Here is a 144,179-nt window from a genome sequence, read left to right as displayed (position 1 = left end):
AATCATATACAACTTTTAAGTATGCTTTTGTTCAAGTTTTAGAATTTAATTTAATTATTTTTTATGTTTAAAATTTAATTCTCATGAAGGTGTGTACCTTAGAATTAAATTGTGGCATGCTAGTAAATTAGGCTTTGGAATGTATATTAACATATATTAAATTAGGAGTATTTGAATAAGAAATGTAAATTTTATTTACTATTTATCTTTTGTGAAAGATTAATTCACATAGTTGTAACAAGAATGAAATCAACTTGTAATGTGATATTAAAATAGGCCTTGGTATGTTCTTCAACCTATGTAAAATTTAGGACATTTGGAATTATTTGAAAATCTAGAGAAAATTAATTAATGAGTTTAATTAATTTTATTTTAAGTGTTATAATCATTTGATTCGATATTTGATGTGATATATGTGAAGACTATGCTATGTCCCTTAACATATATTAATTTGAGATTATTTGGAATTAATTTGAAATCTAGAAAATTTAATTATTTTAGTTAATTAAATTCTATCTACTTGTTCCATGGATTTAACTATGTCTTTGAAATTGTTTCTATATTTAAATCAAGGAATTGGACTTAGCATGATATAGGATATCATTATCTTGCATGACTTGTTTAAATATATCTTGTGTAGGTATATAGCTTGTTAGAATATCACAATTGTTTACCTTGAAAGTTAGTTACTAAATTGCACCTTATTTAGTACTTGTGGCTTAGGATGGTAATTTGGTTCAGTTGTTGTAAAATATTCTTACTTTGGGTATAAATTGCATATGGAGGACATGATGTGTCATATGCTATATAGACTTGAATTCTAGGATATGGTTTGTATGGATTCAACCTTACTTGTGCATGGAATGTGGTAACTTGCATTTGATTTTGTATAAGTTTTGAACTAATTGATTTTGGGAAGCTTGTGAGGACATAATTTATGTAATGGCTAGGGTTTGGCTCTAGTATGTGGAGAAATGTCCTCTTAGTCATAAATGCACACTAGGTGATACCTTGTGGGTCATAATTACCCGAAAATACTTGCTTGGTCTAACGACCGTATGTCTTAGTCTTTCCACTATTTGATTTTGTATTTAATTTCAAATTGTTAATCATGGATTACTTGTAGCTTGAGAATTGATGCTTATTTTGGGTATTTGAATCCTATTTAGTATACTTGAACTTATATACTTGCTCTGTGAGTTTAAATTTCATTTAGTATACTTGTGCTATGTATACTTATCTTATGTGTATTACGTTTAGCTTAGTACACTTGTGTCGTGTATACTTGTCTCATGTGTATTTCATTTAGTTTAGTATACTTATACTTGTATACTTGATCTATGAGTACGCTATATATATCAAATACTTATGTATGTATGTTAGATATTGCTTATCTTATTTAACATGATTTAAGGTGTTTGACCATGCGTGCTTGTATATCGTGTATCATATTTTAATACGGTTTAGTATATTTGAGCAAGTATACTTGTATGCCGTAGTTCATTTCAATTGCATGAGTAGGTTAAGATGATCCTTGAGTCTCACTTTGACATAGACGTTAGGTGGTATGAGCCCCTTTGACATGTTTCACCTTAAGGTGATAATTTTGTAAAATGCTAGCTCGATGCATGCTCATTTCCTACGAGTAGCTTTATGTTACTCACCCCGAAGTTACTGGGGATATTTTTCAGATATGAAGACTTAGTTCATGATGCTCATCATTCTTTGGATGACTTATAGCTTTTAAGTTTCCATTTAATGTAAATGTTAGCATGAAATGTCATTTTGTAGCCTTATATGTCAAAACTTGTATCATTAATTCTATATATGGAACGTGTACATAAGTACACCTTTTACGATGTATTTGACTTGTATGAAATGAGGCCGGAGGCCAAAGACATTTATATTGCATCTTATGTAATTCTTGATTTCATGAAATGCTATGAAAACCTTGAAAATTCATTAGTTATTACATCATTACTTTTGCATCGGGTGTGGGAAATCCATTTTTATTCTTTTATAGGGTCTCATTAATGAAGTGTAGCCAAGGGCCAAACGGTAATTTGACTCTATTTTATATTTTTGGATTTCAAATTTTCCATTTCAAGTTCATTTTTATCATTTTTGGCCGTTGAGAGGTCGGATTTTGAGTCGGGGCGTCTCGAGAGTCACGGACCATTCCCGTATACTTAGAATTATTATTACACTTGTGTACACATTCATTTCAACCTAGAAATGCATTTAGGGTCAAATGGATATTTGGTGCAAAGTTGCATTTTTTGAGTTTTTAAGTCTTTACTGATCTAGGGGCATTTTGGCCATTTCACAGTATATTTTTTTTCATTTTCTCTCATGTTTCCGAGTAGAAAATTTGATTTTAGGAGAGGTTTCTTTTTCATATTTTTCTAGAAAAAATCATTTGATAGCCCGTTTCTACTCTTAAATCAGGATAGTTACTGTAGCAGCTTTTGGCCCTCTTGACCTCTTCTGATCTAGGGGCATTTTAGGTATTTCAAAGTGAGTTTTTTTTTCGTTTCTTTCACATTTTCAGGTAGAAAACTCAATTTTAGGGGGGGTTTCTTCTTCGTGTTTTTGCAGAAAAATTCGTTTCAGACTTCGTTTCGGCTCTCAGTTTTGGCTGAATTTTTTTCTTTCCTAGCATGTCATGGTGTATGTCATGGTGCTCGTGGGGTGCTCGTCTCGACGTCGAGTTTTGCTTTCGCTCGTTCTCCTTCGTCCGGACTCCAAATTGAGTGAAATTTTTTTTGAACTTGACTAATTTTTCTGTCTTTCCAACAGTGTGCTCGATTGTACCTGGATATTCCTGGATAATTACCAGTTTACCCCTTTTGCCTTGCGTGCTCGTTTTTCTTCGTCATACCATTTCTCCTTCGTCCGGACTCCGAATCATGTGATTCTTGAGTCCATCTTGATTAGTTTTTTGTTATCTTTCTAGCGGTGTACTCGGTGGAACCCAAATCTATAGTTTCAGAAATGACTATTTTGCCCATGGTGGCTTAATTGTTATTTTATTGATCTTAGCTTCTGTATTTGATTCTTTTGAGTTCCACGACCTCATGGAGGGTTATCAAAGTGTCTTAGAGGTGTGTTGTGTCTTGGGAGACTGTTGTTTTGTTTCTTTCTTCCGCATCTGGATCCGCTATCGGGTCAATCTTCGGTTTATCACAGGATGCACTGGCTTGAAAAATCAGGGTCATCACACTTCATATGAAGACGGGTACTGTAAAGTCTTTGTTTTAGGCAGAGTCTGTTGGTGAAAGACTTCATCATATACAGACTCTCCAATTTTAGCCATAACTTTGCCACCGTTTCTTCATCAATAACTTCCAACAATACCTCATCAGCTAGATTCAAAAGAATCGCACTGTGTGCCTTTTCATCGATCTCATCTTTGTCTTCATTGGACATAATTTTTGACAACTTGTCCTTCTCGAACAACACCTTCTTTAGACCTTGTTGGGGCTTGCATTTTAATGCGACAAAGATTGAAGCTAATCTTGCCATCAAATTTCTCAATCTTGTATTTTGTTGACATCTCAAAAAAATCCCCAAAAAAGCTCTGATACCAGTTTGTTATGAAACAAGGATCGAAAGAATAAGAGAAAAATAAATGACAAGAAAATAAAATAGCACACACATAAATAAGATAGGGATTTACGTGGTTTGACTATGCCTACATTCACGGGAAGAAGATAGAACAATATTTCACTATGAAAATAAAGAGATACAAACAAAGTGGCTCACACCCAAAACCCAATTACACCCACAAGCTCTCACTCAATACTGATATTGATACAACTCACTCAATTTCGAATGATTTATAATTGAATGAGGAACAAGACTATTTATAGCCCAACAAATACTAGGTGCCCGTGGATAACGAAGAAGGTCAACGAATCACGCCAATCAAATTTGTTTTCTTACCATGATAGCTATATTATACAGCTATATGAGCTGTAAAAGGAAACTAATATTAGTTTCCTTTGTTAATAATAACAACTATTGATAACCAACAAATCAGCATACATATATATTATATATATATATGGTAGTTTAAACCAATCAACGCTTGGCACAAATTCCATAGTAGGCTGGCAAACTTAAATATGGATACCATGACTTGTGCTCCACGAATAACTGAGGTGGTGTAAACTGGGAGCCAAAATTTGAACCATTGATTATGATATGAATGCCACATCATCTAACATACTTTTCATAAGCAACCTTAACAGTTAAGAAAACAGAACACTTACGGTGCCAAAAATTGTGATAACTTAGCGAAACTGGAAATGTATCAAGTTTCTCTAGTGCAATTTCATCACCCATCTAACCAAAGAGAAGTGTTTGGGCTTGAATAGGACGTAGTTAATTTTGTCAACGAAACCAAAACTAAGAAGAGGTCTCTTTGAAGTTAAAATATCTGAATATGCCCCTTAAATCTATACCAATAAACACACGTCTATATATACATTTCTATCAATCCTAATGTCCACTAGATTCTTTCTAATTTAAAATAGTAAATGCAAACTTTCGTTCAATTCTTTTTAGAATTTCTATATAAGAGAAGATCTTGGAGGAAGAATTTTTAAGATTTAAATCTCTTAGTATATATAGATATCAATATGGTAATATGTAAATAACCCCTCCTCCCCTCGTCCTCCTCCTCGTTCTGACAAAAGAGGAGGGAAAAGAGCCGCCCTGGCTTCTCTTTCTCTATGCAAACACGCAGTTGATATATAATTTTTAAGCATAATACTTAAGAAAATATATATCATTCTCGATTGCAGCATTTGGCCATGATGGAAAGCAAAATGTTTTCAAAACTTCCAATTTTCCTTGCACTCATAATTCTTCTCTCTCTGGACTCAACACCTGCTTTCGCTGCCAAAAAGGTACCACATTTTTCTTTACATATATGGTGGAAAATTCCCTCGCACAGAGTAACTATATATTTACTCCTATAGATCTCTCCCCTTTAGTCATGGATCGATTTGGAGTTTGAACTTTTCTTTATTATTATTATTATTATTATTATTATTATTATTATTATTTATATATATATATATATATATTTTTTTTTTTTCTCTTGTGATTAGTCATATATTGTGTACATGGGAGGTCATTCACATGACCGAAAAATGACACAGTCAACTCTTGGCAAGGTGTCAGATTCTCACTACGAGTTTCTTGGATCATTCTTTGGAAGGTATGAGTTTTAACACGTACTCTATTTTGATTAATGGTATTTTCATTTTGACATTATTATTAGGATAAAGTGAAAAAAATTCTACTATATACAAAATGTGCATACCCCCCAGCGTTCAGAAAACTCCTTAAGTTCACAATTTTTGAATTTGAATACTAAAATACCTAAAATTTTCTTAAGACCAAAACAATAAAATTAAAAATAAAAATAAAAAGTAATTTAAAATTTAAAACAAAAAATAAAAATTTATTAATTAATAAAAGAAAAAAATAAGGATATTTTTAATTTTTTTTATTAAAACCACAATTTTATTTATTTTTAATTCATTTAATTATTTATAATTATTTTTTACTTGTTTATTTATTACCAAAATACCTACAATTCCCTTAAGGGTATTTTGGGGTTCTAACAAAAGAAATGGTCAAAATATATTGTTGACTAGGGGAAAATTAGCACAAAATTTTAAAATGCGGAGCATTTCTTGTACATTTTTTTATATAGTATGAGAATTTTATGCACTTTACCCTTATCATTATCAATACTTTAATCATATTAAAATATATAGAGTCCGTTAGATAAATTATCTTTTGATTGAAAATAATGGAATAAGCTTGGGGTTTAAATAAAAATTACTAATTAATAAAAGAAAAACAAGGACATTTTAAATTAACACATTAACGTTAATAACAAAATCAGCAAAGGAGAAGAAAATCGTATCGACCCGTTTTAATTGGGTAAAAACCCTTTCTCTTTTCTCTCTCTCTTTCAGCCATTCCCAACTCTCTCCACTATTCTTCTTCTTCTTCTTCACTCTTTCTCTTTTATTTTCATTGCTTCCCAAACCCATTCCCTCCTCATACATTCAACATAGTTAATATATATATATACATATATATATAATCGAAAAACAAACACAGAAAATAAGCAGTCAGAAATCAAAATTAAATGACCCAAAAGCCAGCATCAATTAATTAAAGAGAAACCCAAAACCCCCAAATCGATGAGAAGATGGATCAAACCTTCTCATCCCCTTTCGGATCCAACAATATATTCATCACTTTTCTTCTTCAATCTAATGTTCTCCTTGGCCTCGTTTTTGAGCGGCATCGTAATCCAGAAAACACCATGGTTCACCTCCGCCTTAAACTGCTCCACATCATAGTCCAGACTGTAACGACCCAGCTCCTCATGGATCCGGATCATTAAACGGGTCCTTACCTGACCCAAAAATGTCCGCGGGTAATACGGTCATTTCACGTTAAATTTAAATAACAAGGTCCAAAAAGGGCAAATTGGTGATTTGCCATAAATCCAAAAATTAAGACTCAAGGGTATAACAGTCATTTACTTGTATCACGTAACAATTAAAATAAGGTTCTGGGCAATATAGTCCTTTCAGGGTTAAAAATATAATTATGGCATTTTAGTGGGTCATAAAATAATTATGTGTAATTTCACTTGGTACCAAAATGTAATTTTGGGAAAACTAAACATATATTACATAAGTGACAGAAATTGGTCGACGTCTCCACACCATACGTCGACTGGTTTGGGGTTATGAATAGTGGAAAACCCACTGCCGAGATACCGGTCGACGTATGGGAAGCCATACCTCAACTAGTTTGGGATGTAGGCAACAATGACCCACTGTGAAGATACCGGTCGACGTTTGGGAAGCCATACGTCGACCGGTTCTGGAAAATATTCACTTCCACTTCCCACTGTCCTGTGTAACCCACGTACACCAACTTTTGATAATTCAAACACTCACGCCATTACACTTACGTGTAATTTCAATACATTTCAACAATAAATTCAATAGCAACAACCACATTAATAACATAATTTACCATACGTCACTAAAATACACTAAAGGATTTAGTGTAATTAGAAGTTAATTACATTTTCTCAATGGCAATGAATACAAACTTATTTACATTCCTAAAACTACAATTACACCTGAAATGGCCAAATACAAAATAGCAAAAAAAAAAAAAAAATCATCTTCTAACGACTTTCAAGCTTGCGGAGGATTTTCATCCACCATTTCCTTGCCGTGGCCTGAAAAATATATAAGTAGGGTGGGGTGAGCAATTTGCTCAGTAGGTGACGCCTAAGATGCACCTCATGAGACCCCGTGAATCCAAAATGAAGAATAGGCCAATAGGAGTTAGGGTTATACAACATAGGGGAGAATATAACATGGTTATCATTCTCAACACAAATAATATGATGCAATGGAGATGCAATGCATATCGATGTTGTTCCCCATTTTCACAATCAGAATCATCACTTTCAACTGTTAATACAGCCCACCCTTTGGTGACCCCGCAGTGACACGAGAGGACAATTGGCTAGTGTCCCTGACCCTTGGTACCCCCGCGGCATCATTATAGGGCCCAGCTAGCTCAACCACGCAAGGGGACTCCCTAGTCCCCTCTAGGCTATATTAACCTCCGGCCTTTTGGTACCCCCGCGGCGACCGGGTTTTCCAAAACACTTTCATTAAAACATTCTTTCCCAAAACTCCCCATTTTCATTTCGGAAACAAATTTCTTCCCTTCATGTAGCCCAATGGTGTATATGCATGTCTCATGATCTCAATACTACGAAAATGAGAAATTTGACACAACACAAGTAAGCATGTTCTCATACTTCTAATATTTAAACAATAATGGATTATCACAAAATACAATAGGGCATGCTTTCATACACCATTCATAGCATGTGAATAATACAATTGGCATAACTCACAATATAAGCATGCTTTTCAAATAGTGCAATCAAGACAAGTCTTCACATATTCATATATATACATTCAAGACATTTTTAGGCTACAATTAACACAAATAAGCATGCTATAACACAATTCATGTAAGTTAATTCACAAAGGTGCATGAATAATGTGAATTAGGAAGTCCCTACCTCAAATTGAGCAAAACCCTTAAAATGATCAAGAATTTCAAAATCCTAGGAAAGCACCAAAGCTGAAATTGTTGGTATCAATTCATAGAGCTCATCGTGTTCTCCGTTTTGCCTCAAACGGTACTCAAAAACTCCAAGGATTGAAAGGGTTATCAAGCTTCAAAGATTGTTTCTCAAATGGAAGGAAGAAAGAAATGGAAATGAGAGAGAGAAGAAAGCTACAGGAGAGAGGAATGAGAATGCATAATTGTGGTCTCTAGACCACTTTGTGGTTAATGGTGGGTCCTACCAATTTCTTTTCTTTTCCCATTTTCTTTCCATTTCAATTTGCACTACACATTAAAATACATGCACCACTAAGTAAACACCACATAATAATATAAATTAAAATACACAAAATGCAATTGGACCCAACCACAATCCCGTACGCAAAACATGAAAAGACAGAAATGCCCTTGCGACGACAACATTCAGAAAAAAGAAAAATGCCAAAAATCAGAAACGTTACAATCTCCCCAACTTAAAAGGATTTCATCCCCGAAATAAAGCCATACTTGGGGAAAAGAACAACTCTGGGTACATGGAGCGAACCTGCTGTTCCAGCTCCCAAGTAGCCTCCTCGACTCCGTGGTGTCTCCAAAGAACTTTCACTAAGCGATATCGTCTTACCCCTTAACACCTTCTGCCTTGTGTCAAGGATCTGAACTGGTCCCTCTTCATAGGTGACATCTTCATCAATGTCCACATCAACCCAATTCAAAATGTGAGATGTATCCGGTTCATACTTTCATAGCATTGATACATGAAACACATTGTGAACCCTATCCATCTGTGGCGGTAAAGCGAGTCTGTAGGCAACCTCCCCTACACGGTCCAAAATCTCAAACGGTCCAATGAATTGTGGCGACAACTTGTCACTCTCCCCGAACCTCATTAAACCTTTCTGTGGAGAAACCCGTAAGAAAACATGGTATCCCACTTCAAAAGATAGCGGTCGTCTTCGCCTATCCGCATAGCTCTTCTGTAGGCTCTGAGTCGTGAGCATTCTCTGTCTAATCAATTTAATTTTCTCGGTAGTCTCGAGTACAAGGTCGGGTCCTAAGGCGGCTGTCTCGCCCACCTCTGTCCAACAAACTGGAGACCTACAAGGTCTGCCATACAACGCCTCAAATGGAGCCATCTCGATGCTCGCCTGATAACTGTTATTGTAGGCAAACTCAATAAGTGGTAGATGCTCTTCCCAACTACCACCCAAGTCAAGCACACATGCCCGGAACATATCCTCCAAAACTTGGATAGTACGCTCTGACTGGCCGTCCGTCTGCGGATGGAATGCCATACTCAGGTGCAACGCTGAGCCAAATGCTGCTTGAAGTCCTTCCTAGAACTTTGAAGTGAATTTAGCAACCCTATCCGAAACAATGGTTACTGTAACTCCATGTAACCTTACAATCTCCTTAACGTAAAGAACACCAAGCGCCTCTGCATCATCTGTTGCCTTAATAGGCAAAAAGTGAGCCATCTTGGTCAATCTGTCAATGATGACCCATACGGCCTCGTTGCCTCTTTGTGACCTTGGAAGACCTGTCACAAAATCCATAGCAATTTGTTCCCATTTCCATTATGCTACAAGCAATGGTTGCAACAACCCTGCCGGTCTTTGATGCTCGGCCTTCACTTGTTGACAGGTAAGGTACTTAGCCACAAACTGTGTAATATCCTTCTTCATCCCGTTCCACCAATACTGACGTCTCAAATTGTGATACATTTTTGTACCACGTGGATGAACTGCAAAACGGGAAGTGTGAAACTCCCGAAGAACATCCTCACGACAAACCGTGGGGACAACCAATAAATCTCTAAACCGTAGACCCCCATCTGCATGCAAGGTCCAATCTTTCACTATTTCACTACTGGAGATCAAGGTATGAATGGCATCCAAATCCGGATCCTGTCTCTATAACTCAATCACTCGTCCGACAAGAGTAGGTTGAGCCACAAGACTAGACAGGAAAGTTGGTTCACTGTCATCATCATCGTTAAAACATTGCAATCCCATCTCTGCCAAACTTCTAAGCATCTTCCACTTCCAGATAGCCAAACCGGCCAAAGTGCCATGAGATTTCCTGCTTAAGGCATCAGCTACAACATTTGCCTTGCCCGGATGATACTGCAAATCAAAGTTGTAATCTTTTAAGTATTCGACCCATCGTCTCTGTCTGTTGTTCAAGTCCTTTTGGGAGAAAAGGTACTTGAGGCTCTTGTGATCCGAGAACACCTCAAATCGCTCACCATACAAATAATGTCTCCAACACTTCGACGCAAAAATAACTGCCACCAACTCCAAGTCATGAGTAGGGTAGTTGTACTCATGAGTCTTCAACTGTCGAGACCCATAAGCCACTACTCTACCATCCTGCATTAACACACAACCCAGACCATCTCGCGAAGCGTCACAATAGATTATATAACCCAAGCCACGCTCAGGTATCACCAACACTGGAGCTGTAGTCAATCTTGTCTTCAACTCTTGAAAAGATGACTCACAAGCTTCATTCCACGTAAACTTGATCCCTTTCCGGGTCAGACGGGTCATAGGCACCGCCAAACGAGAGAAATCTTTCACAAATCTCTGATAGTAACCCGCTAGACCAAGAAAACTACAGATCTCAAACACATTCTTGGGTTGCTCCTAAGTCAAAACAGCTTCAATCTTCGATGGATCAACCGACACTCCACCCTCCGAAACAACATGTCCCAAAAACTTCACCTCTTGTAGCCAAAACTCACACTTTTCATATTTAGCATACAATCGGTTCTCCTGCAAAATCTGCAACACAATACTCAAATGGACCTCGCGCTCCTCCCGAGTCCGTGAATACACAAGAATGTCATCCACAAAAACTACCACAAACTGGTCCAAGCAATCGTGGAAGACGCGGTTCATCAAGTCCATAAATGCCGCTAGCGCATTAGTCAAGCCAAATGGCATAACAAGGAACTCATAGTGTCCATACCGTGTACAGAACACTATCTTCGGGATATCCTCATCCCTAACCCACAACTGATAATAGCCAGACCTCAAATCAATCTTCGAGAAATAACTGGCTCCACTCAGCTGATCAAATAGATCATCTATCCTTGGCAAATGATACTTATTCTTGATGGTGGCATGGTTCAACTTCGGGTAGTCAATGCACAACCTCAAGGAACCATCTTTCTTTTTAGCAAACAAGACCGGTGCACCCCACGGTGACACACTCGGTCGGATGAAACCTTTCATCCTCAAATCATCAAGCTGCCTCTTCAACTCTTCCAATTCAACGGGTGCCATACAATACGGTGCCATAGAAATCGGTGCGGTACCGGGCATCAAATCAATAGTGAACACCACTTCTCGGTATGGGGGCAACTTTATCAAATCCTCCGGAAACACATCCAGAAAATTACAACAATTACCGGATAACTTTCTTCCACAACATCATCTTCCTTGGCTAGAAGACTAGCCAAGAAGTAATCAGTACGACTCCGTCCATGAATCCCATACAACGATAAAGGCTGGGAATCACTCCGATCTCCTATGAAAAAGAAACAGTCTCCTTCTGGAGTGCAAACTGCAATTCTCCTTTTGAAACAATCAATCGTTGCTCAGAAGAAAGTTAACCAATCCATCCCAAGAATGACATCGAAGCTAGTCATCTTCAGGAGGATAAGGTCAAACACGAAAGTCCGCCCGACTATCACAATGGGACAATCCCGCATAACTCGGCTCATAGACATTGAAACCCCAACCGATATATCAACACACAACGCCCGATCCATGAAACTGACCTCTAACCCCGATGCAAGTGCAAATGATGATGAAATGAAACAATGAGATGCACCAGAGTCAAACAAAATATGGGCCCAAGAACCAAACACTAGAAATATACCTCGGAGAACTGACGGTCCAGGAGATGGATCAGTAGGTGCAAGTGCAAAGACACGTCCCTGTTATGTCTGTGCTTGAGAACCACCAATCTGAACACCAAACTGCTGTGCCGACACAGTATGAGTATCCCTCTTAGCTGGTCGAGAACCTTGAGAAGACATGGCAGGTTGTGGCGGTGGCGGTGGCTTAAAACCTGACTGAACTATAGCCGACTGTGACAGTCTCTATCGTGACCCTCTGCCACTATCGATGCCTGCTCCCTGACTAGAACAATCTCAAATCAAGTGACCCTGCTGGCCACACCTATAACAAGCCCTTGGAGCTGGAGAAACTGCAGACGATCTCATAGGGCAACTGGACTTGTAATGCCATAGCTACTGACACTGAAAACATACGACTCCACTCTAGTCAGACCCAGCTAGCATAGGAGTGGTAGGAGCAGATCGTGCAGACTGTTGCCCCTAAAACTGAAATGGGCTACCTTTATTCCTCTTCCAAGAAGATCCCTCTAAAGATGGCCCTACACCTCTCTTTTGCTTCAATTGCTCTCTTCTTGCATCCTTCTCTCTATTGTCAGCCTCCAATATCAAAGCCTTTTCCACTGCTTTAGAGTAAACCTTAAAGAACTGTGCCGTGATCAACGGTCTCATCCGATCTTTAAGACCGGAAACAAGCTTCCGAGTCTTACTAGCTTCATCTCTCACCATTTCTGGAGCAAAACGGGAGAGTGAGGTGAACTTGTTCTCATATTCCGCCACTGACATGTTCCCTTGAATAATGTTACGAAACTGGCCTTGTAACTCCCATCTTTTGGAAAGCAGAAAGTACTTCTCATAAAACAGCTCCTTGAACTTATCCCAACTCATCTCCTCCACCTTGTACCGGCTCGTAACCGACTTCCACGATAGTTTGGCATCCTTAGTAAACTTATAAGTTGCTAGGATGATCTTCAGGTGATCCTCTGTCTCATCCATTGAGGTCAACTGAGTTTCAACTTGATCAATGTAGTCGTCTGCTACTATTGGATCCGCACCGCCCTCAAATATAACCGTCATCAACTGAGAAAATCCCTTAATGATCTTGAGACGCTTCTGAGCTGGCGTCTCATCAACTTAAACTGTAGGTTGTGGTGCCGATTGCGACTGAGCAGTAATCGTTGCCCTCATGGCACTTTGCAACAAACGATTCAACTCCAGTGCTATAGAACCTTCACCCACTTCTACGGGTGCTTCAACATTATCCCTCCTCGGGGGAACAACTCTTGGGAGAATTAAGTCCCTAAGAAGTGTGTCCTCATCATTTAGCTCCTCCGGATTGGAGCTAGAGCTCTCGTCAACATCACCCTTAATCGGCCTAGGGCCAACTTCCCTTAACTCTTCACGTCGTGACATCGTGCTATAAAATGAGAGGACGGTTCAAAAACATGACGCTAAAGTCCACTGTGGACGACTCAAAAGGAAATGATAACGTACCAACATTTAACATGCACAACTATGCAAGAAACATTTAACGTAATCATTTAGGCACGTAAGCACGTAGACAATTAAACATACTTGTTTAAGTAAATAAACACGTAGCAAGTAATCACGTAAATAATGCAAACAACACCCCACGCAACTCTATGTAGACCTCTACCCGTCGTCCCAAAGGTTTTCGAAACCACGCTCTGATACCATTTTGTAACGACCCAGCTCCTCATGGATCCGGATCATTAAACGGGTCCTTACCCGACCTAAAAATGTTCGAGGGTAATACGGTCATTTCACGTTAAATTTAAATAACAAGGTCCAAAAAGGGAAAATTGGTGATTTGCCATAAATCCATAAATTGAGACTTAAGGGTATAATAGTCATTTACTTGTATCACGTAACAATTAAAATAAGGTTCTGGGCAATATAGTCCTTTCAGGGTTAAAAATATAATTATGACATTTTAGTGGGTCATAAAATAATTACGTGTAATTTCACATGGTACCAAAGTGTAATTTTGGGAAAACTAAACACATATTACATAAGTGACAAAAACTGGTCGACGTCTCCACACCATACGTCGACTGGTTTGGGTTATGAACAGTGGGAAAACCCACTGCCAAGATACCGGTCGACGTATGGGAAGCCATACGTCGACTGGTTTGGGACGTAGGAAATGATGACCCACTATGAAGATACCGGTCGACGTTTGGGAAGCCATACGTCGACCGGTTCTGGGAAATCTTCACTTCCACTAAAAATAAACCCCAAAATAAAAATATACTATGGTACAACATACAAATGCTAAGTTTAACGTTGACAACTTGATGGAATGCTAAGTTTAACGTTAATAGCTCGACGTAAACCTGACCTCTCTAGTCCAAGTAAATAGGATCATGAAGTTCTACTCATCTACTGTGCCTTTCTGCACACTACCCTACATAGTCTTTGTCCATTAACCTTGGACAGTTGTCCAGTCTTCAATCTTGTATCTCTATTGCACCGTAAGGTATAATAGAAATAACCATGTATGGACCTTCCCAACACGACTTTAACTTACCAAGAAAAAGTTTCAGTCATGTCTTAAACAACCAAACCTTCTTCCTAGGCTCAAAATTCTTACGCAAGATATGTTTGTCATGAAATGACTTAGTCTTTGATTTATAAACCTTAGCACTCTTATAAGCATCATTACGTAATTCTTCAAGCTTAGTTAGTTGAAGCTTCCTGCTAGAACCAGCAGATGTCATATCAAAATTAAGCTTTTTTATGCCCAAAAAGCTAGGTGTTCTAATTCTACAAGAAGATGACACCCTTTATCATAGATGAGATGGTAAGGTGACATACCAATCGGAGTCTTATAAGCTGTACGATAGGCCCACAAAGCATCATTTAGTCTATACGACCAATCTTTACGATCTGGCTTAACCATTTTTTCAAGAATTCTCTTAATTTCACAATTGGATATTTCAACTTGGCCACTTGTTTGGGGATGATAGGGAGTAGCAACTTTATGAGTGATGGAGTATCTTTATACCAAAGTACGAAAATACCTATTACAGAAGTGAGCACTCCCATCACTAATAATAGCTCGTGACATACCAAACTGACTAAAAATGTTCGTTTGAATGAACTCAACCACGACTGCATGATCGGCGATTTTAGTAGCTACTGCTTCAACCCATTTGGACACATAATCAATAGCCACAAGAATATATTCATTATGATTGGACTAAACAAAAGGACCTATGAAATCAATACCCTATACATCAAAAACCTTAATGACTAAGATTAGAGTTAAGGGCATCATGTTTCTTTTGGAAATTAATCTTAACTACTGATGTCGAAGGCATGTCCTATAAAATAAGTATGCATTTCGAAAGAGTGAAGGCCAAAAGAAACCACACTGAAGAATTTTAGCTGTAATTTTCTTTGCACTGAAATGACCTCCACACACTAAACTATTATAGAATGTCAGAATACTATGAAATTCACTCTCTGGAACACATCTATGAATGATTTGATCAGCATAATATTTGAAAAGCTGGGGATCTTCCTAATAGTACATCCTAATTTGGGAGAAGAATCGATATTTTTCTTGCTTGGACCAAGATAAAGGAATTTTGCCTTTTACGAGGTTATTCAGAATATCAGTAAACCAAGGCAAATCCTTATGAGAAACCCCAAACAGTTGTTCATCTGGAGAGGAATCATAAACTGAAGGTGAAGTTAAGGTATCCTCAATACGAATTCTAGAAAGATGGTCAGCTATCACATTTAATGATTCTTTCTTATCTCAGATCTCATAATCAAACTTTTAAAGCAAGAGTATCCATAAAATTAATCAGGGTTTGGTTTCCGTTTTGGAGAGAAGATGTCTCAAAGTAGAATGATCAGAATAGTCTATGACTTTGTAACCCAACATGTATGATATGAATTTGTCCAAAGCAAAGACAATTGCAAGTAACTCCTTTTCTTTTTCTTTTTTTCCTGAATGGGATGGTATTATATACAAAAAAATTAAGTACAAGTGCATAAGGAGGCAAACCTCCTTTTACAATTCAAGAGCTACAGAAAGCCCTTTTCCAGAACATACTAGAGAAATAAAAAATACTTGAACATAAAACATAAGTAAAAAATCTTCTAAACTAAGTTTGAGATAGGATAAAACTACCCAAACAATAGTCTTAGCAACAGTCGAAGCTTGATCTTTACTTCCTTTATGAAGCACATTATTTCTAACATTCCATATCTTCCAAACAGTGGTTGCAAATATTACACTCAAAACCTTTGTCTTAGTAGTTTTAATAGAAGTTTACAAACAAAACCAGTTCACAACTTGCATCAAAGTGTCATGCACTGGCAATTCCATTTGCATCAAACTGAAAAGATCCTGCCAAATATCCAGAGCATACTTACATTTATAGAAAAGATGATCATTTGTTGTAACGACCCAGTCATTTGCCTTCCTTTCATTTTTCCTGAAATTTTACGAATGAAATTTTTTCGTTTAATTTTCTTTTCTGAGCTCTGTTTCGTGTCGCTTAGTGTCATCTCGAGTGCTCGGAATTGGTTCCTGAGACTTTTTTCCGTGGATTGACAACTTCCTTTGAGGACCGAGTCATTTTCACATTTTTCGTTTTTCGACACCATTCACTTTTCGTCATTTTCCCTATTTCGTCCTTTTCCCTATTTTGTCTTTTCCCTGTTTGACACATTGTTGGTGTAACCACACTTCTTGTGTTCAGAGTTGGTTTTTGACTTCATGTATCTCCATCTTAAGTGGTTTCCATGAAAAACGTATCTTTACTTTTGCAAGAAAGTACTCTGGTTGCTCCCAGTGTCCATTAGGGCATGGATGCAAAGTTCTTTGAAATTATTTTCTTTTCTTGGGGTGTTTTTCATAAATATCTTTTGAAGATATTTTATTTCAGGGGTTTTTAAGAAAATATTTTTGGAAGATATTTTTATTCTGGGCCATAAATGCAGTTTTCACTTTTGGAGAGGCCATTGTGCAATTAATGAAAGTTATTATTAAATGTCTTGTTTAAGCCTAGATCCTCGTACAGGATTCATTTTCACATTTCGTTAAGTTGTGTACTCTTGGAATTTCCTCCTGGTCGATATTTTCCAGTTTCAGGGTTTTTGGCCCTAGTTTGCGCCAAATTTGTTTTGGGCATAACTTTCTGCTTGAGACTCGGTTTTTGACGCTGTATCTTCCATTGTTCATATTTTATCATTTTGAATCTTTTTTGTTCACAAAGTTTTGTATTTGAGCGCGTCTGCTCAAATTTTACTTTTTCAGACCCGACGGGACCCATTCGGGGCACTTTTTGAGATTTCTATAAAAAGGGGGTGAGATATTTCATTTTTCATCTTCTCCCCTCTTCATGCACGACCTAGAGCTCCAATGGAAGCCCAAGGGGTGCTGTCATCTTCTCTCTCCTCTTTTGGTTCACTTTTCCTTGATGGAAAGTCTTCAGCCTTAACGTTTGTTGTTCCCCTCGCCGCGCTCTACCTTTCTCCCTTATTAGAATTCAGTTTTGACCATTTCTTGAGTTTGGTTTTGAGGTCAAGTTATGATTTTGATGCGGCTTTCATGGGGGTTATGTTCACGACGTTGTCCCTGACAAAACCTAGTAGTTTCGTCGGATTCGGAGCTGTTCCATTTTGGTGGGCCTTTGGGATTTTCATCTCAAATTGAGGTAGGAGATATTTTAGATTTAAATTCTTGTTATATAGCATGCTTGTGATGCTTATACTACTTGTTTGCATGATTAAATATAAAATCTAGAGATTTTATTATTTATTTTTCTTGTACGGGATCTAATTTTCCCGGTTGCTCATGACTTGGTTTAAACATGTAGCACGATTTTATATTGCCCCTTGATATGCTCATTTTCGTGTATTAAAATTGGAACATTTGAATAAGTATTTAATATTTATCTTAGGTGAAAGATTAATTCATATGGCCTTAACTAGCTTAAAATCAATATGTGTTAGCATATTAAATTAGGCCTTAACAAGCTCTCCAACATAGTTGAATTTGAAAGTGATTGGAGGTGTTTTGAAAATTAGTAATTATTAATTAATTTGATTAATTAATTTGCTCCGAGTGCACTATTCACTCTGTTTAAATTCTGACTTGATATTCTTGATTTACATACCATATAATTTCACATATATTTGATTTAGAATATTCGGTTAGGTTTTGAAACCTTTTATTTAATTAAATTCCATGTTTAAGATTTAATCCTCATGGTGATATACAACTTGGAATTGTATTGTGGCATGCTAGAAAATTAAGTTTTGGTATGGTTGTTCACATGCATTAAATTGGGATTTATTGCATGAGAATTGCAACTTTTGTTTTATATTTAACTTTAGTGAAGGTTTAATTCGCATGGTCGTAAATTGAATGAAATAAACTTGTAATGTGATATTACATTACTCCTTGGCATGTTTTCCAACATAGGTTAATTTGAGAGCATTTGGTTAAGTTTGAAAATCAAGAGATTTTAATTAAATGAATTAATTAAAATCTATTTTGTGGTTCCATTAGCTTAATTAAGGTTTTAACTTGATATTTGTATTGGCCATGACTTGTTTACTAGTATATATTAATTTGGGACTATTAGAAGTTGTTTTAGAACCTTGGTAATTAAATTAGCGTGATTTAATTAAAGTTCTACTTTGTTGTTCCAACAACTTAATTGAGTTTTAAAATGGATATAGGTGATGACCATGCCATGTCCTTTAACATGTACTAAATTGAGGTTATTTGGAATTAAATTGGAATCTAGAGAATTTAATTGTGTTCATCTATTTAAATTCTATCAATTTGCTCCATGATCTAGTTGTGTTTTAGAAGTGGTTTCTATATTCAAATTATGGACTTAGACTTATTGTATATTCATTTGGTTATGTTTTGAACATTGGATAACATAGTTGCTATGTTTGTATTCATAATAATATGTTTTCCTTATTGAATATATTGTTGCCTTGTGTAATGATTTGCACACTTCGTGTTTAACATCTTTCATGCATAGCGTGTAACGAATCGCACACTGAAGATTCGACATTCATCATATCATATTAGTTGTGGATTTAGAGCATGTATTGTATAGGTTTCCAAATTTGGTTGTGCTCAATAGATAGTTGATTATCTTGCATATTCCTATTGATATATGCGTTGTTGCACAACTTGTTGATTTTGGAAACTTGGGGATGTCGTTGTTTAAGTATGGCTAGGACGTGGTTCTAGCACGGGGGATTGTCCCTCTATGTGGTCTAGTGCGCACATAGGGAGGTTACCCATGGGCTAGTAACCCTAAAGTAACTATGTTGTCAGTCTAATCCGGCGTGACGTCCGAGTATCCACTTTGTTTGATTTCGCATTTCATTTTCAAGTTGATAACTAGATGATGTTGTAACTTGTTGTTTCATATTTGTCGTTCCATTTTAAGTTACATGATGTTAACTTTGCGAAATTGTGCTTTATGCATTGTATTAGAAGTTCCAATGTTGGTTAAATTGCATCGATTTTGAAAATTATGTTTTGACGTTCTAACGAAGCTTAGGATGATCCTATTGATTCATTTATAACTTAGACGTTAGGTGGTATGACCCACTTCTGTTGTTTTCGTGCTTTAGATTTCAAGCTGATAGCTTTAAGAAATTGTATTTTGTTGCCTTGTATAATATGCTTTTATGTGGTTAGATTGCATTGAAGTTGTAAATTGCGGTTTGATTGTTCAACATGGCCTAGAATGAGTCCTTAGACTTATTTAGAACATCGACGTTAGGTGACATGATCACTTTAGTTGTTTCTGTATTCGAGATTGCAAGTTAATACCTTTAAAAACCTATATCTTGTTGCTTTGTATAACGTACTTCCATATTGTTTAAATGGCATAGATGATATGATTTATGCTAGAAACACTCTAAGGTAGCTTAGGATGCTCCCTGAGTCTCATTTCGATATAGATGTTAGGTGGCATGAACCCCATTAGCATGTTTCACCTTAAGGTGATAAATTTGTAAAATGCTAGGTCGATGCATGCTCATCTCCTACGAGTAGCTTTATGTTACTCACCCCTACGATACTGGGGCATATTTCAAGTACGAAGACTTGATTCGTGATGCCTAGCATTCCTTGGATGTCGTGTAGCTTCCAAGTTTCCATTTCATGCGAATGTCAGCATGAAATGTCATTTTGTAGACTTATATGTCAAAATATGTATATTTGATTCCATGTATGTAATGTGTACTTAAGTACACTTCTTTCAATGTATTTGGTATGTATTAGATGAGGCCGGAGGCCAATGAATATTATATTGTATTCTATGTACTTTTTAACTTCATGAAATATTGTGAAAATCTTGAAAAATCGCAAGTCATTGCTTCACCATGGTTGCATCGGGTGTGGGAACTCCATTCTCATTCTTTCATAGGGTCTCATAAATCATTTTTTAAGTGTGGCCAAGGGCCAAATGGTCATTTGATCCCGTTTTGTATTTTTGGATTGCGAGTTTTCATTCTAAGTTCCATTTTTGCCCTTTTGCCCGTTGGGGGGTCGGATTTTGTATCGGTGGTATTTTTAAGTCGTGGACCATTGTAGCACGTCCAAATAGGTAAGTTACGTTTGCATGCATGGTCGTTTCCGGGCAAAACCTTATCGTTTGTGTTTTGAGCCTCTTGTGAATTCATTTCTCATTTTTTTTTTACATATTCTGATCTAGGGGCATTATGGACCTTTCACTTCAGTTTTATTTTTTTCTTTGACATGGTTGAATAGAAAACATGATTTTAGGGGGGGTTTCTTTTTCGTGTTTTTCCAAGAAATGTCGGCTTGGTACCGGAAATCCCTCGTGAAGTTTCAGCTTCTAGTTTTCATTTAGCAGCTTTATGACCCTCTTGTTCAGTTCTGATCTAGGGCCATTTTCGGGATCTCAAAGTGAGTTTTTTTCGATTCCGTCCGCGATGTCGGGTAGGAAACTCAATTTTAGGGGGGGGTTTCTTCTTTGTGTTTTTCCAGAAAAACTCATTTTGACCTCCGTTTCAAGCCTCAGTTCTGGGCAGATAAAAAAAAAATGTAGCAGAAGCCAAGGGTTGCCACCAGCCATGTCTTTGGGCGCCGGCATGCGCACTGGTGGGCTCGCGCATGGGTGCCATGTGCGCCATGGCCCTCGTCGGGCCGCCGCGACGTCAATTCTTCTTTTGGGTTTTTCTCCTTCGTCCGGACTCCGATTCAAGTGAATTTTTTTTTGACCTTGACCAATTTTTTGCTGTCTTTCCAACGGTGTGCTCAGTTGCACCCGGTTCTTCCTGAATAATTACCAGTTTGCCCTTAAAGCTTGAAGTGTCCGTTTTTCGTCGTCATGCCGTTTCTCCTTCGTCAAGACTCCGAATCATGCGATTCTTAAGTCTATCTTGATTAGTTTTTCATTATCCTTCCAGCGGTGTGCTCGGTGGCACCCAAATCCATATTTTTCAAAAATGACTATTTTGCCCCTAGGGGCTTATTCGTCATATTTTAACCTTTTGCTTCCGCATCAGTTCTTATTGAGTTCCATGACCTCGTGGAAGGTCACTTTGACTTCTTAGAGTCCTGTTTTCTGTTTTCGTTTCCGCATATGTGATCCGCTATCGGGTCAAATCTTCAGTTCATCACAGGACACGCTGGCCTAAAAACCAGGGTCGTCATAGGTGGTATCAGAGCTCCTAGGTTCGAAAACCTTAGGACGATGGGTTTTGGGTACATATCATGCTCACGTTGTTTTGCTTTGATGTGTCATTTATATCTTGATAACATGCCTTGTTTTGATAACATGTCTTGTATGATAACATGTTCACAGGCTTAGGTGTTTTGAGACATCTATTATTTGTTAAGCATACTTTATGTGTATATATGCTTCCTGATAACATGTTCTGTGTCACTATCATGTTCTGGTGTGATAACATGTCTGCGTGCTTCTTGATAACATGTTCGATTTGATAACATGGCTTATGTGGCAACTTGTTTACTACTTGAGTGAGTAGATAGTTATGCTATGTTGCATGCTACTAGTTTACTTTATGTCAGGTTTTTGCATTGTTTCTTGGGATCTGTCTTATCCCTTGGATGCGTTCTTGTTTCACGAGTTTCTTCCTTGGGTAGGAGAAATTCATTCTGTGAGGACCCATGTAGGGAACCTTCTTGTCTGTTCTGTTGGTTGATGCGAGTAAGGCTCATGTGAGCGTAGACAACTGCAATTCATTTCCTTTTCCTTGTCTGGTGAAGTGAGACGTGGGCCAGGGAGGCACCGTTTCATTTCCTTTTCCATCGTGGCTTTTAGATCTAAGGCCTTAAGCATAATGGTGCCAGTGTCATTGTTGTCAGAGTTTTGGGATTAGCTACCCCAACTCTCGCAGATGCCTGGTTCCCGCGGTGCTTTTGGTAGTAATCATTTTCGACATTGATGTTATCTATATTAATAGGTTTCTCAGAGTTGACCTGGTTGGGGCATGTTATGAACTAGTGCCTTATACCGTCATGCTACCTTACTGACGAGTAAGTGTGGGCGGGTTCTGGTCACTTTTCGTACTGCCTTGTCACTCTCTTCTTTCATTATGTTTGACGTTTTGTTTTCTTGGGATTCTCTCAGTGGTTGACGTTGAGTTAACATGCCGATTCGTATGAGGTGTTGCCTCAGTACATGGTTTCCTGTTCCTTTAGCAGATCTTTAGACTTCAGGATTTGTCCTTTAGTGCGTTGTGAGCTGTCCTTTGATTTGACCTTTTGTTCGGTAATTATTCTGTTCTCTCTGGTATGTTCCTGATTTCGGGGACGAAATTCCTTTAAGGAGGGTAGGTTGTAACGACCCAGTCATTTGCCTTCCTTTCTTTTTTCCTGAAATTTTACGAATGAAATTTTTTCGTTTACTTTTCTTTTCTGAGCTCTGTTTCATGTCTCTCAGTGTCATCTCGAGTGCTCAGAATTGGTTCCTGAGACTCTTTTCCATGGATTGACAACTTCCTTTGAGGACCGAGTCATTTTCACATTTTTCGTTTTTCGACACTATTCACTTTTCGTCATTTTCCCTATTTCGTCCTTTTCCCTATTTTGTCTTTTCCCCATTTGACACATTGTTGGTGTAACCACACTTCTTGTGTTCGGAGTTGGTTTTTGACTTCATGTATCTCCATCTTGAGTGGTTTTCACTAAATACATATCTTTACTTTTGCAAGAAAGTACTTTGGTTACTCCCGGTGTCCATAGGGGCATGGATGCAAAGTTCTTTGAAATTATTTTCTTTTCTTGGGGTGTTTTTCATAAATATCTTTTGAAGATATTTTATTTCAAGGGTTTTTAAGAAAATATTTTTGGAAGATATTTTTATTCTAGGTCATAAGTGCAGTTTTCACTTTTGGAGGGGCCATTGTGCAATTAATGAAAGTTATTGCTAAATGTCTTGTTTGAGCCTGAATCCTCGTATGGGATTCATTTTCACATTTTGTCGAGTTGTGTACTCTTGGAATTTCCTCCTGGTCGATGTTTTCCAGTTTCAGGGTTTTTGGCCCCAATTTGTGCCAAATTTGTTTTGGGCATAACTTTCTGCTCGAGACTCGATTTTCGACGATGTTTCTTCCATTGTTCATATTTTATCATTTTGAATCTTTTTTGTTCACAAAGTTTTGCCATTTGAGCTCGTTTGCTCAAATTTTACTTTTTCAGACCCGACGGGGCCCGTTCGGGGCACTTTTTGAGATTTCTATAAAAGGGGGGTGAGATATTTCATTTTTCATCTTTTCCCCTCTTCATGCACAACCTGGAGCTCCCATGGCAGCCCAAGGGGTGCTGTCATCTTCTCTCTCCTCTTTTGGTTCACTTTTCCTTGATGGAAAGTCTTCGGCCTCAACGTTTGTTATTCCCCTCGCAGTGCTCTACTTTTCCCCCTTATTAGAATTCAGTTTTGACCATTTCTTGAGTTTGGTTTTGAGGTCAAGTTATGATTTTGATGGGGCTTTCATGGGGGTTATGTTCACGGCGTTATCCCCGACAAAACCTAGTAGTTTCGTCGGATTCGGAGCCGTTCCATTTTGGTGGGCCTTTGGGATTTTCATCTAAAATTGAGGTATGAGATGTTCTAGGTTTAAATTTTTGTTATATAACATGCTTGTGATGCTTATACTACTTGTTTGTATGATTAAATATAAAATTTAGAGATTTTATTATTTATTTTTCTTGTACGGGATCTAATTTTCCCGGTTGCTTATTACTTGGTTTAAACATGTAGCATAATTTTATATTGCCTCTTGATATGCTCATTGTTATGTATTAAAATTGGAACATTTGAATAAATATTAAAGATTTTATTGAATATTTATCTTAGGTGAAATATTAATTCACATAGCCTTAACTAGCTTAAAATCAATATGTGTTAGCATATTAAATTAGGCCTTAGCATGCTCTTCAACATAGTTGAATTTGAAAGTGATTGGTGGTATTTTGAAAATTAGTAATTATTAATTAATTTGATTAATTAATTTGCTCCGAGTGCACTCTTCACTCTGTTTAAATTCTGACTTGATATTCTTGATTTACATACCATATAATTTCACATATATTTGATTTAGAATATTCGGTTAGGTTTTGAAACCTTTTATTTAATTAAATTCCATGTTTAAGATTTAATCCTCATGGTGATATACAACTTGGAATTGTATTGTGGCATGCTAGAAAATTAAGTTTTGGTATGGTTGTTCACATGCATTAAATTGGGATTTATTGCATGAGAATTGCAACTTTTGTTTTATATTTAACTTTAGTGAAGGTTTAATTCGCATGGTCGTAAATTGAATGAAATAAACTTGTAATGTGATATTACATTACTCCTTGGCATGTTTTCCAACATAGGTTAATTTGAGAGCATTTGGTTAAGTTTGAAAATCAAGAGATTTTAATTAAAAGAATTAATTAAAATCTATTTTGTGGTCCCATTAGCTTAATTAAGGTTTTAACTTGATATTTGTATTGGCCATGACTTGTTTACTAGTATATATTAATTTGGGACTATTAGAAGTTGTTTTAGAACCTTGGTAATTAAATTAGAATGATTTAATTAAAGTTCTACAGTGTTGTTCCAATAACCTAATTGAGTTTTAGAATGGATATAGGTGATGACCATGCCATGTCCTTTAACATGTATTAAATTAAGGTTATTTGGAATTGAATCGGAATTTAGAGAATTTAATTGTGTTTATCTATTTAAATTCTATCAATTTGCTCCATGATCTAGTTGTGTTTTAGAAGTGGTTTCTATATTCAAATCATGGACTTAGACTTGTTGTATATTCATTTGGTTATGTTTTGAACATTGGATAATATAGTTGCTATGTTTGTATTCGTGATAATATGTTTTCCTTATTGAATATATTGTTGCCTTGTGTAATGATTTGCACACTTCGTGTTTAACATCTTTCATGCATAGCGTGTAACGAATCGCACACTGAAGATTCGACATTCATCATATCATATTAGTTGTGGATTTAGAGCATGTATTGTATAGGTTTCCAAATTTGGTTGTGCTCAGTAGATAGTTGATTATCTTGCATATTCCTATTGATATATGCGTTGTTGCACAACTTGTTGATTTTGGAAACTTAGGGATGTCGTTGTTTAACTATGGCTAGGACGTGGTTCTAGCACGGGGGATTGTCCCTCTATGTGGTCTAGTGCGCACATAGGGAGGTTACCCATGGGCTAGTAACCCTAAAGTAACTATGTTGTCGGTCTGATCTGGCGTAACGTCGGAGTATCCACTTTGTTTGATTTCGCATTTCATTTTCAAGTTTATAACTAGATGATGTTGTAACTTGTTGTTTCTTATTTGTCATTCCATTTTAAGTTACATGATGTTAACTTTGCGAAATTGTGCTTTATGCGTTGTATTGGAAGTTCTAATGTTGGTTAAATTGCTTCGATATTGAAAATTGTGTTTTGACGTTCTAACAAAGTTTAGGATTAATCCTATTGATTCATTTATAACTTAGACGTTAGGTGACATGACCCACTTCTGTTGTTTTCGTGCTTTAGATTTCAAGCTAATATTGTATTTTGTTACCTTGTATAATATGCTTTTATGTGATTAGATTGCATTGAAGTTGTAAATTGCGGTTTGATTGTTCAACATGGCCTAGGATGATTCCTTAGACTTATTTAGAACATAGACGTTAGGTGACATGATCACTTTAGTTGTTTCCATATTCGAGATTGCAAGTTAATACCTTTAAGAACCTATATCTTGTTGCTTTGTATAACGTGCTTCCATATTATTTAAATAACATAGATGATGTGATTTATGCTAGAAACACTCTAAGGTAGCTTAGGATGCTCCCTGAGTCTCATTTCGATATAGACGTTAGGTGGCATGAACTCCTTTAACATGTTTCACCTCAAGGTGATAAATTTGTAAAATGCTAGGTCGATGCATGCTCATCTCCTACGAGTAGCTTTATGTTACTCACCCCTACGATACTGAGGCATATTTCAGGAACGAAGACTTGATTCGTGACGCCTAGCATTCCTTTGATGTCGTGTAGCTTTCAAGTTTCCATTTCATGCGAATGTCAGCATGAAATGTCATTTTGTAGACTTATATGTCAAAATAAGTATATTTGATTCCATGTATGTAATGTGTACTTAAGTACACTTCTTTCAATGTATTTGGTATGTATGAGATGAGGCCGGAGGCCAATGAATATTATATTGTATTCTATGTACTTTTTAACTTCATGAAATGTTGTGAAAATCTTGAAAAATCGCAAGTCATTGCTTCACCATGGTTGCATCAGGTGTGGGAATTGCATTCTCATTCTTTCATAAGGTCTCATAAATTATGTTTGAAGTGTGGCCAAGGGCTAAATGGTCATTTGATCCCGTTTTGTATTTTTGGATTCCGTGTTTTCATTCCAAGTTCCATTTTTGCCTTTTTGCCCGTTGGGGGGTCGAATTTTGTATCAGTGGTATTTTTAAGTCGTGGGCCATTGTAGCACGTCCAAATAGGTAAGTTACATTTTCGTGCATGGTCGTTTCCGGGCAAAACCATATCGTTTGTGTTTTGAGCCTCTTGTGAATTCATTTCTCATTTTTTTTACATATTCTGATCTAGGGGCATTATGGACCTTTCACATTAGTTTTATTTTCTTCTTTTGATATGGTTGAATAGAAAACATGATTTTAGGGGGGGTTTCTTCTTTGTGTTTTTCCAAAAAATGTCGTCTTGGTACCGGAAATCTCTCGTGAAGTTTCAGCTTCCAGTTTTCATTTAGCAACTTTATGACCCTCTCATTCAGTTCTAATCTAGGGGCATTTTCAGGATTTCACAGTGAGTTTTTTTCGATTCCGTCCGTGCTGTTGGGTTGAAAACTCGATTTTAAGGGGGATTTGTTCTTCGTGTTTTTCTAGAAAAACTCGTCTTGACCTCCGTTTCAAGCCTCAGTTTTGGGTAGATCAAAAAAAAAATGTAGCAGCAGCCAAGGGCTGCCACCAGCCATGTCTTTGGGCACCGGCATGCGCACTGGTGGGCTCGTGCATGGGCGCCGTGTGCGCCATGGCCCTTGTCGGGTCGCCGCGACGTTAATTTTTCTTTTGGGTTTTTCTCCTTCGTCCGGACTCCGATTCAAGTGAATTTTTTTTTACCTTACGGTGTGCTCGGTTGCACCCAGTTCTTCCTGGATAATAACCAGTTTGCCCTTAAAACTTTAAGTGTCCGTTTTTCGTCGTCATGCCATTTCTCCTTCGTCCAGACTTTGAATCATATGATTCTTAAGTCCATCTTAATTAGTTTTTCGTTGTCCTTCCAGCGGTGTGCTCGGTGGCACCCGAATCCACATTTTTCAAAAATGACTATTTTGCCCCTGGGGGCTTATTTGTCATATTTTGACCTTTTGCTTCCGCATCAGTTCTCATTGAGTTCCATGACCTCATGGAAGGTCACTTTGACTTCTTAGAGTCCTGTTTTCTGTTTTCGCTTCCGTATATCTGATCCGTTATCGGGTCAAATCTTCAGTTCATCACAGGACACGCTGGCCTAAAAACCAGGGTCGTCATATTTGTATCCAAACTCAACCAACAATTATGACAAATTGAGGTCAACACCACTCCACGTTTTTGTAAATTCACCAAATTAAGATTCATGCTATGTAGAATGATAGAAACCTCCATAGCAACTCTAGGTCTGCAATTTTTCCAAACTAAATCATTCCATTTCTGAACTGGTCCAGAATACCTACATGCAGTCCAAACTGCTTTCAAAGAAAATTGAGAGTGTTTCTAAGAAATCAAATCTGTCCCAGGATTAATGGTAATCCTTTGCACCACATCTTTGAATTCCAAAGGCAAATAATCAGGAATCCCACCTGCCATCAGTAATAATGTCTGCTACCATGAGATTTCTGTCAACTTGTCATAAAATAGCAGCACTATATTTCTGAATTAGTGACTGATTCTCACACCAAGGATCTGTTAACAGTTTGAAAGTCATACCATCACCAATTTTGAAGTTTGCATTATCTAATACAATCTGTCGAACCCCTATCAGCTGTTTCCAAATAACAGAGTCACTAAATTTTGGAACCACTGTCTAGAAAGAGCCTCTCTTTAAATACACTACATGAAGCCATTTAATCCACAACTTATCTTTGTTCTGCACAAAATCCCAACATAAAGTAATTTTTGCAGCCATGTCAATTTCCTGAATTCTTCGAATATTGAAACCCCCCTCTGCTACAGGTAAGGTAACCTGACTCCATTTGAGCTGAGAAATCTTCTTTACATCTTGTTTGCCACTCCGCAAAAAGTGTTTAAATCTTCTTTCAAGTCCAATCTTTGTTGCCCAAGGAATCTTAAAGCTAAATACCCAATGATACAAGTATGAAAATAACACTGATCTAAGTTCAATTCTACCTATAATTGACAGATCAATAGTATTCCAATAAGTCAATCTAGAATTAATCTTATCAATCAAAGGACTAAAATCACTAGATCTCAAGCTCTGGCTAGATAAAGGTAATCCTAAATATTTAAAAGGAAACTTTTCAAGTTAAAATTGCAACATGTTTGACAATCTTCTTCTGCGTGGAGATTCCAATTTCTTATGAAATAACCTTTAATTATCAGGCATTCATTAATGATCCTCGCACTGGATGGGCCATGAAGTCTTTCAGTTACATGCATCTTCTTCATCTCAAGGTCCCTGTGACACAGATTGCTTATCCTCATCTTGTTCATTTATTTTACCTCAATCTTGTTTATAGCGAGGATGAACCTTGGGAGCTTAGGACTACGATTGATGGGAATGAGTTGATTATTAATCCTGATGCTATTGCTGTAACTCTAAAATGTTATCATATGCTTTCTGAGATAGTAGATGAGAGACATAGCTGTGCTACTTTCACACCTTTTCCTAGGGTACCAATTGTAGAAAATATGATTCAAAAGTTGTGTGATGGTAGGTTAGCCAGGCATAAGCATAGTAGTACTACAAAGGCTAAGATTCCAAAGAGGTTATGGATTCTAGATTCTATTATCTCAGCTAATGTTAATCCTCTTGGGCATAAGAATATTAGGAATACTGATTTTTTCCAGGCCCTTTATGCTATTCAGTTTAAGCATTGGTATTCATTACTAGACTCTTAGAGCTACAGGGTTTTGTGGTAGGTAAATAAGGGGAGTCGTGTGTTGAGTCTCTGCAGTTTGGAATGAAGGAATGGGAAAAGGTGTGGAGACATATGCCGGTACATCGCCACAATACAGTAGAATTTGGTGATGTGGGTTATATTACTGTTACTGTTAGAATGCCAGATTTTGATGATGAGGCTATGAATGACGAGATGGATGTCTCCCATAGCCAGGCCCCACAGAGGATGAGGCATATTCCTGTAGTCCAGCTTGAGAAGAATTCTGAGGCTAAGATTAGAGCTTTACAGGCGGTAGCCGAGCTGCAGGATGGCCAGACAATGCTACGGCAGACGCTGACTGCACAGCAGAGCATTCTGGAGGAGTTACTACACCACACTCCATCTGTTCCATCTACCTCTACCGATCCGCCTCTACCACAGATAGATTAGCTGACTAGGGCTTTTCTATAGTTGTTTTTTTTTAGATAGGCACTTTTGTTGACTAGGGCAGTATTTTTGATGTATTTATTTCTTTATGATGTATATCTGCCTTAAGTCTGTTTTATTAAAGCATTGTACTAATCCTTTTCATATAAATACATATTTTTTGCCTATGATATCCTTGTGTTATTATTTGTGTTTCATGTGATATTTCTCTATGCTTACTCCATATAATTGATGCTCTGATGTGTGTTAGAGTTTGTTGATTTTGCCAGATATTGCAGATTAAGTTTGGGGGTGATTTCTTCATTTACCCTTCTATGATTTATGTCAGTTTATCTTTGTTGGTCTGCTACTACGGTAATATCTGTCTAACTTTCTTTTGTTCACACATTGAGGTTAATATGCACAATAAGTTTGGGGGTATGGTAAATTGAGAAATTTTAAATTTAAACTTTTTGTTATTTTTGCTCACACAAGGACGTGATTTGATAGTTGATGTTGCAAGTATGAGTTTGAGTCTACAGATGGTCATATATTCTGTTTGCAGTTGGATATTGGTTAAAAATGGTTTGTATGCCCAAAATATTGTGGAAAGGGATTTCTTGAAATTTTTTGAAATCAGTTGGTGGCCTGCGGTCCACTCTGTTATGATGATCCTTGTTTAATGAAATTGATCTCTGAAATGCTACACCTTGCACATATTCACACTTGTATGAATTCTATGGGGTAAAAACTAGAAGTCTTGTTTTGTTTTGAGTTAGACTGAGATAAGTAGGTAGATTTGATAATTTTGATAACCAAGGCATTGAAAAAAAAAAAACAAAGAAAAAAAAAAAAAGAGAAAAAAATTGGTATGTCTGAAATGCAATAAAAGAAAAAAAAAATTCTTCACCAATGTGAATGACACAAAAAATAAAGAAATAAGTAGAAAAGGATCACGTTCAGGTTTGTACTTAGATTGCTTGAGTGATTAAGTCCTTAAGGTTGTGTTCTGACACCTAATGCCCTAAGACCATCTGGTTTGGGAGTCATTAGCTGAAAGCTTGTTACATAAGGGGTTTAGGTTGACTAGATTACTTGAACAATTAAGTCTTGATGGGTGCTTTATCACTTAATGCCCTAAGATCATCTGATCTGGGAGTCATTGGCTGAAAGTTCGTTACATGGGTGATTTAGAAAGCTTAATAGACCTAAACATTGCACAGTATCCTTTTTTAAAAGATACATACCTTGAAAAAAAAAAAAGAGAAAAAAAATTAATAAATGCCTTGGGAGTTAGAATTTGAAAAGTTTACTTGTGAATTGAGGACTAGCTAAGAATGAATGCAAGTATGGATAGTAAGCCACATGCTAAATTATAGGATCACTTTCGAGAAGTATTTTAGAGATTGAGATTGTTGAATGAATGATTAAATTGATTTGTGGGGACCCTGGTTGCTATATGGAAATTAGAAGTTAAAAGTTTTCCTGATTACATAATTGGTTATACTTACTATATGTGACTGATTAATGAATTGCAGGGATAATATGATTTGAAAACAAGCTTGAATGAGTTTGTTGTGCAATTGAGGCACTATTTGAGATGTTTGTGGGTATCTTCACTAGAAACCCTCACGATACTACAACTCGTCCACTAGGGGTAACCTAGGGGTTTAAAAGCTTGTTGCATGAGCTAAATGCAACTGTGATTCCCACGAAAGCGGCTTTTTGGTTCTGTATTGCTAAGGGACTAGCAATATGTAAGTTTAGGGTTGTCATGAGCATTGATTATTGTATATTTAAGCCCCTAATTATATGTTTATTAAGGCCTAAAGTAATACTTCTATCCATAGTTAGACTGATTTATTTTTAATGTTTGTTTATAGGTACTTTCCCAGAGAAATGGTTAAAATTGGGACTTTATGATGATATCGAAGCTTACAGAATCGTTGCCGATCATTCAAAGCAAGCTAAGAGATTAAATGGTGAAGTTTGGAAGAATTTATGACCCAGAGCTCGAGCCTAAGACTAGAGGCTCGAACCTTGCAACAAAAGAAGAAGAAAAAGTCAACAAGGCCTTGAAGCTTGAGCATTGTACCTTCAGGCTCGAGCCTAAACAAAGGGTGCTCGAGCCTTATCTAAGGGTGCTCGAGCCTTGACCCTCACGCTCGAGCCTAAGGCATCGAAATTTGAAGAGTTAATTTCCAAGGTCCTAGCCTCGTGCCTTAACTCAAGGATCGAGCACCATCACTTAAGGCTCGAGCCTTAAGAACCAAATGCTCGAGCCTGGTATCTAGTGCACGAGCCATGAAGCTTGGATCAAGCTATATTAAAAGAGATGAAACCCAAGAATATTCTAAGTGTTGAAGAAAAAGACGCTTCGGAAAATAGTGAAGAAATTTGGCTAAGTGTCAAAATGAAGATCGAGCACCATCCACTAAAGCTCGAGCACCAATTCAAAGAAGCTCGAGCCTGAACCTTAAAGCTTAAGCCTGAACTTTAAAGCTCGAGCTTTTGTTCCTAAAGCTTAAGCCTTTTATGACATGTCAGATTTAAGTTACAGGAATGTTCTCTTTTCAAGCCGTATCTCATACCAGATGGCCAGAAGACCTAAAAGCCTACCAGATCCTTATTTTCTTCTATAAATGAAGGCATACGCCTTAATAGAAGAGGTCTAAAATTCCAAGTCCTTTTCACGGTGTGATTCAGAAGGCTGATAAGGTGGTGGCTTTTAGGGTTTCCATAACCTTGAAAGTGAAGATCCTGAGAAGAGAAGTGTCATTCGTGATGATGGCGATGACTCTAACACAGATGATATCCAACCGCATCACGAGTAGCTAATTCCTTTCTTAGGGCACTGATGTAACCCAATCTAGTATTATGGTTTAAATGTTCTTAACTCTGGGATTAATGTATATTATGTTTTTGATTATATGACTATGAGCGATTGAGACAACTCAATCGGTTTTAAATATATTTCAAACTATTATTACCTTGTCTTAGATATAACTATTTGTTTTCTATTTTCAACCTATCTTATTGGACGGTATCTGGCAGAGTCCTACCGAACATGAGAATATAGGTTATATAATGGTATTCTAACGTTTTTTATAAAAAATGTTTTCATAGTTTATGCTTAGGAAAGATGGATTATTTACACAGTAGTTAAAGTAGTTAGAGTAGATAGGTGGATAGTCCATGCTAACCGCAGATAGGTTAAAGTTAACTATTTTTTAAAAATATCTTTCTTTAAAACCCGAATTGAATGAATGTTATTGAGTTTAATTCATTTAAAAACATAATTTGTTAATTTCCTAGAGTTGAAACAATTAACCATAGTATAATGATTGTGGTGAAGTCAAAGCCCTAAGATTTCTCTCTCTGATTACTTAATTTATCCTAGTTTAATATTTTAGTTTAATTGTAGTTTGTTTTTAATCAGACAACCAAGCAAACTTTTGAACTACTTACCTGTAAACTAATAAGACTAAATTAAAGGCTAAAACATAAAGAGTCATCTCCCTGTGGGTTGGACATCTCTCTTTATAGCACTATCTAACACGGAATCGTTCTGTTGCGAGTTGTAAAATTAGACACATCAACATTCAGCCACCAAGACCACTATTTATCAGTTGTAGATCATGGGAGAATATAATTTTACACTTGTTAACATTGAGAGAAGACTAAAAGATCATGAAACACTTGGCAATCTAAGGAAAGGCCACGTGGAAGCTACTGAAATTGCCATACATCAAATTGCTGCATAAAAAATGTGTATAAATAGAGCATTTAGGCTTAACATGAAAATTCAACTCAACGCACATCACACATCAATACAGCATCTTTGCTATTCATGTACTTTTCATTTTCGCAATAAATTTACATTATGTATAAACTTAGCACTTTGCTATTTCATGTATATCTCATTCTAGCAATGAGTCCAGTACTTTGTTATTCCATATAGTATTCATTTCAGTAATGAATTCTCATAATGTTTCAGTTAAGTCCAATACTTTCTTTCACTACTTTTAGTCAAGTAGTTTTTCATATCTTCAATTCATGTACTTGCACTTCCTATTTTTAATTTCAGTACTTGTACTTCAATTCCCTTAAATTTTAGCCTTGCATTTTCAATACCGTCTTCATTTCCACTAGCAATTGAGTAGTCTAGAAGTCCTTTTTCAAAGGCAAAAAGAACCTTTGAAAGTGGTCATTCTAGACCTTCATACAATCACCTGATCCCTACAATCTTCAACTAGAATGTTGTTTGAATATCCACTTTGGAACGATAGTAGTTCCTGGCACGCCCGCAACCCCCACACATCTACTCTCCACACACCGGGAAAGCGGAACCAACACTTTTTCACGAGCCAAACACTTGGTTTATTTATTTATTTTTACTAGATTTCTTTGTGTGTGTAGGTGATAAACTATTATATAGATAGGAATACTCATCCAACGTACACTATCTAAGCTAATTCTAACCCTTTCTTCCAATATTTGTATGATCTAATGTCTAATTTAATACTTGATAATAATATACTTAAGAAAATATTATGAAGCCTTATTTTAAATATAAAAAATAAAAATATATACTGTTACTTTTCTTAGTTAGATATGTAAATTATAGATTTAGTGCAATGTAATCTGCCCTTGATTTGTATTCCATATACATTGTACAACACAATAAATATCAATATACTAGTCACCATGTGAGAGATTCTTCAATTACTTTTCTTGGTAACAGAGCATTTTGACTCTAACGAGAATTGTAGATCCTGTCATTCAAAAGATGGCTTCTTCTTCACCATCTAACAATGCTACTTTGTCATTATCATATGCTTCTAATGCCCTTATTTTGTCAAACATCCCAAATCTAGTTCCAATAAAACTATATCAAAACAACTATCATGTCTGGAGATCACTTTTTTACCCAATTCTTCGTGTAGATGATCTTCTAGGTTTTATTGATGGTTCTATGCCCTGTCTACCTCAATTCCTTATGGAATCTAATGGAAAACTCTCTACTACCGTCAATCCCAAGTACACATAGTGGATTATCACAGATCAACACCTACTTACATGGATCAATGCCACTTTATTTGAAGTTATTTTGTTATATATTGTTGGACTTCCATCTTCACAAGCCGTTTAGTTAAATTTGTAGAAACAATATGCATCTCTCACTCATTCTCATATGATCCATCTTAAGAATCAACTCCAAAACTTAAAAAAAGGTTCAACTCCGATGCAAGATTATCTCAATCAGATCAAAATTATATCCGACAATTTGGCTGCATATGGTGCTATAATTGATGTCGACGACTTAATTCATCATACCTTAAATGGATTTCTAGATACTTATCGTGCTTTTAAAACTGTTATTAACATCTGGTCAATGGCTAATCCCATGTCATTGGAAGAACTACATACTCTTCTCATATGTGAAGAATTTAATCTTGTAAATATCCAACCTGTAATCATTGCCGAATCAACAATTGCACTGACAGCCTCTTATGCTCCCTCACATCGTGGCTATCCATGAGGAACTTCCAATTACCATGGTCGCAATAGAGGACACCACAGATCACATTGTGGCAGCCATCAATAATCAAATAATTCCAGTTTCGCCTTTATGCTATCAGGACAACAATCATCATTTAGATCTTCAAATCCTCTCATATGTCAAATTTGTGGCTAAGTAGGACATTCTGCACTTGATTGCTATCATCGCATAGACTATGTATTTTAGGGCCGTGCGCTAACACAAAAGCTTGCTGCAATGACTGTAACTAATTTTCCCTTGAATGAGAAAACATAGTATTCAGATTCTGGTGCTACTCGCCATATTACTTCTGATTTGGCCATCCACTCAATAAATTCAAAATACCAAGGACGAGATAAAGTTCAAGTCGGCAATGGGCAAGTTTTTTCAATTACCCACACTGGTTGCTCTACTCTTTATAGCCCAAATGGTAGATTCCAACTTCAAAATATTTTACATTGTCATACAGCCTCTACAAATTTACTTTTAGTGTAGAAATTTTCTGAAGATAACAATTGTTATTTTTATTTTGACGCTAATCGCTTTATTGTGAAGCTATAATGACCCAGATTCGGGGATCCGAATTGCTAACCTGGTCCTTACCCGAACCCGAGGTGACATAAAGGTACTATGGTTCTTTCATATTAATTTAATACTTTAAGACCCACTAAGGGTAAAATCGTCATTTACTAATGTCAACCAATGATTCAAGTGAGATCCAGGGGCCATGTGGTCATTTCACGTCCTTCTAATGCTCATAGGGTTTACAAGGGTATAATGGTTGTTTTACATGTTCAATTAATAACATAGAACCTAAAAGGGTAAAATTGACCTTTACCATAGCCAAATTGTGATATAAAAACCCTCAGGGGAAAAATAATCATTTACTGGTAAAAATATAACATTCATACCCTTCAGTGGTAATTCTGTCATTTTCTAGGGTCATTCTGTACTTTGGCTAAAATCTAGGGTCAAATATATAATTATACAGAAAGTTGGGGTCAAACAGTGAATTGGACCATCTGTAAGCACACGTGGTGGGTCTGTAAGCACAGATGACCATTTATGTGCACACTTTGGTCATCCCATCAATAATATAACATTTCAGTGGCTGTGCAAAAAATTAAAACCCAATCTGTATGCACACTTTACTCATTTGTGCGCACACTTCAGGGACATATGTGCACAGATAAATGACTAATCGCTTACAACACTACTGCCAAGGCCATTTAATTAGTTAGATGAGGAAACTAACATGATTCCCAAACGTGATCTAACCAGTTAGATGACCCTACCCAACTGGTTAGATGGTGCCCACAAACTATGTGATCAATGAAAACACTCCATTTACCCTGTTCCAATATCACTAACGTGTGTGAACATGAAAATAAAAACCCATGCCATCATCTAACCTACCAACAATGCATTAAATCTCAAAAATGAATGTGAATCATCATTTAAGGATTTTTAAACCTTCATCATTTAATACGTACATATTAAAAAATAAATCGGTTTAAACCAAATGAATAATATTTAAAAATAATAAGGCCACCATGGCCATGATTACAAATGCTTCACTTGAAGCTCATAAAAGAATGTAGTCGATTACATATAATCATTGTTTATGCTAATCTAATACAAAAGATGTCAAAAGTCCATCATTCTACTTCTAAGCTTACGAGGGTGCATCTTTTACAACTTCCTTGTCATGTCCTGAAAATAATAAATAAGGGGTGAGCACAATGGCTCAGTAGGGAATGTCTAAAATATTAGCTTTGGTCTCCTTTGAGTCATCAAATAAAGAATTGATAACAGAAATCGGGATTATACATTAGAACATCAAGTAAATTATAATCAATGCAAGTAGGTCACATGCCATGAAATATAATGCTCTCCCAACCATAATCCCGGCCCAACACTATGTATACCAAAAATCGCTAAAGGTCTTTACCGAGGCGAGATTGATTGGCTATCCCTAGTTCTAAATCCGGCAACTATTTGGGGCATAACAATCAACATTACACGTCCAAATCTGGCATGTGCTCCCTCTAGGTCGGGGCTCGTGAAAGCTGGTTCATTTCGTAAAATCACTTTCCCATCCATTCCTAATATACTTTCTTTCAACCATGCTCATACCATGGATGAAATCATGCATTATAGAGATCAATATTTTTATGCTTGTAATTTCTAATTACTTATTAGAACATACTCATCACGATCATGATCATCATCTTACACATACTTATACTCAAGAGGGACGCATTTAGAATTTATCATGCTTTCAACATCATAGCAACAAAATTACACATATAATCAACATCACATTTAGACATGCCTTTTCTACTTAACATACAACACCATTTCAACATCAAATTTAATATTTATAACAAGTGAAGCATGTAATCAAGAAAAGAAACTCAAATAAGAGATAAAACATGGTATTTTAAACATCCCTACCTCAAAGATGAACCCAAAGTTCTTAGCTCCCAAGCTCAAAATTCCCCCAAGGTGTGCAAGACCGGTATCAAATGAAAGACCTTGTTGAGATCTCCAAGTTTGCTAACTGTGGTATAGATCAATTCTTACTTTATCTTATAGAAATTTAGTGAGAATGGAGATGGATATAGAGAGAGAAAGAAGGATGAGAATATGAGGAGGAAGAATAGGTTTAATTTAGTCTTCATTATAATTCCATGGCTTATATTGTGCCATGTGTCAACCTCAAGGTGGCTACTAACTTATGCCAACTTACCGTAATGCCCTTCCCCTTCTATCTCAATACCATACTTATCCCACAAAATATCTTCTTCCACTAACTTCCCCAAATACCCAAAATAGCCTCAAGCTTTGTTAAAACTACATTATGCCATAAAATATCACTACCCACTAGATCACATATACACCTGTCACATACACAACATATCATCACATAATTAAGTATATACGTACTAATGGAAAAAAAATAATGTCGGGACCTACACAACACTCAAAACAATGTACAAAAAAATAAAAATAAATGCCAAAAAATTCGAGACATTACAATCTCCCTAACTTTAAAGGATTTCATCCCTGAAATCAAGTCGTACCTGGAAATGGAAACAAGTCTGGGTACTTGGAACAAACCACTTGTTTAAGTTCCCAAGTAGCCTCCTCTGTGCCGTGGTGATGCCACAAAACTTTCACTAATGGAAGCATCTTGTCTTTCAACACTTTATCCTGTCTATTAAGAATCTAGATCGGCTGCTCCTCGTAAGTTACATCCTCGTCGACCTCAACATCAATCCAACTCAAAACATGCAATGGATCCAGTTTATACTTTCGAAGCATAGAAATGTGGAAAACGTTATGAACCTAATCCATATGTGGTACAACACCAACCGGTAAGCAACCTTGTCAATGCACTCTAAGATCTCAAATGATCTGATAAACCGGGGTGATAACTTGCCACTTTTCCCAAACCTCATCAATCCTTTCCGTGGCGAGACCTTTAGGAAAATGTGGTCCCCCACTTCAAAAGATAGCGGTCGCCTCCGTTTATCTGCATACACAATGTTTGACCTTAACATCCACAATGTTTGACCCCAATATGGCCATCTCGCCCACCTTAGTTTAAAAAACTGATCACTTACAAGGTCTACCGTACAACATTTCAAATTGAGCCATCTCTATACTTACCTGATAGCTATTGTTGTAGGCAAACTCGACCAACGGCAAATGGTACTCCTAACTGCCTCCAAAATTAAGAATACAAGCCTGAAGCACATCCTCCAAAATCTATATAGTATACTTTGACTGACTATCCTTTTGTGGATAAAATGTTGTACTGAAATGTAACTATGTAGCTAGCACTTCCTAAAATCCCTCCCAAGACTTGAAGGTAAACCCAAAATTTCTGTCTAAAATAATAGTCACTGGAGCACCATGCAACCTCATAATCTTCAATATGCGGCTTTTACCCTCGTTTTCCAATCTCAGGAACACAAGCTTTCAAATCATTGATTTTCCTTCTAAATGGGACCCGTAAGGCTTGACTTTATTAATAATACACTTTTTGTTGCTTATTTTATATACATAATATAGTCGTTCAATGCCAAAGTCTCTTAAGCTTTCTAACTAACCCATGTAGCAAGTGTTTGGCCAACAACTCCCAAAACAGATGGCTTTAGGGTGCTAAGTGTAGAAACACTCCTAGGGCTTAATAACTCGAGTTGGAAAGGCTACGAACTCTAACGAACCATACTTATTTATTTATCTTTTTGTGAATGACCGTGCAATGTCTAAGTCCTTTAAGCTTTCTAACCAACCCATGTAGCAAGTGTTAGGCCAACAACTCCCAAACCAGATGGCATTAGAGTGCTAAGTGTAGAAACACTCCTTGGGCTTAATAACTCAAGTTGGAAAGGCTACGAACTCAAACTGGTTATTATCATCATTCAAAATTTTTTATTTTTTAACTCATATGCCAAAGGTAACCATTCATTAGGGTCATCAATTCAAATCCACCAAGTTATGGTCAAGGTCAATTGGGATGCATACCTCACAATTAGATTCCCGGTGTGCGTCTGTGCAATGTGAAGCATAGAAGAGTATGAATTCCGATGAAAATTCAATTGAAGCATTTATACAAACCAAAATGAATCAACATGGTCATTTCAAATTTTTTTTTTCCTTAGTTTCAAAATTAACATTTGCCTCTATGCATAAAGTTTTAAACACATGCTCAATCTCCAAAAGGTTCCATGATTACACTATCATTGCTTCCAACAAAAATTGTTTTATTAACTTACATGCATCCCAAAAATGCTATCTCAAAAATGCAACAATGCAAAATGCACCCCCAAACTTGAATTTCACATTGTCCTCAATGTGAGAAGACAAAGGATAAATAATTAAAAATGAAGAGTGTAACAAGAACAATAGTACCAAGTTGAAGAGGAATTGAGTGGCGGTGCAAAATAGGCCACTTCATGAATTCCATGCGCATTCCCCCAAACTTGGTTGTAAAAACCTGTCAAAAGCATCTATACATAGCAAGAATCATATGAATCCAAAATGAATGAAAATAACTGCAATTTATTCATCTAAAAATCATAATTCATGCAAAGGAGCAAAATTGATGCAGTTATAAGTTCAAAAGAAGATAAAAAGCAATTGCCAAACGCGGCCCAAATGAAGTCTAAAAAGGACTACTGAAAAGGGAAATAAGACAACAAACATAGAATCACTCCATCATCGGAGTGGTGAAAGAACAGCCAGGTGTGCCAGGTGCTCGGTCAAGCAAAGTTTGGAGCATAGCCTGCAAAACCTCCTGGCTCTCCTGAGTTTTCTGAATGCCGCCCTCTATGTTGCCAAAAGGTATGTCAAATGCATCAAGACGAGCATTGAGGGCAAGATATCAATACGGGTCATGACATCTAACGGCGGAGCAATAGGGATAGCTGGAGCAGCAGGGGCCTCAGGGGCTGGAGCCATAGGAGGGGCTGGAGTACCCCAATCCAAGTCATCTCCAATTTGGGCCTAACGAGATGTCTTGAGCTACACTGTACTGGACTTCCAGACCCCGAGGTTGAAGTCTGCCACTATCTTTTCTTTTGCCTCTCCACGAGGTGCTTTAAATTTCGCATCTTGAAGCAACCTGGTGATAAGGTATGGAAATGGAAATGCCAGGTGGTGGCACTGCTGGACCTCACAAAGATCAACTCATCATAAATCTTGAGAATTTGGTCCCAGATAAGCTGTGGGACACAAAACTAGTACTCTTTTTCAGTGGCATAGAGGGCTTTTAGAAAATCCCCCTTACGCTCGGAGTGGCCTGGGATAAGAAGGACATTCTTGGCCAGGACGGAATCAAGAAACCACAGCCGGCATGGTAAGAAGGATTTATTGGTGCTTGTGGTTTGATTGCCGAAAAATTGACCGTGACAAATTTTACCCACAATGTCCGCCAAGGGAATCTGAGTCGGTGGGTCAACATAAAGAGGGAGGCCTGCCGCATCCACCGGCGAAGCCAATGGACAATCCATGGCCATAGCAAGGTCATCCAGGCCAAATTCATAAACGTTGCCATCAATGGTGGTTTTGATGACGTCAGGTTTCGCACATTAATGGAACAGGTTTGCATAGAACAGACGGACCATGCGCGGGTAGTTGGCGTAGTCGCGTGGTTTGAAAAGCGATGCGAGGCCACGCGCTCGTAATTCGCGGACTGACCATGTGGTTTCTTGATTTTGTTCAAAATCATTTGTAATGTTTAATTTTGCTTTGGGGACAATTGGCCATTCTGTCCAATTTAAAGTTAGAAGCACAGAAGAAGGGCCCTCGGACGAGCGAGCAGGCTTAGATACAGGTTTGGGAGCCATTTAAAGGAGAAAATTTGGTTTAGGACTTTTGACAAACACCTGGAGGGCACAAGGAATGTGAAGAGGGGTAAAATGATGTTAGGCTTGCAAAATTCCCAAAATTGTAACCTGTAATAGACATGCAAGCAACAGCCAACAATCACCAATCCCCCACAACTAGAATCCCATCCTCTTTAATGCGAAAATTTACAAGAAAAAAAAAAGGGAAAAAAGATATACCCAACTTGGAGGAACAAAATCCCCTTATGCTTGAATGATGAGAGAGTGAAGGATGGGGGATGGGAGGATGAATGGTGAGTTGGAGGGATGAGAGGGTTAAGGAAAGATTGGAAGGAGATGGAAGGTTGGAGAAAAGGCAAGAGAAGAGTTAGGGGCGAGAGTTGAGAGGAGGGAGGGTTTAAAATGAAATAAAATTGGGGGAAATTGGCTTGGAAGCCCATTTAACAACAGCGGAGGGGATCCGCGGGCGCCGGCGGACGCTCGACGGGGGCACGTGGTGTGACGAGGGGTACTGGGGAGATTCGCGAGGGCCTGCGAGACACAGTGGGGCCCCGTGGATTTGTTGAGCACACTGGCACGTTTTGTAGTACCTGCGGTGGCACGGCGGGCGCCCTCGGGACCTCTTGTGATGCTGCCTTGTGTAACATAACTCAACTTTGCACGGCCCAGACTTGATCACGTGGACGTCCAATATGGACGGAAACGAGTTGGAGATCCAGGTAACCGTATAAAATTAGATAGAACAGGAAAAATTCACAAGCAACGACCATAAGATTTCAGTACTATAAGAACCTTAGGTAAGACGAACATGCAAATATGACCTTAAATATTTCCAAAAGTTGAACAAAGATCTGGAAATGATGAAGAAAACCAAATGTGACCACCGGAATGCCCGATGAAATAATTCCGGAAACATGCACATTTTGGTCAAACTTTATGACCTCCCAGAAATTTCTTGGCAATTAACAAGTGGAAGAGGGAAGCTCAGAAGATGGAAGAATTGCTTCCCAAGTGTGCTAAATTTAACGTCGATAGCTAGACGAATGAAGATTGCGTGGCGCATTAGTCCTCATAAAATGGGTCCGTCAATAGGACTTTCTCAACTTTTCGAATCGGGACTATGCCATCAACATAAGGCTTAAGCCGTTGGCCGTTAACCTTAGAGAGAGATCCATCGGTAGGATCTTGGTGTTCGACTACACCATGAGGAAAGACGGAAGTGATGATATTTGGACCATCCCACCGTGAACGGAGTTTACCGGGAAAGAGTCTCAATCTAAAATTGAAAAGCCAAACCTTCTGTCCAGGGGCAAAAGACTTTTTGACAATGTGCTTGTCATGAAATGCTTTAGTCTTTGCCTTATAGATTTTAGCGCTTTCATATGCATCATTGCGAATTTCCTTGAGCTTATTGAGCTGCAATTTTCAAGTAAAGCGGCTTATTTGAGATCAAAGTTGAGCCTTTTTATGGCTCAATAAGCACGATGCTCTAGTTCAACTGGGAGATGACAGGCTTTGCCAAAGACAAGTCGATATGGCGACATACCAATGGGTGTTTTATAAGCTGTCCAGTAAGCCCAAAGCGCATCGTTTAGTCTCAATGACCAATCTTTGCGGTCTGGTCGAACCGTTTTATCTAGGATATGCTTAATCTCCCGATTAGATACTTCCACTGGACCACTCGTTTGAGGATGGTATGGTGTGGCAACCTTATGAATGACAGAGTACTTGGAGAGGACAGATTTAAAGTAATGATTTCGGAAATGAGATCCACCGTCGCTGATGATTGCTCGGGGCGTACCAAAACGACTAAAAATATTGGGCTGAATGAATTTGATCATGAATTTATGATCATTGGTTTTGGTTGCCTCAGCTTCAGCCCATTTGGAAACATAATCCACCGCTTCAAGGATATACTCATAGCCATAAGAAGATGGAAATGGTCCCATGAAGTCAATCCCCTACACATCGAAAATTTCAATAATTAGGATAGAGTGAGGGGCATCATGTCTCTCCTAGACATGGATCTAAGCCTTTGACTTCTCTCATATGACTTGCAGAAGTTGTAGGCATCTCGAAACAAAGATGGCCAATAAAATCCGCTTTAAAGGACTTTGCCAGCGGTCTTTTTGGCACTAAAGTGTCCCCCACAAGCAAGAGTGTGGCAGAATTTTAGGACACTTATGGTTTCATTGTTGGGAATGCAACTCCGAATGATTTGATTCGGGTAGTACTTGAACAATTCTGGATTTTCCTAAAAGAAATGCTTAACTTGGGAGAAGAAACAGTCTCTTTTTTGTTTTGACCAATTGAAGGGAATTTTGCCTACTGCAAGGTAGTTGACAATATTCGCAAACCGAGGGAAATTTGAATGGGAAATTCGAAATAGTTGTTTATCTGGAAAAGAATCACGGACTGCAGCAAATTCAAAAGATTTTTTAATAAGTAGACGAGAGAGATGGTCTGCGACAACACTGTCTGTCCCCTTCTTGTCCCGGATCTCAATGTCAAACTCTTGAAGTAAGAGTATCCATCGAATTAGGCGGGATTTGGTCTCTTTTTTTGCGAGCAAATACCTAAGAGCGGCATGATCCGAAAAGACAATGACCTTGGATCCAAGAAGATAAGAGCGGAATTTATCAAAGGCATACACTATAGCTACCAATTCTTTTTCAGTGGTGGTGCAATTGAGTTGGGCATCGGAGAGGGTTTTGCTAGATAATAGATGACATGTGGAAGTTTGTCCACACGCTGGCCCAAAACCACACCTAATGAATAATCGGATGCATCATACATGATCTCAAATGGAAGGGACCAATTAAGCGGTTTTATGATTGGGGCGGATGAGAGAAGAGTGCGAAGTTTCATGAAAGCTTCCATACAAGCTTCATCAAAATTAAATGGAACGTCCTTGGTAAGAAGATTACACAAGGACCGAGAAATTATGCTAAAATCTTTAATGAAGCGACAATAGAAATTGGCATGTCCAAGGAAGGAATGAATTTGACGGACTGAGTTTGGAAGAGGGAGGTTAAAGATTAACTCAACTTTGGCCTTGTCAACCTCAATCCCCCTTTTTGAAATGACATGTCCTAAAACAATACCTTTTTGGACCATAAAGTTACCTTTCTCCCAACTTAGAATGAGATTTATTTCCTTGCACCTTTGAAGTACAAGAGATAGATTGTGGAGACATGAGTCAAAGGAGGATCCAAAGATGGAAAAATCGTCCATGAACACCTCTAAGAATTTTTCAACCGTATCCAAAAATATGGACATCATGTATCTTTGGAACATGGCCGGTTCATTGCATAGCCCAAAAGGCATGCGTCTATAAGCAAAGGTTCCAAAGGGGTATATGAATGTGGTCTTCTCATGATCTTGCAGATCGATTGCCACTTGGTTATAGCCGGAATAACCATCAAGGAAATAATAGAAGCTTTGGCCGGCTAACCTCTCTAGGATTTTGATCATGGATGGGAGTGGAAAATGATCCTTCCTAGTGGTGGAGTTAAGTTTTCGGTAGTCAATGCACACACGCCACCCGGTGGTGGTTCGTTGTGGTACGAGCTCACCCGCAGAATTTTCAACGACGGTGAGGCCGGACTTTTTGGGGACAACTTGAGTGGGACTCACCTACTTACTATCAGAGATGGGGTAGATGATTCCAACATCTAGTAGCTTGATCACTTTTTTCATGACCACTTCCTTCATGTTGGGATTCAACTGGCGCTGCACCTCTCTAGAAGGTTTAGCGTCCTCCTTTATATGGATGCAATGCATACAAATAGAAGGGTCGATTCCTTTCAAATCAGCCACCGCCCAACCAATAGCTTCTTTGTACTCTTTAAGCACCGCTAAAAGGCTATTTTCTTGGTCTTGTAAAAGGTTCGATGCAATGATGATTGGAACAGTTTGATTGACACCAAGAAACATATACTTGAGGTGGGCTAGGAGCGGCTTTAACTCAAGTTGTGGTGGAGATTTCAAGGAAGGGACCGAAGGAGTAGTAGAGAGTTGAAGAAGTGGTTCTATTGGCATCTTCCAAGGAGGAAAATCCATGATAGCACCTATGTCGAGCAACGAATGTACTTCTTGGATAGCTTGATCAATATCAAAGTTCGAGAGGTCAAAATGAGACATCCAAGTTTCCAAAGGATCTTTGCTTAGAATGAAGGGGAGAGATTCTTCAACCACTTTATCGACCACATTAAGAAGGAAACAATCATCCTCTTCGGAAGGATGTTGAGTGGCATGGAAAATGTGGAGTTTAACTTGCAAATTTCCAAAGGCGATGTCCATGACCATGGTTCGGCAATTAATTGAAGCTTTAGCCGTAGCTAAAAATGGCCTACCGAGGATCACGGGAATATGTTTTTTTGGGTCATGGACTGGTTCCATGTCAAGAACCACAAAATCTACCGGGAAGTAGAATTTGTCCACTTTGATAATGACATCCTCAAGAATGCCTCGTGGGTGCTTGACTGATCTGTCGGCATGCTGCAAGACCACAGATGTTGGCTTTAAGTGCCCCAACCCAAGCTGTAAGTAAACTGAATATGGAATCAAATTTACACTAGCTCCTAAGTCAAGGAGGGCCCTTTCTCTCTTATTGTCGCCAATGACACATGAGATAGTTGGGGCGCCCAGATCCTTATACTTTAGAGGAGCACTGTGTTGAATGATTGCACACACATTTTTAGTTAGTCCCTCCTTCTTTGGCAAATGATTTTTGGAAGTGCGCTTTTGAGTGCACAAATTCTTGAGAAATTTTGCATAAGGAGGGATTTGCTTTAAAGCATCCAAGAGAGGCAAGTTGATCTTTACTTGCTTGAAAACTTCCCACATGTCTTGAATTTTGCAATTTTTGTTCCCAAAATGTGTCGACTCTTGGAGACGTTGAGGAAACAGAGTCGTAGGCTTGTAAGACTTCTCCACATTTGGGTTGACAAACTTGGAATTGTCAGCATTAGACTTTGGATTTTCCGGAGTGAACTTTGGATTAGGAGAGAGAAGATTTGGATTTTTGGGAGGAAGAACTTTGTCATTGTTACTTCCATCAACCTTGTTGTTCACAACTCGACCACTCCTAAGGGTGGAGATTACTTGAACGTGTTCATGAGTTAGCCCACTAGGAGGAGGGGTTTCGTCAATCACATGAATCCCTCTAGGATTCTCAAATGGTTGAGCGGGAAGCTTCCCCTTATCTCTTTGAAGAAGTTGGTTCATTGAAGTGGCTATTTGCCCTACTTGATTCTCAAGTTTAGCAATAGACTAAGTGTGAGAATGAACTATTTGGAGAGTGGGCTGCAATGATGTCAATAGTTGCTTATTGGATTCCATCATTTGCTTGTTTAGAAATTCCATCATTTGCTTATTTGCAGCCAAAATTTCATCAGTTGGGAACACAGGAGGTTGATTAAAGTCATTTGGATTATACGGAGGATGAAAGCTTGACGAGGCCTGAAATGGCCTATTTTGAAATTGAGAAGATGGCTGATTTTGATGCCCTAGATTTTGAAATTGTGAATTTTTTGGGGCTTGTTGCCTCCATGAGAAATTTGGATGATCTCTCCATCCTGGATTGGAAGTGTTAGAATATGATTATTTTTGGGCCTTGAGAACATTACATTTGCTTGCTCTTGATTGGAATTAAGAAATTGTTCTGGTGTTGGACAATCTTCTGAGAGAAGAAAAAGACTAGTGCATGATGCACACACCGCACCTGCTGAATTTTGAGATAAGGAAGGAAATAGATGTAGTGCCATCAATTGATAGAATTTATGAGCTATGGCATCCACTTAAGATGATTCTTCCCTCATTGTCTTCGGTTGACAAGGGTTGGTGTTCTTGGCATTGGTTGAGGTTGGAGCCCTACGAGAATTGTGTTGCAATGAATTCTCTCTCAAATTCTCTAGGAAGGTCCATGCCTCATCCGCACTTTTAGACATGAACATCCCTCCATAAGATGAGTCAACCATGAATCTATGGGTATTAGTTAAACTAGCATAGAAGGCTTGCACCAATTACCATTTTGGAATTAGATGGTGTGGCGATTTCCTTAGGAGGTCTTGTAGTCGTTCCCAAGTCTCATGGAGTTCTTCTCCATCGCTTAATGAAAAGTTAAGAATAGAACGCCTCATTAGATTGGTCTTACTCACTGGATAATATTTTTTTGAGAATTCTTGTTACAATTGAGCCCATGTAGTGATGGAATTTGCAGCAAGGGAGTTCAACCAATATTTTGCCCTATCATTTAAGGAGAATGGGAAGAGATGCAAATGGAGAGCATCGTTAGGGAAGCCCCTTAGCTTGATGGTAGAACATATTTTGAGAAATTCATCAAGGTGCTTATAGGGGTCCTCATTTTTAAAGCCGTGAAAAGATGGAAGCATTTAGATGGTGCAAGATTTGACCTGATATAGGGCTGCCTCGATGTTTGGCATCAGTATGCAAGAGGGAGAGGCATAAGTTATAGGGATAAAATGGTCCCTAAGAGTCAAGGGAACCACATTTGGAATTTCGGCCCTATCATTATTAATTCCCTCATTTCTGACATTTCCTACATTTTCAGCCATTGTATTAAATTCAAGTTCAATTCCTCTTATGTTAGCAGATTCCCTTAGGTTTCTTTTAAGAGTCCTTTCAAGTGAATTTATGTCAACTGGCAAGTTAAGAGTTAGTAAGGAAAGTGATCTACGGCCAAACATTAAAAACTCACAACACAATCAAAACAATAATGCATCACCATAACCTCCACATACGATGTTCCTGTTCTCCTCAATTATCAAGACAGATATGTAAATGGCCACGACAAAGATCGATGCTTGCAATTGAAAAGAACAATAAATAGCCTCGACAAGGGCTTCAGAACTTAACTAAATCTAATCTAAACACATGCAAGATATTCACAACTTTGAAACTAGAGCTTCGAAAACTTGCCTGAAGTCATCTAGACTTACAAATTTGTTAGCTTCCCTTAGCAAGCCTTGAATACCTAGAATCTCACAAACACTTAAAATGTCACAATGATCAAAACCATGCAAGAAAATATTCACAAGACACAATATTAACAATCAAACCAAAGGTAATCCTAAAACCTTGGTTGCAAAACCGTTTGTAGTCCCCGGCAATGGCGCTAAAAATTGATCGGTATGACAATTTTACATCAACCTTTGCAATAGCACAAATCATTGTAAAATAGTCAGGTAAGTTGAACCACTAGGACTGCTAGTTTATGGCAACTAAGATATCTAGAATCACTTTTAGAATGATGAAAGGGTTTATAGAGGTTTGTTACTAAATTTAGGAATTTAAAATGCATAAAACAATAAGTTGCAAGAACTTTAGTGAAAAGAAATTCAGAAATAGAAGACTAGGGAAATGAATCCACTCCAACCCTTTACACATGCTAGCAAAAGACTAAACTGGGGAGAAACAATATATATAATTGTCAAGAATTATATAGCAACCTATGGTTGCCATATAATCGTCACGAAATTCATTAATTCAAAAAGAAGAATGATCCATCAAAAGTTCGTATAAATTGAACTACCTAAACTAGGGTGTAGCATCAAGCATACTCGCTTAAACAAAAGATCATCAAGCCCTAAATCAAATGATAAAGCACATAAAGTTAGGAATCAAGCATAAACCATCAAAGAGATTACCTAAGCAATGGACTATCAAGGCTCTCTATAAACATGCCATTAAAACCATTCCACAACCTTATTTCCATTGTCACTATGAAAATATAAGCAATATGGTTAATAAAATAAGTCATCTAAGACAAGATAATTAACTCAAAATAACCATTTATAGACATTAGAATCCATTACAACAAGTGAGAAGCTCTAAGTCATGGAAAGACTAAAATTATACATTATTATCCCCAAAATAGAAATTAATCTAGAACATGCTTACAAGGGAGGGCTTCATCACCTCCCAAATGAAGGTTTAGTTACCCATAGATGTACTAGAGGAAGGAGGAAGCTTTAAAACTTCTTCCATTTTCAAGCTCAGCCCTTCAAGCCACACAAAACCCTCTATTCAATATTTCTCTCTCTATAAATCTTGCAAAAATATATGATATCCCTTTACAATGTAACCACCCTCTAATATATATCCTTAGCCATCCATCTACCCCCAAATATGTGGTCCTCCAACTCTAAGACCATTTAGAGCAATCCCCTAAATTAAGGGATAACATTTGGTGAAGAAAGGTGAAGACCATGCCTACTTGTCTGCTATCTGGCGGGCGCCCGCGGGTTCTCAAGAATCGACGGAGCTCTCTGGACAAAATGGCGGGCGCCCGCGGAGGCTCGGCGGGGGCCCGTGAAACCTGTGGGGCCCCATGAAGGAAGGCATGCTACTGGGATGTTTGGCGGGAGCCCGTGGAGGCCTATGCTCATGGCATGTAGTCTTCTCCTTAGCCACTTTGGATTGGCCTAACGATACGATCGTCATTCAGAGTACGATGTTGTAAGACTTATACACATGATGGCTCAAGAAACTTGGCTCAAAACAGTCCCTAGCAACGGCTTACTTTAATTCTTCAAAAGATTGTCAAAACCGTTCCTTTAACTACATTTGGGGGAACTGACCTGAAAATAAACGAAAACAAACAAATAAAGCTAAACTATGCATTATTATCAACTAATGGACTTAGCTAATGCAAATAAGGGCGCTTGAATTTGTAATATTCGGCGCTTCTCACACCACCAAACTTACATTTTGTTAGTCCCATAGCAAAATCAAAATATAAAACCTAACAAAAATGACAACATATAGAATGCTGACAACATGCATCAATCATGAAGTGCAAAAATATCTACAAAGCTCAAATGTAACTTGGAACAACAGAGAATTGGGGATAGACTCACTAGGCAGACTACCTTGCATATATGAGGCCTTGATAAACAACTTGGTAAAACACATTTCAACTATTATGCATCAATCATTATAGTCTATATAAACACTTCAATTGTCATTTCTAAAATAGAATTGCACTCTAACTTCAGTGAAAGTGAACTAGATCCCCAATATGCGGCTTTTACCCTCTTTTTCCAATCTCAGGAACACAAGCTTTCAAATCATTGAATTTCTTTCTAAATGGGATCCCTAAGGGATGACATTATTAACAATACACTTTTTGTTGCTTATTTTATATACATAATATGGTCGTGCAATGCCAAAGTCCCTTAAGCTTTCTAACCAACCCATGTAGCAAGTGTTAAGCCAACAACTCCCAAACCAGATGGCTTTAGGGTGCTAAGTGTAGAAACACTCTTAGGGCATAATAACTCAAGTTGGAAAGGCTACGAACTCCAACAAAGCATACTTATTCATTTATCTTTTTGTGAATGACCGTGTAATGTCTAAGTCCCTTAAGCTTTCTAACCAACCCATGTAGCAAGTGTTAGGCCAACAACTCTTAAACCAGATGGCTTTAGTGTGTTAAGTGTAGAAACACTCTTAGGGCTTAATAACTCAAGTTGGAAAGGCTACGAACTCCAACGAAGCATACTTATTTATTTATCTTTTTGTGAATAACCGTGTAATGTCTAAGTCCCTTAAGCTTTCTAACCAACCCATGTAGCAAGTGTTAGGCCAACAACTCCTAAACCAGATGGCTTTAGGGTGCTAAGTGTAGAAACACTCTTAGGGCTTAATAACTCAAGTTGGAAAGGCTACGAACTCCAACGAAGCATACTTATTTATTTATCTTTTTGTGAATGACCGTGTAATGTCTAAGTCCCTTAAGCTTTCTAACCAACCCATGTAGCAAGTGTTAGGCCAACAACTCCTAAACCAGATGGCTTTGGGGTGCTAAGTGTAGAAACACTCCTTGGGTTTAATAACTCAAGTTGGAAAGGCTACGAACTCAAACTGGTCATTATCATCATTCAAAATTTTGTTTTGTTTTGTTTTTTTTTTTATAATTCATATGCCAAAGGTAACCATTCATTAGGGTCATCAATTCAAATCCACCATGTTAGGGTCAAGGTCAATTGGGATGCATACCTCACAATTAAATTCCCGGTGTGCGTCTGTGCAATGTGAAGCATACAAGAGTATGAATTCCGATGAAAATTCAATTGAAGCATTTATACAAACCAAAATGAATCAACATGGTCATTTCAATTTTTTTTTTTTCCTTAGCTTCAAAGTTATCATTTGCCTTAGTACACAAAGTTTTAAACACATGCTCAATCTCCAAAAGGTTCCATGATTACACTATCATTGCTTCTAACAAAAATTGTTTTATTAACTTACATGCATCCCAAAACTGCTATCTCAAAAATGCAACAATCCAAAATGCACCCCCAAACTTGAATTTCACATTGTCCTCAATGTGAGAAGACAAAGGATAAAAAATTAAAAATGAAGAGTGCAACAAGAACAATAGTACCAAGTCGAAGAAGAATTGAGTGGTGGTGCAAAAATAGGCCACTTCTTGAATTCCATTAGCATACCCCCAAACTTGGTTGTAAAAACCTGTCAAAACATCTATGCACAGCAAGAATCATATGAATCCAAAATGAATGAAAATAACTGCAATTTATTCAACTAAAAACCATAATTCATACAAAGTAGCAAAATCGACGCAGTTGTAAGTTCAAAAGAAGATAGAAAGCAATTGCCAAACGTGGCCCAAAGGAAGTCTAAAAAGGACTACTAAAAAGGGAAATAAGACGAGAAGCATAGAATCCCTCCATCATCGGAGTGGTGGAGGAACCCCCAGGTGCGCCGTGTGCTCGGTCAAGCAAAGCCTGGAGCATAGCCTACAAAACCTCCTGCCTCTCCTGAGTTTTCTGAATGGTGCCCTCTATGTTTCCAAAATGTATGTCAAATGCATCAAGACGAGCATTGAGGGCAAGATAATCAGCACGGGTCATGACATCCAATGGCAGAGCAATAGGGGCAGCTAGAGCAGCAAGGGCCTCAGGGGCCGGAGCCATAGGAGGGGCTGGAGCACCCCAATCCAAGTCATCTCCAATTCGGGCCTGACGGGACGTCTTGAGCTACACTATGCTGGACTTCCAAACCCCGAGGTTGAAGTCAGCCACTATCTTTTCTTTTGCCTCACCACGAGGTGCTTTAAATTCGGTATCTTTAAGCAACCTAGTGATAGGGTATGGAAATGGAAATGCCCAGGTGGTGGCACTGCTGGACCTTCCAAGATCAATTCATTATAAATCTTGAGAATTTGGTCCCAGACAAGTTGTGGGACGCAAAACCAGTACTATTTTTTAACGGCATAGAGGGTTTTCAGAAAATCCTCCTTACGCTCGGAGTGGCCTGGCATGGGAAGGACATTCTTGGCCAGGACGGAATTAAGAAACCACAGCCGGCATGGTAAGAAGGATTTATTGGTGTTTGTGGTTCGATTGCCGGTAAATTGACCGTGACGAATTTTGTCCACAATGTGGGTCAACATAAAGAGGGAGGCCTGCCGCATCCACCAGCGAAGCCAATGGACAATCCATGGCCATAGCAAGGTCATCTAGGCAAAATTTATAAACGTCGCCATCAATGGTGCTGAATGTCAGGTTCCGCGTATGAATGGAACAGGTTTGCATAGAACAGACGGACCACGTGCGAGTAGTAGGCATGAGCGCGTGGTTTGAAAAGCGATGAGAGGTCACGCGGCCATAATTTGCGGACTGACCATATGGTTTCTTGATTTTATTCAAAATCATTGGCAATGTTGAATTTTGCTTAAGGGACAATTGGCCATTCACCCAATTTGGAGTTGGAAGCACATTAGAAGGGCTCTCGGATGAGCAAACACGCTTAGATGCAGCTTTGGGAGCCATTTGAAGGAGAAAATTTGGTTCAGGACTTTTGACGAGCACCTAGAGGGCACAAGGAATGTGAAGAGGGGAAAAATGATGTTAGGCTTGCAAAATTCCCAAAATTGTAACCTGTAATGGACATTCTAGCAACAACCAACAATCACCAATCCCCCACAACTAGAAACCCATCCTCCTTAATGCGAAAATTTAAAAGAAAAAGAATGGGAAAAAAGACATACCCAACTTGGAGGAAAAAAATCCCCTTATGCTTGAATGATGAGAGAGTGAGGGATGGGGGATGGGAGGATGAATGGTGAGATGGATGGATGAGAGGGTTAGGGAAAGATTGAAAGGAAATGAAAGATTAGAGAGAAGTCAAGAGAAGAGTTAGGGGTGAGAGTTGAGAGGAGGGAGGGTTTAAAATGAAATAAAATGGGGGGAAATGGACTTGGAAACCCATTTAACAACAGCGAGGGGGATCGGCGGGCGCCCGCGGTGCGACGAGGGGCACTGGGGAGATTCGCAGGGCCCCGCGGATTTGTTGAGCACATTGGCATGTTTCGCGGGCACCCGCGGCTAGCGCCCGTGGGGCCTCTTGTGATGCTACCTTATGCAGCATAACTCAACTTTGCACGGCCTGGACTTGATCACATGGACTTCCAACATGGATAGAAATGCGTTGGAGACCCTGGTAACCGCATAAAATTAGATAGAACAGGACAAATTCACAAGCAACGGCCATAAGATTCTAATACTATAAGAACCTTGGATATGACGTGAGACATGCCAATATGACCTTGAATATTTCCAAAGTTGAACAAAGTCCTGGAAATGATGAAGAAAACCAAATGTGACTGCCGGAATGCCCGATGAAACAATTCCAGAAACATGCACATTTTGGTCAAACTTTGTGACCTCCCAGAAATTTCTTGGCAATTGACACGTGGAAGAGGGAAGCTTGGAAGATGGAAGAATTGCTTCCCAAGAGTGTTAAATTTAACGTCGATAGCTAGACGAACGAAGATTGCATGGTGCATTAGTCCTCATAAATTGGGTTCGTCAATAGAACTTTCTCGACTTTTTGGATCGGGACTATGCCATCAACATAAGCCTTAAGCCGTTGGCCATTAACCTTGGAGAGAGATCCATCGGTAGGATCTTGGAGTTCGACTACACCAAGAGGAAAGACGAAAGTATTGATATATGGACCATCCCACCATGAACGAAGTTTATCGAGAAAGAGTCTCAATCTAGAATTGAAAAGCCAAACCTTCTGTCCAGGGGCAAAAGACTATTTTCCAATGTGTTTGTCATGAAATGCTTTAGTCTTTGCCTTATTGATTTTGGCGCTTTCATATGCATCATTGTGAATTTCTTCAAGCTCATTGAGCTACAACTTGAGAGTAAAGCCGGCTTGTTTGAGATCAAAGTTGAGCCGTTTTATGGCCCAATAAGCACGGTGCTCTATTTTAATTGGGAGATGATAGGGTTTGCCAAAGACAAGTCGATATGGTGACATGCCAATGGGTGTTTTATAAGCTTTCCGGTAAGACCAAAGCGCATCGTTTAGTCTCAATGACCAATCTTTGCGGTCCGGTCGAACCGTTTTTTCTAGGATATGCTTAATCTCCCGATTAGATACTTCCACTTGACCACTCGTTTGAGGATGGTAAGGTTTAGCAACCATATGAATGACAGAGTACTTAGAGAGGACGGATTTAAGGTAACGATTTCAGAAATGAGATCCACCGTCACTGATGATTGCTCGGGGTGTACCAAAATGACTAAAAATATTGGACTGAATGAATTTGATCACGACTTTATGATCATTGGTTTTGGTAGCCTCAGCTTCAACCCATTTGGAAACATAGTCCACCACTACAAGGATATACTCATAGCCATAAGAAGATGGAAATTGTCCCATGAAGTCGATCCCCTATACATCAAAAATTTCAATAATTAGGATGGGAGTGAGGGGGATTATGTCTCTCCTAGACATGGATTTGAGCCTTTGACATTGCTTATATGACTTGCAGAAGTTGTAGGCATCCTGAAACAAGGATGGCCAATAAAATCCGCTTTGAAAGACTTTGTCAGCGATCTTTTTGGCACTAAAGTGTCCCCCACATGCAAGAGTGTGGCAGAATTTTAAGACACTTATGGTTTCATTGTAGGGAATGCATCTCCGAATGATTTGATCTAGGCAGTACTTGAACAGTTCTGGATCTTCCCAAAAGAAATGTTTAACTTGGGAGAAGAAACGGTCTATTTCTTATTTTGACCAATTGGAGGGAATTTTGCCTACTGCAAGGTAGTTGACAAAATCCGTAAACCAAGGAAGATTTGAATGGGAGATCTGAAATAATTGTTCATCCAGAAAAGAATCACGGACTGCAGCAATTTCAGAAGATTTTTCAATAAGTAGACGAGAGAGATGGTCTACGATAACATTGTCTGTCGCCTTCTTATCCCGGATCTCAATGTCAAACTCTTGAAGTAAGAGTATCCATCGAATTAGGCAGGGTTTGGTCTCTTTTTGCACGAGCGAATGCCTAAGAGCAGCATGATCCGAAAAGACAATGACCTTGGATCTAAGAAGATAAGAGTGGAATTTATCCAAGGCATACACCAAAGCTAGCAATTCTTTTTCAGTGGTGGTGTAATTGAGTTGCACATCAGAGAGGGTTTTGGTAGCATAATAGATGACATGTGGAAGTTTGTCCACACGCTGGCCCAAAACCGCACCTAATGCATAACCGGATGGATCACACATTATCTTAAATGGAAGAGACCAATTAGGATGTTTCATAATTGGGGTGGATGAGAGAAGAGTGCAAAGTTTCACGAAAGCTTCCATACAAGCTTCATCAAAATTAAACGGAACGTCCTTGGCAAGAAGATTACGCAAGGGCCGAGAGATTTTGTTAAAATCTTTGATGAAGCGACGTGTAATACCCCTAATTTCAAAAGGATAGTCCTGGTATTTAATTTATTATTTTAATTAAATTTTTAATTATTTAATTGTTTATTTGAATTATTTGAATTACTTGAATTATTTAAATTATTTGACTTATGTGAATTAGTTGAGTTATTTGACTTAATTTTAAATTGGTAAGTTGTTTATATGACATAATTTTTATTTCTTTGAATCACTATTTTAATTTACTTATTTGTTTTCATTTAATGATTTAGATTAGGGTTCTTTACGAAATCATGGTTGTAGCCGACGTAGGTTTTAATTAAGTTTTTATGGGCTGAGTAGGATTCAGTTTGGGGCTTGAATTAATTTAGGGTTTGGTATAACTCTATAATTATGTAAGATATGTCTGTTTAGGGTTTAAAATAAAAATTAAATAAAACCCATTCACGTCTGTTAAGGCAGAGGGAAAGCAGAGGAGGAATTTTGTAGTCGGAATCGCCGGAACCTTAGAAAACGACGTAGAGATTTTGAATAAAAGTCTCAAAAGCAAGTTCTAATCCTATCTTTATTCCTTAGACTCGTGTTCTTTGCATCTCTAATACAATTTCAGGATCATATAAAGTTTAAAATTCAACTGGTATGCGTGTTTGAAATTTTAAACTGGACGTGGTTGTAAGATCTGTATTGTTGGTTTAAATTTCTTCTTTGTATAACTTCTGTTTTAAATTCATGTCAATTAGTGTTTTAAGAGTTTAAGTAGTCTGGAACCTGTTGGAGACCACTAGAAGTAATCTGGGTTACAGTGTTTGATTTGTTTAAACAATAAGCGTTTACAAACTGTAAATTGTCTGTGTTGAATCCTTAATGTATAATTCGGGTTTAAATCATTGTTGGTCACTAGAAAAAGAGGTTAATGGTCTTTAGAACACCTTAGAGTTTAGTTTAGACCTTTTTGAACCTTAGGTTAGGAGGACAGACAAATTGGACGTCGCCGGAATAGACATAGGGGACTAAAACAAGCAGAGAAGAGGAGAGGGGGAAGAGGCGACTCCATGGAATCATGGAGCTGGCCCTAAAAGGATTTGGAGGTGACTCCAAATAGGTTGGAGCCGGATCCATCATGCTTGGAGGTGGCTCCAACTCTTTGGAGCCGGCTCCTTCATAGTTTTTCAAGGTTTTTCCAGTTTTGGTTTTTTAGCGATAGTTTGGGCTACGAAACTCGGATTTTGGGATTTTCAGATTCTGTAGGAAGCTATCCTTGGGTGTTTTGAGATGTTCTAAGTCTAGTTAACACTTGAGAGAGTGTATTAATGCTTAATAAACCAGTAGGATTTTATAGCTTGAACATTGGAAAGTCTCGACGGAAAGTGTTTTAATTCAGTGCAGAGGAATTCTAAATTACTGAACCTTAATTTTATTTATTCTCTGTGAGTGGAAATTTTATTAATATGATATTATTAATAGTGGAAAAGCATGATAATTAATATAGTTTTATTAGACTTGTCATGGTTTTATGGACGAGAAGAATAAATTATCTGCAGGCTCAGAGAAAGTTAATTTGTAACGGAGATATGGGATGAACATGATGCTTATCTATTTAATTTATGTTCATCATGGAATTAATTGATATGTCTTATTATTTTGATCTATTAGTTACTAGAGTAAGCATGTTAGTCTCTATTTCTATTTATGCTTATTATGGTTCAGTTGCTATGTGTATTGATTATGTATTTTACCAACTGTTAGATGGATTGGATTGTATGTACCGGTATGGGATGATGACATACTAGGTTTGGATTAGCTCAAATTGCTAAGTCCTACCTACTTTGGATTAAGGGAATGGATTATAAAAATAGAATCCTCCTTATGTATAAGTCTGTGCGGTTGAATAAGCTGAACGACTTAAGTATGTGCAGTTGAATAAGCTGAACGACTTACCAAATTTCCTATAGATGAGTGTGAACGGATTTTAAATATATTATCATGGTACTGTGACTTGAACTTGAGTCTCAGAGTCAACGATTAGGGAGCGTATATGCAATAGGACGCGTAACTGGCTGTGCTGGTTGAGGTGTACCCTGTTAGACTTAGGTAGTCATGACCACTCAGGTGCGTTTTGCATGTTACCTTCTACTCATGTTGAGACCCGTATCATAGTCCAGTGAGAGTCCATAGTGTGGGGATATATATATATATATATATATATATATATACATGGATTATATAGTTATTGTTGAGTTGGTTAGAGTGTATATACGTATCGAGTCTCTGCTTAGATTTTAGTAGGATAGAACTTGTTCGTGGGCCTGACCCACTCCTATTTTTCAGGTGTACGTCAGTTCTAGTCTTGAGCTTGTTCGTGCTGAGCAGAGGCGACCACTCATTCTTCCGACGACGTAAGAGCACTATTCATATGGTTTTCTTTTAGTTTTTCAGTTCAGTTTGGTTTTCTTTTTAGGGGTCCACAGGATGGATTCCCGAGTTGTACCCTTGGAGGTTTTGGAGTTGGATTATTATTATATGGGATTTTGAGTATTTAATAGTAAAGGATTTTATATTTTAGTTTCTTTCAGCTCATTATATTATGTTTTTATTCACTTTGCATTCCGTGTTCATTTTAACATATTAATTGTTCGATATTTTCCTTAGGTTTGGGCCTGGGCCTGATCAACCCGTGTCTCGAATCTAAGGGGTATCACACGACGATAGAAACCGGCATGTCCAAGGAAGGAACGGATTTGACGGACCGAGTTTGGAGGAGGGAGGTTAGAGATTAACTCAACTTTGGCTTTGTCAATCTCAATCCCCCTTTTTGAAATGACATGTCCTAAAACAATGCCTTCTTGGACCATAAAGTGACTTTTCTCCCAACTTAGAATGAGATTTGTTTCCTTGCACCTTTGAAGTACAAGCGATAGACTGAGGAGACACGAGTCAAATGAGGATCCAAAGTTGGAAAAATCATCTATGAATACCTCTAAGAATTTTTCAACCATGTCCAAAAATATGGACATCATGCATCTTTGGAACGTGGCCAGTGCATTGCATAGACTAAAAGGCATGCGTCTATTAGCAATGGTTCCAAAGGGGTATGTGAATGTGGTTTTCTCTTGATCTTGCAGATCAATAAAAGCTTTTGCTGGTTAACCTCTCTAGGATTTGATCAATGAATGGGAGTGGAAAATGATCCTTCTTAGTGGTAGAGTTAAGTTTCCGGTAGTCAATGCACATACGCCACCTGTTGGTGGTTCGTTGTGGCACGATCTCACCCGCGGAATTTTCAACGACGATGAGGCCAGACTTCTTGGGGACAACTTGAGTGGGACTCACCCACTTGCTATTAGAAATGGGCTAGATCATTCCCTCATCTAGTAGCTTGATCACTTCTTTCATGACTACTTCCTTCATGTTGGGCTACAATCGGCGCTGCACCTCTCTAGAAGGTTTAGCGTCCTCCTCCATATGGATGCGATGCATACAAATAGAAGGGTCGATTCCTTTCAAATCAGCCACCGCCTAGACAAAAGCTTCTCTGTGCTCTTGAAGCACTGCTAAAAGGCTATTTTCTTGGTCTTGTAAAAGGTTCGATGCAATGATGACCGGAAGAGTTTGATTGACACCAAGAAACACATACTTGAGGTGGGCCGGGAGCGGCTTTAACTCAAGTTATGGTGGAGATTTCAAGGAAGCAATCGGAGGAGTAGTAAAGAGTTGAGGAAGTGGTTCTTTTGGCATCTTCCAAGGAGAAAAATCCATGATAGCACCTATGTCGAGCAACGAATGTACTTCTTGGATAGCTTGATCAATATCAAAGTTCGAGAGGTCAAAATGAGACATAAAAGATTCTTTAACCACTTCATCGACCATATCAATAAGGAAACAATCATCTTCTTTGGAAGGATGTTTAGTGGCATGGAAAATGTGGAGTTTGACTTGCATATTTCCAAAGGCGATGTCCATAACCCACGTTCGGCAATTAAATGAAGCGTTAGCTGTAGCTAAAAATGGCCTACCAAGGATCACAGGAATATGATTCTTTGGGTCATGGACCGGTTCCCTGTCAAGAACCAAAAAATCTACCGGGAAGTAGAATTTGTCCACTTTGATAATGACATCCTCAAGAATGCCTCGTGGGTGCTTGACCGATCTATCGGCAAGCTGCAAGACCACGGATGTTGGTTTTGAATCCCCCAACCCAAGCTGTAAGTTAACTGAATATGGAATTAAATTTATACTAGCTCTAAATCAAGGAGGGCCCTTTCTATCTTGTTGTCGCCAATGACACACGAGATAGTTGGGACGCCCGGATCCTAATACTTTGGAGGCGCACTGTGTTGAATGATTGCACTCACATTTTCAGTTAATCTCACCTTCTTTGGCAAATGATTTTTGGAAGTGCACTTTTGAGTGCACAAATCCTTGAGAAATTTTGCATAAGGTGGGATTTGCTTTATAGCATCCAAGAGAGGCAAGTTGATCTTTACTTGCTTAAAAACTTCCCACATGTCTTGAATTTTGCAATTCTTGTTCCCAAAATGTGTTGACTCTTGGAGACGTTGAGGAAACAGAGCCTTAGTCTCGTAAGAGGTCTCCACATTTGGGCTGACAAAGTTGGAATTTTCAGCATTAGACTTTGGATTTTCCGGAGTGAACTTTGGATTAGAAGAAAGAAGATTTGGATTTTTGGGAGGATGAACTTTGTCATTGTTACTTCCATCCACCTTGTTGTCCACAACTCGACCACTCCTAAGGGTGGTGATTGCTTGAACTTGTTCATGAGTTGGCCCACTCGGAGGAGGGGTTTCGTCAATCACATGAATCCCTCTAGGATTCTCAAATGGTTGAGCGGGAAGCTTCCCCTTATCTCTTTGAAGAAGTTGGTTCATTGAAGTGGCTTTTTGCCTTACTTGATTCTCAAGTTTAACAATAGACTGAGTGTGAGAATGAACCATTTGGAAAGTGGGCTATAATGATGTCAATAGTTGGTTATTAGATTCCATCATTTGCTTGTTTAGAGATTCCATCATTTGCTTATTTACAGCTAAAATCTCATCAGTTGGGCACGCAGGAGGTTGATTAGAGACATTTAGATTCTACGGAGGATGGTAGCTTGACGAGGCCTGAAATGGCCTATTTTGAAATTGAGAAGAGGGCTGATTTTGATGCCCTTAATTTTGAAATTGTGAATTTTGTGGGGCTTGTTGCCTCCATGAGAAATTCTGAAGATCTCTCCATCCCGGATTGTAAGTATTAGAATATGGATTATTTCTGGGCCTTGAGAACATTGCATTTTCTTGCTCTTGATTGGAATTAGGAAATTGTTCCGGTGTGGGAGAATCTTCTGAGAGATAGAAAGGACTAGTGCATGATGCACACACCGCACTAGCTGAATTTTAAGACAAGGAAGGAGATAGATGTGGTGCCATCAATTGATAGAATTTATGAGCTATGACATCCACTTGAGATGATTCTTCCCTCATTGTCTTCGGTTGACAAGGGTTGGTGTTCTTGGCATTGGTTGAGGTTGGAGCCCTACGAGAATTGTGCTGCAATGAATTCTTACTCAAATTCTCTAGGAAGGCCCATGCCTCATCCGCACTTCTAGACATGAACATCCCTCCACAAGATGAGTCAACCATGAATCTATGGGTATCAGTTAAACCAGTATAGAAGGCTTGCACCAATTGCCATTTTGGAATTAGAAGGTGCGGGCATTTCCTAAGGAGGTCTTGTAGTCTTTCCCAAGTCTTACAGAGTTGTTCTTTATCGCTTTGTTGAAAGCTAAGAATAGAACACCTCATTAGATTGGTCTTACTCACTGGATAATATTTGTTTAAAAATTCTTGTTGCAATTGAGCCTATGTAGTGATGGAATTTGCAGCAAGGGAGTTCAACCAATATTTTGCCCTATCTTTTAAGGAGAATGGGAAGAGATGCAAATGGAGAGCATCGTCAGGGAAGCCTCTCAGCTTGATGGTAGAACATATTTCGAGAAATTCATCAAGGTGCTTATAGGGGTCCTCATTTTCAAAGCCATGAAAAGATGAAAACATTTGGATGGTGCTAGATTTGATCTCATATTGGGCTACCTCGATGTTTGGCATCAGTATGTAAGGGGGAGAGGCATAAGTTGTAGGGATGAAATGGTCCCTAAGAGTCATGGGAACCACATTTGGAATTTTGGCCCTATCATTATTAATACCCTCATTTTCGAAATTTCCTACATTTTTAGCCATTGTATTAAATTCAAGTTCAACTCCTCTTATGTTAGCAGATTCCCTAAGGTTTCTTCTAGGAGTCCTTTCAAGTGAATTTATGTCAACTGGCAAGTTAAGAGTTAGTAAGGAAAATGATCTACGGCTAAACATCAACAACTCACAACATAATCAAAACCACAATGCATCACCATAACCTCCACATACGATGTTCCTCTTCTCCTCAATTATCAAGACAGAAATGTAAATGGCCATGACAAGGACCGATGCTTACAATTGAAAAGAATAATAAATAGCCTCGACAAGGGCTTCACAACTTAACTAAATCTAATCTAAATACATGCAAGATATTCATAACTTTGAAACTAGAGCTTCGAAAACTTGCCTGAAGTCATTTAGACTTACAAATTTGCTAGCTTCCCTCAGCAAGCCTTGAATACCTAGAATCTCACAAACACTTAAAATGTCACAATGATCAAAACCACGCAAGAAAATATTCACAAGACACAATATTAACAATCAAACCAAAGGTAATCTTAAAACGTTTGTTGTAAAACTGTTTCCAGTCCTCGGCAACGGCGCCAAAAATTGATCGGTATGACAATTTTACATCAACCTTTGCAATAGCACAAATCATTGTAAAATAGTCGGGCAAGTCAAATCACTGGGACTGCTAGTTTACGGCAACTAAGATATCTAGAATCACTTTTAGAATGATGAAAGGGTATATAGAGGTTTGTTGGTCTGTCACTAAACTTAGGAATTTAAAATGCATAAAACAATAAGTTGCAAGAACTTTAGTGAAAAGAAATTCAGAAATAGAAGACTAGGGAAATGAATCCACTCCAACCCTTTACACATGCTAAAAAAAGACTAAATTTGGGGAAAACAATATATATATAATGGTCAAGAATTATATAGCAACCTATGGTTGCCATATAATTATCAAGAAGTTCATTAATTCAAAAACAAGAATGATCCATCAAAAGTTCGTATAAATTGAACTACCTAAACTAGGGTGTAGCATTAAGTATACTCTCTTAAGAAAAAGATCATCAAGCCCTTAATCAAATGATAAAGCACATGAAGTTAGGAATCAAACATAAACCATCAAAGGGATTACCTAAGCAATGGACTATCAAGGCTCTCTATCAACATGCCATTAAAACCATTCCACAACCTTATTTTCATTGTCACTATGAAAATACAAGCAATTTGGTTAATAAAAGATGTCATCTAAGACAAGACAATTAACTCAAAATAACCATTTATAGACATTAGAATCCATTACAACAAGTGAGAAGCTCTAGGTCATGGAAAGACTAAAATTATACATTATTATCCCCAAAATAGAAATTAATCTAGAACATGCTTACAGGGGAGGGCTTCATCACCTCCCTAGATGAAGGTTTAGTTACCTATGGATGCACTAGAGGAAGGAGGAAGCTTTAAGACTTCTTCCATTTTTTAGCTCAGCCTTTCAAGCCACACAAAAACCTCTCTTCAATATTTCTCTCTCTAGAAATCTTGCAAAAATATATGATATCCTTTTACAATGTAACTACCCTCTAATATATATCTTTAGCCATCCATCTACCCCCAAATATGTGGTCCTCTAACTCTAAGACCATTTAGAGCAATCCCCTAAATTAAGGGATAACATTTGTGAAGAAAGGTGAAGACCATGCCTGCTTGTCTGCTATCTGGTGGGCGCCCGCGGGTTCTCAGGAATCGAAGGAGCTTTTTAGACAAAATGGCGGGCACCCGCAATGGCGCGGCGGGCGCCTGCGGAGGCTCGGCGGGCGCCTACGGAGGCTCGGCGGGGGTTCGCGAAACCTATAGAGCCCCGTGAAGGAAGGCATGCTACTGGGATGTTTGGCGAGCGCCCGCGGTGGTGCGGCCGGAGCCCGTGGAGGCCTGTTGCTCATGGCATGCAGTCTTCTCCTTGGCCACTTTGAATTGGCCTGACGATACGATCATCATTTAGAGTACGATACTGCAAGACTTATACACATGATGGCTTAAGAAACTTAACTTAAAACAGTCCCCAGCAACGGATTACTTTAATTCTTCAAAAGATTGTCAAAACCGTTCCTTTAGCTACATTCAGGGGAACTGACCTGAAAATAAACGAAAACAAACAAATAAAGCTAAACTATGCATTATTATCAACTAATGGACTTAACTAATGCAAATAAGAGCGCTTGAATATGCAATATTCGGCGCTTATCAATGCATTCATTACTAATGCATTAAGGAGGCGAGTGTAAAGTGTAGTGTGGCAATATGATTTCCAAAATTTACTGTGAAAGGTTTGCGAAAACCGGGCAACATTGAGTTGTGATGTATCTGGGGTGTCGATTCAACCTAGAAGTATAGCAGGGAGATTGCCTCATATATGGTTAAGTTACCTAAGCCCCAAATGGTGCTAGGGAGTTACCTTAGGCCAGGGATAGTTAGTCAATCTTCCTTCGTGGTTGTGCGGAGTCACCTCTAGCCGAGTTGTTTTGACGATTTTGGTATGAGTTGAGTTATGTGTGTTGGGATTGACATTTGTGAGTGTGTTCATGGCATATGGCAGCCATATGAGGCATTGTATCTTTTTTTCATTGTATTATTTTTGTGGTAATACCATTACTTGCCTTTCCATAGCATGACCCCTCTTCCAGCTCAACTTTCTGTATGTGTTTACTCACTCAACTCTAAGAGTTGTGTGTTAGGCATTCCCTAATAAGAAAGTATGCTCACCTAATTATTTAACATTTTCAGGAAATGAAATGGAAGTAAGGGAGAATCCAACCCCATATGGTGGGTGATGGTGGCCTAGTTTGTGATTTCATCTTATTATTCTAGTATGTTTAATTATTGTTGAAATTGAAATGTTCTATGTAGCCAAATATGTCAATGTGGTGTAATAATGTTCAACTTTGGTGGCTTCCATGTATTTTGATATGCAAAAGATAATGTAACTCACATTAGAGTGTTTCCTCTAGGACTTGGTAATGTAAATGGTCATAAATGAGACCATGTTAGCCAACCTCATAATGTATACGTAATGTCTAGGATTTTTTTTTCTTGATTTTTTGGTTTTTATTTTATTTATTTTTTGTGTCTCATTTTACGTGCCACGTGGGTCTCGGGGATTTGTTTAGGGAATTTCTACAAAGTTGAGATTCTTAGAAATGCATTGTGATAATTTTCGCTAATTTTTGAATGATTGGAGTCAGTTTTGAGTTTTCAGGGCGGGACTGGATTTCCATGCTCGAGAATTTTTTTTCGATTTCCCTTTCCACTAGTATATTATTTTGGCATGTTAAAAGTGTATATAAGACATTATTTATGTGTGTGGAGATATTTATATGCTATGGTGGTACATGTGATTATGCATTGAGGATAATTTAATAACTTTGGATAAAAAAGTAGGGACCACCATTAGAACACATGGATTGTTTGGGGCGACAGGATGAGAGTTCACTTTGTAAACATCATTTTCTCCCTCCTTCAAGCATTTCCTCTCTCTACAATATAGCTTTCTCTCTTTAAACTACATTTTCTCTCTATATACACATGCCTACAAAGCTTCAATCTCATTTTTGAGGGTCTTAGAGTTAAAGTTAAGCTTAGAGCAAGAAGTAAAAGTTGTTCTACTTGGCAAGGGCTTCCATTTAACTTCAATTTTGCTATGGTGAGTACTAAATGTATAGTTTCTGGTTTAACCACGGGGCTGAATGTTTCAAAAAACTCTATGCCTGGCTGTTGGTGAAATCCTTTGGCCACAACTTATGCTTTGTAATGATTGATTATGCCATCGGCATTTAGTTTGATTCTATTGTTTCCAACCACATTCATGTAAGGTTTATAGGGAACCAATGTCCAAGTACCATAGTTTTGCAGTGTAATAAACTCATGATCCATTACTTCACATCACTCCAGCTGTTTAGAAGCCTCACTGGAACATGTGGGTTCAATTGGCTCAAGTAAGTTGAACAATCTACTAGGTAAAGGATGTTTGGAAGCAAAACATGTGGATTTTTTCATTCTAATTTCATTTTTTGAGCGAGTTACCATTGAGTAGGTATTGGTGATGGTTAAAGTTGTGGGGGGGATTTGATTGAGATATACCTGGTGAAGGAGGGATTGGTTGTTAAATGGTTGAAGATGAGTTGGGTAGTCAATGGAGAGTGGTTTCCATAGGTTCTAAAGATGTGGTTGTGACATGACTTTGGGTTTGATTTTCTGAGGGTGGAGAATCAATATTGATGATTAAAGTAGCTGGGTTTGAAAAATAGGAGCTGATTGAGAAGATGAGGTAGTATTAGAGTGGTTATATTGGGTCACTTTGGTTGGTAACCAATTAGAAATAGGCCCAAAAACATGCAAATCATCTTTGTGAGTGGGACTGTTGAAAGTGGTCTGACTGTTGGTAGTTTAGAATTGATGGGAATGCATGTTCATCAAACACATATGATACGATAGGGACAGCGGTAGCCCTTATAATTAAGGATGTAACCAAAAAAAAAAAAAAAAAAAAACACTGGATAAAACAAAAAACTCTAATTTTTTGCAAGTACACGGTTGAAGCCTAGGGTAACAAGCACATCCAAAAACACGAAGGAACGTGTAATTGGTTGGTTTATGAAAAAGAGCTTCTTATGGTGAGACATTAGATAATATTTTTCTGGGCGTATGATTAATAAGCAAAATGGCAACATTAAAAGCCTTAAGCCAATTAGAGCTAGGCATGTAGGAATAAGCTAAAAGTTTAAGACCAATTTTGACAGTGTGACGGTGTTTTCGCTCAATATGCCATTTTGTTTGGGTGTGTGGGCATGAAATCTGATGAGTAATTCCATGAGTGGAAAGAAAATCTTGAAAAAGATTACTTGTGAACTCACCTCCGCATCTGAGCGAACTATTTTAATTTTATGGTCAAGAAGATTTTCAACTTTTGCCTTAAGGGAGACAAATACATCGTAGACATCTGACTTAATGTTGAGAGGATAAATCTAACAATATCGGGATAAATCGTCTATAAAAATAACATAGTAACAAAAACCACTTATTAAAGACAAAGGGGCTGGTCCCCGTACATCACAATGAACGAGTGCTAATGGTTGAACAATAACAGAAGAGGAAATAGGAAATGGTAACTTTTTGCTTTTACCAAGTTGACATGAGTCACATATGTGGTTGATCTTATTTGCATCAGATTATAGCAAAGAAAATGTAGAGGTAATAAAATGTAAAGTAGTGGTAGATGGATGTTGAAGACGAGAATGCCAAATTGAAGAGACACCTTTGCCTAGAAGGCCAGCAAGTCTAGCTTTATTGATGTGGTTTGTGGAGAGACAAAATAGGTACAATCCATTCTCAGTTAGCCCTGGAAAAGAATCCTCCTCAAGGCCTTGTCATTCTGTAATGTCCCAGAGTTTTTGGCATTTATTTTTATTTATTTTTCCGCAAATCATTTTGCGTGCCGTATGGGCCCCTGAATTATTTTTTTCCATTAACATGTATATACTTAATTATGTGACAATGTGTTGTGCATGTGACATATGTACACGTGGGCTAGTGGGTGGTGATATTTTATTACATAATGTAGTTTTAGTGAAGCTTAAGGTTATTTTGGGTATTTAGGAAAGTTAGTGGAAGAAGATATTATGAAAATAGAGTTATGCGGGGTGCGAAAACTATTAGTTGATTTCAATTGTGATTAACTTCTTTAATGGCCTAGATATGATAATTAGGTCAACTTGCTCAATTTATGATTGATTAAATTGTATGATCAATTAAACATTTACAATCATAAATATAAATACTTAAAAGTAAAGTAAGTTAAGTTTAAAGAGATTACACTAGGATTTTTAGTGAAGAAACCTCAGTTGATAAAATACGTCAACTGTTTGCATGGGAAAAACCTCGTGGACTATTCAGTCCAAAGTAAACCGATCCATTATGTTTGAAACAAAGTACACCGAACTTTGACTCTGACTTACACTTTATTGTTCTAATAAACACCAATTGCTGACAATCCTTTAGCTTTACGACTCCTTGTCCAATAGCAACTTAACCTCAGACTTATGTTTGATCTTTGTAGAAGAGTAGCAGGTAGATCAGACAACACTCCTCGAATTCTCCAACCCTTTCAAAGTGTGATCGCTTTTACTTCTGTTCTTCAAGATCTGAACTCGATGTAGAATAATTAAATCCTGCTCTTCATACAAATATCTGAATCTTCAATATAACTCTAATTCCGGTGAGATAGAGAATAACACAACTAAATCACTCATGAATATATGTGTGTACTCTCAAAAATAAATTCAGAATAATTAGATTTGATTTTCTGAAATTTTCTCTCTCTAAAGGCTTTTTCAAAATATAGAATTGATTTTCCCTAAAATCGTGAATAAACCTAGAAGACTAACAAGGTTTATACAGAGTTTAGAAAGTCTTAATCCCTCAGAAAATATGAAAAATTTCATGCATAGGACTTGGAAAGAAGTTGGGATTAAAAAGGAAACAATTAGAAGAAGGAAACTAAAATCCATCTACTGTCAGGGCTTCTTGAACCGGTTCAGGAATTTGGGAACCGGTTCAAGATGGCCAGAAATAATTTCAAAGGTTTTCTTTTACTTTTGAACCGGTTCAAGAATGTGGGAACCAATTCAAAATGGTTAGTCTTGAATTTTTCCAATTCTGCTGATGTTGAACTAGTTCAGGATTTTGGGAACCAGTTCAAAATGGACGGAATGTAAAATCTTCCTCAAAAACTCCCAAAACTCTCCCAAGGTGTTCTCACTACATCTCAAACTTCCTAAAGCATTGTTCTCATCATCTCAAAGTGTAGTATATCATGAACACTTGAACTTCTTCAAATCTGCATTTGATCTTCAATCTTTGAAATTGTGAACCGAAAAATTACAACTCGATCGGACTTGTTTTGACAATGAAATTAGCCAATTATAAAATATATATCTCACAGATATTTTGTAGGATAAGTATGGTATTGAGATAGAAGGGGAATGACATTATGGTAAGTTAGCATAAGTTAGTAGCCACCTTGAGGTTGACACATGGCACAATATAAGCCATGGAATTATGATGAAGACTAAATCAAACCCATTTTTCCTCCTCATTCTGTCATCCTTGTTTCTCTTTCTACATTTTTTTTCCTCTCTATATCCTTCTCCATTCTCCCTAAATTTCTACAAGATAGAGCAAGAATTGATTTATTCCACAGTTAGCAAAATTGGAGATCTCAACAAGGTCTTTCATTTGATACCGGTCTTGCACACCTTAGGTGAATTTCGAGCTTGGGAGCTAGGAACTTTGGGTTCATTTTTAAGGTATGGATGTTTAAAGTACCATGCTTTATCTCTTGTTTGAGTTTCCTTTCTTGATTCCATGCTTTACTTGTTCTAAATATTAAATTTGAAGTTGAAATGGTGTTGTATGTTGAGTAGAAAAAGTATGTCTAACTGTGATGTTGATTATATGTGTAATTTGGTTGCTATGATGTTGAAAGCATGATAAATTATGAAATCCACCTCTTAAGTATATATATATATATATATATATATGTAAGATGATGATTAAGATTGTGATGAGCATGTTCCAATAAGTAATTAAAAATTACAAGTATGAAAATATTAATCCCTATAATGCATGATTTCATTCATGGCATGAGCATAGTTGGGGAGAATAGTGGTTGAAATGTTTTTAAAAGAAAGTATATTGGGAATGGATGGGAAAGTGATTTTATGAAAGGAACCGGGTTTCGCGAGCCCGGGGCTAATTCGACCTAAAGGGAGCGCTTGCCAAATTTGGACGTGTAACGTTAATTGCTAGGCCCCAAATAGTTGCCGGATTTGGAATTTGGGATAGCCAATAAATCTCGCCTCGATAAAGTCGGTTAGTGATTTTCAGTATGCTTTGTGTTGGGTTCGGATTATGGTTGGGAGAGCATTACATTTCATGGCATGTGACCTACTTACATTAATTATGATTTACTTGATGTTCCTATGTATGTTCCCGATTTCTATTACCGATTCTTTGTTTGATGACTCTCAAGGGAGCCCAAAGCTAATGTTTTAGGCTTCCCTACTGAGCCATTTTGCTCACCCCTTATTTATTATTTTCAGGACATGGCAAGGAAGTAGTAGAAAATGCACCTCCGTAAGCTTAGAATTAGAGTGATGGACTTTTGACATCTTTTGTGTTAGATTAGCATAAACAATGATTGTATATAATCAACTGTATTCTTTTTTGAGCTTCATGTTAAACATTTGTAATCATAGCCATGAATGCCTTATTATTTTATAATATTATTTATTTGGTTTAAACCGTTTTATTTTGGAATACGTACGTATTAAATGATGGAGGTTTAAAAATCCTTAATGATGATTCACATTCATTTTGGAGATTTAACGCACACATGTTAGTGATATTGGAACAGGGCAAAGAGAGTGTTTTTATCGACCACGTAGTTTTTGGGCACCATCTAACCGGTTGGATTCTAACTGGTTAGATCACGTTTGGGGATCATCTAACCAGTAAAATTCTAATCTAACCGATTAAATAGCCCTAGCAGTAATGTTGTAAGTGATTAGTAATTTATTTGTGCATAAAAATCCCTGAAGTATGTGTAAAGATGAGCAAGTGTGCGTATAGATGGGGCAAGTGTGCGTACAAATTGGGTTTTAATTTTTTGCACAGCTACCGAAATGTCATATTATCGATAGGATGACCAAAGTGTGCACACAGATGGTTATCTATGCGCACAGATCCACCACGTGTGATATTCACTATTTAACCCCAACTTTCTATATAATTTCATATTTGACCCTAGATTTTAGCCAAATTAGAGAATAACACTAGAAAATGGTAGAATTGCCCCTGAAGAGTATGAATGTTATATTTTTACCAGTAAATAACTATTTATCCCCTGAGAGCTTTTATATCACAATTTGGCTATGGTAAAGGTCTATTTTACCCTTCTGGGTTCTATGTTATTAATTAACCATGTAAAATGACCATTATACCCATGTGAACTCTAGGAGAATTAGAATGACGTGAAACGACCACAAGGCCTCTGGATCTCACTTGAATCATTGGATAACATTAGTAAATGATAGTTTTACCCTTAGTGGACCTTAAAGTATTAAATTAATATGAAATGACCATAGTACTCTTGTGTCACCTCAGGTCCGGGTAAGAACCCGGATAGCGATCCAGATCCTCAGATCTGGGTTGTTATAGATTTGGTACCAGAGTGAAGGTTCGGAAACCTTTAGGATGATAGGTAGTGGCTTACCCAGAAAAGGTAAAAGGTTGACATACATTGACTATATGTTTTGAGCTTAAGTATTTAATGTTTTAAGAAGTATGTGTACATATTGTGTTCTTATATGTTTAAATGTTATAGTATACGTTACATGGCTATGTATATGAAACTTTTATGTCAATTAAAGTATGTGTACCTAATGATTTAAGATTTATGATTCAATTTATGCATGTTAAATGTCAAGGTGTAACCATTATTGTCGAGTGAGTTATGTGAGGATGTTTGTAACGACCTGGTCATTTGCCTCCCTTTCATTTTTCTTGAAATTTTACGAATGAATTTTTTTCGTTTAATTTTCTTTTCTGAGCTCTGTTTCGTGTCGCTTAGTGTCATCTCGAGTGCTCAGAATTGGTTTCTGAGACTCTTTCATGTGAATTTACAACTTCCTTTGAGGACCGAGTCATTTTCGCATTTTTCGTTTTTGGACACTATGCGCTATTTCGTCTTTTCCCTATTTCGTCTTATCTCTGTTTGTCAGTTTTTGGCACAACCTCACTTCTCATGCTCGGAGTTGGTTTTTGACTTCACGTGCCTTCATCTAGAGTGGTTTCCACGAAATACGTATCTTTACTTTTGCAAGAAAGTACTCTAGTTGCTCCCGGTGTCCATAGGGGCATGGATGCAAAGTTCTTTGAAATTATTTTCTTTTCTTGGGGTGTTTTTCGTAAATATCTTTTGAAGATATTTTATTTAAGGGGTTTTTAAGAAAACATTTTTGGAAAATATTTTCAATCTGGGCCATAAGTGCAGTTTTCACTTTTTGGAGGGACCATTGTGCAATTAATGAAAGTTATTGCAAAATGTCTTATTTTGAGCCTGGATCCTCGTATGAGATTCATTTTCACATTTCATCAAGTTGTGTACTCTTGGAATTTCCTCCTGGTCGATGTTTTCCAGTTTCAGGGTTTTTGGCTCGGGTTTTCGCTAAAATTGTTTTGGGCATAACATTCTGCTCGGGACTCAGTTTTTGACGCTATTTCTTCCTTTGTTCATATTTTATCATTTTGAATCTTTTTTGTTCACAAAGTTTTGCCATTTGAGCGCGTCTGCTCAAATTTTACTTTTTCAGACCCGGCGGGGCCCGTTCGGGGCACTTTTTGAGATTTCTATAAAAGGGGGGTGAGATATTTCATTTTTCATCTTCTGCCCTCTTCATGCACGACCTGGAGCTCCCATGGCAGCCCAAGGGGTGCTGCTATCTTCTCTCTCCTCTTTTGGTTCACTTTTCCTTGATGGAAAGTCTTCGGCCTTAACGTTTGTTGTTCCCCTCGCCATGCTCTACCTTTCCCCCTTATTAGAATTCAGTTTTGACCATTTCTTGAGTTTGGTTTTGAGGTCAAGTTATGATTTTGATGGGGCTTTCATGGGGGTTATGTTCACGGCATTGTCCCCGACAAAACCTAGTAGTTTCGTCGGATTCGGAGCCGTTCCATTTTGATGGCATTTGAGATTTTCATCTCAAATTGAGGTAGGGGATGTTTTAGGTTTAAATTCTTGTTATATAGCATGCTTGTGATGCTTATACTACTTGTTTGCATGATTAAATATAAAATATAGAGATTTTATTATTTATTTTTCTTGTACGGGATCTAATTTTCCCGGTTGCTCATGACTTGGTTTAAACATGTAGCATGATTTTATATTGCCCCTTGATATGCTCATTGTCGTGTATTAAAATTGGAACATTTGAATAAGTATTAAAGATTTTATTTAATATTTATCTTAGGTGAAAGATTAATTCACATGGCCTTAACTAGCTTAAAATTAATATGTGTTAGCATATTATATCAGGCCTTAGCATGCTCTTCAACATAATTGAATTTGAAAGTAATTGGAGGTGTTTTGAAAATTAGTAATTATTAATTAATTTGATTAATTAATTTGCCCCGAATGCACTATTCACTCCATTCGAATTCCGACTTGATATTCTTGATCTACATGCCATATAGTTTCACATATAATTGATTTAGAATATTCGGTTAGGTTTTGAAACCTTTTATTTAATTAAATTCTATGTTTAAGATTTAATCCTCATGGTGATATACAACTTGGGATTGTATTGTGGCATGCTAGAAAATTAAGCTTAGGTATAGTTGTTCACATATATTAAATTGGGATTAATTGCATGAGAATTGCAACTTTTATTTTATATTTAACTTTAGTGAAAGTTTAATTCACATAGTCGTAAATTGAATGAAATAAACTTGTAATATGATATTTCACTAGTCCTTGGCGTATTCTCTAAGATATGTTAAATTGAGAGCATTTGGTTAAGTTTGAAAATCTAGGGATTTTAATTAAAAGAATTAATTAAAATCTATTTAATGGTCCCCTTAGCTTAATTAAGTTTTTAACTTGATAATTGTATTGATCATGACTTGTTACTAGTATATATTAATTTGGGACTATTAGAAGTTGTTTTAGAACCTTGGTAATTAAATTAGCATGATTTAATTAAAGTTTTACTTTGTTGTTCCAACAACCTAATTGAGTTTTAGAATGGATATAGGTGATGACCATGCCATATCCTTTAACATGTATTAAATTGAGGTTATTTGGAGTTGAATCGGAATCTAGAGAATTTAATTGTGTTTATCTATTTAAATTCGATCAATTTGCTCCATGATCTAGTTATGTTTTAGAAGTGGCTTCTATATTCAAATCATGGACTCAGACTTGTTGTATATTCATTTGATTATGTTTTGAACATTGGATAGCATAGTTGCTATGTTTGTATTTGTGATAATATGTTTTCCTTATTGAATATATTGTTGCCTTATGTAATGATTTGCACCACTTCGTGTTTAACATCTTTCATGCATAGCGTGTAATGAATCGCACACTGAAGATTCGACATTCATCATATCATATTAGTTGTGGATTTAGAGCATGTATTGTATAGGTTTCCAAATTTGGTTGTGCTTAGTAGATAGTTGATTATCTTGCATATTCTTGTTGATATATGCGTTGTTGCACAACTTGTTGATTTTGAAAACTTGGGGATGTCGTTGTTTGACTATGGCTAGGACGTGGTTCTAGTACGGGGGATAGTCCCTCTATATGGTCTAGTGCGCACATAGGGAGGTTACCCATGGGCTAGTAACCCTAAAGTAACTATGTTGTCGGTCTGATCCGGCGTGACGTTCAAGTATCCACTTTGTTTGATTTCGCATTTCATTTTCAAGTTGATAACTAGATGATGTTGTAACTTGTTGTTTCTTATTTGTCGTTCCATTTTAAGTTACAGGATGTTAACTTTGCGAAATTATGCTTTATGCGTTGTATTGGAAGTTCCAATGTTGGTTAAATTGCATCGATATTGAAAATCGTGTTTTAACGTTCTAATAAAGCTTAGGATTGATCCTATTGATTCATTTATAACATAGACGTTAGGTGGCATGAACCAGTACTGTTATTTTGTGCTTTAGATTCTAAGTTGATGGCTTTGAGAACTTAAACCTTGTTGTGTTGTATAACATGCTCTTTTGTTGTTGAATTGTATGGATAATGTGATTCTTGTTAACTTGTATTCAAATATGCTTTTGTCATATTGTATGGATTACTCTAGACCTAGTTCAATTGTATTGAAAATGCAATTCATGTTAATCTATGCTCAAACATTCTTCTTGTCGTGTTCTTTGGATTATCCCAACCATGATTCGTTTCATACACGTATGTATATCATGATTCTTGTTGCTTAGACTCTAAGGTAGCTTAGGATGCTTCCCGAGTCTCACTTGGACATAGACGTTAGGTGGCATGAGCCCCCTTAACATGTTTCACCTTAAGGTGATAAATTTGTAAAATGCTAGGTTGATGCATGCTCATCTCTTACGAGTAGCTTTATGTTACTCACACCTACGATACTGGGGCATATTTCAGGTACGAAGACTTGGTTCGTGAAGCCTAGCATTCCTTGGATGTCGTGTAGCTTTCAAGTTTCCATTTCATGCAAATGTTAGCATGAAATGTCATTTTGTAGACTTATATGTCAAAATATGTATATTTGATTCCATGTATGTAATGTGTACATAAGTGCACTCTTTTCAATGTATTTGACATGTATGAGATGAGGCCGGAGGCCAATGACATGTGTATTGTATTCTATACAACTTTTTAACTTCATGAAATATTATGAAAACCTTGAAAAATCGCAAGTCATTGCTTCACCACGGTTGCATCGGGTGTGGGAATTCCATTTTCATTCTTTTATAGGGTCTTATTAATCTTGTATGAAGTGTGGCCAAGGGCCAAACGGTCATTTGATCCCGTTTTGCATTTTTGGATTCCATATTTTCCATTCCAAGTCCATTTTTGCCTTTTTGCCCGTTGGGGGGTCGGATTTTGTATCGGTTATATTTTAAAGCCATGGACCATTGTAGCGTGTCTAAAATGGTAAGTTACGTTTGCGTGTATGGTCGTTTCCGGGCAAAACCTTATCGTTTGTGTTTTGAGCCTCATGTGAATTCATTTCGCATTTTTTTTGCATATTCTGATCTAGGGGCATTATGGACCTTTCACATCAGTTTTATTTTCTTCTTTTGATATGGTTGAATAGAAAAAATGATTTTAGGGGGGGTTTCTTCTTTGTGTTTTTCCAGAAAATGTCGTCTTGGTACCGGAAATCCCTCGTGAAGTTTCAGCTTCCAGTTTTCATTTAGCAGCTTTATGACCTTCTTGTTCAGTTCTGATCTAGGGGCATTTTCGGGATTTCACAGTGAGTTTTTTTCGATTCCGTCTGCGCTGTCGGGTAGAAAACTCGATTTTAGGTGGGGTTTTTTCTTTGTGTTTTTCCAGGTAGACTCGTCTTGACCTCCGTTTCAAGCCTCAGTTCTGGGCAGATCAAAAAAAAATGTAGCAGCAGCCAAGGGCTGCCACCAGCCATGTCTTTGGGCGCCGGTGGGCTCGCGCATGGGCGCCGTGTGCGCCATGGCCCCTCGTCGGGCCGCCGCGATGTCAATTCTTCTTTTAGGCTTTTCTCCTTTATCCGGACTTCAATTCAAGTGAATTTTTTTTTGAACTTGACTAATTTTTCACTGTCTTTCCAACGGTGTGCTCGGTTGCACCCAGTTCTTCTTGGATAATTACTAGTTTACCCTTTTTGCTTTAAGTGCTCGTTTTTCTTCGTCATGCCATTTTTCCGTCGTTCGGACTCCGAATCATGCGATTCTTGAGTCCATCTTGATTAGTTTTTCGTTCTCCTTCCAGCGGTGTGCTCGGTGGCACCCGAATCTATAGTTTTCAGAATGACTATTTTGCCCCTGGGGGCTTAATTGTCATATTTTCGATCTTTTGCTTCCGCATCAGTTATTGTTGAGTTCCACGACCTCATGGAAGGTCACTTTGACTTCTTAGAGTCTTGTTTTCTTTTTTCGCTTCCGCATTCGGATCCGTTATTGGATCATCCTTACGGTTTATCATAGGACACGCTGGCCTAAAAACCAGGGTCGTCACAATGTTATTCCCGGACGAGTTGTTAGTGTTATTGTTACTGAATCATTTTCTCATTTCTATAGCATTATGCCACCAAGGATACATCCCAGGGAAAGTTCTAGCTCTAACCCCATGGAGAGGGTTATGGAGCAAGTTAAGGAGGACAAGAGTGATTTGGTCCCACCTAGAGGGCGACAAGTGTAACTACCCAAACCCGTAAGTCCGAACCATTAACGGGGTTCTTGCCCGAACCCGAGGTCTCCTAAGTTAATCCACCTCATGTCTAGTGTCCATACATCATCTTTGTATCCAATTTATGTCATGTGGAGCCTTTAAACAACATTCTATGGTTCAAAGTTTAATTACATAAGAAAAGGAACAAAGTGCACCTGAGCAGCCACTGTTCGGTCGACCGAAATAGGGAACCGATAGGCCGGAATGACTTTCCTTGAACCGGTCGACCGAAATGGGGTTTCGATCGACCGAAGTGCAAAGTCTCAAGGCTGTGAAATGAATCGGTCGGCCGAAACAGGCATTTCAGTAAGCCGAAGTGGCTCTGTGATAAACGCCGAATATTGTATATTCAAGCGCCCTAAATTGCATTAGTTAAGTCCATCGTTTGATTATTTAAGTAGATTATCTTCATTTGTGTGTATGTATATATTTTCAGGTCCATTGGCCAAAAAAAGCAAGAAGGATGCTCTGTGGAGTTTTGAACATCAAAGGTGCCAATTCTGAAATTCTGGCAGCAGTGAAGCCCAAACTTTGTTCACCATTTTGACCTTGCAAACTCGAGAACTGGACTTCCATTATAAAATGGCAGATTTAGAGCTCTGAATCAGCTTTCCAAATCTTTAAGCGGTTTGTCATTAGGATCTTGGACCAGAGAGTTATGGCCTTGTTACCAGAGGTGCACAGAACTGCCTGGCAGCAATGAAATTCTGTATTGATCTTTATTTTCGACCAACCATCCTTGAGAATTGGATCTCCACCAAAACATAAAGTTTTTAGAGCTCTGAATTATCTTTCCAAATCTTCAAACGGTTCATCATTTGGAGTTCAGAGCGCAAAGTTATGGTCGTTTTACCAAAGTAGGTCCGGGCAGAGCAAACCAAGCATAGGGCATTCTGGCCAATTTTTGAGTGCTCGAGGCCTTATTTCGAGTGCTCGAAATTAGGGCAGATTGCTTCACGAGATCAGCAGTGGAGTCAGGACTTTGCTTGCCATTTTGACCCAGAAAGCTCAAGAACTAGACTTCCATCATAAGATCAAAGATTTAGAGCTCTGAATTAGCTTTCTAAATCTTCAAACGGTTCATCATTCGGAGCTCGGAGCAGAGAGTTATGGCCTTGTTACCAGAGGTGCGCAGAACTGCCTGGCAGCACTGAAGTACTGCCTTTCTCCCCATTTTCGACCAACCAGACTTGAGATTTAGGTCTTCATCAAAACTTGAAGTTTTTAAAGCTATGAATCAGCTCTCCAAATCTTTAAACGGTTTGTCATTCGGTGTTCGGAGCGCAAAGTTATGGCTGTTTAACCGAAGTAGGTCTGGGCGGAGCAAGGCAAGAATGGAGCATTCTGCTCCAATTTCGAGTGCTCGAGCCCTTATTTCGAGTGCTCGAAATTAGGGCAGAATTGCATCCGGAAATGGCCCATTTTCAGCCACTTGCATCTTGGGTTCCTCAATTCTAATTTCCCTCTTTAATGGTTGGTTGGAGATGTTAGTTGGTGGGGATTTTTTTAGCCTTATCTCTAGAAGATAAGAGAGGGAGGCCACACATTTACATGAAGCTTCATTTTTTACAAGATTAGAGGAGAGAGAAGAGAGCAAGAAAGGAGTTCTTGAAGCTTCAAGGAGGGTGCACGAAAATGGAGATGAGGATGATGCTTCTTCCTTCATCTAGAGCTACCATGGGTAACTAAACCTCTTCCTAGGGTGTTGATGTAACCTTTGTCAAGTAAATATGTATTAATTGTGTTTATATTTGGGGAACTTTGCATTTATGTAACAAGTTGTCTAATCTAGAGATACACTTTGATGTATTTGTGTTTCATTTCATATTTAATCTTGTAGAGACTCTTATTTTGTCTTAGAAATTGTTTCTTCATGATTATGCTACTTATATCTTTATAGTGAGAATGAAGATGAGATTATACAATGGTTTTAATGGCATGTTGTTTAAGAAATTTGATATTCCATGGCTTAGGGAAACCTTTGATGGATTATGGCTTAGTTCTAGACTTCATGTGCACTTACCACACAAATTGAGGACTTTGATAGTTCATAGCTTAGGAAGGATACTTCATTCTATACCCTAGTTTAGATAGATGACTTATGCCAACCTTGGATGGATTATACTTAATTCTTGAATGTGTGAACTTCTTGAAGATATTGTAGTTGTCTTGCATTTCTACATATTATGGTTGCATGTATACTTTATTCCCCAAGTTAATTGCAATTAGGCATGTTTATATGGCTTGTGGTGAAGTTAATTCCCTAGTCTCTTCTCTATTGTTCTATCTCTTTACTTCCTAGCACACTGTTGTTTTATGCACTTTGAATTCCTAGTTTAGTGACCATAAAACAAACCCTCTATGAACACCCCTTATCACTCTAAAATGACTCTAGACACTTAGGTTGTTTTAAGACTAGTGCAGTCCCAGTGGTTCGACTTACCCGACCAATAACCCTATTTTACAATGATTCGTGCTATTGCGAAGGTTGATGTTTAATTGATCAACCGATCAATTTTTGGCGCCGTTGCCCGGGACTTGCATACGGTTTAGCGACCAAGGTTCTAGGGTTAATTTTAGTTTGATTGTTAATATTATGTCTTGTGAATATTCCTTGTGTGTTTTGATCATCTTTGTGTTGTAAGATTCTAGGGACTCGAAGCTCGCCGTGGGATTGCTAGCAAATTGTAAGTCTAGAGGACCCCAGGTAAGTCTCGTGACTTCTAGTTTTGAATTATGGATATTGTGCATGTGTTAAGCTTAGAAGTAGTTAATTTATTTGCAAGCCCTTGTTGAGGCTATATTATTGTTTTAATTTCGTGTTCATGCATCGGTTCTTGTCGTGGCCATTTTAATTTTTGTCTTGATAATTAAGGAGAAAGGGAATATCATTGTATGTGGAGTTGATGATAAAGAATTGTTGTGTTGATTATGTTGTGTGTTGTTGATGTTTAACTCCTAGATGGAGAATAATTATCTCCCAACTCAATTCTACACACCACATGCGTTTTGTGCTTTTTGCTCTAGTAATACACATCGTACAAGAGATTGTCTTCCAACGAGACAATTCTCGGATTTTTATCTAGGGCAACCAAATGTAAATTTCTCTGAACCGGGTAGTGATCCATACTTCAAAGGTTATAACTCGGGTTGGGGAGACCAACAAAACTTCTTGTGGCATGACATAGGAAATTCAACCTGATCGGTTGATCAACTATACATCAACCTTCGCAATAGCACGAATCATTGTAAAATAGGGCTATTGGTCGGGTAAGTCGAACCACTGGGACTGCGCTAGTCTTAAGGCAACCTAAGTGTCTAAAGTCATTTTAGAGTGATAAGGGGTGTTCATAGAGGGTTTGTTTTATGGTCACTAAACTGGGAATTCAAAGTGCATAAAATAATTGTGTTAGTAAATGAGAGTTAGAGATAATAAAAGGGGAAACTAGAGAAGTGAATCCACCTACGCCCTAAATACATGCTAAATCAAGACTAAATTGGGGATAAACACTATATAAGCAATGATCAAGAATTATGTAGCAACACATAGTTGCTTCATAACCAATAAGAAGTTCATGAGATTAAAACAAGAATGGTCTATCAAAAGACAACACATTTGGACTACCTAGACTAGGGTGTAGTATCAAATACATTAACTTAAGCAAAAGACCATCAAGCATTCAATCAAATGATGAAGCACATGAAGGTAAGAATCAAGCATAATCCATCAAAGGAGGTACCTAAGCAATGGAATATCAAGTTTCAAAATCAACATGCCTTGAAAACCATTCATAGTTAATATCTTCATTGTCACTATGAAAATAAAAGCAATAAGACTAATGTAAGAATCATCAAGACAAGCTAAATAACTCACATCAATCATTTAAACATGAATATTCATTACAAGAAGTAATAAGCTCTTAAACTATGAAAAGACCAAAGTTTATACATTATAATCCCCAAAATAGAACCTAATCTAGAACATGAACAAAAGGGGAGGCTTCATCACCTCCCTAGATGAGGTTTAGTTACCCATGAGTGAGCTAGAAGAAGGAAGAAGCTTGCCCTTTTCCTCCATTTTCGAGCTCCCTTCCTTTTGCTCCAAGAACCCTCTTCTTCTTGCTCTCTTCTCTCTCCTCTATCTTGTAGAATATAGGATAATGATATGTGTGGCCTTCCTTGCCTTATCTCCTTCAACAAAGCTCTCTCTCTCCTCCAAAAAAACATCCCCAACCACCTCATAAAGAAGTAAGTAGAAAATGAGGAAACCAATGCACAAGTGGCTGCCAAAATGAGAATTCCTGAAGGCAATTCTGCCCCAAATTCGAGCACTCTAAGCAAGGCCTCGAGCGCTCGAATTTAGTGTAAAAATGCCCATGCTTCACTTGCTCCGCCCAGACCTACTTTGGTTAAACAGCCATAACTTTGTGCTCCGAACTCCGAATGACAAACCGTTTAAAGATTTGGAGAGCTGATTCAGAGCTTTAAAAACTTCATGTTTTGATGAAGACCCAAATCTCAAGTGTGGTTGGTCGAAAATGGGGAGAAAGGCAGTACTTCAGTGCTGCCAGGCAGTTCTGCGCACCTCTGGTAACAAGGCCATAACTCTCTGCTCCGAGCTCCGAATGATGAACCGTTTGAAGATTTAGAAAGCTAATTCAGAGCTCTAAATCTTTCATGTTATGATGGAAGTCCAGTTCTCGAGCTTTCTGGGTCAAAATGGCGAGCAAAGTCCTAACTCCACTGCTGATCTCGTGAAGCAATCTGCCCTAATTTCGAGCACTCGAAATTAGGCCTCGAGCACTCGAAAATTGGCCAGAATGCCCTATGCTTGGTTTGCTCATCCCGGACCTACTTTGGTAAAACGGCCATAACTTTGTGCTCTAAACTCCAAATGGTGAACCGTTTGAAGATTTGGAAAGCTAATTCAGAGTTCTAAAACTTCATGTTTTGGTGGAGATCCAATTCTCAAGGATGATTGGTCGAAAATGAAGATCAAGGCAGAATTTCATTGCTGCCAGGCAGTTCTGCGCACCTCTGGTAACAAGGCCATAACTCTCTGGTCCGAGCTCCGAATGACGAACTTCTTGAAGATTTGGAAAGCTGATTCAGAGCTCTAAATATGCGATTTTATAATGGAAGTCCAGTTCTCGAGTTTGCAAGGTCAAAATGGTGAGCAAAGTCCTGACTCCACTGCTGCCAGAAATTCAGAATTGTGCCTTTTGATGGCCAAAACTCCACAAAGCCTTGATTTTGCTCCTTTTTTGGCAAATGGACCTGAAAATGCATAAAAACAGAGAAATGAAGATAATCTACATAAATTAACATACAACGGACTTTACTAATGCAATTTAGGGCGCTTGAATATATAATATTCGGCGCTTATCACACCCCCAAACTTATATTTTGCTAGTCCCTTAGCAAAACTACAATGAAAAATTTAATGAAAAGACAACCATGGGCTTGCTACTGCAAAAATATCATCCATGGTAAAATAAGATATATACATTGCTCAAAAAATAACTTGAAATAGAAAAAGAGCTGGAGATGGGGTCATTGGGAAGACTACCTTGCATATATGAAGCGTTGATACAAAAATTGGCTAAATACATTTTCACATACATGCATCAACATCAAAGTCTATATAAATAACTCAATTATCATCTCTTGAATGGAAATCAACCCTAGCTTCAGTGAAAGTGAATTAGATTCTCAACATGCGGCTTTTACTTTCTTTTCCAATTCCAAAGCGCAAGTTTTCAAATCATTGAATTCCCCTTTAAATGAGGTCCCTAAGGCATGATTTTATTTACAAGACAACTTTTGTTGCTTGTTGACAATTTATTGTAACTCAAGCGAAACATAGAATGGTTGTGCAATGCTGAAGTCCCTTAAGCTTTCTAACCAACCCTTGTAGCAAGCGTTAGGCCAACAACTCCCAAACCAGATGGCTTTAGGGTGTTAAGTGTAGAGACACTCCATAGGGCTTAATAGCTCAAGTTGGAAAGGCTACGAACTCCAACGAACCATGTTTATTACCAGTTTATTTTTTTTTGAATGACCGTGCAATGTTTAAGTCCCTTAAGCTTTCTAACCAACCCCTGTAGCAAGCGTTAGGCCAACAACTCCCAAACCAGACGGTTTTAGGGTGCTAAGTGTAGAGACACTCCTAGGGCTTAATAACTCGAGTTGGAAAGGCTACGAACGTCAACTGATCATTATTTTCTTTCTTTCTAAGGTTTTTTTTTTTTTTTTTTTAGATTCATGCCAAAAGTATTCATCCATTAGGTTCATCAAATCAGATTAACTAGGGCAAGGTCAAGGTCAATCAAGTTGCATGCCTCACAGTTAAGTTTCCAATGTGCATCTGTGCATTGTGAAGCTTAAAAGAGTGTCAAATCCAGCGAGAATTTAATTGAGACATTTATACAGACTAATTTGAATCTACATGATCATTTCAACTCAAATTTTCTTTATTTTCAAAAATATCAGCTGCTTCTATACACAAAGTTTTAAACATATGCTTTCATCTCCAATTGGTTTCAAATTCCATTATCATTGCTTAGCAAAAATGTAAAACCAAAAATACATAAATGCACCCCCAAACTTGAATGTCACATTGTCCTCAATGTGAGAAGACAAGTAAATCAAAATAAGCGCAAAGAGGGTAAAAGAACAATAATACCAAGTGGAGTGATGACGACGTAGATGTTCAGCCATGTGAGTGCGCAACAGCGTCCCCCAAACTTGGACATGAAGACCTATCAAGACAGAACTAATGTACACAGGTGAAAGCATAGGTCTCTTAAGAAAAAAAATCAAAACAGAAATGAAAACACTAAGACGAATGTGATTGCAAGGTAAAAATCCATACAAAATACAAATTGGCACACATGAGTCATAAGTGTAAAATGGAAAACAAAACAATGCCAAAAGCCGTGCATTTAGAGAGATAAAGTTGGCTTAGGCAATTCGTCAAACACGTGGTGTGCAAGACAAAAAGGAAGAGGGCCAAAGGTTGATTAGAGATGAGAAAATCCAAAAATTTGGCCCTGCAAATGCAATACACAACTCCCAAACAATCACAAATCCTTCACACAAGCAATCCCATCCTCCATTGATCAAAAATTGAAAGAAAAAGAGGGTAGACACTTACCCAACAATGGAGAACACAAGGCCCATTATTTGTGGTTAATGGAAGATGTGGATGAGAGGTTGATGATGGTGCTTGGGTTAGAGGAGAGTGGGGAAAAAGGTGGAGGAGGTGAAGGTGGGTTTGCATGGGGTGGTGAGGTTGAGGGTGGTTGGGTTGTGAAGTTGGTGGAGGAGAGGGGTTGGCATGGAGTGGGTTGTTAGAGAGTTGGGGTGGTGGATGGAGATGCCGAGAGGGTGGGTTTGATGGGTTGAGGTTTGCCGAGAGAGATGAGGAAGGTTGGGGAGTTGATGGTGGTGAGTTATGGGTTGCATGCATGGTGGGATGAGATGAGGGTGGTGAAGTGAGGTTGATGGTGGTTGAATGGTGTGAGGCTGAGAGGGATGGTGGTTCATATTTAGAGCACTCCAAATGGGAGCTAGAGTGCTCTAAATGAAGGCAGTAGCTTGGGATGAGATTGGTTCACATTTAGAGCACTCTAAAATGGAATTAGAGTGCTCTAAATACAAGCAGCAGCCTCGGAATGATGGTGGAGAAGTTTGGAGCAATCCAAATGGAAGCTAGAGCACTCCAAACTTGGGCAGTGAGCATGCAAAATTGGTGTGGTAATTTGGAGCAATCTGAATGGGATTTGGAGGGCACGAAATTGGCTCAGTAGGCTAGGGGGTGAGCTCGGCTGTGAGGACTGTAGCAATGAGTGAAAGGGAAAACATGCAAGACAGTGAGCACCATAGAAGTTGAATTTGTTGCAATGGAATATGGAATGTGAGCAACATGGAAATGGAAGTTGTTCAAAATAGAGTCCATGCATGGAAATTCAGTGGCTTGGAGATGAAAGAATGCATGCAATGAATGCATGCAATGAAAGAATGTATGCAATGAATTTTAATGTAGGGAAAATTTTTGAAGCCTTGCAAGAGAATTCCAATCCAATGCATGGATGGAAAATTTTTGAAACTTAGCACTTTATCTCTAAAGCATGGAAAAAATTTTAAAATTTGCAAATTCAGTCCATTCCACTGCATGGATGGAAAATTTTTGGAAAAATTGTCGAATTGCTCAACATTTCTAATGCCTAGATGAAAAATTTTCAAACTTTGCATTTCATCTCCAATGCATGGAAAATTTTGGGGAACCATGATCCAACAATGCGTTGAAAATGAGAGGTTGTGCACATGAGTTGCATGCCAAAGATCCTATGAACTTGCTCGAAAGCGATGGAAATTTCCGGGAATGAAAATTAGAGCTGAGAAGGTCTAAGAGGCCAGTCTAAAATTGCGGAACGCAACTGAAGATCATTTCAGAAAAATCAAATTTTTGGCTTTTCTAAACCATTTCCCAGAGAAAATTTCAAGGCACGAGCAATTTGAGAAGGTAGGGAAGCTTGGAACATCGAAAGAATTTCTTCCTTTGCTTTGCTAAATTTAATGTCGATAGCTAGACGAACCAGGATCAGGATCCATTGGAGAGATGGATCCTTAACGCTTCGTATGCAACTTGCCTCCTTCATATGGTCTCAAACTTAGATCAATGAATGGTGAGGGATATTGATCCTTCCGAAGAGAAACAAGTTTGGCCTTAGAGGATTTGAGCATCGCTTTTAATCTCACTTCTTTTATTTTCAGATTTAAGCAAAGGTGTTGCTTGTTCGAGATTATGGAGGCTCTTTGAATGTCATTGTTTTGACTAACAATGGTAGGATCATGACCTTCCATATTTGCAATCTCCAAGTCATATACCTCATTGTACTCAAATGGTTTGTTCACAGGTTGAGTATCATGGACAATGATTCTAGATTGGGCTGGAATGATTGGAAGAATTTTCAGCAACTTGTCAACATTCTCCTTACCTTTGTCCGGTGGTTCACCCTCAAAATGTTGAGGTAACTCCGGTGAAGAAATGGAAGGAGATGGACAATCCCACGATAGAGATGGATTTGGTGCTTCCCATAAAGGAGAGGAAAATGGTGATGGAATATCAAGCAAGGAGTTGACTTCCCGAATGGATTTGTCCACACCAAAATCCTCAAAATCAAAAGGGACCAAGCAAGCATGTAGGGGATCCTCCGTTGAAGGAGGTGGGATTGGATTTTGAATGTGTTCATCAGCAATAGTGATTTCAAAACACTCATTGTCATCTGAAGGAAGTTGCACAGCATTGAAGATATTGAGCTTAACATTCATATTCCCAAAAGAGATATCCATCAATCCGGATCTACAGTTAATGGAAGCATTAGCTGTAGCTAGAAAAGGACGTCCGAGAATTATGGGAATGTGTTTTCTTGGATCATGGACTGGTTCCGTATCAAGAACCACGAAGTCTACCGGGAAGTAGAATTTGTCCACTTTTATGATCACATCTTCAATAATTCCCCGTGGTTGCTTAATAGATCGATCAGCAAATTGCAACACTATCGGAGTTGGCTTTAGATCTCCCAAACCAAGTTGTAGGTAAACCGAATATGGAATCAAATTCACACTAGCTCCTAAGTCAAGGAGGGCCCTCTCGATTTTGTTGTCACCAATGACACAAGAGATTGTGGGGGCACCCGGATCCTTATACTTCGGAGGAGTGCTGTGCTGAATGATCGCACTAACATTTTCGGTTAACCTCACTTTCTTTGGTAAATGACTTCTGGAAGTGCGCTTTTGAGTGCACAAATCCTTAAGGAATTTTGCATAGGGAGGAATTTGCTTGATAGCATCCAAGAGAGGAAGATTGATCTTTACTTGCCTAAAGACCTCCCACATGTCTTGAATTTTGCAATTCTTATTCCCAAAATGTGTCGACTCTTGAAGACGTTGAGGGAACGGAGCTTTTGGCTCATAAGTAGTTTCCACATTTGGGGTGACATGCGTGGGACTTCCGTGAATGGTATTTGGACAAGAAGAACTTGGATTTGGACTTGAAGAGCTTGAATTTGGATTTTTCAACGGAGGGTTTTTCTCACTTGTGTCTCCATCAACCTTGTTGTCAACCACTCTACCACTCCGAAGGGTGGTGATAGCTTGAACTTGTTCATGAGTCGGCCCACTCGGAGGAGGGGTTTCATCAATCACATGCATTCCTCTAGGATTTTCAAATGGTTGAGCGGGAAGCTTACCCTTGTCTTTTTGAAGAAGTTGGTTCACTTGGTTAGCTATTTGTCCCATTTGATTTTCGAGCCTAGCTATGGATTGAGTATGGGAGTGAACCATTTGGAGAGTAGGTTGCAAGGATGTCAAGAGATGCTTGTTGGAATCTATGATTTGCTTGTTTAATGATTCCATCATTTGCACATTTAATGATTCCATCATTTGCTTGTTTGCAGCCACTATCTCATCAATTGGATTCACAGGAGGTTGAGTGGAGACATTTGGATTGTATGGAGGTTGGTAGCTTGAAGAGGCTTGGAAAGGCCTACCTTGATATTGAGAAGAGGGCTGATTTTGAGGCCCTTGATTTTGAAGTTGGGAATTTTGTGGGGCTTGTTGCCTCCACGAAAAATTCGGATGGTCTCGCCAACCCGGATTGTAGGTGTTGGAATATGGATTGTTCCCGGGCCGTGAGAACATGGCATTAGCTTGCTCTTGGTTGGGATTGGGAAATTGCTCCGGTGTGGGGCAATCTTCCGAGAGATGAAATGGACTATTACATGAGGCACAAACCGAACTTGCCGAATTTTGAGACACTGAAGGAGGAAGATGTGGTGCCATCAATTGGTAGAATTTATGAGCTATGGCATCCACTTGAGATGATTCCTCCCTTATTGATTTTTGTTGACAAGGATTGGTGTTCTTTGGAGTGGTTGAGGTCGGAGCCCTACGAGAATTGTGTTGAAGTGAATTTTCACTCAAATTCTCAAGTAAGGTCCAAGCCTCATCCGCATTCTTGGACATGAACATCCCACCACAAGAAGAGTCAACCATAAATCTATGGGTGTCGGTCAAACCGGCATAGAAAGCTTGCACTAATTGCCATTTTGGGATCAAATGATGAGGACATTTCCGAAGAAGATCTTGTAGCCTTTCCCAAGTCTCATGGAGTTGTTCTCCATCAATTTGAGAAAAGCTTAGAATGGAACGCCTCATTTGGTTGGTTTTACTCACCGGATAATACTTCTTAAGGAATTCTTGTTGCAATTGAGCCCAAGAAGTAATAGAGTTGGGAGCGAGGGAGTTCAACCAATATTTTGCCCTATCCTTTAGGGAGAATGGGAAAAGATGGAGATGAAGTGCATTGTCCGGAAAACCTCTCAACCGGATGGTCGAACAGATTTCAAGGAACTCATCAAGATGCTTATATGGATCTTCATTATCAAAGCCATGAAATGATGGAAGCATTTGAATGGTACTAGACTTGATCTCATATTGAGCGGCATCGATGTTTGGCATCACTATGCAAGATGGAGAAGCATAGGTGGTAGGGATGAAATGATCTCTAAGAGTCATTGGCTCGATATTAGGAATTTCAGCCCTTTCATTCCCCGGATTTCCTACGTTATCCCCCATTATATTGAATTCAGTTCCAAGGTCCCTTATAAGAGTGGGTTCCCTAAGGTTCCGTCTAAGAGTTCTTTCAAGAGAGTTAATATCAATGGGAGAATCGATTGTGGGTAAGGAAAGTGACCTACAACCGAACATCAACAACAAAGCATATACTCAACAAAGCAATTCATCAACCACAACTCCACATACGATGTTCCCTTTCTCCTCAATTATCAAGATAGAAAATGTAAATGGCCACGACAAGGACCGATGCTTGAATACAAAATATAAACAAGTTAAGAGCCTCGACAAGGGCTTCACAACTAAATTAAACACATACACAATATTCACAATGCGAAACTAGAAGTCAAGAGACTTACCTGGGGTCCTCTAGACTTACAATTTGCTAGCAATCCCACGGCGAGCTTCGAGTCCCTAGAATCTTACAACACGAAGATGATCAAAACATACAAGGAATATTCACAAGACACAATATGCACAATCAGACTAAATTTAACCCTAAACTTTGGTTGCTAAACCGTTTGCAGTCCCCGGCAACGGCGCCAAAAATTGATCGGTTGATCAACTATACATTAACCTTCGCAATAGCACGAATCATTGTAAAATAGGGCTATTGGTCGGGTAAGTCGAACCACTGGGACTGCGCTAGTCTTAAGGCAACCTAAGTGTCTAAAGTCATTTTAGAGTGATAAGGGGTGTTCATAGAGGGTTTGTTTTATGGTCACTAAACTAGGAATTCAAAGTGCCTAAAATAATTGTGTTAGTAAATGAGAGTTAGAGATAATAAAAGGGGAAACTAGAGAAGTGAATCCACCTACGCCCTAAATACATGCTAAATCAAGACTAAATTGGGGATAAACACTATATAAGCAATGATCAAGAATTATGTAGCAACACATAGTTGCTTCATAACCAATAAGAAGTTCATGAGATTAAAACAAGAATGGTCTATCAAAAGACAACACATTTGGACTACCTAGACTAGGGTGTAGTATCAAATACATTAACTTAAGCAAAAGACCATCAAGCATTCAATCAAATGATGAAGCACATGAAGGTAAGAATCAAGCATAATCCATCAAAGGAGGTACCTAAGCAATGGAATATCAAGTTTCAAAATCAACATGCCTTGAAAACCATTCATAGTTAATATCTTCATTGTCACTATGAAAATAAAAGCAATAAGACTAATGTAAGAATCATCAAGACAAGCTAAATAACTCACATCAATCATTTAAACATGAATATTCATTACAAGAAGTAATAAGCTCTTAAACTATGAAAAGACCAAAGTTTATACATTATAATCCCCAAAATAGAACCTAATCTAGAACATGAACAAAAGGGGAGGCTTCATCACCTCCCTAGATGAGGTTTAGTTACCCATGAGTGAGCTAGAAGAAGGAAGAAGCTTGCCCTTTTCCTCCATTTTCGAGCTCCCTTCCTTTTGCTCCAAGAACCCTCTTCTTCTTGCTCTCTTCTCTCTCCTCTATCTTGTAGAATATAGGATAATGATATGTGTGGCCTTCCTTGCCTTATCTCCTTCAACAAAGCTCTCTCTCTCCTCCAAAAAAACATCCCCAACCACCTCATAAAGAAGTAAGTAGAAAATGAGGAAACCAATGCACAAGTGGCTGCCAAAATGAGAATTCCTGAAGGCAATTCTGCCCCAAATTCGAGCACTCTAAGCAAGGCCTCGAGCGCTCGAATTTAGTGTAAAAATGCCCATGCTTCACTTGCTCCGCCCAGACCTACTTTGGTTAAACAGCCATAACTTTGTGCTCCGAACTCCGAATGACAAACCGTTTAAAGATTTGGAGAGCTGATTCAGAGCTTTAAAAACTTCATGTTTTGATGAAGACCCAAATCTCAAGTGTGGTTGGTCGAAAATGGGGAGAAAGGCAGTACTTCAGTGCTGCCAGGCAGTTCTGCGCACCTCTGGTAACAAGGCCATAACTCTCTGCTCCGAGCTCCGAATGATGAACCGTTTGAAGATTTAGAAAGCTAATTCAGAGCTCTAAATCTTTCATGTTATGATGGAAGTCCAGTTCTCGAGCTTTCTGGGTCAAAATGGCGAGCAAAGTCCTAACTCCACTGCTGATCTCGTGAAGCAATCTGCCCTAATTTCGAGCACTCGAAATTAGGCCTCGAGCACTCGAAAATTGGCCAGAATGCCCTATGCTTGGTTTGCTCATCCCGGACCTACTTTGGTAAAACGGCCATAACTTTGTGCTCTAAACTCCAAATGATGAACCGTTTGAAGATTTGGAAAGCTAATTCAGAGTTCTAAAACTTCATGTTTTGGTGGAGATCCAATTCTCAAGGATGATTGGTCGAAAATGAAGATCAAGGCAGAATTTCATTGCTGCCAGGCAGTTCTGCGCACCTCTGGTAACAAGGCCATAACTCTCTGGTCCGAGCTCCGAATGACGAACTTCTTGAAGATTTGGAAAGCTGATTCAGAGCTCTAAATATGCGATTTTATAATGGAAGTCCAGTTCTCGAGTTTGCAAGGTCAAAATGGTGAGCAAAGTCCTGACTCCACTGCTGCCAGAAATTCAGAATTGTGCCTTTTGATGGCCAAAACTCCACAAAGCCTTGATTTTGCTCCTTTTTTGGCAAATGGACCTGAAAATGCATAAAAACATAGAAATGAAGATAATCTACATAAATTAACATACAACGGACTTTACTAATGCAATTTAGGGCGCTTGAATATATAATATTCGGCGCTTATCACAACCCCACAATCTCATAAATTTAGGGCGCTTTAAAATTTTCTCCATAAATTTCATTCATGCATTGTGTGATGTTGCAAAGGTTTGAAAATTTTCTTACATCCACCCATGCTTTGTGTGATGTTCTGAAAGTTGGCAATTTTTCCATGCCTTAGAAATTGCAAAGTTTGAAAAGTGAAAAAAAAAAAGAAAAAAAAAAAAGAAAAAAAAGAAAGAAGAGAGAGTTCTTTTCAAATTTTCCATCCATTTGAATGAGAGGATGTTGCAACGTTTAAATTTTTCCCATACATTGGCTTGAATCCATTAACATTGCATGCATAGGAATTTCATGCTCCTCAAAAATTTTATCATGATCCGCAAAGTTCCTTGCTTGCATGCATTTCATGCATTTCTATATTTCATGCATGGTTGCATGCATTTCTCTGATGCATGCATTCTTTCCTATCCGAGCCCACTGCTCAAATTCTTTATGCTTCCATGTATTAATGATCTCATTCCTTGAACCATCCATGCAAGCTCATGCATGGCCATGCAACAACATTCAAGCTCCATGCCGAGTGCTTTAGTTTTCAAGCTTCACTTTAATTTGGCTGCAATTTTCGAGCTCTCTCAAACCCATTCCGAGTGCTTGAACCCCCTCTCAACCTCATCCCAAGCTACTGTCCTCATCTCGAGCACTCAGATTCCCATTTCAAGTGCTCGAGCCTCTAACCAAAAATTTCAGCATGCTCGAAACTTCCACAACACAATTCTGAGACTTCTACTTGTTTTTGGAGCACTCGAAGCCACATTTCGAGTGCTCGAAATCCCAAACCAACCTTAACACCATGCCCCTTACACACCAACCAACCTCACACCCCCTTCCTCTCGGCAACTAACCATGTAACCACCTACCATCACACAAATCTCCCAACCCATGCAAACCTCTCCTCTCGGCAACCCCTCACCCAGGCAAACCTCACACACCATGCACCAAACATCACCCTCTCGGCATCTTGCCTGAACCATCCAAACCCAACAAAACCAAATCAACCACAAACAACCCAGACCTCACCTTCTCTCTCTCGGCAACTACACCCACCACCACCCCTCACCTCCATCAACCCACCCCAACCCTCACCTTCTCACTCTCGGCATTCCCACTCTACCTCCCTCATTTCCCTCAACCCCAACCTTCCAACATCATCACTCTATCACCCCAACACCCACTCAACCTCATGCATGCCCACCTCTCAGTTTCCACCAAGCAACTTAACCATTTCTCTCTCAGCACCTTCCTCACCACCCAACCATCTACACCATGCACCAAACCAACCCCTGCAACCCCACCTCAACCTCGGCCGCAACCACAACCCCACCACCTCACAATACTTCATCTTCCTCACTCCAACACCACCTCACCATCACCCACAAACCGTCTCTCTCTCCACCCGAGCCATGCCTTCATGCCAACCAAAAAAAAAAAAAAAAAAAAAAAAAGAAGCTAAATTTTAAAATTAAAAAAAAAAATCTATATATATGTGACTGTTTTTCTTAAAAGCCTATGTTTTTACTTGTGTATAGTAGTTGTGTTTTGACAGGTCTTCCTGTCCAAGTTTGGGGGACGCTTTTGCACACTCACATAGCTGAACATCTACGTCGTCGTCACTCCACTTGGTATTATTGTTCTTTTCCCCCCTTTTTTTTTGCTCTTATTTTGGTATGCTTGTCTTCACACCTTGAGGACAATGTGTCATTCAAGTTTGGGGGTGCATTTATGCATTTTTGGTTTCATAATTTTTGCTAATCAATGATAGTATAACTTGACACTTGTCGGAGATGAAACATATGTTTAATACCTTGTGTATAGAAGTAACTGAAATTTTTGAAAATAAAGAAAAATTTGAGTTGAAATGATCATGTAGATTCAAATTAGTCTGTATAAATGTCTCAATTAGATTCTTGCTGGATTTGCACTCTTATAAGCTTCACAATGCACAGATGCACATTGGAAACTTAACTGTGAGGCATGCAACTTGATCAACCTTGACCTTGGCCTAGTTAATCTGATTTGATGAACCTGATAGATGAATATCTTTGGCATGATTTAAGTTGAGAAAAAAAAAATTGAGAAAGAAAGAAAAAAATGACCAGTTGACGTTCGTAGCCTTTCCAACTCGAGCTATTAAGCCCTAGGAGTGTCTCTACACTTAGCACCCTAAAGCCGTCTGGTTTGGGAGTTGTTGGCCTAACGCTTGCTACAAGGGTTGGTTAGAAAGCTTAAAGGACTTAAACATTGCACGGTCATTCAAAAAAATTGTAATCAACATGGTTCGCTAGAGTTCGTAGCCTTTCCAACTTGAGCAATTAAGCCCTTTGGAATGTCTCTACACTTAACACCCTAAAGCCGTCTGGTTTGGGAGTTGTTGGCCTAACGCTTGCTACATAGGTTGGTTAGAAAGCTTAAGGGACTTTAGCATTGCACAACCATTCTATGTTTCGCTTATGAGTTGCAATAAATTGTTAACAGGCAACAAAAGTTGTCTTGAAAATAAAATCATGCCTTAGGGACTTCATGTAAAGGGGAATTCATTGGTTTGAAAACTTGTGCCTTGGAATTGGAAAAGAAAGTAAAAGCCGCATGTTGAGAATTCAATTCACTTTCACTGGAGTTTGAGTTATTTCCATTTAAGAGATGACAATTGAATTATTTATATGGACTATGATGTTGATGCATGCATGTTGAAATGTGTTTAGTATCAATGCTTCATATATGCAAGGTAGTCTTCCCAATGACCCCATCTCCAGCTCTTTTTCTGTTTCAAGTTGTATTTGAGCTATGTATCTATCTCATTTTACCATGGATGATATTTTTGTAGTAGCATGCCCATGGTTGTCTTTTCATTAAGTTTTTCATTGTACTTTTGCTAAGGGACTAGCAAAATGTAAGTTTGGGGGTGTGATAAGCGCCGAATATTGAATATTCAAGCGCCCTAAATTGCATTAGTTAAGTCCATCGTTTTATTATTTAAGTAGATTATCTTCATTTGTGTGTATGTATGTATTTTCAGGTACATTGGCCAAAAAGAAGCAAGAAGGATGCTTTGTGGAGTTTTGAACATCAAAGGTGCCAATTCTGAAATTCTGGCAGCAGTGAAGCCCAAACTTTGTTCGCCATTTTGACCTTGCAAACTCGAGAAATGGACTTCCATTATAAAATGGCATATTTAGAGTTCTGAATCAGCTTTCCAAATCTTCAAGCGGTTCATCATTCGGAGCTTGGACCAGAGAGTTATGGCCTTGTTACCAGAGGTGCGCAGAACTGCCTGGCAGCAATGAAATTCTGCCTTGATCTTCATTTTCGACTAACCATCCTTGAGAATTGGATCTCCACCAAAACATGAAGTTTTTAGAGCTTTGAATTAGCTTTCCAAATCTTCAAACAGTTCATCATTTGGAGTTCAGAACGCAAAGTTATGGTCATTTTACCAAAGTAGGTCCGGGCGGAGCAAACCAAGCATAGGGCATTCTGGCCAATTTTCGAGTGCTCGAGGCCTTATTTCGAGTGCTCGAAATTAGGGCAGATTGCTTCACGAGATCAGCAGTGGAGTTAGGACTTTGCTTGCCATTTTGACCCAGAAAGCTCAAGAACTGGACTTCCATCATAAGATGAAAGATTTAGAACTCTGAATTAGCTTTCTAAATCTTCAAACGGTTCATCATTCGGAGCTCGGAGCAGAGAGTTATGGCCTTGTTACCAGAGGTGCGCAGAACTGCCTGGCAGCACTGAAGTACTGCCTTTCTCCCCATTTTCAACCAACCAGACTTGAGATTTGGGTCTTCATCAAAACATGAAGTTTTTAAAGCTATGAATCAGCTCTCCAAATCTTTAAACGGTTTGTCATTCGGAGTTCGGAGCGCAAAGTTATGGCTGTTTAACCGAAGTAGGTCTGGGCGGAGCAAGGCAAGAATGGAGCATTCTGCTCCAATTTCGAGTGCTCGAGCCCTTATTTCGAGTGCTCGAAATTAGGGCAGAATTGCATCCGGAAATGGCCCATTTTCAGCCACTTGCATCTTGGGTTCCTCAATTCTAATTTCCCTCTTTAATGGTTGGTTGGAGATGTTGGTTGGTGGGGATTTTTTGAGCCTTATCTCTAGAAGATAAGAGAGGGAGGCCACACATTTACATGAAGCTTCATTTTTTACAAGATTAGAGGAGAGAGAAGAGAGCAAGAAAGGAGTTCTTGAAGCTTCAAGGAGGGTGCACGAAAATGGAGATGAGGATGATGCTTCCTCCTTCATCTAGAGCTACCATGGGTAACTAAACATCTTCTTAGGGAGTTGATGTAACCTTTGTCAAGTAAATATGTATTAATTGTGTTTATATTTGGGGAACTTTGCATTTATGTAACAAGTTGTCTAATCTAGAGATACACTTTGATGTATTTGTGTTTCATTCCATATTTAATCTTGTAGAGACTTTTATCTTGTCTTAGAAATTGTTTCTTCATGATTATGCTACTTACATCTTTATAGTGAGAATGAAGATGAGATTATACAATGGTTTTAATGGCATGTTGTTTAAGAAATTTGATATTCCATGGCTTAGGGAAACCTTTGATGGATTATGGCTTAGTTCTAGACTTCATGTGCACTTACCACACAAATTGAGGACTTTGATAGTTCATAGCTTTGGAAGGATACTTCATTCTATACCCTAGTTTAGATAGATGACTTATGCCAACCTTGGATGGATTATACTTAATTCTTGAATGTGTGAACTTCTTGAAGATATTGTAGTTGTCTTGCATTTCTACATATCATGGTTGCATGTATACTTTGTTCCCCAAGTTAATCGCAATTAGGCATGTTTATATGGCTTGTGGTGAAGTCAATTCCCTAGTCTCTTCTCTATTGTTCTATCTCTTTACTTCCTAGCACACTATTGTTTTATGCACTTTGAATTCCTAGTTTAGTGACCATAAAACAAACCCTCTATGAACACCCCTTATCACTCTAAAATGAACACCCCTCATCACTCTAAAATGACTCTAGACACTTAGGTTGTTTTAAGACTAGCGCAGTCCCAGTGGTTCGACTTACCCGACCAATAGCCCTATTTTACAATGATTCATGCTATTGCGAAGGTTGATGTTTAATTGATCAACTGCTACTGGATAGCTGAGACATGATGAAATGAAAAAGGGCTTTGTTGGTATGGACTATGAAGTTCATTCTAAAGCTTGCGCTAACAACAGAAAAGGGACTTTCTACATTACATGGATAAAACATCAATATTTTATTACGATACAACATCATTTACTTTATTTACATAAGTTTTATATATGGTATTCATAGTTGGTTCAAAACTACAAAAATAGTTACAAGGCACATTTCTAATCCTTCATGCTTGTGGTGGATTATCATCCGCCACCTCCTTCTCGTGACCTAAAAAATGCAGAGGGGTGAGCACAAGGCCCAGTAGAGAATGCCTAAGTGGTATCTCCTCAAACAAGGTAGTAATTACATACTTTACAAATAATGAATAGGAAAAAGAGTCGGGGATCATGCGAAGGGTCCACATACTGTTGATTCATTTTTCAAGTAATCATCACCACTATCCACTTACACTTACCATGCATGATACACCCCAATGCAACAACACACCAAACCACCTCCATACCATTATATCCACCCCTCAACTTCCCACAACTCGCAAGCCCATGACCACCATGATGCCATCCATATGAAAATGCTTCCACAATACAATAACCAATTTTAAGGTCATAACAACATCAATGAACAATTATAATAGGCTATAATTATAGGATCATTAGCTTGTGTTTGACTAACCAAGCACATCACCATAACCATATAAAAGTGACACATAATCCATTTTCGAAACAAGTTATTAGCAAGTTATAAGCAATTCTTATACAAGATAATTATCTAACCACATTATCACATCAAATCAACAACTCAAGTGCTAACTATGAACCCTAAAAATGAATTATACCATTTGACATCAAATTGACATGTTAAAGAAGGCAAAAACATCCAATCAACTACTAAATTTAAGGAAAATACCAATTAGATAACTCTACCTCAATTTGGAGCAAAAGCCCCAATTCCAATCCTAATTTTTGAAATCTTTAGGGTTATCTAAGGATGACATTGCTTACATCAACAAGATCTCGGCGAGCTCTCTGTTTTGCCACAAATGGCACATCTAAACTCCAAATGGTTGGACTTGAATTAAGCTTCAAAGTTTGAGAAAAGAAAAAGAAAAAAAGGAATAAAAAGAGGGGAAGAGAGAGATATATAGAGAGAGAATGAGGCCAAATATGGCCATATGGCCATTAAAATGGGATAATGGTGGGTCCCACCACTAAAAAATTCTCATTTTTAACTTTTATTTCATACCACATACATATATGCACACACACTATACCATATCCACATAAAACACAATAAAAAAAATTAAATGATATGCAAATAGACCCAAACAGAACCCCCATATGCGATAATTCTGGTAGCGGGTCCCACCTGGGACTGTCCTGGCCAAAAAATAAAAAAATGGTTAAATAACAACCGGCGCATTTCCAAAAATTCTGAACTCAATGGAATGCCCCAACCAACTCTTGGACACACTCGGCACACACCACGGCATCTGGCATGCAAGTTGAGAAAATACAAAAATACCCTTGCAAAAATAGAAAATTTTGAAAAATAAAAAAATGGGAAAAATTAATAACATTACAATATCCCCAACTTTAAAAGATTTCATCCCTGAAATCAACCTACCTCATAAGAGAAAGATGAAAGTAAACAGTAAACAGAGTACGTCTCTGAGTACCCCAACTAACACGCCATACCAAAAACCTCGACACTAAGAGTCCATGTCTTATGTCACTCACAACCCTGTACTTGTGACCCAATGCAACCTCGACCAAACAGTGACCATAGCCACACATGGTCATAGCCCCCACAATAACTAACTAAATGAAAAAGGCACTGTAGTACCAAATAAAACTCTCTACCGTCACCTACAAGCACACAGGGCATAAATCCCAAAACCAAACTCCATGATTTTACCGAGTCTTAACCACAGAGAATCATTAGGATAATCATCCTTCTAACCAGAACATACTACTAGTCGATACCAATTCAGTAAATGACGACCTCAGTTAACCCACACGATAACACGTATCATGAAAGACATCTTTAAATCTAAGTTGTCACAACACTCAATCATCCATTCCTGCACGCGAGATCAAGAGAAAACACTCAACCCATGTTAAAACCAATCTGATACATAAAATCGCATCAACGCGATCCATACAAGACATTTCACCAGAAAACTATTGGATCCCATACACGATAGGTCCAACCAACTGTGCCTCACACAATTCACGTTAAATGCCTTAAGGCCCCCAAAAATAGTGGTTATAAAACTGCTCAACGAACCAACATACGAGTTCAACTTGTAATCCCAAAGATACCCTTAAAACCATATGTGATTACTACTGCCTTCAATAGCTACATTATAGCTGAATACCCACGATTGTAATCAAGAGAACCATCTGACCTATCAAATGTACCATCAGGTACCCGAGAAAACAACCCATCAGCATAGCTCAAGGATCAACTAATCCAACAACTGAAATTCCTTGGACACATAGTGCCATACCAAGTACATCACCATCCACAACAAATGACCTGAACACGTACAAAGAATACCATCAATCCCATATAAGACTCACTCAAAATGGGATCGTACTACCACACGTACACAACTCAAAACACTATACTCTGACTATCATTAATCATACTAAAAGCAATGATCATTGACCTTTGACCAGACATTGTGTTAAAGAAAAATTGACTTAGAGAAATGGTTGGCCAGGCCATTCCTATCATTGATCTGACCTCAACACCAATATCGTTCTTGTCCTCAGGTCTAATCCTTAAGCACATACACATCAATCTCTATGTCTACTCTAGACACATGGTTCACAACACACGGTTTAACCATTCCTAACACATAAGTCGCATCTCAACTACTAGATACTACTGCTAGCTCCAAGATACAAATAAAACGTATACACCTGTAAACAAGTTGTGTCTCACACTGTATCGATCATAACCTTTAGAAATGAATCCTATTAGGCTTCGCCTTCTGCCATGGAGGTAAGTCGAACAATCCAGATTAAACCCTTACTCATGGATTAAACCCTTACTCATGGTCTCTAACAAAACAAGGAGCTCTATAAAGTTCCTCCACCCGCTAACACGCACAACTCTTATGTGGAGGCACAAAACTCACAAATAACAATGTCTTTACCAGGACCAAAATAAGAACAACGAAGATTAAGTCCCTCTACTACAATAGAACTGAACATGCACCTACCGATACCTTGCATATGATATACTAAGAGAAAAGAACTATACAGAGACGAAATAGCTCGATCTGCAGCCCTTACACCTAACATCCATACGTTATAGAGAATAGTGCCCCTTCCCAAAACACTAGGGCTAAACAACGAATCCTAAGACATTGTGTCTCATTCTACCCAAAGAAGAACCTTATAAGCGAAAATCTAGACCTTTAATTCATAGAACAACTAAATAACGTTGACCTCTACATCAATTACCTTTAAAGTAACTTGGCTAAAACCTTTCTGTCATTAATCTATCAATAAAACCATTAAATGAAAGCTCAATTATTCAAAAAATACACATCATTATCCAATAAAATTGTCTAGAATACTCATATAGTCTTACAAATACATCATTGTTTTACTATATAATGGTCACAACTGGTACATTATTATAACTTAAAACTCATACAAAATATCTCGAACTATATCCTACCCCAAGGGCTCACACTAAGCATCATCAACATTACCCCAATCCGAAACCACACTACGGGATATGTCCACCATCCTGGCACAGATGAACCTGACACTACACAAGGTGCATAGGTATCTGTCCAAACTCACGGGTAGCCCCTATTACCAGAACAACAGTATGCAGACATCTCCTATCATACCCAAACTCGCAGGTATCCCCCGCTACAAAACTCACAGGTATCCCCCGTTACGAAACTCACTGATATCCCCTGTTACACAGTCACAGGTAGCCCATGTTACTGTACCAGACTCACAGGTATCCTCCGTTATGACTCGACATGACTAACAGGTGCCCTTATTACACCATAACACGACACACTGGTAATAACATGACAAGACATATATACGACAATTCAACATGACTTCCATAAAACTATGCAACACGACTCACAGACAACAGTGCGACATGACTCACCGACGACCACACAACATGACTCACAGGTGTCCATCGTTATAACACAACACGAATCACAAGTAGTCCCCGTTATAACACCACATGACTTATAGGTATCCCCCGTTACAAAACTCATAAGTATCCCTCGTTACAGAACTCACAAGTATCCCCCGTTACATTACAATTACAGGTCGCCCCCGTTACATCACAATCATAGGTAACCCCCCGTTACATCATAATCAATCACTGTAATGTCTCATCTCCTCTGTAGACAATCCCTCTTCATATGGACCGGCTGACCACATCGAAAACAAACTCCAGAATTAGGTCCATCAAAATGACACTCTGTCTTACGGTGTTTTGGCTATCTATAATGATAACATACCACACTTACCCTAGAGGACTCTGAAATGACACCAACAATAGGAGTAGCACCTGCCATTTGCTATCCTAGCTCCCAGAAGAAGTACCCACACTCGTACCTAATTCATGAGAACCTACAATACCACTCATTTCTTGCCAATCCTTGGCTTCTACCTCTACCATCAGTGCTCTTATAACCGCTTCTAAATAATTGTTTAATCCCAAAAGTGTCTGGCCTAATAGAACGATTTAGGCCGTACACAAAATGCCATGTATTCGCCTCCTCATTCCCTAACACATCCATAGCGAAACGTGAAAAGAAGTAAACTTATTCTCATACTCTGTCACTGACATGTCACCTTGTTCAAGCCCGTCAAACTGTGTTCTCAACTCCTGTCTGTTAGTCTACAGGAAATACTTATCAAAGAAAAGACTCTTGAATGCATCCTAACTCATACTGTCAATATCATGCGCGCTAGTCATGGTTTTCCACCATACTGCCGCGTTGCTAACAAACTTATGCGTAGCTAAGGTGATCTTTAACTGATCATTGGGCACTACTATCGCCCTAAAATGCTTTTGTAACTTCATTTAACCAATCGTCCACTAATAACGGATCTGGACCTCCCTCAAATGCTACTTTCATGAGTTTGTTAAACTGAATCAGGTACCTAAGATTCTGCTCCATCTCTGTCTCCTATTACTAAATAACTGATTGTTGTACCACTTGAGGAATTATGGTACTTGCTAAATTCTAAAAGGCTGAGGCTGTAGCCCTTCCTAATAAAACATTGTTCACCGGTACTTGTGGATTATCATCCACCTCATTATCTCGGCCCTGTCCCATTGAAACCATATCTGGTTAAGATCGCCCTTCACCCGCTCATTGTCCAACTTCATTTAGATCTATCTTTCCACGTCGTCCTCAAATATGGTTCTACAAAAGCAACCACATGATCAAAACAAAGATACATGAAGTAGCTCAATCCACGAGCTACGACGCTCACACTATCCGTTCGATAAAAACTAAGACATTTACAAATGTAGGAATGATCAAGCCCCTCACTTACGCTGGTTAAAACCTTTCGTAACCCAACACACAACGCTATTTCAAACACTCAAACCCGTTAACAATGAAACCAATAAGTCATGCATACATCCACTCCTTAGTAGATGAACGACCACAATATGAACCTAAGCGTGCAACTACGTCCTAAAACATAATCATATCTATCATACGCATTTAAAAGTTATCACATCTTATACTACATGTTTTACATAACTCATGCTCAATTACTTGCAATAAGAACTTGTATAATATACTTTTAACAATAATAACACTTAACAAATAAGCACGTAGTCAACTAAACATGCTTTCATTAATAGTAAATAGTTAACAATTAAGCATGTAATAAATCAAACATGTATTAGGCAACTTAATTATATAATCAGCTACACATAAACATTTAGCAAATAAGCATGCTTTCACATTTACTAAACAATAAACTTAATAAAAATAATCACGTTATCGTTTAGCATGCATGTAAACACATAGTGATAAATCATTCTTTCAATTTAAACAAGTAATAACCACATAAGCATGCAACACCGTCACACTCAATTCTAACTCCACTAGGTTAACCCTACTCATCGTCCTTAGGATTTCGAACCTAAAGCTCTTATACCAATTTTGTAATGACCCGAATCCAAGGGTTCGAATAGTTGACCGGGTCCTTGCTTGAACCCGTGGTAACCTAAGTCAATCCACCTCATATCTAGTGTTTATACATCATCTTTGTATCCAATTTATGTTATGTGGAGCCTTCAAACAACATTTTATGGCTCAAAGTTTAATTACACAAGACCAGTGCAACTATAGTTCGGTCGACCGAAATAGGGAACCGATCGGCCGAAATGACTTCTCCTGAACCGGTCGACCGAAAAAGGGTTTCAATCAATCGAAGTGCAAAGTCCCGAGGTTATGAAATGAATTAGTCGGCTGAAATAGGCATTTCAGCCAGTCAATATCGCTCTGCTAGCTGATTCCAGCTACTGGATTGCTGAGACATGATAAAATGAATAAGGGCTTCGGTAGGGGCCATGAAATTAATTCTAAAGCTTGCTCTAACAACAGAAAAGTGACTTTCTACATTGCATGGATAAAAACATCAACATTTTATTGTAATACAACATCATTTACTTCATTTACATAAGTTTTATACATGGTATTCATAATTGGTTCAAAACTACAAAAATAGTTGCAAGGCACACTTCTAATCCTTCATGTTTGTGGTGGATTGTTATCCGCCACAACTCCTTCCCATGACCTGAAAAACTATAGAAGGGTAAGCACAAGGCTTAATAGAGAATACCTAAGTGGCATCTCCTTAAACAAGGTAAGTAATTATATACTTTACAAACAACGAATAGGAAAAAGAGTCGGGGATCATATGAAGGGTCTATATACTGCATATTCATTTTTCGAGTAATCATCACCACTATCCACTTACACTTACAATGCATGATATGCCCCAATGCAACCACACACCAAACCTCACAACTCACATGTCCACAAACCACTTCCATACCATTATATCCACCCCTTAACTTCCCACAACTCACAAGCCCATGACCACCATGATGCCATGCATATGAAAATGCTTCCACAATATAATAAGCAAGTTTAAGGTCACAACAACATCAATGAACAATTATAACATGCTATAATTATAGGATCATTAGTTTGTGTATGACTAACGAAGTATATCACCATAACCATATAAAAGTGATACATAATCCATTTCCAAAACTAGTTATTAGCATGTCATAAGAAATTCTTATACAAGATAATCATCTAACCACATCATCACATCAATTCAGCAACTCAAGTGCCAACTATGAACCCTAAAAATGAATTATACTATTTGGAATCAAATTGACATGCTAAAAAAGGGCAAAAACATCCAATCAACTACCAAATTTAAGAAAAATACCAATTAGACAACTCTACCTCAATTTGGAGCAAAAGTCCCAATTCTAAGCCCAATTTTCAAAATCCTTAGGGTTGTCCAAAGATGAAATTGCTTACATCAATGCGTAGATCTCGATGAGCTCTCTGTTTTGCCGCAAACGGCACATCTAAACTCCAAATGGTTGGACTTGAATCAAGCTTGAGAAAAGAAAAAGAAAAGGGAAATAAATAGAGGGGAAGAGAGAGTTGCCGAGTATATAGAGAGAGAATGAGGCCAAATATGGCCTTATGGCCATTAAAATAGGATAGTGGTGGGTCCCACCACAAAAAATCTCATTTTTAACTTTTATTTCACACCTCACACATGTATGCACACACACTATACCAAATCCACATAAAACACAATAAATAAAATTAAATGAGATGCAAATAGACCCAAACAGAACCCCCATACACAACAATTTCGGTAGCGGGTCCCACCCGGGACTGTCTGGACTAAAAAATAAAAAAATACCAAAATAGCAACCGGTTCATTTTCAAGAGTCTTGAACTCAATGGTATGCCCCAACCAACTCTCAAACACACTCTGCACACCCTACGATGTCCGACATGTAAGTCGAGAAAAGACAAAAATACCCTTGTGAAAACAAAGAATTCCAGAAAATAAAAAATGGAAAAAATTGGTAACATTATAACAAGCTAGGAGGAATTTTGAACCACCTACATGGTATTACAGGAGGTTCTTCGAGCTACAGTGGCGTCTTAGTCATAAGTTGTGCCATAACCGGCACCATCCCTAGAAAAGAATGAGACAGAGAAGACTCTTGATTATATTTCCTAGTTCGTGAAGTTAATGTTAACCTTATTTGAAGGCAGCTCGGATCCGATTGTGGTGGATAGTTACATATATAGGGTGGACAAATATCTCAATATTATGGATTTGTTGTCGGATAGGTTGAAGATTGTGTTGCCTATTTATAATTTTGCGGGAGATACAAAAGATTTGGTAGAAGACAATTTTTCACAAACATGATGTGAACATTATGACTTATGATGCATTAAAAAAACTTTACTATGAGAAATATTTTTTGGCACCAAAAAAAAGGGAGTTGATGACAGAGTTTGCTAGTCTTAAGCAAGGGAACATGATAGTTACAGAGTATAAGAATAAGTTTACATCCTTTTTGAGGTTTACACCGGGGATAGCTAATGATGAGGAAGAGAAGACTTTGAAATTTGTGAGTGGTATTGACTTTACCATTAGGCTGGCAGTAGTCGTTACAGAGTTGACAGAGTATGCACGGGCAGTAAGGAAGGCTAATAGACTAGCTATACGGGAGTCTTATGGATAGGGCAGGAATATGGGTTTTACTTCTGAGAGTCAGTTGAGAAAGAGGCACAGGAGTGAGCCATTAGGGTTTCAGGATAGCAGGCTGCTGGGTCTAAACCCGTAGCTATGACTTCTATTGGGTCTTATAGACCAGATACAGTGTATTACAAGTGTAAGCAGCCCGGGCACTTTAAGGCACAGTATCCACAAACTCAGTTGGTTCTGTGAGGATACTTTGGGTACGGCCAGTAGGCTATATGGTGAGAGATTATCCACGATGAAGTAACGGTAATGGCAGAGATAGAGGTTCACAATAGAGACCAACACAATCTAGCATAGCTCAGTTAGGGTTTCGACCGCCGCCACCACTACCATAGAGTTTGTTGCAATTATTCCATTACGATTGCAAGACGAGTGTTAGAATTCAATTTCATTCTTCTTGAGATGACAGGTTTTGACATCATTCTAGGGATAGATTGGTTGGCATCCTTTCGGGCTATCATTGATTGTTTCCGCAGTAGAGTATTAGTTTTTACTCCAAAAAGATATTGTTTTTGTTTTATGGGAGATCGGGGTGATTCCCCTATATCTTCTTTATATGGATTAGATGTCTTGATTGATAAGATTTCTTTTTGGCTAGTCTCTTAGCCGATGAGGATGAGTTTTATAGGGGCGAGTATTCAACGGTTGTGTGTGATTTTCTGGATGTGTTTCCGGAGGATTTGGTAGAGTTGCCTCTGCATAGAGAGGTGGAGTTTGCTATTGATCTTATGCCTGGTATTGTGCCCATTTCTATGGCATCGTATCGTATGGCACCGTCGGAGTTAGAAGAATTAAAGAAGCAATTGGATGATTTGAAGGCAAATGGTTTTATTCGACCTAGTATTTCACTGTAGAGAGCACTAGTCTTATTTATAAAGAAAAAGGATGGTTCTTTGAGGTTGTGCATTGATTATCGAAACTTAAATTATGCCACCATCAAGAATAAGTATCCATTGCTCAGGATTGAAGACTTGTTCGATTAATTAAAAGGCGCTTCTTATTTTTCTAATATTGACTTGAGATCCGGTTACTACCAGTTGAAGGTAAATGAGAAGGATATTTTAAAAACTATTTTTTCTATACGGTATAGTTATTATGAGTTCTTAGTCATGCCCTTTGGCTTAACAAATGCGCCAGCAACGTTTATGGACATTGTCTTCCACGCCTACCTTGATAGGTTCGTTGTTATCTTTATGGATGACATACTCGTGTATTCGCCATTGAAGGAGGAACATGAACTGCATTTGAGGACACTGTTGCAGATTCTAAGGGAGCATCGTTTGTATACTAAGTATGAGAAATGCGAGTTTTGGTTATCGAAAGTGAATTTTCTGGGGCATATTTTGTCCAGGGGAGGATTTTTGGTTGGTCCTTCAAAGATTGAAGCAGTTTTGAATTGGGAGAGTCTAAAGAACATGTTGGAGATTCAGAGCTTTCTAGATTTTGCAGAATATTATTGAAGGTTTGTGTAAGATTTTTCTTGCCTAGCCACTCTTATGACGAGACTTACTCGCAAGGGTGTGAAGTTTATATGGAATGAATCCGGTTCACTTTCGCTGAAGTTAGAGTTCAATTCTATTTTAGCAATGACAATTGAAGTGTTTATATAGACTATGATGATTGATGCATAATAGTTGAAATGTGTTTTACCATGTTGTTTATCAAGGCCTCATATATGCAAGGTAGTCTGTCTAATGAGTCTGTCTCCAATTCTCTGTTGTTCCAAGTTACATTTGAGCTTTGTTGATATTTTTGCACTTCACGATTGATGCATGTTGTCAGCATTCCAAATGTTGTCATTTTTGTTATGTTCTATATTTTGATTTTGCTATGGGACTAGCAAAATGTAAGTTTGGGCGTGTGATAAGCGCCGAATATTACATATTCAAGCGCCCTTATTTGCATTAGTTAAGTCCATTAGTTGATCATAATACATAGTTTAGATTTATTTGTTTGTTTTTGTTTATTTTCAGGTCAGTTCCCCCGAATGTAGTTAAAGGAATGGTTTTGATAATCTTTTGAAGAATTAAAGTAAGCCGTTGCTGGGGACTGTTTTGAGCCAAGTTTTATGAGCCATCATGTGTATAAGTCTTGCAGCATCGTACTTTGAATGACGATCATGTCATTAGTCCAATCCAAAGTGGCCAAGGAGAAGACTGTATGCCATGAGCACAGGCCTCTGCGGGCGCCCGCTAAACATCCCAATAGCATGTCTTCCTTCGCTGGGTCTTACAGGTTTCGCTGGCCCCCGCCGAGCCTCCGCGGGCGCCGGTCGCGCCATCGCGGTCGCCCGCCATTTTGTCCAGAGAGCTCCTTCGATTCCTGAGAACCCGCGGGCGCCCACCAGATAGCAGACAAGCAGGCATGGTCTTCACCTTTCTTCACCAAATGTTATCCCTTAATTTAGGGGATTGCTCTAAATGGTCTTGGAGTTAGACGACCTCATATTTGGGGGTAGACGGATGGTTAAGGATATATATTAGAGGGTGGTTACATTTTAAAGTTATATCATATATTTTTGCAAGATTTCTAGAGAAGGAAATATTGAAGAGAGCGTTTTTCGGTGGCTTGAAGGGCTGAGCTCGAAAATGAAAGAAGTCTTAAAGCTTCCTCCTTCCTCTAGTGCATCCATGGGTAACTAAACCTTCATCTAGGGAGGTGATGAAGCCCTCCCTTGTAAGCATGTTCAAGATTAATTTCTATTTTGGGGATAATAATGTAAAATTTTGGTCTTTCCATGACCTAGAGCTTCTCACTTGTTGTAATGGATTCTAATGTCCATAAATGGTTATTTTGAGTTAATTGTCTTGTCTTAGATGACTTCTTTTATTAACCATATTGCTTGTATTTTCATATTGACAATGAAAATAAGGTTGTGGAATAATTTTAATAGCATGTTGATAGAGAGCTTTAATAGTCCATTGCTTAGGTAATCCCTTTGATGGTTTATGCTTGATTCCTAACTTCATGTGCTTTATCATTTGATTAAGGGCTTGATGATCTTTTGCTTAGGAGAGTATGCTTGACGCTACACCTTAGTTTAGGTAGTTTAATTTATATGAACTTTTGAAGGATCATTCTTGTTTTTCAATTAATGAACTTCTTGACGATTATATGGCAACCATAGGTTGCTATATAATTCTTGACCATTATATATATTGTTTCTCCCCAATTTAGTCTTTTTTTAGCTTGTGTAAAGGGTTGGAGTGGATTCATTTCCTTAGTCTTCTCTTTCTGAATTTCTTTTCACTAAAGTTCTTGCAAGTTATTGTTTTATGCATTTTAAATTCCTAAGTTTAGTGACAAAACAACAAATTTCATCATTCTAAAAGTGATTCTAGATATCTTAGTTGCCATAAACTAGCAGTCCCAGTGGTTCGACTTACCCCGACCAATAGCCCTATTTTACAATGATTTGTGCTATTACAAAGGTTGATGTATTATTGTCATACCGATCATGCATAAATGGCTTGAACATATCTCAAATTTTCTCTATAAGTCATTAAATTATCACCATAGTCAAATAGCATGACTCACAAAGCTAAGATTAACAAATATCCTCATATAAACAATCAATCGAACACATGGCATATATTACTCATGGAAGGAAAAATGATTGAAAACAAGTAAAGTCAATTTAACAACTTTAGAAATTTTTACAACTTCCAACAAAGAGGATATGCAATCCCCTACTATGCTTTAGTTGGTCAATAGGTGGGCCCCATTGGCCACTAAAAAGTTGAAAATGACAATTTTGTCCCCTTTTTCCCAACACCAACACTTATACATATATAATTAGCCATAATTAACTTTCTATATGTCAATATAAAATAAGCTAATAAACTTTGCTCAAAAAATTTCCCAAAAACCCAATCTTGGGCCTACATGGGACCTCTCGGACCCAAAAACCCAAAACGAGTGAAATGGTCCAAAGTACATTTCCAAAGGTCTTAAAGTCGAAGAAACACTTAAATTGAATCCCAAAAACCCATGGCACATGTCCGTCCTCACACAAAGAAAAAAATAGAATACTAAAATTTGAAAAATCCAGGAAAAATAGAAAATGGAACCGAGTCTTACAAAATGCACCCCCTCTAACCATTTTTCAACTATCAAATGAGTGAAACAATCGCCCTCTCTTAAGGAATCTAAACAAATGACGCAGTCCTTATCGTTCCATACACAAATAATTTGTTACCATATTTGGATCTATTGAGGACCTCTACAAGTCTTTGTGGAGTAGGCTTAGGTGGCAAGGACAAGGGTGGTGCATCAGCGGTTGCAATGGCGTAGAGGACAATGACAGGGAAGATGTGGAGCAGGGAGAAGATGGAGACGCAGAGAATAAATGAAGATTAGGGATATGACTGATGAGTGCTGAATATATACATATATGAGCCCCTAACTATATATATGTTAAGGCCTAAAGTGATACTTTTATCCATAGTTAGACTAATTTATGTTTAATGTGTGTTTGTAGGTACTTTCTCAGAAAGATGGTTAAAACCAAGACTTTATGATGATATCGAAGCTTACAAAGTCATTGCCGGTCATTCAGAGCAAGCCGAGAGCTTAAATGGTGAAGTTTGAAACAATTTAAGCCTTAGAGCTCGAGCGTAAGTGTTAAGGCTCGAGTATCACAACAAATAAGAGAAGTAAAATCAACAAGGCCCAAATGCTCAGGCATTGTACCTTGATGCTCGAGCCTTTACACATGGTACTCAAGTCTTAACCAAGGGTGCTCGAGCCTTGACCCTCAAGCCCAAGCATGAGGCATCGAAATTAATGAGCGGATTTTAAGGCTATGCTTCCAGGTCTCATGCCTCACCTCTAGGATCGAGCACTATTCATTAAGGATCAAGCCTGGTGTCCTGATGCTCGAGCTTATGTTCTTAAATGCTCGAGCATGGTACCTAGTGATCGAGCCTATGAAGCTTGGATCGAGTAATGTTAATAGATATTCTAAGTGTTGAAGAAAAAGACGCTTCGAAAAATAGGTGAAGAAATTTGGCCGAGTGTCAAACTGATGATCGAGTACCATCTACTGAAGCTCGAGCATCCATCCGGAAATGCTACAGCAATGTTCCTAAAGCTCGAGCATGAACCTTAAAGCTAGAGCATCTGTTCCTAGCGCTCGAGCCTTCCATGACATGACAGACTAAAGTTGTGGGATTATTCTTTTTATCAGCCAAATATCATCCTAAAAGGGCCAAAAGACCTAAAAGCCCACCAAATACTTATTTTTTTCTAAAAAAGAAGGCGTAAGCCTTAATAGAAGTGGTCCAAAATTTCAATCGCTTTGATAGTGTTATTCAAAAGGCTGAAGGTGTGGTGGCTTTTAGGGTTCCTACAACCTTAAAAGTGAAGATCCTGAGAAGAGAGGTGTCGTTCATGATGATGGAGATGAACTCAACACATATGATATCTAACCTTGTCATGAATAGCTAATTCCTTTCTTAGAGCACGCATGTAACCCAAACTGCTACTATGGTTTGATTATTTTAACTCTGGGATTTATTTTTATTTATGAAGTTTTCTTGATTATATGACTATGAGCACTTGAGTCAACTCAAGTGGTTTTTCATGCTTTAGTAGAATATAAACTGGTATTCCCTTGTCTTAAATATACTAGTTTATGTTTTACTCTCAACCTACCTTGTTGTATGGTATCTGGCGGAGCCTAGACGAACACGAGAATAGAGGTCATATAATTGTACTCCAATGTTTTTTACCAAAGAATGTTTTCATAGTCTATGCTTAGGAAATATGGCTTATTTGCAAAGTAGTTAAAATAGGTAGAGTAGGTAGGCGGATAACCAATACAAGCCATAGATAGGTTATAGTTAACTGAATTTGGTAAAACATCTTTCTTTAAACTCCGAACTGAACAAATGTTATTGAGTTCAGTTCATTTGAAAACAGAATTGATTAAAGTCCCAGAGTTAATTAATTGACCATAGTATAACGATTGTGGTAAAATCAAAGCCCTAAGATTTCCCTCTCTGATCATTTAATTTAGTTTAATTTATTTTAGTTAATTATTTTGTTATAATTCTAGTTTATTAAATCGTGACAACCAACAAACTTTCCAATCAAGTTACTTATAAACCATAAAACAAAGTGAAAAACTGAAATATAAATCTCTTCTCCCTATGGGTTTGATATCCTCTTCACATAGAGCTATTTTACACGATATCATTCGATTGCGAGAGAAAAATACACATCAATTTTTGGCACCGTTGCTAGGGAGATTAGTTTTTGTTTTAGTTTTTAATTACTTATTTTAGTTTACCAGTCTTCGGACTTTCTGATATATCACCTTAATTCTTTTTTCTTTTCAAGTACAAGTTAGCAGTAAGGACAAAAGAGCTTAAGGGTTAAAAAGCTTCAGTGCATGAACCAGTGCATGTTAACTCGCTAAAATACGCTAAAACCTTTAGTGCATGATCCCGAAATAGAGAGAACTTTGAGTCAGTTAAAAAAGCTTAAAAAACATCTGAATAATATAGATAGATCCTTTGAAGATATAGCTAAACAACATAATGCACCGGGTAATAATGGTAATGGTAATGGAGAATAAGGTCCACCTATTCTCCATAACAACAATTGAGGGACCATTTCATTCCTACCACATACACTTCTCTTTCGTGCTTTATTTTTCCGGATGCTGATGCAACCCATTTTGAGATCAAGCATGCTATGATCCAAATGCTTCCTACTTTCCATGGGTATGCTATAGAGGATCCTTATAAGCACTTGGATGTGTTTTTAGAATTGTGTTCAACTACCAAGTTGAATACTCTATCCAATGATTCGTTCAGGATACGTCTTTTCCAATTCTCTCTTAAGGATAAAGCAAGAACCTAGTTGTAATCCCTTCCAACAAATTCCATATCCACATGGGACATATTGTAATAGGAGTTCTTAAAAAAATACTACACTGTGGGTAAAACCACACAAATGAGGAGAGAAATCATGGCATTTTCCCAAATCCTGGGAGAACAGCTTCATGATGCATGGGAGAGATATAATGCTCTTCTAAGAAAGTGTCCACACCATGATATTGCTCAATGGTACTTAATATAGATTTTCCGTAATGGTCTTACTGATTCTTATAGAAACATGGTTTGATGCTTCCAGTAATAGAGCTTTTCTATGTAAGAGTCTGACTGACACTTCGGAACTGTTTGAGGCCCAAAATGAAAACTCAGTACAACATGCTTCTTCCTCTAGGTTTAGGTCATCACTTGGAATGCATACGGTGAAAAACTTTATGAGGTAGATAAATCTAGTGAGTTAGCCGCTCAAATAGAAGCCTTGAATCATAGGTTCAATCAAATCTTATCATCTGGCTTTGTTCTTGTTTCTAATCCACAAACTGCCTTGCCAAAGGAAGTTTGCTCCATTTGTATTAATTCTAACCATTTTACTAACGTTTGCCCTGTGTTGGGACAATCATTTGAATTTCCACAGGAGCAAATGAATGCTCATTCTCTAGACCAACTTATAATCCATATACTTCTACATATAATCCTGGCTGGAGAGATCATCCTAATCTGTCATAGCGTAACTAAAGTTAAGGAAATACTGCTCCCCAATCTCAGGGGTAGTACCAAAATTGATCCAATCCTATGCCACAAAATAATACTTTTAGTCAATCTGGTATTTACCATCCACCTCAGTTTAGGAATCAACCCACTCAAGCTCCTAATCTTCCACCTCCTCTTAGAAATTCTGCTTTTGAGGAACAAGTACTCAATGCCCTTGGTGAAATTAAAGCCAACACCCAACTTCTTAATTCTTATTCTTAAGCCATAGCTAAACTAGACGCACAAGTTGGGTAAATAACAAGCACTCTATCTCGAAGAGAGGATGAAAAGCTGCCTAGTCAGCCAATAGCCAACCTGAAAGGGCAGACTTACATGATTGATAAAACAAGTTCCTTAGGTATTTATCATGAGCAAGTTTAGGCTATCACTACATTAAGGAGTGGTAGAGTGGTTGACAACCAGGTTGAGAAAGGACAGGAGGAAAAAGAAAGGCTTAGGATTCTCATTATCCCTATCATTCATAATCTACATCCCAAAGATGTTCCCTCGAGTTCTATTCCACAATCCACCGGAGGAGTTGTAAGTGGAGTCACTTCTTCATCTATTCCTACCCCTTGAGACAGCTTAGAGCCAAAAGTGCCTTATCCTGAACGTCTCAAGGAACCCTCCCACTTTGGTAAACCAGGGGAGAAAATTTAAGATATGATGGAGGTCTTTAAACAAGTCAAAATCAATCTTCCTTTACTCAATTCTATAAACCAAATTCCAAGCTATTCCAAATTTCTGAAGGACTTGTGCACTCTTAAAAGAAAATCCAAAAGCCAAGTTCCTAAGAAAGTTTGTCTTGCTGAGCAAGTGAGTGTTATTCTTAAGTATAACACTCCTACCAAGGTTAAAGATCCTGGTGCTCCTACAATTTCTTGCATCATTGGAAACAATGTGATAGAGTGAGCACTTCTTGACCTTGGAGCAAGTGTTAATCTTATTCCTTACTCAGTATATGAGAAGTTAGGATTGGGAGAGTTAAAACCCATGTCGGTTGTGCTACAGCTTGCTGACCATTCTGTCAGACAACCACGAGGTATTGTTGAAGATGTATTCATAAAAGTGGATAAGTTCTATTTTTCGGTCGATTTTCTAGTTCTTGATACAGAACTAGTCCACGAATCCAAAAAGTATATTCCAGTTATTTTTGGAGGACCTTTTTTAGCCAAAGCAAATACTTGCATTAACTGTAAGACTAGAGCCATGGATTTATCTTTTGGAAATATGAAAGTTAAGTTAAACATCTTCAATGCTATTCATCATCCTCACGATAATAGTGAATGCTTCTTCCTTGACGTTATTGATGAGTTGGTTGAGGAATCACTCCTAATTATTTTATCCAAGGATCCTTTAGAAGCTTGTCTGAATCACTATAATTATGAAGATCTTGATATTGAATCCTTAATAACTGAACTTAATTCTTTGCTAGATTCCACTCCTATAATAGATTTTCCACCATAGAAATCTAGGTTAGAGTCTTTTCCACCACTTTCTAGTACTCTGTCTATTCCTTCTTTAGAGTCTCCACCCAAGCTTGAGCTTAAGCCACTACCGAAAAAGCTTAAGCATGCTTTCTTGGGTTTAATTGACACCCTCCCGATGATCATTGCTTCCAATCTTATAAGTTCTTAAGAAAGCAGTCTCTTAAAAATTCTTGATCAAAATAAAGAAGCTATTGGGTGGAGTATAGATGATTTGAAAGGAATTAGCCCCATAATTTGCATGCATTAGATTCATTTGTAGGAGAATGCCTTAACATCTCGGGAACTTCAACGAAGACTGAATCCTAATATGAAGGAGGTAGTGTTGAAGGAAGTTATGAAGTTGTTAGATGCGGGAATAATCTGCCCCATTTCGGATAGCAAGTGGGTAAGTCCTACTCAGGTAGTACCTAAAAAAACAGGTATTACAGTTTTTGAGAATTTTGAAGGAGAATGAGTTCCACAATGCACCACCACTGGTTGGCATGTATGTATTGATTACCGAAAACTTAACTCCACTATTAGAAAAAATCATTTTGCACTTCTATTCATTGATCAGATTCTAGAGCAATTGGCTAGCCAGAGCTATTAGTGCTTTTTAGATGGATATTCCGGCTATAACTAGGTGGCCATTGATCCTAAGGATCAAGAGAAAACTACTTTCACTTGTCCATTCAGTACGTTCGCATATAGACGGATGCCTTTTGGATTATCTAATACACCAGTAACATTTAAGAGGTGTATGATGTCTATCTTTTTTAATATGGTTGAAAAATTTCTTGAAGTCTTTATGGATGACTTCTCTATTTTCGGGTCCACATTCAAAAACTGTCTTCAAAACCTTTCTCTAGTGCTTCAGCGTTGTAGGGAAACCAATCTTATTCTTAGTTGGGAGAAGAGCCAGTTTATGGTTCAAGAGGGTATTGTTTTAGGACATATCATTTCAAAGAGAGGTATTGAAGTTGATAGAGCTAAAGTAGATTTGATTTCTAAATTACCTCCTCCTACCTCTGTAAGGGGAGTGCTATCATTTCTTGGGTATGTTGGGTTCTATTGACGCTTCATTAAGGATTTCAACAAAAAAATTCATCCTTTGTGTAATCTGCTTGCAAAGGACACTCCTTTTTATCTTTGATGATTCATGCTAGAAGCTTTCTAAAAGCTTCGCTCTCTTCTGTCTTCAGCTCCTATTATGAATCCTCCGAATTGGGCTCTTCCATTTGAGATTATGTGTGACGCATCTGATTATGCTATGGGTGCTATCTTGGGATAACGAGTGGATAAGCTTCCTTATGTTATCTACTATGCTAGCAAAACTCTTTCAGATGCACAATTAAATTACACCACTACTGAAAAAGAGTTGCTTGCAGTTGTCTTTGCTTTGGATAAATTTAGATCATATCTATTAGGTTCTAAAGTCATAGTCTATTTTGATCATTCAACTTTGAAACATCTTATTTCCAAAAAAGAAACCAAGCCCATTTGATTCAATGGATCCTTAGCTTCAAGAGTTTGATTATGAAATCTGGGATAAGAAGGGTCAGAGAATGTTGTAGCTGATCATCTTTCTAGAATTCTGATTGAGGATACTTCAAATTCACTTCCTGTTTATGATTCCTTTCTGGATGAACAACTATTTAAGGTTTCTTAAAAGGATTTGCCTTGGTTTGCTGATATTGTGAATTACCTTGTAATAGACAAAATTCCTTTATCATGGTTAAAGCAAGAAAAAGATTGATTCTTTTCCCAAATAAGGATGTATTATTCGGAAGACCCTCAGCTTTTCAAATACTGTGTTGATTAAGTCATTCATAGACGTGTTCCTGAGAGTGAGTTTCATAATATTCTGCCCTTCTATCACAGTTTAGCATGTGGAGGTCATTTCAGTATGAAGAAAACTATAGCTAAAATTCTTCAGTGCGGTTTCTTTTAGCCTTTACTCTTTCGGGATGCATACTTATTCTATAGGTCATGCCTTGGATGCCAGCAGCTAGGATTAATCTCCAGAAGAAATATGACGCCTTTAAATCCAATCTTAATTATTGAGGTTTTTGATGTTTGGGTATTAACTTCATTGGTCCTTTTGTTTTGTCTAATAAAAATGAATACATTCTTGTGGCAGTTGATTATGTATCTAAATGGGTTGAAGCAGTAGCGACTAAAACTGCTGATCATGTAGTTGTGGTTGAGTTCATTCAAACGAACATTTTTAGTTAGTTTGGTATGCCATGTGCTATCATTAGTTATAGGGGTGCGCATTTCTATAATAGGTATTTCCGTACCTTAATGCAAAGATACTCCGTCACCCATAAAATTGCTTCTGCTATCATCCCTAAACAAGTGGCCAAGTAGAGGTATCCAATCGTGAAATTAAGAGAATTTTTTAGAAAACGGTTAAGCCAGATCGTAAAGATTGGTCTTATAGACTGAATGTTGCTTTGTGGGCTTACCGTACTACTTATAAGACTCCGATTTGTATGTCACCTTACAGGTTAATTTTGATATAATATCTATGGTAAAGGGTGCCATCTTCCTGTTGAGTTAGAACACAAAGATTTTTGGGCAATAAAAAACTTAATTTTGATATGATATCTGCTGGTTCTAATAGAAAGCTCCAATTAACTGAGTTTGAAGAATTGTGTAATGATGCTTATTAGAGTGCTAAAGTTTATAAATCAAGGACTAAGGCATTTTATGACAAGCACATTTTGCGTAAAACTTTTGAGCCTTGGCAAAAAGTTTGGTTGTTTGATACACGACTGAAACTTTTTCCTCGAAAATTAAAGTCAAGTTGGGAAGATCCATATATAGTTATTTCTGCTACACCTTACGGTACAATAGAGATACAAGATTGCAAGACTGAACAATTATCCTAAGTCAATGGACAAAGACTGAAACCCTATATAGAGGGTAACGTGAAGAGAGGCACAGTTGAGGCAGTGAAACTTCATGATCCTACTTACTGGGACTAGAGAGGTAAGGTTTTTGTCGAACTATCGACGTTAAACTTAGCATGATGTCGAGCTAGCGACGTTAAACTTAGCATTTGTATGTTGTACCGTAGTTTATTTTTATTTTAAATTTTTATTTAGTTATTTTCTTTTCTAGATTTTAGGTTTATTTTAGTCTTTATTTTAATATTAGGTTAGTTTAGGTTTGAATAAAATAGAAAAAAGAAAATAAAAATTAAAAATTCCAAAAATTCAAAAATTTGTTACAATGCTCGAGCATGAAAGTTGAGGCTCGAGCGTCAACAGCTACAAGCTCGAGCATCTATACCTAAAGCTCGAGCCTTCTATCATCGCAATTTGTAAGGATTTATGTCAGTATACTCGAGCTTATACCCTTGAAGTTCGAGCCTCCAGATCTAAAAGTTTAAAATCAGGAAACTCAGAACTCCGATTCCTAACATAAGTGGGCCAAACTTTTCTTATAAAATCCTTCTGCATTATCTCCATATGTGTGTCTGGTAAAAATTCATACTTTCATCACAGATCTACAGAAGACATACATAGAGGTAACTGTTCTTCTTCTTCTTCCACTTTCCATTATTATTTCCATGGATATATTAAGTTTTAGATCTAGAGAGGAAAGAATGAGTTACTACTTGTATGTATGATTCTTTAAACATTTACTCATCTTAAATTTATTGATTGAATCAACTTGTGCTTGTGAACTAATTTCTGAATCTCTGTTTGATAAAGTCCAGGTAAAGCTTGAGCCTTACAACTTAAGGCTTGAGCATTGATTGAAGCTCGAGCATCAATACCACAAGCTCGAGCATTAGTTTCCAGATTACAGGGTTTTGGAGATTTTTTGTGATTATAGGGATTTTAGAGCAAGATACTATTCATGGAAGATAGGGATGGTTCATCCATACCTTCTAAGCGTGCTAGGGTGAGTGAGGATGATTTGCCAAGTGCTTGGAAAGAGATTCCAATTTCTTATGAAACAACCTTTGATTATCAGGCGTTCATCAAGGATCCTCGCACTAGATGGGTTATGAAATCTTTTAGTTACAGGCACCTTCTTCATCTTATGGTCCCTGTTACTCAGGTTGCTTATCCTCGCCTTGTTCATTTGTTTTATCTTAATATGATTTATAGTGAGGATGACCCTTGGGAGCTTAGGACTAAGGTTGATGGGCATGAATTGATTATTAATCCTAATGTTATTGTTGCAGCTCTAGAATGTTATAATATGCTCCCTAAGGTTGTAGATGAAAAACATAGCTATCCTATGTTCACACCTTTCCCTAGAGTACTAATTACAGAAAGTCTGATACAAAAATTGTGTGATAGTCTATTTGTTAGGAGGAAGCGTAGTAGTACTGCCAAAGCCAAAATTCCTAAAAGGTTGTGGATTTTATATTCTATCATTTCGACTAATGTCCATCCTCTTGGACATAAGAATATTAGGAATACTGATTTTCTCTAAGCACTTTATGCTATTCAATTTTGCACTAGTATTTATTTCCTAGGATGATTTTGTATCAGCTACTGGGGTTTTGGTCTAAGATTGGACCCCACAAGGACATTCCTATACATGTGCTTTCATTTCCATATATGATTACCAGGATGTTAAAGTTACAGGGTTCTGTGATATGTTACCGAGAGGAGTCTTGTAATGAGACGCCATAGTTTGAAATGAAGGAATGGGATAAGGTATGGAGACATATGCCAGCACACTGCCACAATACTGTGGAGTATGGTGATGAGGGTTATATTTCCATTACTATTAGGAAGGATGATGATGATGTGGCTACGAATGAGGAGGTATATCTCTCTGACTCTAGGCCCCAGGTGAGAAGGAAACCCGCTCTTGCAGCCCAGCTTAAGAGTTCTTCTCAGGCTGAGATTTGAGATTTACAGGCCAGGGTGGCTAAGCTGCAGGATGGTCAGACGGTGTTATGGTAGATACTAGCTGCACAACAGAGCATATTGGAGGAGTTACTGTGCCGCACTCCGTCCGATCCAGCTACTTCTTCTAATCCACCACCACCACCCATGGATTAGTTTTTAGGACTATTCTGTATTTTTGTTGACTAGGTGTAAGACCCCTAATTTTGTAAAGGATATAATTGGAATTTATATTTTTATTTTTATGCATTTTAGGTGCTTACGTGAATATATGTGTTGTGTGGTTTCTATTTTGTGTTTAATTGGTTAATTGTTTTCATTACGTGATTGGTTGTGTAATTGATTATTTTGTTTTTGTCGGATTACTTGCATTAATTGCTTAATTGGATTTTTTATTTTCTTTTGTTTAATTAAATTAGTTTTAACAGTTTAAATGTTTTGTTAGGTTAAATTATTAATGTATTTTATTTTAATGTTAAATTAGGGTTTTAGTTTGATGGATCGCGTTATTGGGCCGACTAGGTTTTAAAGAGGTTTTCAGTTTACGATTTTAATTAGGTTTTAGTCAAGGGTTCTAAGTGGACTTAAGTTTTGTAATTTCCTATATATATACTATTATAAGTCTGTATAAGGTTGTAGAACCCTATTTCACGTAAAGAAATATAGAGAGAAACAGAGAGAAAATTGTGAGAAAAATAGAGAGAGTTGACGGTCGGGGTTTCGACTGTGGATTAACGGATGGACTTAGGAGGAAGACGAATAGAGGCTGGCTCATGGGTTAAACCACGAGTGGCAGAGAAGGTTTAATGGAAACTAAGGTCACCGGAAAAACCTAGGAAGAAGACGGTAAAAGGTTTCAGATCAAAACCTTTAAAAGGCAAGTTCTTCTCTTTCTCCTTCTATTTGGCTTGTGTTCTGTGCACCTAGATAGTCTCTAGGGTTTAAGTAATTATGAATTGGAATGTACATGCCTATTATATGTTATATTGATGATCTTTACGTGTTAAAAATCAATTATGTTTAATGCTTGCAAGTCTTGTTTCAGTTTTCTGTTTTAAGCATGTTATGTTATCAGCAATTTTAACCTCTGTAAATAAATCATGGGGATGATTATGGGGTGTTATAGGACTCTTAAGATCAGTAGTGAAGAAGAACAGAGGGGTTGGAATAGAACTATTATTGCAAAATAGTTTTAGTGTTATCTCTAAAACATGTCTAGTTCGGTAACAAATTTGATCTATGTAATTGATTCAAATGGTTGCAATCAAACCTTTGGGATGCTAGTGGATATTAATAAGACCCTTAGGATCAGTTTTAGAAACCAACTGAAAGGTAGAAATAAGTTAGAGAAGAAGCAGAAGGACAGAATTGAATCAGAAACGGACTGAAGCTCTCACAGGGGGAGAGAGCCGGCTCCAAGGAGGGAGGAGCCAGCTCCCCCATGAGTAGAGCCAGTTGTAGGAGGTGTAGAGCTGGCTCTACCCCAGCAAGAGGTGGCTCTAAGTCCCTCTGGAGCCAGATCTAGGTTATTTTGGAGCCTGTTCTTCCATTTTAGGAGCAGGCTCTTCCACGGGTGTATTTTCAGGAGTTTTTGGGCATTATTTGGATGGTTTTAAGTGTTTCTAAACTATACTAGGAGTATACTGGGGTTCTTAACTTAATTATTAAGTGTTAAATAGATTACTTGTGGCATGGTTTATGGCTCGGTGCTAAAACAATAAAATAGTTTTCAAGTTAGCAACTTAGCATGCCAATGACGGATAAAAAGGAACTAATTTGCTATGATTAATTTTTAGCAATTTCTTGGACAATATTATGATTGTAAAACTTATTTTAAATGCATGGTGAAGTTAATGACTTATTAGAATTGATCTTTACATGCGCTGGATGTTAGTTGTTGGATTATTAGATCAGTTCGGCAACTATTTGGTTTAACTTTTGAATTTAAATTGCTGAAACTTTAAATAGTTTCCTACAATGGTTTGGATATTGGTTTGGGCTGTAAATTGCTAAACTTTAATTTATGTGTTGTAATTTATATGGTTTTGGATGTTAATTGTGAAATCTTATATATTATTTTACAATTAACTGGATTATGGTTTTGAACTGAAATTGCTGAAGTATTATATAAACTATTCTGCAATTACCTGGCTTTTAGTTTTGGATATTAAGTTGTTGTACTATTAATCATAGTTAGCAATTTTTACATGGTTTTGGAATTGTAATTGCTGAATTAATATATTCTGTCAATTACATGGATATGGATGATTGTATGCACCGGTATAGGACGGTGTCATACTAGGTTTGGATTAGCACCAGTTGCTTAAGTCCTACCTATTTTGGAATAAGGGTACGAATTATAAAAACATAATTCTCCTTATATTTAAGTCTGTGCAGATGAATAAGCTGAACGACTTACTAGATCTCTTTTATAAGTCTGTGCGGCTGAATAAGCTGAACGACTTCTTGGATTTCTTATGGATGGATATGAACGGATTTTAAATATATGGTTATGGTACCACGTGATAAGCTTGAGTCTCAGACTCATTAGTTAGGGTGCATATATGCAGTTGATGCGTAGCTGGCTATAGTAAGTTGAGGTGTACCCTGTTAGGTCTAGGTACTCATGCCCACCTTTGGGTGTGTATTCATATGTTGCCTTTTATTCAGGTTGAGACCCCTACTATAGTCCAGTGAATGTCCCTTAGTGTGGATATATATATATATATGTATGGACTAGATAGCTATTGTTGAGATATCTATGGTGTATCTGCGTATCGGGTCACTATTTGGATTGTAGTTAGAGAAGAATTTGCATGTGGGCCTGACCCACTCTTATTTTTACAGGTGCGTTAGTTCCAGTCTTAGAGCTGGATCGTGCTGAGCAGATACAGTCATTCACTCCACCGATGCTGTAGGATTTTGTTTCATGTTTTAGACTTTGGTTTTATTTCCAGTCATTTGAGTTCAGTGGGATATTTTAGGGGTCCACTAGATGGATTCCCGAGTTGTATAATTTGGAGAACGATTTGTGTTCGTGGAGGATCAGTTTTAACAGAATAGCTTTATTTATCAATGGAATTAATTATTCTGAGGTTTCAATTATTGGATTCTTATTTTATTTTTCATTGCAGCAAATTTTATTTATTCCTGTTTCATTAATTGTATTATGTGTTCGTTTATTGCTAATTGATTTGATATCTTCGGGTAATCTGGCGTGGGCGTGGGCGTGGCCAACCCGCATCTGAAAATCCGGGGGTATCACAGTTGGTATCAGAGCACTCCAGGTTCTAGTGTCCTTAGGAGTGTTTTCGTTATAAGACTTCCGCGTTGCGTCTCTTAAAAAAAAAAAAAAATTAGAGCCATATTCGGATTCGTTGTACTCTTTTTATGGTTCATTAAGAGGAGCTGATGTCAATTATTTTTGGTAGATACAGAATGGTTGACACCAAGAGGAAGATTGGGTTTAAAGCGAAGGCGATAAAGACCCAAAGGAGTAAAGGAGTACGTGATCGAGTCCTTTTTCAGAAGCAGAACTTGGGATCAAAGGTAGTTTCGAGGTTGGCATTACTTATGAAGTATACTCCAAGAACGGATTAAGGTGTGGGTGTTAGGTCACCGCATAACGGGGACAACACAACTTTGGATGATCTCAAAAAGGAGACAAGCGAAGAGTAGGATTCGGAAGAGGATCCTAAAAGAGGGGATTTCAGTGTCTCCAAGAAAGAGTATACTAAAGCTTGAAGATAAAGGATCGCACGAGTGTGCTCTCATTCACTAGTAGTATAGTGAATGATACTGGTAGCATTGGGGTGAACCAATCTACATATAGATGAATTTTCGTATTATCTCTCTGGAAGTTATTTGAGATGTACTCTTCTGGAGGGTTGGAAGTTGGTGAAGTTCTTATCAAAATAAAGATGTAATTTTATATCACATTCCAGAGCGTATGGGGATTAGGTTGTGACGTTCTACGTTGCTTGGTAAAACCCGCGATAAACAGTTTGCATTCTGTGTATAAGGAAGATGAGGGTTAAGCCTTTGGTATTTGCCTAGGCAAATGAATGTTGTTTTTTAGCTATGGTTATGGATATGTTTCAAGGTTGGATGATTACCAACGAAACTACAAAATGAACTTTTGTGACATAATTTGGGAACTTGAGTTCAAAGGAGGTTTTCTTCTCTAGAATGGAGGATGTTTTAAGTAGAAATTATATTTTGGTTGTTTTATTGTATTGTGTGTATCTATGTGTTTGTTTTTTTGTTATTTTGTGTTGCAGTTTGTTGTTACATGTTTCATTTTTGTTAATTGGTTCAGGATTTGGAATAGGGTTTAGTTGGGGCACAAGTATGTTAGCCAACTATTATTGTAATAACATGGAGTAATAGCGCTATATGTGCTAGGATTTGGGGATATAGGGTCATAGGATTGGGTAGAGATACAAACTTCTAGCCAACCTATTGGACCTAGATAAGCATCAATATGGTATGCTACTTAGGAAGGGATAGTTAAACTACCAATACGAGTCCAATAATTTACAATGATTAGTTGGATATGCTGTACGCTAGGTAGGGATTTGTTTTTACAATGCTATAAGAATGGTGGTTGTGAATGTCTTGGGGAATTCGTGAGGTTGTGATAGGTAAAGATCACTGTAATGCCACTATGGTTTGGACAGAGGATTTCGGGCTGGTAGGTACTTATTGGAATAACGCTGACTGAGGATAGTGGACTGATTTAAGCTGTATGAATCTATTCGTAATTCAAACATTATTCTACGAGGGCGTTATTTAGAGGGGTTGCTGGTGTTGCACTTGGAGGAGGAACCAAAGTTTCTACACAGTATAAAATGTTGGAAATTTTTTTTTATTTTTATTTTTTTTAGGGGTATCTTTTGCAACAATTAGCTATTGCTCCAATACTGATGACTATATAGAGGATAGGAAAGGCTTCGTATTTGTTTGAAACGAGACAAGGAGTCCAATTGACACTTACCTATATTAGAGAAGTAGGATATGTCAAGTACAGGAAAGGAGAGACCGAACGTCTATATAAGAAAGCAGTGCACGGTGTGTGTGCAAGTGTCATAGCTAGTTGACTTTCGATGAATGGAATTACCGATTGACTTTCCATTTCGGTAAGTCTATCATAGATCAATGGTGATTAGGTCTCCAATCCTAAGAGATGAGATGGCCCCGCAAAGATTTCTAGATCCTTGCAGGCATTTTCTATGCTAAAGTGGAACTAATAGAATATTTCACGGAATTAGTTGAGGGATTTCTTACTTTACAAGAAGGTCAGGATTATGGTTGGGATACTGGTTAATCTCTAAATGAAATTAGCACAATTTTGATTGTTATGAAATGGTAGGACATCAGTTCATATGAATAGCGTGGATTATGAGATGACTTAGATGCATCAATGTGGTGATTCATACTTTGCAATAAGTTTTGTTCGGTGGAATGGAATGTGGAGGTGGACGCTCTCAACAACCGATGGGAGCTTTCGGTCAGTTGTTGCATTAGGAGTTGAAGTCTTAGTATGTGTACTAATGACATTTGCTTTTACCAAGAAAATTAAGGGGGGTCAACCTCAAATATCGAAGCTGACCCTAGAGGCAATGTTACCTTATTCAAAAAGAGCTTAAGGTGCTCGGGGAGGATTTGTTGATTCGGTGAATGTTGTCGGAGTGACTGAGATGTAAAATTTGTAGAAATTTTCTCGATGCGCTCGGACGGGCTATTTCACTTGGAGGAGGAACATCAAGACATCAAATGTCAGTTCTAGTGAACAGGTGGGAAGAGACAAGTATATAAACATCTATACGAATAACACTTGTTAGGAAAAAGGGAGTAAAACTAGTCAGAAATGGATGGTTAGTCGAGATTATCGATATTTATTGGAATTATTAATTCCATGTGGATTAAAAGTGGTGGATTGAGCAAGTTTGCTGCTAGACCTAATTCTTGTAATGTTCACTTTTGGACTTCGCATTAGTTCTACATTACACTGATAATGGAGGTATAGCTGTGCTTCATATCTCTTGACGGGGAATTGGATCGAGAATGTACATTCGATCATGGAGGAGATACTTGGGATAGATATCCTAGGTTTTTATAAGAAGATTGGAAGTGCTTTTTTCACTTCACATATTGTTCGCACAAGAAGGATCGTATGATAATGTAGGAGGTTTTATATTTTATATGGTGCTGACCTCTTACCTGTTGGTTTGTAATGATAGCAAGGGTTGTACAACAAGACCCTGGCTTCATTAACGGAAACATCGAAGAGGTATACCCTTCTTGATGGATTGTGTGCAGTTTGGCAGTGGCAGTATGATTTTTATTAATCATTACACTCATACATTAGCATTTTCTATCAGAAAATAGTTAATTGGGATGTCTGCTATATCGGAAGCAAGGTGCGTTATTGAGGAAGGTTAGTTTTATGTGTTAAATTGACCTTTTATGGATGGTGTATCTCCATTTAGGCGATAGCTTATTGTTTAGTGTTATTACAATACTAGGATGGATGCAAAGAAGTTTTACATATCTATGCTACGAAATTTGGAGGAATATGGATCTTTACCCTATATCAAAATTTTGGTCAAGATGCGTCGTTGCTCAATACAATTTGTAATGACCCAGTCATTTTCTTTCCTTTCCTTTTCTCAGATTTTCACGGATATTTTTTTTTCGTTGATCTTTTCCTTTCTGAGTTCGGTTTCTTGTAACTTAGTGTCATCTTGAGTGCTCGGGGATGGTTTCCGAGACTCTTTTCCTTGGATTGACGACTTCCTTTGAGGACCGAGTCATTTTCACATTTTCACTTTGTGACACTATTCACATTTCGTCTTTTTCTCGGTTGTCACATTTTAGCATAACCTCACTTTTCGTGTTCGGATTTGATTCTGGTTTTGCATGTATCCACGATATTTAAATTCCATGCTATGTGTATTTTCACTTTTGTAGAAATGTATGCTAAGTGCTTACTTTTCTTGTAAAGGGTATAGATGCAAGACCTTTTTGTAATTTTCTTAACTTTAGGGTTTTGTGTAATTACTGTAAAGTAATTATTTTTCGTCTTAGGGACCATTTTGTAATTTAATTTAGAAGATACTTTCAAAAAGGACCTTTTTGAAATTTTCAGAAAGTGTAACAAGTGTCACACTCTCATTGGTCCACTTGTTGACATGTGTGTGAAAACACTTTGAGGCCTTGGATGAGGACATGTGGAGGGTGGAGATTTAACCACTTGTTGGCCTAGGATTGGTGCACTTGTTGGCTTGGATGGTTGACAAGTGTAGGCTTGAGATTTAGCCTAGGATGGAGCCTTGGATTTGTGACAAGTGTAGGCTCACAATTTTATCTTGCATTAGTGTGTGTGTGAGAGGTAGTGTAAGAGCACATAGTGAGTGGAGGATCTCTATCCCCTCCACTCACATTTCATCTTCATCATTTTTCATTTCCTCCCTCTCTTGTAAAGAAAACTCTAGCCTCCATGGATGGAGCCTAAAGCCTTAAGCATTGACTCTGATTTTTTAGGGCCTTTTATTGATTTCTAAGCTTGAACTTGGGAATACATTTTGTTCCCCTCATCTTCCTCTTCATGACCCTAGAAGGGTTTGCCATTTTGTGTTGATGTTGCCTTGGATTTTAGAGAGACACTTCTCTAGTGAGGTAAGGGATGTTATAGGGTTATATTTTTGTTTCTTGCATGCTCTTTATGCTTTTATAAGTTGTATGCATGTCTTTTGTTAATTTGATAAATTAGTGATTTATCATATCTTACATATAACTCATTTTAGACTTGGTAAATGGCATGGCAATGAGTTGATCTTTGATATATATCAATTTGGGTTGATTTAGATGAGTTTTAAAATCTAGAGATTAAGTGGATTTAATTTGATTTCAATTCTAGTAAATTATGTTTTGCTTGTAATCCATCTTAGACTTGATATATGGTATGACCATGACTTAGTGCTTGATATATATTAATTTGAGATCATTTGGACAACTTTTGAAATCTAGAGATTTAATTGATTTAAATTAATTAAATTTTATTTGATGATATCTTGCTCATCTTACACTTTTGATTTGATATATGCAAAGACCATCATATGTTGCTTAACATATGCTAATTTGAGGTTATCTGAAATCTAGAGAATTTGATTATCTTGTTTAATTAAATTCTATCTAATGGCTCCATGGATCTATTGGTATTTTGGAAGTTGTTTCTATATTCAAATCATGGACTTGAACTTGTTATATATTCACTTTGTTGTGTTTTGAGCATTGGACAACTTTGTTGTTATATTTATATTCATGAGAACATGTTTTCTTTATGGAATATATTGATACCATGTGTACTGAATTATACACTTTGTAATTGACATTATGTATGTCATTTTAGAATTGAAACTCTAAGGCATGGATTGTGTGGTTTCAACCTACTTGTGCGTGGAAAGTGTTTTCATGCATTATATAAATTATGTATAAGTTGTGATCTTATTTGGTTTAATTTTGGAATCTTGGAATATTGTTGAGTTGAGATGGCTAGGGTTTGGCTCTAGTACGACAATGTGAGTCCTCTAAGTCAATGAGATAGTGTGCACTTAGGGTGGTCTTCCCTACGGGTTAGTGCCCGGAATAACCATTGAGGTCTCAGTAGAATTCCGAGCTTAGATGTCCAAGTCTTCCACTATTTGTTTTCGCATTCAATTCTAAGTTAATAATCATGTTTATATTGTAACTTGTGGTTTTGGTTATTGGCGATTTTGATGTTGTTAAGTACATCCATGTTTATGATTTTAATGAATCATTTTGATGTTGTTAAGTACATCTATGTTTTATGATTTTTGTGAATCATTTTGATGTTGTTAAGTACATCCATACTAAATTACTATATTTAGTTGATTATACACTTTTAGATTTCTAGTTGATAACCTAGAGAACCTATGTCTTGATGTGTGGTATTAGATATTCTAATTATCCTAAATTGTTATATTTAGTTGATGTTGCATTTTAGACTTCAAGTTGATTACCTTGAGAATCTATATGTTGTTGCTTTGTGAAAGCATGCTCCTATGTTGTTGTCTTGTGTAAGCATGACCCTATGTTGCTAAAATTGCATGAATGAGGTGATTGATGCTAGAAATGATCTTAGGTAGCTAGTATGGTCCTTGAGTCTCACCTTTGACATAGATGTTAGGTGGAATGAACCACAATAATTAAATCATGCAAACTTGTAAAACGTAGGTCGATGCATGCCCATTTCCTATGAGTAGCTTTATGTGACTCACCCCTACGATACTGGGGCATATTTCAGGTACAAAAATTAAAGTTGAGACTCCCATTATGCTTGGATGACTTGTGGACTTGAAGACTTTTATCTTTATGAAGGTTGGCTCGGAATGTCAATTGTAGTCTTATTTGACAAAACGTGTATATTGATTCCATATATGTAATGTGTATATGAGTACACTCCTTACAATGTATTTGACATGTATGAGATGAGACCAAAGGCCAATGACATGTATTTGTATTCTATGTAGTTTTGACTTCATGAAATATTATGAAAATATTAAAAAAAATGTTAACTTTTGTCTCACTATGTTTGCATCGGGTGTGGAAATTCCATTTTGATTCTTCCGTAGGATCTCATTAATCATGTATGAAGTGTGGCCAAAGGCCAAATGGTAATTTCCAACCATTTGCTAATTTTGGTTTTCAAAATACCCATTTCAAATTCATTTTCGCCTTTTTGGCCATTGGAGGGTCGAATTTTGACTCGACCATTTCTGGGAGCTGCGGACCATTCCCGCGCATTCAAAATCACTTATTACGTTTGTGTGCATATTCGTTTCAGCCTAGAAGTGCATTTGGGCTCAAATGCATGTTTGGTGCAAATTCACATTTTTGCTGTTTTAAGCCTAAACTGAGCATAAGGTCATTTTGGGGTTTTCTCTTAAAAAATAAAGTTTTCTTTTGACATGGTTGGCTAGAAAACATGATTTTGAGGGTAGTTTCTTCTTTGTGTTTTTCTCAAAAAGGCCCAGAAAGTCCTCAAAATTGCATTTCAAGTTGGAATTTTAGGCGCAGCCTACAGTAGTTCGAGCGCTCTAAAGGGGGAGTTCGAGCGCTCTAACTTCAGGCAGAACTCTTAGGGCAATTTTTAAGCACTCGAAGTCCTTGTTCGAGCGCTTGAGGTACTGTTCACGGGTGTATGTGTGTTTTGGTTCAGTACTGCACCTCCGACTTCAAATCGTCATATCTTCTTCATTTTAACTCCGAATTAGTTCGTTCTTGAGTCTAAATTGACCGCGTTGAATTAAGCTTTCCAATTTCAGATTTAGATTATTATTGTAGCTCAAGATATTCAAGTTTTAGTAGGGTAGTGTCTGTTTTTGGTTCGAACCGGGATAGGGTTTCCCTTCCTTCGATTTCAGAACTTGATATCTTTGTTGTCCGGACTCCGAATCATGTGATTCTTGAGTCCATTCTTGTTAATTTTTTGTTGTCATTCCAATGGTGTGCATGGTGGCACCCATTTTAGTGTAGAATGACCATTTTGCCCCTAGGTTCATTCCTATCCGTTTTTGAAACGTTGCTTCCGCATTTACTTCCTTTGGGTTTTGTGACCTCGTTGAGGGTCACATTGGTGTCTTAGAGGAGTGTTGTATCTCTAAAGACCATTGTTCTATCTTTTTCTTCCACATTTTGGATCCGTTTCGGGTCATGAGAGGACACACTGGGTTGAAAAATCCAGGGTCGTCACAGGTGGTATCAGAGCTCCTAGGTTTGAATACCTTAGACGATGGGTTTTGGGTGCATATCATGCTTATGTTGCAATGTTCTATGTGCTTATATGCTTCATGATAACATGTTTTGGTTTGATAATATGTTTTTGTGCTTATGTCCTATATGTGGTATGCTAACTGTATAGCTTGCTTGGATTCCATTGTAAACAGCATGACATGTGATGTGTGCTAGATTAGATTTGTATATGCATAACTGTGTTACATATTCGGCATGACACTGGATTGGTCATTGAGGCACGAGTTGAGGTTGATGGTGATTGAAGTCACAATCTCGTGGTAATATAGGTTGTTGTCAACTTAGCATTGGTTTTGAGGTAGGTGGTGAGACACCTTTTGTTCAGGCTCTCGTGAGGTGAGTTATTTGGCATTGCCATAGTGCTGGATTTGTTGGTTTTGGGCCATAATGAGGTCTGGACCTCTTAGGATCCTTAATTATTTTGGAAGGTTCCTTTGAGATTGCAATTTTCGTGGGCGGGTACGTTGTGGGCTGGTGTATGGCACTGTCATGCTACCGTACTGGCTAGCTACAAGTGTAGTTTGGATGGAATCAATGTTGGTTTTGTTGTGATAGGCGTTGTCCTTTTGGTTGGTGATGATGTGAGTTTTGTTTTGAGCGTCTGGTGTTGAGACGGTGATTAATGGTCGTTTTGAGGATGATTTTGGAGATTGATTCGGTTGTCTGATTGTATGGCTAAAGTAGTCATTTTGTTTGAGTTCTCTTTGTGTGATGATGCTTTTGGGATCAAGTCGATTGATTGATATTTTGGGTTGGTGAGAGCATTGCATTGTTAGTGTCACCCTTAGATTCAGAGCTGGATTATTGGAGTCTTACCAATATGGCAAAGGCTCACGTTTATTTTGAGACAAGTTGTTGTCGCATTGGTTTTTGGAGATAGTTATGACTAGGACTGGTCTTTCCTTTTTCTTAGACACTCTAGGACACGATGTCCGTGGGGTTCATTGTTGCATCATTTTATTTTCTGTAGTTTCATTTACTACCATGTTAGTAGTATGATTTCTGATGTTGTGATGCATAAGTAGGTGGAAGTGTATCCATATTTGTTTCCTTGTTGTGTGGCATTAGCATGCCTTCTTTATATGCTTAGAGATGCCATGTTGTTGCTGTACTTTAGTGACATGATTTTTTGTTTACATGGAGATGTGCTGCATGTAACCTTGATTTTTATCTATGTGAGTAGATTTATTTCTTGGTAGTTTCATTTCCTTGTCATATGCATAACTTCCAGGTTTGGTTTTCCCCATTCGTTTCCCTCGGTCGCACGTAGTGTGTATGTGGGTTTCCACAAGGGTTTTGTGTTGGTTTGTCTTAGGGACTTCACAAGGAGTGAGTCTCTTCTCTTCGTTGCAGTGTGCACAGCTTTGGGGTTGGTTAGTTCGTGACGATCACTGTCATTGTCTTGAGTCCTTGGTGAGGATTTGATGGATTTTGGTCGACTTACTTCCATGTAGGGGGTTAAGTCTTGACCTTGCTATTTTTCATTTCAGAGATGGAGTCGTGGTGTTGTCCTTCTTAGGACTGGTGGTTCCCTTTCTTTCATGTCTTCCCCTGGGGAGTTTTTACCGTGGTTGTTGACGGGTTGAGGTGCTTAGAGTGAGTGGATTGGTGTGAGATCATATTACAAGAACTTGTGTTCATTTGATTGAGGATTTGTTTAATTTGTGACGTGAGCTCGATGCTCTTTTGAAAATGTCCTTTGGAGACTTGTTTTAGTTTTGGAGACCTTGATGGATTGACTCTTAGGAAGAGTTTTGAAGGATCGTTGTTGGTTACGGCTTGGTTATAGAGTTTTCTCGTCCTAGTATGACTAAGCGTGGTTTTGAGGAATTGTTGTTCCAGTGATTGATTATGGATTGAAATTGAGGAATTTTGATTTAGCTTGGTGTTGCCAAGCACGGTTTTGAGAGATTTCTTTTGTGACCTTGGTTGTCAGGATTTTGATGTATGTGCCACTTGGTGGACTTGTGTTTCGAGGATTTAGTTATCCATGATAGGGATGCAGATCTAATGTTTGATTACGGTGTAGTCTTGTAGTTGATCTGTTTCAGGGAGATATGAAGGACTTTCGATGAAATATCTTATTGTGAGGTTTGTTTTGATTTTTGTAGGTGTTGACTTGCGTGTCAGGTTTTGGATTCCTGATTAATGTTGTTAATAGGGGTATTTTGAGACATTGGAGATGTTGGTTTTGCTGTGTTGAGGATTTGGGGCCTTAAGCATAGCGGTACCTATAGCATTGTTGTTAGAGTTTTGGGATTGGCCAGGATGGTCCGGCTGGATATCTTTAGACCATATCTCAACTCTCACAAAATGTTGGTCCTCGTAGTGCTTTTGGTAATGATCATTTTTGACATTGATGTCATTGGTATCAAGAGGTTTCATGGGTAGACCAAGTGGGGGGCAGGTTATGAACTAGTGCCATATACTGTCATGCTACCATACAAAGTTGTGTGTTGTGGACGAGTATTAGTTGCCGTCGATGCTACCTTACTGACGAGTAAGTGTGGGCGAGCACTAGGCACTGTCATTGCTACCACACATTTGAGTACGTTATGGGCGGGTTTTGGTCGCTATTTATACTACCACGTCATCCTTGTTCAGTACCTTAATTTGATACGTAGATATCTTGGAGTTCTTTTGGTGGTTGTTTTCAGATCTGTATGATAGTTCGTCAAAAGGGATGCTTACGGTTGTTGTCTTCCATTCCTTTGTCTGGCCTTAGGTTCTGTGTGTGACTTTGACTTGTCGTGTGGCCGTGAGGTCACTTTTCTTTTGAGAGGTTATCCGGTCGTGCACACGTGGGTGCAAACGACATTGGTTTGTGCTTTGTCTTTCAGCTTTGAGGTCGCTTTTGCAGCATGTTGTGTGGGATACTTGGAGATGTACTCTGTAGTTTCCTGGTTTCGCCTTTTGTTGGTTGGGGCTGGATTTCGGGGACAAAATCCCTTTAAGGTGGGAAGGTTGTAATGACCCGGTCATTTTTTTTCCTTTCCTTCTCTCAGATTTTCACGGATATTTTTTTTCCGTAGATCTTTTCCTTTCTGAGTTCGGTTTCTTGTAACTTAGTGTCATCTTGAGTTCTCGGGGATGGTTTCCGAGAAACTTTTCCTTGGATTGACGACTTCCTTTGAGGACCGAGTTATTTTCACATTTTCACTTTGTGACACTATTCACATTTCGTCTTTTTCTCGGTTGTCACTTTTTAGCATAACCTCACTTTTCGTGTTCGGATTTGATTCCGGTTTTGCATGCATTCACGATATTTAAATTCCATGCTATGTGTGTTTTCACTTTTGTAGAAAAGCATGCTAAGTGCTTATTTTTCTTGTAAAGGGTATAGATGCAAGACCTTTTTATAATTTTCTTAACTTTAGGGGTTTTTGTGTAATTACTGTAAAGTAATTATTTTTCGTCTTAGGGACCATTTTGCAATTTAATTTAGAAGATACTTTCAAAAACGACCTTTTTGCAATTTTCGAAAAGTGTGACAAGTGTCACACTCTCATTGGTCCACTTGTTGACATGTGTGTGGAAACACTTTGAGGCCTTGGATGAGGACAAGTGGAGGGTGGAGATTTAACCACTTGTTGGCCTAGGATTGGTGCACTTCTTGGCTTAGATGGTTGACAAGTGTAGGCTTGAGATTTAGCCTAGGATGGAGCCTTGGATTTGTGACAAGTGTAGGCTCACAATTTGATCTTGCATTAGTGCGTGTGTGAGAGGTAATGTAAGAGCACATAGTGAGTGGAGGATCTCTATCCCCTCTACTCACATTTCATCCTCATCATTTTTCATTCCCTCCCTCTCTTGTGAAGAAAACCCTAGCCTCCATGGATGGAGCCTAAAGCCTTAAGCTTTGACCTTGATTTTTGAGGACATTCCATTGATTTCCAAGCTTAAACTTGGGAATACATTTTGTTCCCCTCATCTTCCTCTTTGTGACCCTAGAAGGGTTTGCCATTTTGTGTTGATTTTGCCTTAGATTTTAGAGAGACACTTCTCTAGTGAGGTAGGGGATGTTATAGGGTTATATTTTTGTTTCTTGCATGCTATTGATGCTTTTGTAAGTTGTACGCATGTCTTTTGTTAATTTGATAAATTAGTGATTTACCATATCTTGCATATAATTCATTTTAGACTTAGTAAATTGCATGGCCATGAGTTGATTTAGATGAGTTTTCAAATCTAGAGATTAAGTGGATTTAATTTGGTTTAAATTCTAGTAAATTATGTTTTGCTTGTAATCCATCTTAGACTTGATATATGGTATTACCATGACTTAGTGCTTGATATAGATTAATTTGAGATCATTTGGACAACTTTTGAAATCTAGAGATTTAATTGATTTAAATTAATTAAATTTTATTTGATGATATCTTGCTCATCTTGCACTTTTGATTTGATATATGTAAAGACCATGATATGTAGCATAACATATGTTAATTTGAGGTTATTTGAAATCTAGATAATTTGATTATCTTGCTTAATTAAATTCTATCTAATGGCTCCATGGATCTATTGGTATTTTAGAAGTTGTTTCTATATTCAAATCATGGACTTGAACTTGTTATATATTCACTTTGTTGTGTTTTGAGCATTGGACAACTTTGTTGTTATATTTATATTCATGAGAACATGTTTTCTTTATGGAATATATTGATACCATGTGTAGTGAATTGTACACTTTGTAATTGACATTATGTATGTCATTTTAGAATTGAAACTCTAAGGCATGGATTGTGTGGTTCCAACCTACTTATACATGGAAGGTGTTTTCATGCATTATATAAATTACGTATAAGTTGTGAACTTATTTGGTTTAATTTTGGAATCTTGAAACATTGTTGAGTTGACATGGCTAGGGTTTGGCTCTAGTACGGAGAAGTGAGTCCTCTAAGTCATTGAGATAGTGCGCACTTAGGGTGGTCTTCCCTACGGGTAAGGCCCGGAATAACCATTGAGGTCTCGGCAGAATTCGTATTTTAAATGTCCAAGTCTTCCACTATTTGTTTTCGCATTCAATTCCAAGTTAACATCATGTTTATATTGTAACTTGTGGTTTTGATTATTGGCGATTTTGATGTTGTTAAGTACATCCATGTTTTTGATTTTAATGAATCATTTTGATATTGTTAAGTACATCTATGATTTATGATTTTTGTGAATCATTTTGATGTTGTTAAATACATCTATACTAAATTACTATATTTAGTTGATTACACACTTTTAGATTTCTAGTTAATAACCTAGAGAACCTATGTCTTGATGTGTGGTATTAGATATTCTAATTATGCTAAATTGTTATATTTAGTTGATGTTGCATTTTAGACTTCAAGTTGATTACCTTAAGAATCTATATGTTGTTGCTTTATGAAAGCATGCTCCTATGTTGTTGTCTTGTATAAGCATGACCCTATGTTGCTAAAATTGCATGAATGAGGTGATTGATGCTAGAAATGATCTTAGGTAGCTAGTATGCTCCTTGAGTCTCACCTTTGACATAGACGTTAGGTGGAATGAACCACAATAATTAAATCATGCAAACTTCTAAAACGTAGGTCGATGCATGCTCATTTCCTACGAGTAGCTTTATGTTACTCACCCCTACGATACTGGGGCATATTTCAGGTACAAGAATTAAAGTTGAGACTCCCATTATGCTTGGATGACTTGTGGACTTGAAGACTTCCATCTTTATGAAGGTTGGCTCGGAATGTCAATTGTAGTCTTATTTGACAAAACGTGTATATTGATTCCATATATGTAATGTGTATATAAGTACACTCCTTACAATGTATTTGACATGTATGAGATGAGGCCGGAGGCCAATGACATGTATTTGTATTCTATGTAGTTTTGACTTCATAAAATATTATGAAAATATTAAAAAAATGTTAAGTTTTGTCTCACTATGTTTGCATCAGGTGTGGGAATTCGATTTTGATTCTTCCGTAGGATCTCATTAATCATGTATGAAATGTGGCCAAGGGCCAAATGGTAATTTCCAACCATTTGCTAATTTTGGTTTTCAAAATACCCATTTCAAATTCATTTTTGCCTTTTTGGCCGTTGGGGGGTCGGATTTTTACTCGACCATTTTTGGGAGCTGCGGACCATTCCCGCACGCTCAAAATCACTTATTACATTTGCGTGCATATTTGTTTCAGTCTAGAAGTGCATTTGGGGTCAAATGCATGTTTGGTGAAAATCACATTTTTGCTGTTTTGAGCCTAAGCTGAGCATAAGGGCATTTTGGGGTTTTCACTTGAAAAATAAAGTTTTCTTTTGTCATGGTTGGCTAGAAAACATGATTTTGAGGATAGTTTCTTCTTTGTGTTTTTCTCAAAAAGGCCCAAAAAGTCCTCAAAATTGCATTTCAAGTTGGCATTTCAGGCGTAGCCTACAGTAGTTCGAGCGCTCTAAAAGGGGAGTTCGAGCGCTCTAACTTCGGGCAGAACTCTTAGGGCATTTTTTGAGCACTCAAAGTCCTTGTTCGAGCACTTGAGGTACTGTTCACGGGTGTATGTGTGTTTTGGTTCAGCACTGCACCTCCGACTTCAAATCATCATATTTTCTTCGTTTTAACTCCGAATTAGTCCGTTCTTGAGTCAAAATTGACCGTATTGAAGTAAGCTTTCCAATGGTACCTATTTCAGATTTAGATTATTCTTTTAGCTCAAGATATTCAAGTTTGGGTAAGGTAGTGTCTGTTTTTGGTTCGAATCGGGATAGGGTTTCCCTTCCTTCGACTTCAGAACTTGATATCTTTGTCGTCCGGACTCCGAATCATGCGATTCTTGAGTCTATTCTTGTTGATTTTTTGTTGTCTTTCCAATGGTGTGCATGGTGACACCCATTTTAGTGCGGAATGATCATTTTTCCCCTAGGTTCATTCCTATCCGTTTTTGAAACGTTGCTTCCGCATTTACTTCCTTTGGGTTTTGTGACCTCGTTGAGGGTCACATTGGTGTCTTAAAGGAGTGTTGTATCTCTAGAGACCATTGTTCTATCTTTTGCTTCAGCATTTTGGATCCATTTCAGGTCATCATAGGACACACTCGATTGAAAAATCCAGGGTCGACACACAATTTCAGTGTTGAATAATTTTTGTGTTTCCTTTATATTGAACCCATTAATTGTTCTTGGAAGATTTGGAATGTGGTGGAACCTATACACGGAGGCAGCGTCCACAATGGAACGGAAATGAATTTTAAAATATAATTCAAAATTTCGTGAATTCCAGGGACAGAATTCCGTTTGTTAGGAGGGAAGAATGTAATACCCCTAATTTTGTAAAGGGTATAATTGGAATTTATTTTTATTTTTTTGTGCATTTTAGTTGCTTACGTGAATATATGTGTTGTGTGGTTTCTGTTTTGTGTTTAATTGGTTAATTATTTTCTTTACGTGATTGGTTGTGTAAGTGATTATTTTGTTTTTGTCGGATTATTTGCATTAATTGCTTAATTAGATTTTTTATTTTCTTTTGTTTAATTAAATTAGTTTTAATTGTTTAAATGTTTTGTTATGTTCAATTATTACTGTATTTCATTTTAATGTTAAATTAGGGTTTTAGTTTGATGGATCACGTTATTGGGCCATCTAGATATGCAGTCAGGGCAGCCATGAAGACTGAGTTTCTCAATCTGCAGTAGGGGAACATGACAGTGGCGGAGTATGAGCAGCAGTTCACACGCTTGTCTCTCTTTGCACTAGAGGAGGTGGATACAGAGAAGAAGAAGCGCAACAGTTTCATCAAGGGACTGATGTGGTCTATCAAGAGAGCTATTACAGGTAATCCAGCCTATACTACCTATGCTCAGGTGGTAGACACCGCGCTACAGCAGTATCAATTGACCGTTGATTTCAAATAGGCTAAGGGTGAGAAGCGGGGTAACAGAGACTCTGTTAATCAGTCAGCTGAGAAAGGGAATGGGAACGGACACCGACAGAATGACAAGGGCAAATTCCTAGGACAACAGCCTTGGAAGAAGCACAAGGGTGGTTCAAATGCTCCCAGGGATGTGGCACCTATTCAGCGACAGCAGAATGGGGGACCACAGGCAGGACAGGGTCAGCCAAAGGCTAACCGACAGAGGAGGCCATTTGGTACTTTTTAGGGTACTTGTTATACTTGTGGAGAGTGTGGTTACACTTCCAAGCAGTGTCCTACAACAAGACAGGGATAGAGACAGGGACAGGGACAGCATGTGCAGCAGGGGCAGAGGGCGCCAGTGCCTCTACCAGCTCCACAGGTTCCACGGATTCAGGGACAGACTTATCCGGCTTTACCAGCGCCACCGCAGCCTCAAGGACAGGCACCGCAGTAGTTACATTATGGCAGGGTGTAAAACCCTAAGCCACAGGATATGCAGGCACCTCAGGCTGTTGATGGTAAGTTTCCTATTCATGGTTTACTTGACGTGTTTTATTTGATATAGGTGCTACACACTCATTTGTTACTAGATCATTTGTTACTTTGTCCGGGATGATGACTCGGGTATGAAGTTGACTACATGGTATTTCTACACCATTAGGCGATACAACCATTCTTCATGAGAGTGATAGGCCTGTTACACTAGATATTGGCAGAATCAGATTTCTAGCCAATCTATTGGTCCTGGACATGCACACTTATGATGTGATACTTGGGATGGATTGGTTATTGCACTACCATACCCAAGTTAATTGCTTTGATAGGTCTATTGTGTTTACCATACCTGGTCAAGACATGCATGTCGTCGCTATGCCACATTCTAGCGGGGTCATTAGCACCTATTTATTCCATGTGGAGGAGGAAACAGAGGAGGGAACTACTGTATCATTGGATAACATACCGATTGTATAGGATTTCCCGAATGTATTTCAGGAGATTCCAAGGTTGCCACCTAGTCGCGAGATCAATTTTGTGATAGACATAGCTCCAGGCACTACGCCTATTGCTAGGGCACCATATAGGATGGCACCGGTGGAGATGCGTGAGCTGAGGGATCAGATTCAGCAGTTACTCAGCCAGGGTTTCATTCGCAGGAGTACCTTACCCTGTGGAGCACCAGTTTTATTTGTGAAGAAGAATGATGGTTCGCTTCGTCTGTGTATTGATTACCGGGAGTTGAACAAGGTTACGATTCGTAACAAATATCCTTTTCCCAAGATTGATGACTTGTTTAATCATTTGAAGGGAGCTACTTATTTCTCTAAGATTGATTTGCGGTCTAGATATCATCAACTTCGGGTTCGGGAGTAGGATGTTCCAAGGACAGCGTTTCTCACTAGATATGGATCTTATGAGTTTCGTGTGATGCCGTTCGGGTTTACTAATGCACCAACGGTTTTCATGGATTTAATGAACAGAGTCTTCAGAGCTTACTTGGATTAATTTGTCATTGTCTTCATAGATGACATTTTGATTTACTAAAGGTCTGAGGACAATCATGCTAGACATCTTCGGATAGTCTTGTAGATGCTTCATGAACACCAGTTGTATGCCAAGTTCGAGAAGCGTGAATTTTGGCAGCGGGAGGTGAAGTTTCTGGGTTACGTGGTGTCAGAAAAGGGAATCGCGGTGGATCCAGCCAGGGTTTCTGTAACGCCCCGAATTTTTTAAATAAATTTCTCAATTTATTTAAATCAAAATACATCAGTATTCTCCCAGGATCTCAAAAGAAATATCATTTTATTGATACAGAATCAATTCCCCAAATAAATACACAAAAATCTCTAAATAATTAAAAATAAATCCTCAACACCAACTCTTCCACCTAAGCCTGAAACTAACAATCCAAGCTCATCTTTGGTACCTAAAACTGGAAGGGGGTGAGATGGGGGAAGTCCCAGTAGGAAAAATCATAACAAGAATCTCAAGGGATTTCATGAAAATTAGCTTCACAAAATAATATATATGCTTTTAAATAAAATTATATGTAATTTGAAGCAAAAAGAGCAATCACAAAATATTTAAGATAAAATCACCCCAGACAATTTTAAGTATAATGAACCCTACCCTGCAAAATTAATATCATCACTGGATTATCCAAGTTTGTCTATCTCCGTACTCTCGGCTCTATTCACTTCTCTATGGTCATAAAATCTCGACACTCTCTTTGTATATCTAAGTTCTCTGTATTTTTCCTCAATATTTCTCTCACTCAATGTGCTCACCAAAGTCACAAAATAGTCACTTATAAAGGAAAATGTGTAATGACCCGGTCATTTTTCTTCCTTTTCTTTTTCTCAAATTTTAACGGATATTTTTTTTCTATTGTCTTTTCCTTTTTGGGTTCGGTTTTTCATCACTTGATGTCATTTCGAGTACTCTGGAATAATTTCTGAGACTCTTTTTCTTGGATTGACAACTTCCTTTGGGGATTGTGTCATTTCCATATTTTATTTTTCCGAACACTATTCACATTTTGTCTTTTTCTCGTTTATCCTTTTTCCTTTCACAACCTCACTTTTTGTACTCGAATTTGATTCTGGTTTTGCATGCATTCATGATATTTGATTTCCATGATAGTGGTATTTTTACTTTTCTAGAAAAGTATGTTGATTGCTTACTTCCTTCATAAAGGGGCATTAATGCATACTTTAGTGTAATTATTCTTAACTTGTGAGGTTTTAGTGTAATTAAATAAAGTAATTATTTTTCATCTTAGGGACCATTTTGCAATTAAAGTTGGAAGATATTTTCAAAAGGACCTTTTTATAATTTTTGAAATGTGTGACAAGTGTCACTCTCATTGGTCCACTTGTTGACATTTGTGTGGAAACACTTTGATGCATTGGATGATGACATTTGGAGGGTGAGGATTCACCCACTTGTTGACCTAGGATTGGTGCACTTTTTGGCTTGGATGGTTGACAAGTGTAGGTGTGAGATTAAGCCTAGGAAGGAGCCATGGATTGGTGACAAGTGTAGGTTCACAATTTAGTCTTGCAAATATCTTTGGGCCACTTTGAGATTATGGTTTTAAATGAGGGTTTTTGTGTAATTGACTATAGATGTGTGTGTTGACTATGGTGTAAGAGCACATAGTGAGTGGAGGATTTCTATTTCCTCCACTCACACTTAACCACATTATTTCATTCTCTTCCGTACAAGAAAACCCTAGCCTCTATGGATAAAGCTTGAAGCCTTAGGCACTGACCTTGATCTTTGAGGCCCTTGCACTTACTTTAGACCATAAAGCTTGAAATACTTTTTGTTCCCCCCATCCTCCTCTTCAAAACCCTTGAAGGATCTAGCCTAACTCCTAGTTTTGCTTTGGTAACTAGAGATTCAATTCTCTAGTGAGGTATTGATCTATTATTTTGAAGTATTTTTATGTCATTATTGTGTGTTTTACATGCATAGAAGAGAAGGACTTGTATTTTGCCCCTAAACTATTTTAACTTGAAATTAATCTTATCAAATTAAATATAGAATATGAAAATATACTCAATTAGCTTTCATTTAGTTTTGGTTTCATCTAATTTGGATTTAAAATGAATTAGTTATGAATTTTTGAAGTTGCAAGCTAGTTGCTGGAAATTTGAAGCTTTTCCTTTCCAGTCCGGAAATGAATTTTTGATATGGAGCTGTGGTGCTTCAATTCACTGAAATTTTTACTAGAACTTCCCCCATGGGTTTTACACTACTTAAAAAATTTTTACGATTTTTGAGCATTTCTAAATTTTTTTTAAAATCCGAAACTATCTGCTGTCCATGTTTTTATTGCAGCTGGAAAACATATTTTTAGATGATTTATTTCACTAACCTTTTGACATTGGATCAAGGATTAAATTTCTAGTTTTACACTCTCTTATGTTTACTTCCAAAATAAATTAGGTTTGCCCAATTTGGATGTCAAATGAATTTTTTATGAATTTTCAAAGTTGGAAGCTACAGGCTGAAAAAGTGTTTTCTGGGCAGAATTTGTTTCGAAGTTGTGGGTCAAAACTGTTCCAATTGGGAAAATATTTTGTTAAACTAAATTGATATTATCAAATTACAGTGTTTAAGCTTTCATTGGGCTTTGGATTCATTCAATTTGGGTTAGAATTGATTTTTTTGCGAATTTTACAAGTTTAAGGTAGCAAGCTGAAAAATCTGTTTTGCTGACCGAAAATTTGGGGCGATTTCATTTCGGTGGTAATTGGGATTTTCATTCCAATTGAGGTAATGAATGTTTTAGGATTATTTGTGTGTTGTATTGTGTGTTTGCCATGATTATACAACATATATGAATGCCTTGTATCAAATTTAGAAAGTTTGTAATTTTTATTTCTTTATATAAGATTTAAAAATTATGATTATTTATAACTTTGATTTGAATTGTAACATGTAAGGAAATTATGCTTAGATATGTTGGTTAACATATATTAAATTTGGATCATTTGATTAAGAATTACAACTTTTATTTAATATTTATCTTTAGTGAAAGTTTAATTCACATGGTTGTATCAAGCATTAAATCAAGTTGTAATATGGTATTTAAATAGGCATTGGCATGTTCTCTAACATAGATTAAATTGAGGGCATTTGGAATTGTTTAAAAATATATGATGACCATGACATGTCTTTCAATATATATTAAATTGAGGTTATTTGGATTAACTTGGAATTTAGAGAATTTAACTATTTATGTTTAATTAAATTCTACCTGATTACTCCATGGATTTAATTGCATTTTGGAAGTTGTTTCTATATTTAAATCATGGATTTGGATTTGATGTATGTTCACTTGATTACTTTTGAGCATTGAATAACATAGTTATTACTTTTATATTCATGAGAATATGTTTTTCCTTATTGAATATATTGTTGCTATGTGTAAAGAATTGCACACTTTGTATTTGACATCTTACATGCCATAGTAGTTGTGAATTTTGAGCATGTATCGTATAAGTTTTCAAAATTTGGATTGTGCTTGGTAAATAGTTGATATCTTGTATATAAATGTTGATATATATACGTTGTTGTGCAAATTGTTGATTTTGGAAACTTGGGGATGTCGTTGTTTGGCTACGGCTGGGACTTAGTTCTAGTATGGGGGATTGTCCCTCTATACAGTC

The sequence above is a fragment of the Cornus florida genome, unplaced genomic scaffold, assembly GCF_030987335.1.
Source record: "Cornus florida cultivar Cherokee Brave unplaced genomic scaffold, ASM3098733v1 CherokeeBrave_3.0.0_Hap2_Chr01, whole genome shotgun sequence".
Taxonomy (NCBI): Eukaryota; Viridiplantae; Streptophyta; class Magnoliopsida; order Cornales; family Cornaceae; genus Cornus; species Cornus florida.
The sequence above is the reverse complement of the archived record's forward strand: the minus strand, read 5'-3'. Positions refer to the sequence as shown.